At 41.8% G+C, this 142,798-nt stretch overlaps 7 protein-coding genes and 1 long non-coding RNA gene across 22 annotated transcripts in view; 4 read left to right on the top strand and 4 right to left on the bottom strand.

The window, feature by feature from the left end:
- socs2 (suppressor of cytokine signaling 2) overlaps positions 1 to 9,894 on the top strand; it is a 10,607-nt gene extending 713 nt beyond the window's left edge. For 2 of the 4 annotated variants that reach the window (XM_085139138.1, XM_085139139.1), the window contains exons 2-3: positions 2,490 to 2,700; positions 4,600 to 9,894. In XM_085139138.1, coding sequence (XP_084995264.1) covers positions 2,574 to 2,700; positions 4,600 to 5,081 — 609 coding nt within the window. In that variant the 5' untranslated portion in view covers positions 2,490 to 2,573 and the 3' untranslated portion in view covers positions 5,082 to 9,894. Of the gene's footprint in view, positions 1,041 to 1,602; positions 1,622 to 2,489; positions 2,701 to 4,599 lie in introns of those variants that run through there. The other 2 variants (XM_085139137.1, XM_085139140.1) reach the window with 2 other exon arrangements.
- Positions 9,895 to 10,243: 349 nt separating this feature from the next.
- Positions 10,244 to 15,771, top strand: cradd (CARD and death domain containing adaptor protein). Its single transcript, XM_085139141.1, has 2 exons — positions 10,244 to 11,072; positions 14,779 to 15,771. The coding sequence occupies exons 1-2, from the start codon at positions 10,775 to 10,777 to the stop codon at positions 15,081 to 15,083; spliced, it is 603 nt and encodes a 200-aa protein (XP_084995267.1). The 5' UTR covers positions 10,244 to 10,774; the 3' UTR covers positions 15,084 to 15,771.
- Positions 15,772 to 25,522: 9,751 nt separating this feature from the next.
- Positions 25,523 to 68,431, top strand: ptpro (protein tyrosine phosphatase receptor type O). 3 transcript variants are annotated; one of them, XM_085139107.1, is made up of 27 exons: positions 25,523 to 25,885; positions 36,290 to 36,551; positions 37,109 to 37,264; positions 38,184 to 38,336; positions 38,633 to 39,154; positions 39,233 to 39,394; positions 39,547 to 39,743; positions 40,040 to 40,160; positions 40,265 to 40,458; positions 40,544 to 40,655; positions 41,259 to 41,422; positions 42,859 to 42,979; positions 44,037 to 44,173; positions 46,792 to 46,930; positions 47,526 to 47,646; positions 49,266 to 49,334; positions 51,584 to 51,667; positions 57,208 to 57,243; positions 58,702 to 58,783; positions 61,115 to 61,205; positions 61,665 to 61,741; positions 61,867 to 62,001; positions 62,632 to 62,754; positions 62,842 to 62,996; positions 64,158 to 64,293; positions 64,481 to 64,602; positions 65,170 to 68,431. In XM_085139107.1, the coding sequence occupies exons 1-26, from the start codon at positions 25,661 to 25,663 to the stop codon at positions 64,583 to 64,585; spliced, it is 3,879 nt and encodes a 1,292-aa protein (XP_084995233.1). In that variant the 5' UTR covers positions 25,523 to 25,660; the 3' UTR covers positions 64,586 to 64,602; positions 65,170 to 68,431. The 3 variants fall into 3 exon arrangements, with proteins under 3 accessions (XP_084995233.1, XP_084995234.1, XP_084995235.1); XM_085139108.1 differs by lacking the exon at positions 51,584 to 51,667; XM_085139109.1 differs by lacking the exons at positions 51,584 to 51,667; positions 57,208 to 57,243.
- A 2,566-nt stretch (positions 68,432 to 70,997) lies between these two features.
- eps8a (EGFR pathway substrate 8a, signaling adaptor) lies at positions 70,998 to 105,559 on the bottom strand. Of its 10 annotated transcripts, XM_085139120.1 has the most exons (25): positions 105,341 to 105,559; positions 95,459 to 95,546; positions 89,722 to 89,789; positions 89,202 to 89,258; positions 87,045 to 87,112; positions 86,676 to 86,837; positions 86,350 to 86,499; positions 85,974 to 86,056; positions 85,757 to 85,893; positions 85,230 to 85,300; positions 84,785 to 84,911; positions 84,361 to 84,449; positions 84,069 to 84,143; positions 83,521 to 83,669; positions 83,262 to 83,445; positions 83,039 to 83,169; positions 81,885 to 81,996; positions 81,350 to 81,490; positions 81,221 to 81,256; positions 79,799 to 79,822; positions 78,863 to 79,121; positions 78,449 to 78,632; positions 77,867 to 77,999; positions 76,193 to 76,246; positions 73,179 to 73,267 (listed from the first exon to the last, which is right to left on the bottom strand). In XM_085139120.1, exons 2-24 carry the CDS (start codon positions 95,521 to 95,523, stop codon positions 76,235 to 76,237), a joined length of 2,517 nt encoding a protein of 838 aa, XP_084995246.1. In that variant the 5' UTR covers positions 95,524 to 95,546; positions 105,341 to 105,559; the 3' UTR covers positions 73,179 to 73,267; positions 76,193 to 76,234. The 10 variants fall into 10 exon arrangements, with proteins under 10 accessions (XP_084995237.1, XP_084995247.1, XP_084995240.1 ...); XM_085139111.1 differs by lacking the exon at positions 76,193 to 76,246 and having other exon boundaries at positions 70,998 to 73,267; XM_085139121.1 differs by lacking the exon at positions 76,193 to 76,246 and having other exon boundaries at positions 70,998 to 73,267; positions 83,138 to 83,169.
- LOC146499175 (uncharacterized) lies at positions 92,897 to 95,241 on the bottom strand. Its single transcript, XR_014870452.1, has 2 exons — positions 94,310 to 95,241; positions 92,897 to 94,150 (listed from the first exon to the last, which is right to left on the bottom strand). It is a non-coding gene; the product is annotated as an uncharacterized LOC146499175 (long non-coding RNA).
- A 4,178-nt stretch (positions 105,560 to 109,737) lies between the features above and the next one.
- Positions 109,738 to 122,159, bottom strand: dusp16 (dual specificity phosphatase 16). Its single transcript, XM_085139122.1, has 7 exons — positions 121,957 to 122,159; positions 115,742 to 116,378; positions 115,191 to 115,329; positions 113,755 to 113,918; positions 113,449 to 113,608; positions 113,237 to 113,360; positions 109,738 to 112,219 (listed from the first exon to the last, which is right to left on the bottom strand). Exons 2-7 carry the CDS (start codon positions 116,003 to 116,005, stop codon positions 111,145 to 111,147), a joined length of 1,926 nt encoding a protein of 641 aa, XP_084995248.1. The 5' UTR covers positions 116,006 to 116,378; positions 121,957 to 122,159; the 3' UTR covers positions 109,738 to 111,144.
- A 4,758-nt stretch (positions 122,160 to 126,917) lies between these two features.
- crebl2 (cAMP responsive element binding protein-like 2) lies at positions 126,918 to 130,586 on the top strand. Its single transcript, XM_085139142.1, has 3 exons — positions 126,918 to 127,127; positions 129,126 to 129,320; positions 129,739 to 130,586. Exons 1-3 carry the CDS (start codon positions 127,113 to 127,115, stop codon positions 129,895 to 129,897), a joined length of 369 nt encoding a protein of 122 aa, XP_084995268.1. The 5' UTR covers positions 126,918 to 127,112; the 3' UTR covers positions 129,898 to 130,586.
- Positions 130,587 to 131,547: 961 nt separating this feature from the next.
- gpr19 (G protein-coupled receptor 19) lies at positions 131,548 to 136,438 on the bottom strand. The gene is made up of 2 exons (XM_085139129.1): positions 136,317 to 136,438; positions 131,548 to 133,792 (listed from the first exon to the last, which is right to left on the bottom strand). The coding sequence occupies exon 2, from the start codon at positions 133,764 to 133,766 to the stop codon at positions 132,492 to 132,494; it is 1,275 nt and encodes a 424-aa protein (XP_084995255.1). The 5' UTR covers positions 133,767 to 133,792; positions 136,317 to 136,438; the 3' UTR covers positions 131,548 to 132,491.
- Between the last annotated feature and the right edge of the window lie 6,360 nt (positions 136,439 to 142,798).

Genomic DNA, 142,798 nt, shown 5'->3' with positions numbered 1-142,798 from the left:
AGAATAATTTTAAAGCTTCTCGGGGACCTTGGTGTTCGCATCTGATTAAAACGAAATAATCTAATTTTCCCGCTATTTTTACAGCCCATTCTTCAGTTCGGCACACAATAACGAACTCCCCGTCCAGGTTTTGCTTTAGGAAGGGCTCTCTTTTTTTTTAAAAAAATCATACTTGGAGAACTGTTTATGTTATACCAAATTCTACTCAAAATTCTTCCAAATTAATTTAACTCCGTGCCCACAGCTGTGTAGATTTGAATAAAAACAAGCGGATTTATGTGTCCTGCTTTACACAGCTCTCCTTTCTATTCCGTCCACAAAGTTACATCAACGTTCAATTTTAATTGCAATAAAATTAATTAATTTTGCACTACTCACTGCTGTTTCGCCAAATACAATTTAAACTCGAAGCCACTGTAATATTTCTTCATGACCTCGGCGTAAAAAAACAACAAAACAGAATATTTGTTCTTTCCTGACAGCCTGTTCCTCGGTTACACCAAATATTACACTATTATCATTATTATTATTATTAGCTATACATGCAGAATTTTTTAAACAAATTCTATTGTAAAATCGACTCATTTAATTTGTTTCCGAGGTCACTGAGTGCAAAGTAGCTTTTAAAAACAGGGATTTCTGCGTCCTTTGTCCTCTGCAGTCAGACATAAAACCTCACAGCAGGTTTTAAACTGTACGCTTAGTTTGCTTTTTCCAAATAGCCCAGTTTTTTCAAATTCAGTTAAAATTCTTGTAATTCTCATTCTTCACGGAAGCCACTGTTGTAGACAACAAGACATCAGAGTGCAGTACTGATTTGTGCACACAGGAACAAGCAGCCTGTATTTATTCCGTTTCTTCTTCTGTTTGCCCTGCTGGCCTGAATACTAAGCAGGTTATTCCACGGGGGAAATATGGAGATCTCTCACCAAATTCTGTGAGAAATTCAGCTGCTTTAATGCTGCCTGGAATGTAAACATGTGGCCTGTCCTCCAAAGTCCACTTTGAACAAGAACCACCTCACCTGACTGCTTTTAAAGGTGGGAAAATGAATTAATCTAACTTCAGTCTGCTGTTATGTGCTGAAACATTCACATATACTTTCTCTTTGTTTAAACACAAAGCAGTCAAACAGCATTTGTTTCAAGATGGACAGACGAGGAACTTTTTAAGGTGTCTCTTTACTCTATTAGTTTAGTTAATAAGATTTCACCTTCCACCTGAGTTAATTTAAAACTGCCACTATATCTGCTGCACAGAATAAAGTAGCTGGTGTCTGAAAGATGTTTGGAGGTTTGTCTTTGCAGAGGTAAGTTACATAAGCACTCAGGAATGTGAGATAACAGAGTTAACCTAACAGAGGACAGGAGTAACACACCGAGCCCTTCAACACATTTCTCATCTGAATGATTTCCACTATTTACTCAAATATAAAAGCATTAAAGGGACTTCGGCAGAGTGCCCGTCTAAAATGTTTTAACTTAGTTTTTATTATTGCTTTATTTCTCCCCAGTCTTTAAAACACTTTAATGATAGTTATGGTGAATATTGATTTTTTTTATTTTATTTTTTTTTTTAAAGGCCAGTGGTCATAAATGTGGACTTTTTTGACTGGAATTTGGTAAGAGAGAAAAAAATACTGCTCAGTTAAAGCCATTGAAAACCTTCCTGTAGTGAAGAAATAAACAATACTCTTTGATAGACACTATGTACATTTTTTGTTTCACATCGTCCGTCTTTTGGCATTTTTGACCTTAAAGTTTCTTCGCTTTTTGTTTTTAGCTGATGTGTGTTTGTGATTATGGTTAAGGTTTAAAGTTGAAATTCCTTTCTTATTGTCTCATATGAACTTACAATTTTTTAAATAATAACAAAGAGCCAGGAAAAGAATGTAATTTTTTTTTTGTTTTGTTTTGTTTTAATAATTTTTCTCAGTTTGGACAAAAAAAATGTCAGGTTTTGTTCAAAAACATTCAGCCTCCTCCCCCCCAAAATCTACAAATCTGACACCAAACCGTTTTAAACTATTTTAATCAGTTTGGTCTTAAATCTGCTTTTTTTTTTTTTTTTTTGACTGGAGTTTGGTATGAGAGAGACAGTATACCTGTTTGTCTTAGTCCTGAATTTATTTATTTATCTACTTATTTATTTTGAGGTGATGAGTCAATCTCGTGTTTTAAAGTCAGCTGATTGATTATTTATTGAGACATAAATCTGCCTCTGTCTGATCTGTCTTTATGAGTAATATCGTCTTAAAGATAAAGCTCCTTTATTTACCGGCTCACTTGAACTTAAAAAACGCTGAAATGTTGAGAAATAAAACTTCCTGTTGTTGAGTTTCTGGTTAAAAATGTTTTCAGACTTCATTCAGGCTCTAAAGTATTTTTGAATCAACTTTCTCTTAAATCATCACTTTTTTGAGTGGAGCCTGGTTTGCAAGCCTCCTGTCAGATTTTTCTTCTTCACTGGTTTTTCTCCTGAACTTCCAGGACTTTGACACTGTGGTGTGAGCAGTTGCGCCCTGTAGACCTTGTCCATGTCTCAGCTGTGGGCCTGAAGGTCGGATTTATCCAATGACCTGCCAGTCCTCCGAGTCCACAGAAACCATCGAGGGTGACAGACGAGTCGACAACAATACCGGAGCTGTGGAATCTGACGAGAGCCGCATTGCCGCTGCCATGAAGGAGCTCAGAAACACGGGTAGGAAAGATTTACGCCTCCACAGTCTCCATCCAGAGGAGAACAGCTGGAAACCAAAGCCCAGCAGGTGGAGTTTCCATCCTCTTGTTTTTTTTTGGCAGAGTTAGGGGGGCACATCCAAAACTAAAAAGGCTCAGCTTAGTGCATCAAATGGTCCCATTCAGGAGGCTGAAAAATCACAAACACAGCAGATTTTTCTTTAAAGCATGATGGTTAACAGCTCCAGAGACGTCGCAGCGAGTCATCAGGTACCCAGCCGCCACAAATCAGCTGATTGATTTCATTCTCAGCTCATAACATGAGCGGCACTGCCGTCTCTAAAGGTCTCGTTGGCTGGTTTGGGCCGTTTCGCACCACAGCTGCTGCATTCAGTGACAGACAGGGGAACAGTGAAAGGTGTGCACTGTGTACAGTGTTGGGAAGGTTACTTTTAAAATGTATTCCATTACAGAATACAGAATACATGCTCCAAAATGTATTCTGTAACGTATTCCGTTACATTACTCAATGAGAGTAACGTATTCTGAATACTTTGGATTACTTAATATATTATCATGCTGTTTACAACTACGTGAATGTACTATTGCTGTGATTTATTACTGTTACTGAAGGTCCGCAGCTCCGAACCGTAGTAAAGGGACCTCTGGCTAATACCGTGGGTTCTGTGTCGGGCTCGTAGCCGAAAACTAGCTTCACTTTGTTGTGTGGGTCAACTTTGCTTGCGAGAGACAGAGAGAGGCGTTGAAAGGCTGCTCCAACCGAACTTATTGTTTTTGGAGGAAAACACGAACACGGTGTACAGTCGAGCCTTAATAGCTTGCTTACAACTGGGCTCGTCAGGCACTCTTCTTGGCTTCAGTGGTTATTATTATATTTACATGCTTCCAGCTCCCGTTTTTGCTCGATGACAACTCGTACTTTTCCACTTTCCTTTTTCTCCCTCCCTTGCTCACAGACACATAACTTGTATGGCAGTCCATTCTCCCTGCAGCACGGACTACACTGCCTATGATGCTACATTCTTTAGAGCTATGCCTATAGCATTCTGCCTATTAGCTTAGCACAACAACAACAAAAAGGCCTCTCTCACCCAGGAAACACGCAGAGAGAGAGCGTCACCCTGTAACCATGGCAACCGTAACGCTGCCACCTGGAACAACAGAACGTAGCTGTCAAGCAAAACCTAAACAGGCCTGACCCGCCACAATATGAAACAGGGAAGTACCGCCGTGTAATCCATTTATTTCAACAAAGTAACTGTATTCTAAATACCACCTTTTTAAACGGTAACTGTAACGGAATACAGTTACTCATATTTTGTATTTTAAATACGTAACGGCAGTACATGTATTCCGTTACTCCCCAACACTGACTGTGTATATGTTGTTTCACACACCTGAAAGAATCAGTGTGGGTCTAGGTGGCGCCATTACTCTCCACCAGGCTCCACCAGACAGATTCACAAAAACATTTTACTGTGAAACAAACGGGAGCCGCTCTTTTGCAGCCATCCTGATTGGTTGGTTAGTTTGGTCATTTTGTGGTTTTAACCTGTTAAGTTCCCATTAATAGCCAGTATAAAGGTGCGGTGAGCAACAGTGATGTCACCTGTTGGTTTCTGAAGTCCTGTTTCCAACTGAGACTTTGAGTAATTATTACTGGGGGCGTGGTTTCAGATTAAGATATGGTCTCAGCAGGACAGTGGGGGGTTGGTGATCTCCAAACACTGACACATACAGACAGCTCAGTCACTGGGTGCTGCCCCTCAGCAGGCTTCCAAAAGTTGGCTAATCAGAACAAACTGAGCTTTTAATGAGACAGGTTAAAACAGGTGGTTTCAGAGAGAGGATGAGCTGGGATAAAGGGTTATTCTGAAGTTCATCTTTTGCTTACTGTCAGGTTGGTACTGGGGCAGTCTGACGGCTAATGAAGCCAAAGAGATCCTGCAGGACACCTCCGAAGGCACTTTCCTGCTGCGGGACAGCTCTCAGAGAGATTACCTGTTCACCATCTCCGCCATGACGTCAGCAGGTCCCACCAACCTGCGGATCGAGTTCAAACACGGCAAGTTCAAGCTGGACTCGGTGGTCCTGGTGAAGCCCAAGCTGAAGCAGTTCAAGAGCGTGGTCCACCTGGTCGAGTACTACGTCCAGCTGTCCAGGAGCAGCGACAAGGCGGCGTCGGCGTCAAACTCCCGGGTCTCTCCAGTGCCGCCTAATGGCACAGTGCAGCTGCTACTCACCAAACCCGTGTACACCTCCACGCCATCCCTGCAGCACCTCTGTCGCATCACCATCAACCAAAGGACACGGCAGGTTCAGGATTTGCCGCTGCCCAACAGACTAAAGGACTACCTGTCAGATTACGCCTACAATGTGTAAGGACTGATGTCATCTTACCACTGACTGATCCCATCGTGTGCTGCTCTACAGGGTCACGCAATAAGCTGCAGTGTCGATGTGCTCTGTGAGTCTGCAGCCAATCACGCCGGAGTCAGAGGGGAAAGGTCTGATGGAAACGCCGTGTCACATGACCCCTCCTGACCACAGCTACCTCTCTGCTCTGCGGTGACTTGACACCTCGTTGTCCCCTCACCTTTACCAGATCATCACTTTTCAGAACGTCCATTTTCACCTGAATCCGTATGCTGATTTTTAAATTGGACCAGATAAATCTGAAGTATCTTAAGGTATTAATGTTTACAGTGGTTACTGATGTGGTCACTGATGTTACCATGGTTTTATGAAACGTCATATTACAAATACCATTATTTAAAAAGAAGCTTTGTTATTAATTTTGCTTGTCGACACTTTGAGTGATGCAGAGCGGGAAAAGTGGCACTATCGGGCTGCCCCCAAATTAATTTTATAAATAAAAACAAGAATATTTTATTTACCTTCATGAAAACAATAAAAAAAAATTATTTTAGTTTTCAGGTTTGCTCTGCTGATGAATTACAGATTTGCACAGGTTTGGAAAACATTCCCTTTAAATTACAGCTGCAACTAAAGATTGGTAGTTGACTAATCTGTCCATTTTTCTTTAATTAGTCAATGATTATTTCAGTAACTTTTGTCTCTGTGGGCAAACCTCCTGTTCTAGGCTCCAGGACCTCACCTTCTCTGGTCTGCCCACCTGTGACTGTCACCCTGTTGTCTCATTCCACAGCAAATTCAAATAATTACCCAGGAAACGTGTGAATTTGAAAATAATCAAATGTATCTTTAGCATTACTCAATAGCACGGTCAGAATAAAAGTGAAGTGAATAAAATATTAAGGAACATAAATTAAAGTGCTACTTTAAACAGAAAAAAGTGTCCATAAGCTCGAATAAAGCTTTGAATTAAATTAAAAAATGTAAAAAAGATTTTTTTAATTTATTTTTTTGTTCAGGTTCAAAATAACAAGTTTCTGAAGTTTACAGATGATTCAGTTCATGAATTCACAACTGCAGTAGACATGCTCTGGAGGAAAGCTCACTCTTGTCTTTGAGATGATGTTCCCAGCTGCTGATAAACATGCTGAAGATTCTCTCTGTCATGATTTCAGCAATTTGAGAGGTGCATCAGCCTCTTTTCAGAAATGTACTGGTTTGCTATTGGATTTCACTCATTGGCTAGCAAAACTGAAATGCTTAGCAAGCATCATCCTGAGAGGTTTCTGACAGGTAAGCTAAAATAAACATTACTGTACGAACATGAACAAGGTATCAATGTGATGCACTGACTTAACTCTCAATAACGGACTCATCAGAGCTGATGTAACAGCTCTAGGGTGGCAGCGTTTGAAATGCTCGTGCACTGGAGTCATGGAAGGAAAGCTCCGTTTAGCACAGTCTGGTTTAACTGTGTTTAATTTCTGTAAAATACTTTCACTTTTAAAAAAAAAATTTAATCTCCCTTTCAGTTTACTTCTGTCATCCGCTTTTGCCGTTCATACAATGTTCTTCTTCATTAGTAGTAAGTGCAGTCTTGCCAGGTGATAGAGGCGATGCTGCCCCCTTAGCTTCCTGTAGTGTATTGCTATTACAAAAACGCATTCATGTGGTTTTACTATAGGATGCATCTTAGTCAACATAATCAACTATAACGACGAATTGTAGCAGGCCTACTTAAAATGACTTTTTTTGAATGGAGTTTGGTGTCAGAAGAACGTAAACAGCAAATTGTGGGTTCATGGGTTACTAGCTTTTCTCTTTATTTCAAATCTAAAGTAAACGGTGGGTGTCCAGAAGCTGTGATACAAAGGCAAAAAAGAACAGAAACAAAACTAAAATATAAATGTATATTTTCATTTAAAATATTTTTAAATAAATTCAAAAATTGAAAAAAATGTAAATAAAACTAATAGAGGTGTTAATACAAAATGAGACAAATACTGAAATATGTCCCATCTTATTATAACTTCATTATTTTGTGTGTTTTTAATAATTTTGTGCACAGTTTTGGCCATGTTGGTCCTCCATATATGACCTCTTTCAACCTGGTCACAGTAATTTAAGTGTTGAAACATAAAAATTAATCGATTATTGATTAACCTTTTTTCACATTTTTAAATGTTTATTATTGATCAAGTTAGTAATTATTGTTCCCATTAAGTTATTGATTATTTGATCAGTGAAAAAAATATTTTAGACCAATCAGCGGTTCCAGATTGATTTTCTAATTGATCTTTTGATTGATTATTCGGCCTCTTCATGTTGGAAAGTTTCTGTGAGGATTTCTGTGGAAATAATTAACAGAAGGAAAACAAAAATCAGGAAAAAGAATAATTTTCCATTTTTCTCCACCAGTCAGAGCTTGTCAGTCCCACCTGTAAACACAAGTAAACAGAGCCTTCTGATTGGCCGACAGACAGCCTGTGACAGTGAACGCTGGTGAGGCGGAGAGTCGAGGTGTCCTCGTGGACGTTCAGAATCAAAACAAGCTCCTCAGACTTTGTACCTGCATGTAGTAAATACTCAGTTTTCTTACACTGTGATTGGCTCAGAGCTGTAAAGGTGCAGGACCTGTTAATTCTGTAGCAAGGAGACGGAAAGGCACACTTTCAAAGCTCAGTTCATCAAATAACCTCAGTCTGCAGCAATGAACCAGCTTCAGGCTGTGTGAAGACCTTCCAACCAAACTCAATTTAAATATCCTACGTTTTTTATTACCAGTATCATGATCTCCTAAATTCAGCACAGACACTAAGACCTGGTTAAAAAATATCTTTATATCTTTATTTTATTTTACCAGGAAGTCTCACTGACACCATATCTCTAGCTTCAAGCCCTTACTCAGGAAGGAACCTTTAACTGCAATTCAGCCAAACTCAATTCAAAAATCTAAATACATCCTGCTGGTGTTAGTAGTTAGTCCGGTAAATTCAGCACCATCTTTGTTGTTGTCGTCATCATAATCATCAGGGTTTTTCCTGCTTACAAAAAGTTCTTGTTTTACCCCCAATGTAAAAGAAAAATCCCCAGAAATGTGGTGCAAGTGGGTGTGATTTGGATTAAATGGTCTTAGTCTCAACTATGTCTCCAAACAAAACAAAACCCGCTGAACCACCACATTTCACAAACATGTTTAACAAACCCTGACCGAGCCTCATTAAAAAGCTTTTGTTTTTAGGATTCATATTCACCCACCAGTGTTGATGGTTAATGCTGAGTCTCTGGAGCACATTTAACCGAACTTCATTCAAAAATTGCATGTTTTTTGGGGGGAGCTGTGAAATCTTGTGGTTGTCTCATTAATCCAACAGACATGCAAGCACTTAATTTAATGAAAAAACTCATTTAGTCATGGATTCAACCTGTTTGTTACCGTAGAAACGAAGGTTACACAAGTGACCATGTTATGTTTTTGTCAAGTTGTCCCTGATCGGGTACGGGGCGTCGACGCTGCATGCTCACGTTCTGTCACCTTTCTTTAAAATCATTTTCAAACATCCAATCACAGCTCAGCATCGGCCAAGGAGAAGGGGCAGAGCTGTTTGGTCATGTAGCTGCTCAGGTAAACAGGGTGTGTCCTGTGATGTGTGTATAAGGAGGGCCAATCAGGGTGTTTGTTTGTGCTTCAGCCTTGATATCTGACCAGTTCCATGATGAAGATGACAAAGAGCAGCTGAATTAAGCATGGATGCACCAAGCAGGCAGGGCGTGTGCGCGTTCTTGTACATATCGCAGCCCCTGTGATTTGATAAAGTATATAATTGATTGTGTCTGTATTTCTGGTATGTTTCTGAAGCATGTAAACGATGAACTGATCAGCTCCCACCAGGAGATCAATAAATTTTATATGGTGCCTCATCAATAATGTCTCACTGCTGCTTATACTTCATGCTGTTATTGATTCACACCCACAGGACAAAACTATGGAAGCCCAGGTATGTGTGTAATAAATGTTTTGTTTTGTTTTTATCATTTATTGAAAGGAAAAGGCTGAATATCTTCATTAATAATCAGATTTTTTAAAATAAAAACCTAATACAAAGAAACAAATGATGCTAATAAAATCTCTCTGTTAAATTTTGTTTCTCTGGTTAGTTTATGAAGGCCCATTCTTTATGGAAGCCTGAGTTTGCCAGGAAACCTGAAACGTGTTTATAGACTGGTCATATTTGTTGTTGAAGTTCTTCTAGCAAGAACTGCTGCAAGTTCATTTTCTAGATTTGTAGAAATAACAAATGTTCATGATTAAACTTCCTGGTGCTTTAAATTAAAGATGTAAAAATTTAGATTCTTTTCCCCACATTAATAAATGTGCAAATGAGAACATTGTGCAGTAGTCAGCTTTATGAATTTGTCTCAGTGTACTGTATAAATGATTTTTCTTTTTAGAAGTCTTTAAACACATGAAGCTGTGTTTTTTATTTCATGTTTAAAGAAAATGCAAAATTTATTGCACATCATCATAGATGGTTCATTTTTTTAAAAAAAACATCATGTTTATGTTTTGGAAGGACATTAAATCCAGAAACAGGATTAAGTTAAAAACATATTACATACATATTTGCAGATCTATCAGTAGAACCTCATGTCTGACTGGAAATTAAATCAGTAAAAAAAAAAAAATCTCAGCGATGTCATTAAAGACGTGAAGAATAGACACAAAACTTTGACGTGCAAAAAAGGTTTTTAATTTCAGTTAATTCCAGTTTAAATCCCCATCACTTTTAATTTTAATGAAGAATAACATGTTTTTTCATGTTGGTTGCCTGTACGAAGTTTGTCCTTCAGTCAGAAAAACAGAAATGAAAGCACAAATAAACATATGAATCACATATTATCAATAACAATGTCAAAAACAGATTCAGTTAACTGTAAATTGGTCTTTGAAAATAAAAGGAAATAATAAAATAATAAAGGACAGCGTGACACGAGGTTTTGTGAACTCCATGAAAAATCTTTCAGTTTGGGAATTTTATTTTAAATTCCTAAATGTAAGTATCTGATATATAACAAATATATTAACTTCTTTGGTCAGATTGTGGCTTTTTAATGAATTCGGCAGATATTTTATAAACGTTATTTTCTTTTTTTATTAATAAAAAATATCTTGTATCTATAAAATTACCTTTGGTTTAAGCTAATGCTGTGTCTTAGGAAACGTTGCTCGATGCTATGGTACGCTGAACCTAATTCAATACTTTGTTTTTGAGATTTCCTCGTGGATATATTGATCAGTAAAGTGGAACGCTCTGCGAGGCTTCTTACCGAATTTCGGCGTACATTTACGTCGCCAGAAATCATCTTATCAGAAGCAATCTGCATAAAATCTGTTTTCCCTCAAAGTTAATTTTATCCGGGGTATAAACGCACGCCGAATTTAAGATCAATGACTAACCAATCCTTCCACGCAAATAGATCCCATAATTAACCACGATCTAAGCAAATTTTAGATTGTATTACCATAAAAAAAAAATTGAACGCAACGTGATTAGCAGACTTTGGTTCCGCCTGCTTGTTTCCACCCGAGCACAAAAACATAGAGCAGTTGAAAGGTAGTTGTACAGCTGACACAAAGGACTAGTTTAATGATGTGGAACTGCTTATTTTTATGAGCTAATTAGTCGGGTTTCGGTGAAATGGACCCGGCGCACAGAGCCGTCCTCCGAAAACACCGACTGGAGCTGTCCGGCCAGCTTCTGGTCAGCGAAACCATCGTTCCGTTTCTGTACCAGGAGGAGATTTTAACGGACGCGCAGGTGGAGGACATCGAGTCCCGATCCACGGAGAGACAGAAGACCCTCCGGCTCCTGGACCTCCTGCCGAGCCGCGGGCCCCGGGCCTTCCAATCCTTCCTGGGGTCCCTGCAGGACTTCAGTTGGGTCCGGGACCGACTGCTGCAGGAGCTCCAGACCCCACCTGAACCCGGACCCAAAGGTAAAACCAATCAGGGTGCGAGGGAATCATACCTCACTACATAAACCCGGGAGTCTTGTTGGCAGGTACTTTAGCCTGTTTGCTGACATCAGACCAGATCCAGGACACAGATCAGCCTCTGGGGCCTTTGTTTTAGGATCAGACGAGGGTCAGAGGTCACTGATGTTTGTCCGAGGAGACTACATCCAGAGTGACCAGGTTCAGATGTAAGACCACTTCTCTTGGACCTCTGTAACGTGGACTACATCAAAGACTCTGACCACTGTGAGTGGGTCACATTTAGTTCAACCAAACCTCATGGAAGTATTGTCTGATTTGAGGACTGAACCATGAAATAATTTCCAGAAAATTCAAATTTTTGAAAATCGACAGTTTATTGAACCATCTGACAAATTTATTTAAATTAATTAATTACATTTCAGTTTTCATATATGACTTTTAATTTGTATCACATCTGCTGCATTTGGCTTTTTTAATTGCTTAAAAATGGATAGTGCTATTTATTTTTAGGGGGGAAATCACACTGATGATTTACAAGTCTAAAAAACCCCACAAAAAATATATGTAGCAAATATGATACACTATTTAACATTTATCAAAATCAGAGGAGTCGAAGTGTTCGGCATTTTTCTAAGTGGGGACACTTAGAAAAATGGGAGGAGACTGATCTGCTCCAAGGAGGTTTGGGATTATGCAGAATCAGCATCATGTGAATGTGATCCCAAACATCTGGCTGGGAAGCTGCTGCCAGGTTCCTGGAAACCAAGAGGGAGGTAATAAAAGGAGGAGGTGGACGAGGGAGGCCTGGGCAGGAAAACAAGCTCTTCCTCCTCCTCCTCCTCCTCCTCTGAATGGAGGGTTTTCAGCCTCTCAGAATCCCCTTGTTTTATTTTTATCTGAGTTTAGTTTCCCAGAATTTTCCTGCTGCAGCCATTCTCGGATTCCCTGATTTTGATTGTTTTTTCCAGGAAAGTCCCACGTCATGCTGACAAAGTATTGATGCAGAATCCTGACCGTCTAATCCTGTCATCTCTGTCCTAATCTAAACTAAAATGTAAAGACTCAGACTTTTAGTGTTAAATGTAACTTTCTCTCTGTTTGCTCAATCCTCAAATACAAATCTTAGATTTGTATAGTTCACACTAATCTCATAACTTGGATTCATAAAATTCACAATTTTGTCACTTTTAATCCAGAAATTGTAAACTTCAGACACACGAGGTTGGAATTTTAAATTTGTTTTGACTTTAATTTGAAAATGTGGATTTTTTTATTTATAAAATGAATCCAAATGAATCGTGCAGGACTTCCTGTAGGTTGAAGTCATCCCGTGAGCTGGAAGTCTGAACACGGAGCATTAGTCTTAACGAGCCTCCTGACTTTGATTAAAGCCCGAGAGGAAGACTGTCCTCTTCCTTCAGTCTAACCCGAAGCACATCTTCATCACGGGACTGTGGATGCTTTCAGTTTAAAGTTAATGAAACAAATAATCTGCAGCTTCCATCAGATGCTGAGTAAAAACCAACAGCAGTCATTTATTAATACAATAATGTGATCAACAGTTATCCACCTAACCCAACATTTGTGGATTTGATACTCCATCATTGTCACAGCTGACGGTAAACTGTGTTTTGGACAAAATGAAGCTCTTTCAGTGATTAATGAAGTGATCAGACGGACAGACGGATGCCAGCAGATGTGCTATTTTTGATCTGTAGGCATCTGAGTCGTCTCACTACCCCTCAGACGGTCTGAGTTTGGCCATCACTAGTTACCTGGTGTGGGGTCGGTCTGATCAGCGGCAGCAGAGAAGCCCTCTCACACCTGTGGAGCACCTTCTTAACCTCCTAAGACTCGAACTCTTCCATGGCATGCATTTTTAATTTCTCTTTGATGCTTGGGCTGATTGGGACCCGATGAATGTAAAAACAAAGAATTACCAGATTTTTGATTTTTTACCTGATTTTTGTTTCTGAGAAAAATTAGAGCCACATATGAGGATATTCGTTTAGATTTTTGATAGAACAGTGGCAGTATAATGTCCTCGTAAGTGGATATCAGGCCCTTGTAGAGCAAAATTTAGTATTTTAGTCTAGACAACCCAAAATCTGATGTCCACATATGTGGAGGTCAGGTCCTAGGAGGTTACAGCAGCAGCAAACAAGTTTGGATTTCAAAGGTAAATTACAGGTTTTTTAAAATAGATTTTGGTGGGCTCACGCCTGCCATGCATGGATTCAGTGATGTCGCCATTTGAAGCAGAAAAAGGCAAAAACATTCTACACTTGTTTGTGTTCTGGCCGTTTGAATAAACTTTATTTGTTCTGCTGTCACTGGTTTTTGCTGTAACTTCAGTTCTCAGTATTTTAACGTAGGCGGGCGGTGGTGGGAGGGCTGTGCCGTTTGGTCTTCATTCATTGGACGGCAGCATCAACAACAACAGAAAAAATACTATGAGCTGTTGGCGTCATGTTTTCCTGTGAGGTCACAGTAACCACGCTTCACTGTTTGTTCGACCCCCGGAAAGTTTGAATTGCCCAACCAGCTGAGGTTACAAACAAACGGCACCCTGCAGAGCACCAACGGGCTCGGAGTTGCCCAATCCAAACAGCCATTCACTTCTGTTTGTCCTTATGAGGGTGTTAAACTGAAAACGTCACAATCCTGACATTACAAACCAAACATTCAAACATTTGGAGATAACATTTAAAATAAAATGTTTACAAACCAAAGCAACGCTCAGATTTAAAACAGTATAAACTGGAAATCTGTTAGGTGAATTTGATATTATGAAATAAACCTGAAGAGGTCAAATATAAATCAGTCGATCAAAGTCTGCTTTTTTTCTTCTTGAAATGTGAAAATTTAGTCCAGAATTTAAATAAGTCTGAATTTGTGATATTTCAGAATAACAAACTCCAAATTCAATAATTAGTTTAAAGAGACTTTCAGAATTTTAAAATTGAAATAAACATGTAGTCTAAGAATAAATTTAAAAGTAATTATTAGAAATTCAATTTAAAAAATCTTCAGTTAAACCTGAATAAAGTCTTTGTCTAAGCAAATAAAAATAAGTCATATTTTGTGTTATTTAGAAAATAAATTCATTGTATTAATTCAATTACAGTTTTGAGTTTTTGATACATCTGAATTTTCCCTATAAAACAACAAAACTGAATATATATGTTGATGTGTACAAGAAATAATTATATCGAAAATAAGTCATTATTAAGTCCAAAATCAACGAATTAAGATTAACATTGAAAAGTGTTTTGTTTTGTTTTTTTAAATGAAAGATTTTGATTAAAAAAAAAACATAAAAGTACATATTCTGAGGTTAAACATGATTTTTTTTTTATTATTATTTTTTGTGACAGTTTTGGTTTTCGAGAGAAGTCTAAAAAAAAGTTTTAAACTGAATGTCAAAGAAACTTTTTTTTAAAGAAGTGTTATTGTTCATGTTATTGTTAGAAATTTGAACTCAAAGTTGATTAAAATCCACATTTTGAAATAAAAATTACAAAACCTGTGAAATAGAAATAAAAGTCAGGATTAAATCCAGAATCTGAAATTAGAACTGAGGTTCTAGTTCTGAGATGATAATGACATTATGATAATAAAAGAAGGTAAACAATGAATTTTTTTATATAGGTGAAAGTTTACAAAATTATTTTCTTTGACCTTCCTGTTCTCCGTCTGTCTGCAGATGCCTGTCGGCTCCCGGAATCGGTTCTACAGCGGGTTCCCTCAGATCGAGAGTTGTCCCAGCTGGCGTTGCGGCTCGGTGCCGAGTGGGAATCGGTGCTATTGGATCTGGGTCAGTCGGCAGAGGTGCTGTTTCGATGCCGGTCCGATCACAGCCTTAGTTCTCAGGCGGCGGCGCTTGCTGGGCTGGTGCAGTGGAGGCGGGCTGAAGGGAAGCGAGCGACAGTGGAGAGGCTACTGCAGAGTCTGCAGAGCGCTGGCATCCATTCAGCGGTCCTGGAAGACGTTCTGAACGTTTCTTCGTAATGTAGAGAGACGCATTTCAAATGACGAAAAAGACTGAAATCTGAAATATAATATTAGGGAAAAATATACATTTTTACACTTTTGTTCAAGTTTTGAAGTGTTTTCAGGATATAAATCAGAAAAATCAAATTTAGAACAAACTGAAGCAGCCAAAGACTAAAATGTGCCTTTATTGCTTGTGTCTGTGGGGTTTTAAACTTTTTACATAAAACTGATGTGTGATGCTAGAATCCTTTTATTAAACTTTATATCCAGAGAACACATCTTTAGATGAATACTTTGTAGAAAGTCAACAATATGAAACAAAAAGAGTAAATTTGTGGCATAAATATCAACTCATGACAGGGATTAAAGTTCAGTCTGAGATTAGATTATGTTTGAAGATAAAAAGTCTGGATTCTGAGGGACTTCATTTCAAATGTTGAAGCAGAAAGTCTGACAGAAAGAGCAGAAATGTAAAGACAGAACTTGAGATTTAAATCCTGAGTTTGTTCTGAAGTGTGTAAAGTGACAGGATGATGTTTCTTCATGGAGCTGAATCATCAGCATACAGGAGCATCCTCACCTGCTCTGCTTCATGCTTCACTCATTGTTGCAGAGGCCCAGGATCAGAGACAGAAGGATTACTGTGAAATGTGAGTCATGCTGAGCTGGTCTGTCAGCTGGAAGTGAACAGAATAAGTTACTGTGATGAAGCAATGCACTATCCCTTTAAATCCTGATCAAATAAAGTTGGACTGAACTTTTTCCTGAGAAATTAAATCAAATGTTTCCTGTAAAAACTGTGTGTGCAGTGTTTGTGTTTCTCCCTCCACCACCTCCTCCTTCCTGGAAGACAACCCAGATTTGTTTCAAGAAAATCAATTTTAGTCTGAGGAAAACCTTCAGAGAGCCCTTTGTGCCTCCAAACACAGGCGCGCGCACACACAGTAACGCACTCTTTAATACACACATGTAATAAAACAGTGTGACTCAGCCACACACACTAACACAGTAATACACTCTAAAAGGCGTGTAATAAAACATTGTGACACACACAGGAAGCTGTTCATTAATTCCTCAACAGCCTGCAGAGGGACGGCTTTCTGAGTTTTTAAGGTGGACTGAAGAGTTGAACTTTGTTTCCACAGTGACCGTCTGAAAAAACTGGTTGAAACCACGAAAAGTTCACATTTCTTTAGTTACTGAACTTTAGTGAATTTGCTTTTTCTAACAGTTTTTAAAAGACTTTAAAAAGTGAAACCAGATCCCGGGTTAACCTTTAACCTTTGAACTGGTGGTTCTGAGGAATGTTTACATGGATTTAAGCTCAGTATTTTCACCAAGCAGTGGAAATTTTCAGATTGAAAACTTTGATTCAAGTTAAAATGTTTCAAATGCGTGTGAGAGTTAATAGTTAAACATCTCACAACAAAATCATATATTTGTAGGATTTTCAGAAAAATACATAAGAAATCTGGGAAATGAAGTCAGAATTCTGGGTGTCTGAATAGAATAGAATAGAATAGCCCTTTATTCTAGATAGTGGCTGCACAGGTTCATCGTCATCTCACTGAAAATAACTTGTAAGAACAGTTTCAGTCCGGCTTCCATTCATGTCACAGTACAAAAACAGCTCTAGTAAAAATCACCAATGATCTTCTGCTTGCAGCTGACTCAGGACTTATCTCCAGCCTCATTCTCCTTGACCTCACAGCAGCTTTTGATACTATCTCCCAGTGCATCCTCCTTCACAGATTAGCATCTATTGGCTTTACTTTTTATCATTTATCTCCTACCCCTAGGTAATATTTTTAGGAAGCATAACATCAAGTCTCACTGCTACGCAGATGACACCCAGCTCTACCTATCCTCCAAACCCATGGCTACTCTCCCACCCACATCCATTTCTGACTGTTTAAGTGAAATCAAGGTCTGGTTTATTCACAACTTTCTTAAACTTAGTGGCAATAAAACAGAATTCATTTTAATAGGCACCAGATCAAAACTGACTACAGTTACAACCAGTCTTCTGTTATCCATTGATAACTCTGATGTCACACCCTCCCCTCAGGTTAAGAGTCTTGATGTCATCCTCGATAGCACTCTGTCTTTCACAGCACACATAGATAATATCACTCGGTCTTCCTACTTTCATCTCCGTAATATTAACCGTCTTCCTCCCTCCCTCACACCACACAGTACCGCCATACTTGTCAATGCTCTTGTCACATCTCGTCTGGATTACTGTAATTCTCTTCTCTATGACCTACCTCATAAATCCCTCCATAAATTGCAGTTAGTTGAAAATACAGCTGCTCGTATTATTTCCAGACCTAGATCCACTGAACATATAACACCTGTTCTTAAACAGCTCCATTGGCTTCCAGTTCACCTTCGTGTCAATTTCAAGATCCTGCTTCTCACTTTCAAAGCGCTTCATAACCTCGCTCCTCCATATCTATCCGATCTTCTCCATACATACTCATCCCTTCGTACACTCCGCTTCTTCAGCTTCCCTTCTGTCTCTTCCACCTGCTTGCCTGACTACCATTGGACTCAGAGCCTTTAGTTGTTCTGCCCCGAGACTTTGGAATGCACTTCCACTTGTTCTCCGGACCACACACTGTCTCACCACTTTTAAATCATGTCTCAAAACTCATCTATTTAGAATTGCATACACCTGATCTGTCTTAGTCCATTTTTACCTTGCTCAGTTTTTATACTTGTCTTTATACTTTTATGACTGTTTATGTCTAAATTTTATTTTACCATGTTTATTATATATACATAATTTTTTAAATGTTTTTTATGCTATTGTTCACGTGTTCTTGTAAGGTGACCTTGAGGGTCTGAAAGGCGCCGATAAATAAAATGTATCATTATTATTATTATTATTATCATTGTACATAACGAAATTATGGGTGCTCCACACCAACTGTGCAGGAATAAAATAGAAATAGTGGACAGGAGGAATATTTACAGAACAATAGAAAGGCACACATTAGAGAACAAAGTGCTTGAAAGTAGTGCAAAAAACTTTGTCTGAATAGAGTCTGTGTGTGAGTGACCTGAGTGATGGGGGTTACTCAGACCATGGTTCATATTTGTCGGTGGGGTGTGGGGGGATAGTGTTTGCTAACCGTCTGAATGGCCAAGGGGAAGAAGCTGTTAGTGAATCTGATGGGGTGGGACCTGTGAACAGAGGGCAGGGGGAAACCGGCAGGGTGCGAGGAGACACCTGTGACGGCCCTGGTTTACCTGAGACAGGAGGATCTGGCGATGGCCTGCAGGGGTGGCAGAGGGCAGCCAATGATTTTTTGAACGGTGTTAATAACCCTCTGTGCAGCCTTCCTGTTCTCAGTCGTGGCTCCTGGGTACCGAACACCCAGGCAGGAGGAGGGCACACTCTCCACTGAGGAGCAGTAGAAGGCCAGCAGCATCTTCTGGTCCAGGTTATTCTTCCTCAGAACACAGAGAAAGTGCAGCCACAACTGGGCCTTCTTTACCAGGGCAATGGTGTTGTGGGTCCAGGTGATGTGAGTGCCCAGAAACCTAAAGGTGGAGACAGAGTCCACCCTTCTCCATTTATAATGAGAAGGCACCTGTCTGTGCCTCCTGAAGTCCATTATGAGTTCTTTTGTTTTAAAGATGTTCAGCTTCACTGTATTTATACCGTATGCTGTCTCATCTCCTTCAGAGATGAGCCACGGTGGTGTCATTGGCATACTTGATGGTGACATTGATTGGGTGGGTTGTGTTTAGTCACCCCTACTGTGCACCCTGTACACAGTAGGGGTGCGGTGCTGAGTTGGAGGGTGAGGTGGGGGCTGAGTCAGACTGATTAAGGCCGGTTTGGTAGGAAGTCTTTAATCCAGGAGCAGATGGCACAGGGGATCTGAAGGTGAGGATGTCTGGGATTATGGTATTGAACACTGAGCTGTGCTCCACCAAGAGCATCCTCACTAGCTCTTCCTAGTCTCCAGATGGCTCAGCGCTCTGTGAAGGGTGATGGCTTCTGCTGTGAACTGATTTGCTCTTGATGCAAACTGGTGGGGGTCAATGGAGGAGGTAGGCAGTCTCTGATGTGCTGAGACACTATCTGCACGAAACACTGCAGGACTACATATGTGAGGTCTGTAGTCATTGAGGCTGTGGTCATGTTTTCTGGATGTTTGCTGAATGTTTGTTGGATGTTTTCTAGATGTTTATCGGATGTGGTGACAGCAGATGAAGCAGCAGTCTGGTAATGTGGGGTTTCCACCAGCAGGGGGTGGAGCAGGCTCATGATGCATCTTCAGGTCGTGAAGGCAGACTTTCACCTGAAGCAGACAAAGCTTCCAGTTCCCGTTGCTGTTTCAGGATCATAATGACTGTTTGCAACTTTTGGAAAAAGAATTTCTCCCTTTCAAAATAAAAATTATTTTCAGTCGCTTCAGCGTCATGGAGAAGGAAACAGCAGTGACACAAACAGCTGATCAAAGTCCGGTTGATCTGAAAGTAAGAGCTGTGTTTTTTTACTTTCCCTCACATATAGGGCTTTGGAGTTGACATCACGCCGCAATGCATTGTGGGAGCACGCCACCATTTTAGCAGGTCACAAATCAAAACAAACACACTGTGTTGGAAGAAAGTTTGCTATGAACCATACTTAAAAGCAGGTCAAAAGAAAAAGGACGATATAGAGACAGACTGCGTCCGGATGCAAAGAGACGGTACTTGCAAAAAATAGCGTGCAATGGAAATGTGGACCCGTATGAAATAACGGCAGTGGAGTAGAAACCCTGAAGACCAACCGCTATTGACGTAGCCTGATATATTTTCGTACCTGTGGAGTCAGCGCGTACACAGCAAACCAATTTCGCAATTATACATGTCTGAAAGCGCACATCCAATTCACCAACGGTTGGGTACAAGATTTGACAATTTTTAAGCCTCCACGTCGTGAATACGTCATCATTCAAACAAAGGTAAGTCAGCTTGAGTGCTGCGAGTAAAATGCGTTTGATTTCCCTCCAAACATTCACATTAGTGCAGCATAAATTCATTCATGAGGGGGAATTACAGTGAGAACATGTGGAGGCTGTTAGAGGGATAACATAGTGAGTTCAGTGCACTGATGTGACATTGTCCCCAAGGATTTAGTCATTCTCTGTGGTTAAAGAAATTGCACTAATTAATTCATATTTATTATAAATAATCCTTATTACGCATCTTCTACACATTCTATTTTAGTTTTATACATTGATTCATGACCTGCAGAATCTCCTTATCATATTAGGTGATTCATAATTGTCACTTAAAGTCGAACTTTATGCTTTCTCCCTCTTGAAAGTGATTACATCCTTGCATTACATACTTTAGGTTCATTTTTTGCTGGCAGATTAAAAAAAAAAACAGGCAGGTTTAGAATATAACATGCAGCGTTCTTTAGATGGATACATAAAAAGATAAAAAATTACATGTATGTGCCAACTTTCTAAACACTTTGTTACATTTATGATAAAGTAGATTAAACACATTTATGTCTGCCTTGGCTCATAGTTCTTGTCTTTAAATTAACTTTGTCTGTGTGTGTTTCAGGTCCTGCACTCTCAAAGACTGAATGAACCAGCATTGCAGCCATGGGTCACTGTGAGCATCACAGGGAAGGTTGAAGCCGCCCACTGCACCTGTATGGCCGGAGACCTGCACCCACGTCACTGCTCTTCTGGTTAATGTAGAAGCAACCGTGCGGATCCGTGGCACAAGGACTGTTACAGATGAACCTGCATGCTGGGTTTTGCTGGGTAATGTGACCAAGATATAGTCAGAGGTTGGCCATAAGATAGACTTCTCCTCTTCAGCTGCCCCAAAAAAGGCTCTCAATCAAAACATAAACAGACCATCCGTAGTGATGGGTAAAAGAAGTTCCACCTGCTACCGTGGAGGAGTTGTCTAAACTGATGGGAAAATATTTCTCCAAGCATAGTTCTGTTCTGAATAACCCATAATGTTGTATTTAGCGGTCCACATTTATGCCTGTAGTGCACTGCCATGTAAATAATTTGCATTTACTGAACATGTACTTACTAAGTACTACTGTTCAAAAGTTGAATAAAGAAACAAAGTAATGTTTGCCTCTTTTATTTTTTAAATTAAAAGCACTTTGTAGAACCTCACATCAGTAGAATCAATGTCATGTATAGTTTACAAATGACAAAATGTTTACATAAAATCATGACAGCATTTAAATAATACTACTAGCATTCTGTAATTTACTGTCTCTTTTGAAAACTTATAACTACATAAACAGCACAAGACTTAAGAGTATTTAACAAGAGCATTTTCCCTGGTTTTACTACCACACTGGGGCACATGTTCACCAAAATGCAGCAAACCTTCACCATCTTATCCAGGAGGGTCAGCTCTTCACCCTCACATGGAAGAAGTCATCTGATTGGCATGGTGGTATGTAGCATGTAGTTTGAAGCAGGGATTTCGTAGTGCCGCATGTGTAGCGTTGGAACCCAGTCAGGATTTGTTTCATTCATTTCATCGGCTGGTTTGCCTGCATAATGAAAAAAAATTAGCAACTCTATAAATAGAACGTAAATCTACAAAATCACTCATTAGGATGTTTGTTCTAATTTGCTATGACCTCAGAGCGCATTGAAAATAAAACTAATAGGCTATAAAGAGTGATATGAAAGTATGTAGAACTTACCCGAATGAAAATGTCTGGAGCACCAACAGATATCTGTGGATGGTAGAGAACTGGATATCAGCTCGTCTCACAGCTGCTATCCAGGCTAGACACCTTCTTTTGGTAACATCTGATACATGAGCTGCCTCATGTTGCTTCCAGGTGGGGAAAGAATAAAAAGAGAGCCAATTTTCCAGCTTGTTCCCTTCCCGATCGTGCGATCTAACATTACAACTGACAACACAGCAAGGATGAACCATTACTGATGCTTTCGCTCCTTTTGCCCTTTGTTTGGCCTGCTAAAATGGCGCCTCGGCAGCCTCTATGACGTCACCGAGATCCCAAATGAGACAGTGTGTGATAAACAGTGTTTGGCTTGGTCTGCAACCTCCTCAGGAACAGGACACACGTGATCAGCTGAACTTTCACCCACAGATGCTGTCAGAGGGATAACCTGGATTTCTCATCAGTCTTCGCTGTCTCTGGTTCTAAGGACGCTGCCCTTAAAGCATTTATCCAGCTAGGCTTTATTAGTGTAGACCACGGCAGGTTGTCACGTTGTTTGTTACTGCCACAGGAGAGGGCGCTGTGGAGCTCCTCTGGTATCACACGTTTCACCTGACAGTGTGGTCAGTTTGTGGACATCCACAGAACTCTTAGGGGAGGAGGTATTTTGTGATGGGTCTTTGGTAGGTAACAGTTATTTTTCATCATGATCTTGTGTTTATATTGGAAGCTCTCACAGTGTTGGTCGTTAACAATGTTCCCTCTAAGCTGCGCGCATGAGCAATTGCGCACTGCTGGGACGTTTCTGCGCACAGAAAATCTGCCTTGCACACAGAAAAAAAAAATCAAACCTGAATTGAAATTAAAATTAATACTTTAACAATTCTGATTTGCAGTGTTGATCAGTAAGTAACTGGCTGCTCCCATATGGGATTAGAACGATGCCACCTTATCCCATAGTCAGTGTTGGGAAGGTTACTTTTAAAATGTATTCCATTACAGAATACAGAATACATGCCCCAAAATGTATTCTGTAACGTATTCCGTTACGTTACTCAATGAGAGTAACGTATTCTGAATACTTTGGATTACTTAATATATTATCATGCTGTTTACAACTACGTGAAAGTACTATTGCTGTGATTTATTACTGTTACTGAAGGTCGGCGGCTCCGAATCATAGTAAAGGGACCTCTGGCTAATACAGGCGGTCCGTGTCGGCTCATAACCAAAAACTAGCTTTACTTTGTTGTCTGGGTCAACTTTGCTTGCCAGAGACAGAGAAAGGAGTTGAAAGGCTGCTCCAACGGAACTTATTGTTTTTGGAGAAAAACACGAACACGGTGTACAGTCGAGTCTTAATAGCTTACTTACAACTGGGCTTGTCAGGCTCTCTTCTTGGCTTCAGTGGTTATTATTATATTTACATGCTTCCAGCTCCCGTTTTTGCTTGATGACAGCTCGTACTTTTCCTTTTTCTCCCTCCCTCGCTCACAGACACATAACGGGTATGGCAGTCCATTCTCCCTGCAGCACGGACTACACTGCCTATGATGCTACATTCTTTAGAGCTATACCTGTAGCATTCTGCCTATTAGCTTAGCACAACAACAACAGGCGCTCTCTCACCCAGGAAACACGCAGAGAGAGAGCGTCACCCTGTAACCATGGCAACCGTAACGCTGCCGCCTGGAACAACAGAACGTAGCTGTCAAACAAAACCCAAACAGTCCTGACCCGCGACAATATGAAACAGGAAAGTACCGCCGTGTAATCCATTTATTTCAACAAAGTAACTGTATTCTAAATACCACCTTTTTAAACGGTAACTGTAACGGAATACAATTACTCATATTTTGTATTTTAAATATGTAACGGCGGTACGTGTATTCCGTTACTCCCCAACACTGCCCATAGTCCAGCCAATAATGCAATTCACATTCTTATATGCGCAGCTAACGAACGTCCTTGACAGGCTATGACAGCGTCTTTATGTGCCGACACCGGTGTTTTAGCTGGCAAAGCAGCGTGGCTGATGTGGAGAGAAGCCACTTTAATGACAAAGTGTACAACCATTGGAGATGTGAGCAGGACAGATGGAACAATTGAGGGGAAAAGTGTGGACTTTATACCAGTTTTTAAATTGTGTTGATAGGCCACGTAAAACCAGAGTTATGATTAAAAATATATGCAATGTTTGGTTTTCTTCCTGAATACTATGGTTGTTTATAAACTCTCTCAGCCTGTGAGGAAAAACAAAACCAAAAAAACCCCACCCTTTCCTATTGGTGGAAAAATGTACCATGTCAACCAATCAAAAAATGATTTGGCAACATGGTATTTAGTTGTTTAGGAAGGGGGGAAGTTTTAGGAGGGACAGCGGTGTTTTGAGATGTGAGAGATTTGCGACATTTAGCGCAAATCTTGTGTAGTTAGTGTGTTGTGTAGTCACTAGTTTTGTTGTGTGTGTCAGAACAATGAGGCGACTGCTAAATGTTACAGGTGTTACAGGAGTGATACATCTCCTGTTGTCAGGCCTGATCAGGCTGTTGTTCTCCTTTATCTCATAGTGGACAGCAATTTTTTTTGGAGTGGCACAAATAATTTGTGTGGCATCAAATTTGATGCAGAACAGCTGATTGTTCTGTAAATACTTTGAAATGTTTATTTAAAAAAACGCCTTGGCTGCATTTTTAGGTAAACAGCTGTAAAAAATGTTGTTTGCATAACTCAGTTACTTTTTTGAAGAAGTAACTATATAATTAATTGCCCAACATTGGTCATTATTTACTGTATTTTGCAGACAGAGAGTTACAGACTCTCTCCCAGACCACAGACTCATAATACAAGTCAGAGTTTTGTTTTTTGTTTTTTAAAAGGAGAAAAAAAAAGAAAGTTGTGTTTTCAAAATTCAAAGTTCAAGTTATTTTTACTTCCTATAGTGTTAACATACTACACAGGTCATGAACAAGATTTCTTTTACATTTTCATTGTAAGTGGGCTAAAGCAGTTAATTAAAAGTAGTGTAACATAAATGTAAATGCTGTAATTTGATTATTTTAATAAACCATGTAACTTGGATGGATTCGATGCTGGAGTGACCACAGTGCACACGTCTGCTGTTGCTCACAGTGCTCCAAGGGTCCGCTCAGGGAGTTTGTGTTCGCTCAGACACATGAAAAATTAGAGGGAACATTGGTCGTTAAAAACGGTCATGGGGCCATGCGTGAGAGATGTTCTCCAGCTTCTAAAGACAGACATGTTTTTGTCTCTGTGCTTGCACAGTGGTTTGTGTGAGGACGCCTGGCTTCCATGTGGAGACTCCTTCCTGTTCAGGAGCTGTTCATTTCTGTCTCCATTTAAAAACAGAAAAACAAATCTGTTTTGGAATCATTATTTTTTACTGAGATCTCATTGTTGAGTACAGAGACAGCCAGACATGCTGGCTCTTTACTTTAAGTTACAGTTACTCTTGAGTTACAGTTGCTTAATCTGAGTTACAGTTACTCTGAGCTAGTTACTCTGAGTTACAGTTACTTTGAGCTCTGATGCAGTGAAGAGTGATCACTGCGTCAGTGAGCAGCAGAGCGATGTGATTTTAATGTGCGATGTGACGTCACGTGACGGTTGTGCTTTCTTCCTTGTGTTTTTTATGTTTGCGGTGAAATAAAGTTTGGAGACAGGATGTCGTGAGTAATTTCAGTCTGAGCGCCTCTCAGAGGGAGCTGATGAAGAGGAGGAGGAGCGGCTGCGGGGCGCAGGGCGGGGCGTCGGCGCGCAGCAGCAGCAGCAGCTCCATCACCGACACCGTCACCGATCTGCTGGCGTCTGCGGGCTGCGGCATGGACCCCGCTGCCCGGCCTGTCTGTGAGTGTGGGCCGGTCCGGTGCTGCTTCCCGCGGTTCTGATGGTGAAGGCGGTGCGTGCTCAGAGAAGCGGAGCGGACACAGACTTGTGCGCGCGGCGCGGCTCGCGCTCCGATGCAGCAGCGGGAGGAGGAGGAGGAGGCGCCATTGTTTGGATGCGCAGCAGATTGAGAGGAAGAAGGCCAGGGATCGCGCGCGCTGACCGGGACACGCGCACCATGCTGCACCTGCTGTTCCTCGCGCTCCACCTGCTCTGCTTCACCCAGGTAAGGAGCCGCACTTCCGGCCGCAGCGGCTTTGTTCGACCGCAGGAACCGGGGAAGGGGAGGAGGGAGGTGTGTGTGTGCGCGCGCGGCGGACACGCGACAGCCAGCAGCTCGATGTGTCTGCGGAAAGTGGGTCAGTCGGCTGCAGCATCACACACACACACATAGACTCAGACTCACACACTCAGTCTCACACGCACACCACACAAATACAGACGGACTCACACACACACACCCCATACACACACAGACTATCACATTCAGTCTCACACGCACACCGCACACACATGCGCAAATACAGACTCACACAAAGACACTTACACACACAGTCTCACACACACATCACACACATATATACAAACTCACTCTTAGCTGGTGCATCTGGGTAAATCTACTTTACACTTACAGGTATTAGGAGCAATGCCTTTATTACTGCCCTCCTGCACATGCTCAGTCTGTTCTTTGTAAAGTGACTGAGTGGTCATGTGTGAAGCCAGATGTTCCTGATGTTTCTGCTGAAGCCAGAGGTTACTATAGCACCCCCTGTGGGTGTAGTCCATCAGCTGTTGACAGCATCACACAGACACGTCCATTTGTGCTTGCTGTGTGTCGTTTTTGTGGGCACAGTAACACAAGTGAGGTTACAAAAACAGAGAGGTGCCTGACCAGTGGTGATGATGTCACTTTTGTCATGCAGCGCTATTCACCGGGGTGAAGATGACGAGATGATAATGGCCCTGTGACATGCCACCTGTGGACGCTTATAAAGCACCCGTCGGTTTCACGGTTAAAGTCAGCCTGTTGTGAAGGACCAGCGAGTGTTGCGCTGATGCTGGACGACTTCCTGTCTGCAAGTTTCTGTTTCCTGTCCCTGTAAAATCATCTGGAAGCTGCAGACTTTTATTTCCTGTTCGGTGTCGAGATAGTTGTGAAGTAACGTAGCGGGTTTAGAGTGTAACGGGTTCCCCTCCACCTCGTTATCCTCGCTATCCGCATGTGGCGTTAATATCCTGCTCTGAGCGCTATCTGATGCTCCAAGCTTCCAATTTCCTGTCCTCTGACAGCTGCTCTGATTCGAGGCGCTGAATGTAAAGAGTATGAAGAAGAAGAATATTTGAAGCATTTCCTGTTTCACTGACATCAGCATCTTAAGTTTTGGACTTTTATTTGGACATAACACGACGCACATTTTAACAAATGTAACTGTGTGAGGAACTTTTATTTTGAAGAATAAATGTTTTATCCAAATCCAGATTTGTTTTTATCCAAATCTGCTGCTTTGTCTCTAAAATGTCAGGTTTAACAGCAGCGTACTACATTGCCCACAATCCTGAGGAAGACACTGAAATCACTGATATGTTTCAGCTGTTAGTAAAACATATTTAAAATCAGTGCCATCTTTAGACTGAATTTAAAGTCAGTGATTAGTTGGTCTGCTGAAATGCACCATGGGAGTCAGTGTTTATCAACTCAGTTCTTCACTGTTTGTACAAACAGTTCTGTGATTGGCTGATGGGACATTTAACTGTTTAGCAGTAACTCACCTCCTTGATTTGTTAGCAAGACTGCCCAGAAGGTGTCTGGATCCAAGAGTAGGACATAGTCACTCAGCCAGGTCTGGTACTCCTGGGTCTTTTCGGTCTCCTGCATCCAGGGCCTCGGATGCCGTGGATTCCCAAACTGTGGCAGTGGGCTGAAGACCTTGGGAAGGTTTTATATGGCCCGTGATGAACAAAGACTGTTCATCCACTGCACCCATCCACTGTTCATGTTGTACGGTAGAATGAGACAAGCCTGAATCTCCTCAGTGCAGGTGTAATTTCAGGTCTGAACAGGAACTTTAACAGCTAAGTTAGCTAAGCGCCATGAGGTGGCACATTGAAATTCACTGTGCCACTGTGGCCACGCCCCCCAGTGAAACCTATGTCTCAGAGGTCCTTCAGATGAAGCTGACCAAAAATGGAGGCGACCTGATGAAATGTTGAGTTTGGCACCTTAAAACTTCAGAGAACTTCCTGTTTAGCTGTTACTTATGTATTCTGGCTTCCTACCACAGTCCAAAGACATGCAGTTAGGCTACGTCTACACTAGCCCGGATAAAATTGAAAACGGCGTATACGTCTGAAAACACTCCGCGTCCACACTATTGTTTTCATTTGTTTTCACAGAGTTGTTCATCCACATTGAAACGCAATACAGGAAACACGTTCCTGTATTGCGTATGCGTGAAAAGCAAGACGATTCAACCTGCCTCATTTCTGTCTGCCGTTTATTTACTTTCCGGCTCTTTGAAATGTCGCGGCAAAATGTTGAGGAAAAGCACAGAGTTTTTTTATAACAATGAGGTGGAGTTGTTGCTGTGAGTAACACAGAAGTACAAAGTTGCAAAAGCAAGTGAGATCTCTGTGACTCAGAGATCTGTTTAAGTCGGCGCTCCACACGGTCTCTGAATATTCACACATTCGTGACTTTAATGTGCGTCTTGGATTACGTTGGAGGGTTTATCCCTGTATGTGACAGAGGGCGATAATGTGAGGGCATAATCAGAGCGGCGGAGGGTTAACAGAGGCCCGATTAGAATTTAATCAGAGTTAGATCTGCAGAGCAAACACTGAGCTTCTTCTTTGAGCCGCCACGTCGCCCATGTTCGATGGCTAAATGGGCGATTCAGCTGCAGCCGAGTGGAATAACAACGAGAACAACCTCAGACACCTAGAACAGAGGCTGGACGGGCTTCTTTAGGTCAAAGGTTTATAAAGAGCAAGTGCCAGAATGATCCAGAGCCAATCACCACACACGACCAGCCTTCATCCTTCCTTATCCTCTCTGTAGAACATGGAAGGTTCTTCCTGCTTCAGCCTCTCTTTCAGAATAACAGTTATCACAGCTCGACTTTGGTTTTTTATCTCCCTACTGATGGGAGCGTTTATTTTGAAAGATCTTATAAATAAGATATGCTTCCTGTTGGCTTTGATTGTGTAATCAGCTGTTGGACCTTTTACGTGTTGTTAGTCACATGATGATGGTTATGGTGAGCTGATGAAGAGAAGGTGGTTCGCCACTTTTCCTGCTGAGCTCTAATGAAACATTTAGGAAGGTCACTAAAGAAGCTCCTCCACCTTCAGCTCCACCACCGTGATGAAGGACTGAAAATGATCAACTTCACCCTGAAGCTCTGTCTCATTTCAGAATCCAGGCGGTGAGAACAGAAAGCCCCCATGGAGGGACGCATTGTCATTGATTGGTCCACAGTTTCACATGGGGCCATCTAATTGGTTGAATTGGTTGAAATATATATGGAGCTGCAGATCCTTCTGGATCTTTTCTAGTGACAGGCGATGAAAATGAGGTTCACTGAACCCCTCAGTCCACATTTAAGGTCAAGAAAAACATCACTTACAGTAACATGTTGAATTTAATTCCAGAAGTTAACTTTTAGTTTCCTTCCTCATGTTCTTTACCAGAGCGTCTTCACATGAGTTAAGACAAACTTCCCTAATGGACATTAGAGGAATTGCAGCTTTTGGAGTTGATACTTACTTATAAGAAGTTTCTTCTCCATTTTTTGATTACAGCAATGAGCCCCAGCCCTAAATGTTGGACATTTTACCTTATTGTGGTCACATTACCTCATTAGGCTTGTTATAGTACTTGAAATAATCAACCAATCAAGTCCCTGTTCCAGCTTCTTAAGTGTGGGAAAAACATTTTCAGTCTCTTTCAGTTTTTTCACAGATAATGGGAGCCGTAAACTCGTTTCCTGGCGTTTGATGCCCGATGTTTGTACCTCTGCGTTCCGCTTCATTCGGTTTGGTTGTTGCAGCAGCTTCTTCTGTGGGAACCTGCTTTGGAGAGCTCGTTGGAAAGGTTCTCATTGTTCTGTGAATGAGGCAGAGAGCTGTCAGCCATCTTTTGTTATTCTGGTGAAAGGAAGCACCGCATGAAAAGACCTCTGAGCCTCACCAGGCTCCATAAAGAAAAGTGGAGATTTTAGTGTAACACTCTTGTAAGAGAGAGGCCAGAAACATGATGGAGGAAAGGCCTCAGATTGGATTTCATCAGAAAAAAACAACAAGCTGAACTTTTCCACGCAGGAAAAATAGAGTCAAGAGGAATCTGCAGAAGTTGTGAGGCTCAGGTTGTTTTTAGTTATGAAATTTACCCTCACCAGACTACATTCAAAAAAGGAAAGATTTACTCTGCTCTAATCAAGCCAAAAAAAAGTCTGAGGTGAGCCATAAAAGTTTGAAAAAAGCCCACCCAGAACCCCCCGCCTCCACACAGCTTTGCAGGTTTGCATGATAATGCTGGCAGCTGCCTGAGGGTGAAGCCTCCCGACCCCTGGCTCCACCCCCTGTTGGCTGTCCGTCTGCAGCCATTCACAGGGTCACATTCATTCACTTACTCAGAATCACTTCCCCCTCATGAAAGGATGAGCTGGTGTCCTGACACAACACTGAGGATTCAGTGTTTTTAGTTTTTGTTTCTATGCTGTGTTTGCTTCTTTCAGTTCATTTTTATTATTTAGAAATTTTAGTTTTACTTTAATTTTGATCTTTTTAATGATCAGCCTAAAGTTCAGAACAAGTTTTACAATAGAAACACTCATCAGGACCTGATCATTAACACAGTTTAATACAGGGGTGTCCAACTCCAGGCCTCAAGGTCCGGTGTCCTGCAGCTTTTAGACGTGTCCTTTATGCAACACAGCTGATTTAAATGACTAAATTACCTCCTCAACATGTCTTGAAGTTCTCCAGAGGCCTGGTAATGAACTAATCATTTGATTCAGGTGTGTTGACCCAGGGTGATATCTAAAACCTGCTGGACCTACTTGAGGCCTGGAGTTGGACACCCCTGGTTTAATAGAAGCCAAAACCTGCAGTTCCTCTAGTGCCCAGCAGAGGCTAAAGCAGTGAGTCAGTCTCCATAGACTGTAATGTTAAAAATTTTACAGCAGAAATAAACATGTTTACAGCCTGATACAGAAGTGTTGTGGTCTCTATAGATAATTTCCCCCTTCATTACAACTGTACCAAACTTTTGTTAAGGAATAAAGATAAGAGTAAGTAAAAGAGAGGAATGAGAAGAAAAGCGTCTCTATACACAGATGACACAGTTCTATATACAGGAGAAGAAGGAGACTTAACAGTTTATCTGGGGTTTATATCAGGAGTTAGAGACACAAACAACTGCACAAGGGGAGAATATTATTGTAAGTCACCTTATTAACTTGCATTAGAGCTTAAAGTTTGCATTATTAGAAGCGTGGCCTCTACCTGCAACCTGCCTTATGTCAACTAATTTGAGTCTCTTAACTGGACCTCTGGACCATATTTGTGCTGTTGGAGCCTTTGGGAGCATTTTTAATTACTTTATCAGACCAATAATATGGCTGCTGTGAGATTACTGTACTAACAGGCTATCCAGGAAGTCTGAGCACCAGTTTTAGGAATTTATTTGGATGTTACTGATTAGCAGGCATCAGCGTCTGTATGTTGTTCCCATACAGTCTTTTCTAAGATGAGTCCAAACCCCAGTGACTGCTTCCATCTTTTATTTACAGTGTGTTGTTACAGACATTGAAAAATTGATCAGTGCTGACAGACCATTGATGTTGTTTTGTTCCTGTCTGAGTATGTACGGCAGTGCTTGACCCTCAGAAAGTCTGTGATCTGCAGAGAAATTGAAAACATTTCTCTTTGGAAAAGTGTAAGCGGTGCTGAGTGTGTAGCTCTTGGAGCTGTAGGCTCATTTGGACAGTTAATGAGTGAACAGTGGGTGAAACTAAAGATAACCTGAGGAAATGTGTTGCAGGTTTTGATGTTCAGGCTCTCAGAGGATCTTCTTATTGACCAAACTCGCTGATCAGTGAAACAGCTGGGGTCATGTGATTCTGGCCCGATGTGGGGGCTGGGGGTACATTAGTAGCATTGAGCCCCCATGCTCTGCAGCGTCTCCGTGGTAATCCTGCTGCGCCGCCACCCACCCTAAACGTGGTGCTCCTTTCATCACTGTTGCCATGGTGACAGCAGAGCAGTGGAGCCTTGAATGAGTCAGTGTGGATTTTCTCTTCCACTCTCACTCAGGCTGATGTCGATGGTTGCAATGTGGCGACAGCTCGGGTTGTCACGATACTTGAATTTCTAACTCATCACTGATCCCCAAGAGTATTGCATATATGGGAATACTGCAGTACCACAGGAAAAATTAGAGGCTTTAGTGTTTTTCTTTTAAATAAAGACTGGAACAATACAAACAACAACAGAAGTAACAACAGTAACTATGTGACCGGTACTTTAAGGTTGTTTCTGTGCAGCTTCTGGTCGACTTTTCTGCTTCGGTCATAAAGACAAACCGGTTTGTCCACTGACCTCTGAACTTCTTCCTGAAGCTGTGCTTAGTGTTAGTGATGGGAGGGGTTCTTTCAACTCAGAATAACTGTCTGATCTGATTGTAATTTAAGTATTGATTAATATCTGAGTATCAATTTTTGCCATCTAAAATAAGTTTTCAGAACTTGATTGTGTGAAGCTGACATATACATTCAGCTCATTCTGAAACTTATTTTTACTCTTGGAATTTGAACTGGATATTGGTGCAGCCCCTTAATTGGTCCTCTGAAACAAGCTGTTTTAGCTTCTCCCTGAAAGCACACTATCTTCTGATTGACTAACTTCACGGGCATGCAGAGGGGCAGCACCCAGAGGTTATGAGGTGTACTACAGTGAAACAATATATCCATGACAGATAATAAGAAAATAAAGAATAGGTACCCTTTAATTTAGAAAGTAGAAAGCGGCTTGTGGATTGTGATTAAATATGTTCTGGAGGTTCGTGTTCCCATTAGGATCAGCTCATCTACCGCCTCCATCAGGTTATTGATTAAGCTCTAAACAATGAGAGCCATGCTCCACATATGAATTAAATCAAAACAAAATGACATAATAATGAATTAATTCTAAAAAAAAAATAAATAAAAGTTTTGTTTTTCAAAATAAGGGCAACCTCCACTAGGTTGTAGATAGCTAAGACTCTCTCTCTTGAATAAGAGGTGAAATGCCTTCAAGAAATTTAAAGGAGTCCACCTGCCACCTGCTTTCTTTCCAAGCTCCTTAGATTATCGTGACCTTAATGACAGAAAACCTAGAAAGACAGAAGAACAATTTCATTTTGAGGGATTTTAAATATAAAAATAATCCTTTTTTTCACCACCGCCAGTGTTAGCTTTGAAGATGCCTACATGTTTTCCTCTTTTGTTTTTCTGGAGCAGATGTATAAACCTGTCAAGCATCATAATTTTTGTAGTTTTTGCCAAATTAAAATAAAAAAGATCTTTAACACATGGATGTTCTCTATAAAACAGATTGAATTGAATCTAAAAAAAAATCTAGTTTGGGCTCAGAGCAAGTCAGAAATGATGACAGAAACCATGTTAGCCTTGCAGGATTAACAGACCACAGATTCAGCATTAAAGTCCCAAAGTGTTTAATTTTTGGTTGTTTTTACAGTATATTTCTTTTTAAGGATCCAACATCCTCCAAATACCCCGACTTCCAGCTTCAGGGAAGTAAAGAGGTACAGTTGAGTATCACCTGCATACAGGAAAAAGCTCAGTTAGATGTACTGTTGATGTAAGTACAGAAAAGAGGAGGACCCAGGATCGAGCCATGAGGTGCACCACACAGTCAGTTTTCTTTCCACAAACAAAGCTATGTTCTTCCTTTTTCTTTATCTAACTCCACAAATAGACCTCAGCACCTCCTCCCCCACCTCCATTCCCATCTTTATGGACCTGCTCTGTCCAAATACCACAGCAGTCATTAAGCCAGAGTGCCGGCCTGGCATTTTAAAAGGCCAAACCAGAGTGGGCCGAGCTTTTATTTGCCTCCTTTCTATAGAGAGAGAGAGAGAGTTATCTTCTACAGTCTAATGTGGAGGCGTGCTGTTAGAGGAGGTGAAGCTTTGTAGGCGGAGGTCGTTCACAGAGAGTTTTAACAGCAGTTGAAGGAAAATACAAAAGTTTTATATCAGGCACAGCAATGACAAAGATGGCTCTTTGATAAAACTGATAGTTTTTTTGATTCTGCATACATCATACAGAACATTTCCCTCATCTCTTTAATGGCTTTTTGAGAGAATTTGTGTGAAACACTGAGTGATAACAGTTTTATCATTTTTAGATATATTTACACAGTGTGTTTTTATGTTCTTTAAATAGAATTCAATTGATGTTTTCAACTTGAGGTTTTTTTTTTTACAGCGATCCAAATGTCTGTAAAGTCTAGATTGAGGTTTCACTGTATTCTTATTAAGCACAGTAGGGCTGTTCGATATAACGATATATATCGGATGACTATCGTTTCATTTTACGCTATCGTCTGTTTCGTAGTGTCGCAAAATAAACTGTTTACGGCAATATTTTTTCATTATTTTGATGGTCATTGTAGTGGCTATATTAATTTCTTAAAGTTCTCTCTTTCTCTTATATTTAATATAACCACACTACAGACAGACAAGCGCCTGTTTTTATGCGTTGTCGTTAGCAACAACAACGGTAAAACCACGGCATGTCCGCTTGTTTATTTTCCACATAAACTTTTCACAATAAAGCTCAAGATCCTGTTGAGACTTTTCAAAATAAACTGAATCACGTGAAAGATGCAGAGTAGTTACGGATGAGAAGCAAAAAAGAGCCGTCGGGTGCTAAAAAAATAAACCTTAGACTCAAACATTAGAACAGGCTTTTCCCCGCAGCACGCCGTGTAATAAATACTCACAAAGAAAACGGCGGCCGTTACAACCTATGTCTAAAAATGTATAGTTTCATGCATCGGTTAAAACACTTGACTCTAGGTTCATGACGCCCAGCTGGAAACACTTCCCGCAAGTCGAGCTGCCGGAGATTCACAGAATTTACAGAAAATGTTACATTTTTGTGATTTATATCGTTATCGGATGATAGATGTCTTAATATCGGGATATGAGATTTTGGTCATATTGCACAGCCCGAAAGCACAGTGCTAAAAAGACAATAAAACCAAAGCCTGTGTCCTGCATGGAGGAGCTGGGATAATGGCTGTTCTCAGTTGACAGGTTCAGAAATGTTTCCTTCCTGGATGTAGGTCAGCTCCTGCTACACTTTACATTTACTAACATTTAACCCGCTTCGCTTTCTCTGTTTGTCGCTGAATATTTAACGTCCTCACGGAGTCAGGGTAGATTCCATCATGCCTCGGTGCAGCACACGTTCGTGACTGTTTGAAATGTGGGTCAGGTTCTGTGCGGATGGATAATCTGCTGCTCCGCAGTCACAGCAGGTCGCAGTGCTTTCATGAAGCTGCTGTAGGCAATCGTGTCACTGAGCTGCTGCTGATCCACAAACAGGAAACGCTCCAACCGACCGATCCAACCTCAGCCGGAGCGCAGCCGCTCCTAGATAAGATACATGGAAACTGACGGCATAATAAATACACAGAACCAAAACACACGAATCCAAGAATTAGTTTGACACTTCTGTATGGTTTTATCATCAGGAAAAACCCCCAAAAAACTTTAAGGTAGAATCAGCTGACATCTCCTGTTTCAGACCAGGAACCAATCAGTGACCAGTATCAAATAGTGGGTTGTAACTGAATGAAATGTGTGGTGCTGTGATCATGTGATTCAATCAGCAGCGTGACCTTTATGCACACGGATGGTGCTTGGCGGGGAGTCGACCTCCTGATGTCAGATTTAATGAAGGCAGACCAGCCTGCTCAGCTCAGGACAGGAGAGACAGGAACACAAATCATCTTTGCGCTCCGAAAGAAGAGAATAGAATAAAACAGGCCGAGATTACGGGAACTCCGATGCTCAGTCTGAGGCTTCTCTTCACCCAGTCAAACGTGTTTAATATTGGTCCTTAATTGATCACCAGCCAATGGGAGCCCTCTCTGCATCCTCAGTGTTGTGTCTTCTCTTTCTTTTTGGCCTGATTCTTAGAGCTCTGGGGCCAAAGCATGATGGGAAATCATATTCATGGACACTGAGACTGCAGGGGGTAAAACTGACAGCTGGTGTGAGAGGCTGTGCAGCTTTTCAGCTGTTTTCACTTTTGATTTCTTAACTTTCAGAAATAAATCGTGTTCTGTTCCATGTTTCTTCCTGGACTCCACCAGAGTTGCTCTGCATTATTCACAGTTAATAATAATCCTTCTTTATCTAAACAAAGCTGTCTCTTTAATAACCCCTTTCCTAGAGCCCACTTTCTTCTGATTGGCCTATTCTGGGAAGCCTGTTGAGGGGCAGGATCCAGTGCGTTTGGGCCTCACCAGAGCTCAGCGGATCAGAGTGAAAGGAGCTGCTTCATCTAAGCTGAAATAAACGTTAACCTCTTTGTTTGCTCACATTTTTCTTTTTCAGAGCACGACGGCGTTCCAGGCGACCGTAAACGACGAAGGTTTGATTGTGGCGACTTTGGATAGCTCAGACCTGCAGGAGAACGTCACGGCGTATGCGGTGCAGATCTCTGGAGAACCTCGAACCATCCTGATCCAGTTCGTGAACACCAGCAAGCCTCTGCTGTACAACGCCTCCTTCCACGGCCTCTGCTACACGGTGGGGCTGCTGCTCAGACAGGGACAGGCTTGGTCCCGCCCCATGAAGACCGTTGCCGTGCTCACGAGTAAGAACCTCTCCAATCACAGGGTTGGGGGGGTGGGGGGTTCAAAATCACTGATTCTGATATTACAGGATCGCACCATGTTTAGCTGCTGGCCTTTACAGGAAATAAACCTGAGAGTCACTGCTTTCCATTTTTAATAACCTGAAACATCACTTTGGACATTTCCTCTGTTTTCTGATGTTTTTAAAACCAGTTAAACGATCAACTGAAATAATCAGCAGACTATTTTTACCTTCAAATTCTGTTAGCTTGATTATCATCGGTGACTGCAGAAGTCAACGCTGTAAAAGTCTGATTTATCTGGATTATTCTGTAGATTTAAGCTTTAAAAGTGGTTGAGGTTAGTTTAATTGATTATGTGTAATACAGGAGCATATATGAAGGAGAATTATCCTCAACATGAGGATAATTCTCCTTAAAAAAAACCTGTTGTTGCAAAAAATGTTATTATTTTTAAAATTTTGCATTGTTGACATGTAGTTCAAATAAAGGGCTTACATCTCTGTTCTGTAGTTCTGTGATTGTGATGTTCGACTCAGTTTCGTTTGTCTCCTCAGAGCCGCTTCCTGTCCGCAGCGCTCAGATATTGGACTATAAGGAGGCTCCAGAGACTGGCGTGGTGTTTGAAATCGATCCTCCCACCAGAAACGTCTTTAGCAGAGTCAACATCAGCTACGCTGAAGGACAGGAGCGTCGATCGATGCTCTATAAAGGTAAAACATTTCATTCTGTTTGTATGAGTGGGTGCTATTTAGTGTAATTTAGTGTGTTTCGTAAACCAATATGAGCCTTCTGCCTGAATGTGAGGACAGTTATTGTAGTTCACAGTCTGACCGGCAGGTGGAGGCACCTGAGTAGCGATAGAGGAATGTGTCTGTCTGAATAAATGCCCGGCCCCCTCCAAACTGAAGATTCTGATTGGGTAGAAATCCTCCAGGGAACTCTGGGGCGCCCTTGTCTTTCTCTGATGGAAAGCATTTCTGAAAGCACGTTATTCCACTTAAAGCGGCTTGAGACAACTGATGTTGTGATTTGGTGTTATATATAAATAAAACTAAATTGAGCTGAACCAAGTTATTTCAAGTTTACCTGCACACAGTGGAGGCAAATATAAAGGAAAGAGGACCCAGGATCGACCCCTGAGGAACTCCATTTCAATTCAGTTCAATTCAATTCAATTTTATTTATAAAGCACCGCAACAACAGTCGCCTCAAGGCGCTTCATATTGTAAGGTAGACCCTACAATAATACACACAGAGAAAAACCTAGCAATCATATGACCCCCTATGAGCAAGCACTTTGGCGACAGTGGGAAGGAAAAACTCCCTTTTAACAGGAAGAAACCTCTGACAGAACCAGGCTCAGGGAGCTGTGACCGGTTGGGGAGAGAGAAGGATGACAGTATAAAAGACATGCTGTGGAAGAGAGCCAGAGATTAATAACAAGTATGATTCAGTGCTGAGGGGTCTATTAACACATAGTGAGTGAGAAAGACCAGACCTGATTTCAGCTGCTCCAGACTCATAGTCGCTCAGTGCTTTGGTGTTCATGTCCTGACTGCTGACAGATGTTAACACAGCTCCAGAAATAAAGAGAGTGTTTTTGTGTTCCTTTCTGCTTGTTGTTTGTAGATTTCTACAGAGGGAAGACAGTGTTTAAGCACTGGTTACCGGGGATGTGTTACCGAAACATCACCTTCCAGCTGATCTCAGAGGCCACCGTGTACCAAACTGCACTGGTGACCCACAGTGACATCACTCACACACCGCTGCATCATCGGACAGGTGAGGCCCCTCCCACTGTGAGAGTCCAGTGCTTGCTCTGTACTGAGTAGATTAGATCGGCTCTGAGGCAGACCTTCCTGCATGAAGCTCTAAGTTCTGCTTTCAGGAATCGTTGCCTTAGTAAATACAGTGATCAGGTCTGGAGAACATGGCGGCCCGGTTCAGAGGCCTCCAGCGAGGACCTGCTGCCTCATTTTTTTTAAACAGTGATGTATGATGAGACGGGAGGAGCTTCGTCTGGTGAGCTGACTAGCCATTTCCTGCTCAAAATAATTCACTCCCCTCTCTCCCCCCAGTGCCCCACCCTCCCCTCAACATCTCCTATAAGATCATCCATTTGAGCCAGAGGGCAGCTCCAGGTCAGCTCCCCGACATGCTCCCACATGATAGTGGGCAGCGATCCCCCCGCCAGGCCCGGGACGTCCCACTGATGGAGGAGCGGGAGGAGGAGGAGACCCAGGCTGAGGAGAACACCTCAGATGAGGTAATAGGAGTCACTTACGCCCCCTTCAACTCCACAAAAGTGTTGACGGTGAGTGCACCCATTGATGTGAACAACAGCCGCACGGAGGAGGCAGAGCCTTCGAGCTACTGGCTGGATCCGACGGAGCCATCTCCCGCCGACAAGGATGAGGAGTTTGTTAATGGCGTGCTGCCCGAGTACGAAGACTCCAACGAGCCGGGCTCGGCCATGGCACTCCCTGCCGAGCCTTCCGTCCTGCCCACCAGACTTCCTCCAATCCTTTTGGAACTGCGCTGGCTGCCGCCGCGCCCACCCACCAGCTACGACGGTTTCAACGTCTACATCTACAGAGATGGTAAGCAGGAAGCAGCTGAATAAAGAACATCTCACATGTTCCCGTGTTGGCTTCTGAACCTCTCGCTCTGCTCCTCAGGTAACTCGACAGAAACAGCGACGGTGGATGAAAGCACTCACGAGTTCTTTACAGAGTTAACGGAGCCGGGAATATACCGTGTGCAAGTGACCACACTGAGCTCGTCTGGAGACTGCGAGTCCCGAGAGAGCAGTGGCGACACTGCCTTCACCTTCTACCTCAGTAAGTGTACAGGAAGTGATTATGGCGCATGCAGCAGCGTGTGGCAATGAAGGATGGATTCAATCAAATGCATCTTTGTTCTAGTGTTGTCATTGTTAACGTAATCCACTTCCTGTTGACCTGCTCCTTCACTGGTTTATTAATGGTTACAGGTCCTAGCGGCGAGCTGCTGGAGGACCTGCGAGAGCGTCCTCAAGCCGTCAGCGTCAGGCTGCTGGACTCGAGCACCGCTGCCATCTCCTGGGCGCCATCGTCGCAGAATCACAATGGGAGCCTGGTGTCAGTGGTTTCCACCACCTGCCTGAAGCCCAGCCTGAGCCAGAGGATGGAGAACACCTACTGCAGCGAGGTCAGGCACGGCACTCATTACTGGCTGCGCACCGCAGATTGAAGCTCACACAGGGGGTCTTTTGAATAAATAATAAAAATAAATTTGAATAAAAATTATATATATATATATATATGTATATATATATATATATATATATATATATATATCTTTTAAATGTCTTTATGAAACTTTATAAATGTTTTTGTTTTGAATAATTTTTTGAAAATTCCAGCTTCAACCCTCGATTTGGACCTCGAGCCGGCTCCTGGGCAGGAGGCCGAGTACGTTTAACCTTTAATTTTTTTTAATGACAGGAAAACTCGACGAGTGACATCATCACCAACCTGACGCCGGGTGCTCAATACCGGGTGGTCGTCTATCACACCAATGGACCCTTGATCAGCCCGCCGTCGGAGCCCGTCATCATCGATATCGGTGAGCGTCACTTTATGCGTCTTTTTCAGTCCCACCTCCTGTTCCCCGCTCCTGTTCTTCCTGTTCCACTCTTAAATCCCGTCTGTGTCGGTGTGCTGTGTCAGAGCCCACTGGCGTGCGTGAGCTCACCGTTTACCCCCTGAGTCCAACGGCGGTGATCCTCAGCTGGCAGCGTCCATACCACGTTGCCTTCAGGAAATATGTGTTGCAGACCTTCTTCTTCAACCCCGTCACGCTTGCCTCTGAGTGGACCACCTACTACGAGATCGCCGCCACCGCCTCCGTCATCGCCTCAGTGGTAACCAGTCTGTCTCCGTCACAGGAAACATGTCATGGCACCACGCCGCGTCCACCTCACCGTATTTGTCTCTATTTCCTCTCAGAGGGTGACCGACTTGCTGCCTGCCTGGTATTATAATTTCCGTGTTTCCATGGTGACGTGGGGTGACCCACCGCTCAGCTGCTGCGACAGCTCCACCGTGAGCTTCGTCACAGGTAATACCTCACCGCAGCAAGGACGCTGCGAGGGAGGCTGGGCCAGGATCCAGCAAACAGACTTAGACTTAAAAATAGAATAAATAGACTTTTTAATTTGTTTTTACTGATTTACTTAGTTTTTATATAAAGAGACATTTAGACACATAATTTCAAGCCATTTTTTTCTTCATGAATATTCATCCATCAGCTCTAAAAATAAATCAAAAATAAATTAAGAATAAAAACATGCAAAATTAAAACACATTTAGTGTTTAACTGTTTAAATTTTTTTTATTTTGTTTAAATATTACTCAATTTGGTCATTCCCTGAAATAATAAAATAAAATACAATTTAAAATTTATGCATAAAAATAGAAATAAATAAAATAAATGTATATTTTTAATGATCTAATTCATTTTGTTTTTATTTTATATCTTTTTCTGGGTTTACTGATAATGCAGCTCACAGATGAAGAACAAAACGCATGAATTTTTATTGTTTCTTACGTTTTTTTTATTTTGGTTTTTATTTGCTGATATTTCTTGTGAAGATCCAGATGGCACATCTTTAATGTGTCTGCAAACGTATGATGCAGGTCTCCTTCCTCTTCCTCCTCTCAGCTCCTGAGGCGCCTCACATCTCCTCTGTGGATTACTCTCATGGCGTTCTGTACGTCCGCTGGACATACGGCGAGCTCTTCATTGACCTGTCACACTCAAGGATGCTGCACTGGCAAGTGGTCGCTGTCGGGAAGAAGGGACCGGAGAAGACGTACTCCGTTGACGTGAGTCCAGACACATCTGTCTAGGTGTTCACGACACTCTGAGACACGTTCTCGCTGTTTTAGGTGTATTTGTGTGTTTGTGCGGTGATGAGTGTGTCTCCAGCAGCTCATTATTTCAGGGTCGAGCGGAGCTGTTATTGACTCTCTCCTTCGGGTTGGTTCGATGGTCTGATTAGCAGCAGAAGAATGACCTGCAGACGTCGCTGCTCTACAAGTCCAATTACCACCGTAGCCTGAGCTCGCTTCTGTGATCAAGTGTCTGAGGGTCCCAAGCCATGTTGGAGGTTTAATTGAGAGCGTATACAGATGGCATGTAGATGTCAGCTATATTCAGGATGTTAAGCAGTCTTCATTTCTACTAGATTGCTAGTGATAGTTCTGATAAATGTGTAAACAATTAAACCAGCTTACAAAAACACAACAAACAAGAGAAATGTAACTTTATTTTGAAGAATTTATGTGAAATAGAAATCTCAGTAATGAGCATTGACCTCGGGGACTGAAACCAAAAATTACACTTCCTTTTCCAAATGTGGCCAAATGTGTATATAAAAGATGAGCATAGCCACCATGACATCATTCATTAGTTTTGTTAGCATTCTGGACGCCAGCTCGTTGTTTTCTTGTTTCTTAAAATGTTTGTTTTGTTTGGATAAGAGGGTGGCATGCTAAGTTATCATCTAATGCTAGCTAACTTGGTTAGCATTGTTTAGCAAAGTTTGTCTCTATAATAACCTCACAGCAGCTTTATTATTGGTCAGATAATGTCATTAAAAATGCTCCAAAAGACTCCAACAACACAAACACAGTCCAGAGGTCCAGTTTGCTGAATGTAACTGGCAGCTGGCAGCTACAGCCAGCTGTCAGTCAAAGAGGCCACACCCCTAATGATGTAACCTGAGAGTTTCTACGGACTCCATCACTGCTGGGGACTCTGCTGGAGGTTAGAGGACATGGCTTTGCAAAGCAATGGCTAACGTCACATTGGTGATGTCCATCTTTTATATACAGTCTGTTCTGTCTTTGAGGTTGAATGTAATTTAAAATTATATTTAGATATAAGAGTACGAAGACTGAGGACTTGTTGTGTTTGCGGTCAGCTGGTCTGCAGAACTTTAATGAAGCTTCCACACTCATTTATATTTAATCGTTAGTTTGTGGTGGAAGCAGACGGTCACAGTGACTAAACGGAGACACAGACAGCTGTGAGGATTTACTGCAGGGATATTTTTAGTTTTATTCAGGGCAGATTAAAAAGATATTTTAGGAAAATACCTGCACTGTTAATCTTTCAGCAGCTCCGCGTGGGACAGAGGCAGAGCAGAATATGACCCCATCAGATGGAGGAAGGGGGCACTCAGGACTGACTGTATGCACGCTGTTCAAGTGTTATTTACATGTTGTTTACGTGTTGTTTACATGTGGTGCTGTGTCAGGTGACTCGGAACGTGATGCGGGCAAGCCTCCCTCTGCCTCCCGGAGACATCTACAACCTGACGGTGACGGCATGCACAGAGCGCAGCAGGAACACGTCCACGCCAAACATCATCAAACTGGGTCAGCGAGTATTCACTGCAATTTAAAGATGCAATAATGATGCAGCTATGCAGTGTTAACAAGGTTTCCACTACATCAGGGTTTCATACGTAAAACCTAAAGAGGCAGCCGGCTGCGCAGACTAACAGACTAACTCCCCCAAAGTTCCCAGAGTGCTTTTTCAAAAAAATCACCCCAGTTTTCTTGAGAAAGAATAAATGATTTATATTAGTACACGATAACTGAACAATATTTTCACCCCACTGAAAGACCGACCTTTAACTCTGTAATTCTCAGAGCTGTAAAATTGAGTTAAAGGGAGGGTTAGCTTCTGTACAATCAGTATTAAACTCCAGTAAAAGTTTGAGCTGTTGCTGAGAAAGCATCACGCGTTAAACCAAAGAAATCACTTTAGACCTGAGAAAAAGAATCAGTTATGCTCATAAAGCAGGAGGTGGATTTAGAAAGTTATCAAGTTATAATGTTAAGTAATGAGGCTGCAGACTGAGAACAATTCCACTTCTGCAGAAGAGACACCTTCGTGTCAGACTGAAGTATGTTGAGGACGATCTGGGGACAGATCTGGAGGAACCTGAGAGGTTCTCCAAAGAAGAACGGGCTGGGATCATTTAGGAGATGAGTGTGAGACACTGCAGGCTGTTATCCAGCATAATGGACTGACAAGCAAAATTCTGTCCTTGTGATAGGATGACGTGTAAAACGTGTTTGCTGTTTCTGTCCGTTTGTAGAGAGATAATTGAGAAAATGAAACTCTGGGCTGCAGGAGTTTTAAAACGTGAAGGATGTAAGTGGGAAAGACGTCTCGGTGCTGATCGCCGAGCGGCGGCCTCTCTGCTTGTTAATCTGTGCTGTGGGTCTGAGGTCAGACTCACAGAGTGAACATGAAACTTCATTTTCTCCACTTCCCCTTCTGAGCATATCAGACTATTTCAGTCCTCCCCAGAGGAAGTGCGGGGTCTTTAGCAAGCTTCGGCTCGGCTCGGCCCTGCAGTTCACCACCACAGTTTGTCCTGCACTGTAAGCTCTCATGAAGGGTTTTGGCTGCTGTTTCCTGCAGAGCCGGCTCCTCCCAGATCGCTGTATGCCGTCAACGCCACTCACTCGTCCGTGACTCTGCTGTGGACCGAGGAGGGAGTGGTCGACTATTACCAGGTCCTCTGCAGACCCAGCAAAGCCAGCAAGGAGCAGCTCAAGGTAAAAGTGCTCCAGCCATGCTCTATATCAGCTTTCATTGCCTCAGCTGCAGGTCTGAGACGATTAGGAAAGGATTACAAAAGAGCGAGATTACAAATTAGTTTCAGCTCTGCAAGTGTTTTTTGTTTTAACTCATACAAATTCATTAATTTCAAAGATTTTTCTATGTTGTTCAGACATTAAGTCAACCAAACGTTTGTTAATTGTGAAAATAAAAATGTGATGCGTAGATAAATCAATAATAAAGGAACTACTTTTGTGTTTTGCTGATGTGAAAGTTTCTGAGATAATCCCGCAGAAATGTGGAAGTTGTTAAACATGAGATGACATGACATGCTGATGAGAAATAAACCAGACAGATCCAGTGAGGACCGACGATCGATCCCTGGGGAACTCCAAGCCTGGCTGCTACAACCAAAAAGTTCGATTTTTGCAAATCAGATTTTAGCTGCTGTAGAAACAAAGAGGAGGAATGACAGAAGTCGCAGCTGTTTTCTTCAAGCATCAGCGTGAATAAATTCATTGAGGCTCTCTCAGGCTGGTGAATTTGTTTCATATTGGCCACATGGGATCTGCATTAACAGTTTTCTGATCATGTGACCCAAAGAATAATAAAATGCAGTAATCAATAATCCCAAACTGAAGTTCCCTGAACACAGTAATGAACCCGGACACAGACACAGGGGACCAGATTTGCAGAGATAACGAGCTGCTGATGCTGAACACGTGTTTTTACCTGCAGGCTTGAAATTTAGTTTGTTCCCAAGCTAACGAGCTGGATGCCGGCTTTAATTAAAGAACTGAAAGTGTGATCAAAGCTGAAAGCAGAATAGAGTGAGTTCACATCTAAGGGGAGATGATTGATTGTTTCCTTCTTTTATTTTAGCTGTTTAAAACTTGAGAGCAGACTGACTCAAAACAAACTCACACAAAGCCTGAAGTCTGCAGTAAAACATGATGACATGTCATGAAAGGCCTGGGTCTTGTGGTCGGGGTGTCCTGCAGCGAGTTGAAAAGCTTTCATGGCGTCTTGAAAGGAATCAGATTATATATAAAAGGATGAGTCAGCGTCAAATTATAGGAGGTCCAAAACTCGAGCTCTTCAGCACCATAAACCAGTTGAAACTTTTCACTTTCAGTCTGAGACCAAACTCAGATCTGTGAGGACTCTGATGTGATTGGTCGTATTTGACCCACACCAGCTGAGGTGGAGAGAGCACGATCGGCCTGATATTGTTGGGACAGTAAAACAAGATTATTTTTATACAGCTGGCGTATATCCCTTTAAGGAGTTAAATAATGACAAATGGCAAACGTTTGGGAAATCTGTTGATGTTTCGCATCTGAAAGGAAAAAAATCAGCTGATTTCTGATCAGAATTTTTGAGCGTCTGTCAGTCTTAAAGTCTATAGGAGAAGAGTTTAGAAAACATGGTTTTCTTCCCATATCGAGCTTTCATCCCTGACTGTGTTTTCTTGTTTTTTAACGTCCTTTCAGTGTAATGGCTGGTTTACCGTCTGCAGGCTGAAGTTTTTTTTTATCATGAAAGCAAAATGATGTCCCAAAGAGCCGCTCAGCACCTGTGTTTGGTTGGTGTTTATGTGGATCAGTTGCAGCTAATCTCATTAGAAAGCTTAAAAGTGAAATAAATCTTTTATTTTGGAAATAAATCCTACTTTACTTTTAAAAAGAGAGAATTTTTTTTTCTGCCTGTGATGCATTTGGATGATTTGACCCCAACCTCTCTGGTCATCTGCACGTTAGAACCCAAAGCCTCTGATAGCAGGAAACTTACAGCTGTTTCCAGCTGTGCTCCAAAACAGCTGCTTTTGGAGTCATCAGACAGGTTTTTTCTGCAGATGATGAAGAACATGGTGAAGAAGGCGTGTATTTGTTGTGGATGGCTGTGGATCACATATATGTGCTGCGTGGTATCTGTGGGATGCTGTGAGTTTGTATAGCAGCTGACTCGCTAAGAGAACATTTTTGATATGAGTCCAGCTTTCAGGTAAAATAAAGGTGAATGACTGCAGGGAGGTTAGCAGGAACTGGTGTTGGAGGTCTGGACCTTGAAAACAGAAACTTGGTGACATCCATGGTTCCATATGAAGAGGTAGGCGATAAAAGGAGACAATAAGAGGATTTAGATAGGCCTAGTGCTGCCAAGGGTAATTTGGCAGCACGTGTGCAGAGATGCAGGTCAATAAGATGTCTGATCGTAGAATGGCAAGGAAAGCTTCAGGCAGTTGTTAATGATTCAAACTTGAGTGCACTGGTTTCTGTCCAGTGAGAAGTCTCTCGTTTGACCAAATTTAAAATTAGAGTTGCAGAAACAGGAAGTGCCACGTAACCATGGAAATATTTGGGAAAATTAAGACAGTACAATTTTCTTTAGCTTCTTCTTTTTAAACGTCTTGACAGATTTAGCAGTGAAGCACATATTGGAACTAGGGTTATAGTAGTAACAACAACAAAACACCAAAGAGTTTTGGAAAATGTGAAATATGTGGTCATAAACAAAAATACAGTTTTAGTGAGCACGAGGCTGGGGTCAGCAGCCGCTCAGCCCATTGTCTTTATCTGGACTTCAAATCTGACCTCTTCTTCCTCTTCCTCAGGCCCTTGAGCCGCAGACCTCCACCTCCCACGTGGTCACCATTTCTGGTTTGATACCATCGTCCAGCTACAACTGCACCGTCACCAGCTTCAGCTACAGCACGCCCAGCAAACCCACACACATCAGCGTCAGCACTGTTGGTAGGTGGCACCATTTACCTGCACCGTAGGAGGGCAGTGACTGTCTTTATTTGAGCCCTGAAAACATCTTAAAAGTGAAAACTGAACTAAGTGCAGCTCTTTAATTTGAAGATTTAAAATGTTTTTAGTCACTCCTGCAGGCAGTAAAGTGAACTGCAGTCACTGAGGGTGAGTATGACATGAAGAAGATTTGTGCTGTGGAGCTGAGCTCAGTGAACTCTTTCCAGCTGCTTGCAGCGACTCAGTGAAATGTTTTGGTGCCGTTAGTCACAGAGGAGCAGCAAGCTCATTGGTTAACACCTTGTCATAACAGGTGTTAACAAGTGAGCATTGATTTACAGGTTGTAAATCAATGAGTAAGGATTGTGAGATCCACCCCTCTTTCAACACAACAAGAAGCTCACAATTTCTATGTCGGTCTTTTATAGTCTATGTTTGTAGCAAAGTACAGTTGGTGGCCACCCGCTTGATAAAAGAACTTTAATGTGAAAGTACCATATAGGAAGGGTTCTGTGTTGAGAAAACTGATGAAATCGGCGAGGACTGTGCTGAGAGGTAACAACGTCTGTCTGTGCGTCTGTCTGTATATCTGCAGCCAAAGAGATGAATCCAAGCGTTGCTGCCATCTCGGCTCTGGCTGTCCTCAGCATCCTGCTCATCAGCCTGCTCGTTCTGTTCCTGCTTGTGCTGCGCAAGAAACACCTGCAGATGACCAGGTAACTCAAAGTCAGCACAGCAGCAGTGCCCTCTGCTGTCACACAGTCATCTGTTGTTCATTTGGCCTTCACAGCTTCACTCTGTGTGACAGTTATAGTGTATGAGATACAGTGTATGAGTTTACTGTGCATGAGTTGTAGTGTATGAGGTTAGTTTCTGTGTGCATTTCTGCAGCAGATCCTGCAAAAAAAACCCAAGCATGTGTCCTGAATGTCTTGTTTTTGAAATGCCCATTGAGATCAGTTTATGGACTTTATTCTAGTTTTAAGAAAAGTAAGTCCTTCATTTAGAATAGAAATGATGGAATTTGGATTACAGTTATTGGAGTTTATGAGCATGAATAATCTTGGAGCTTCAGAGTGATTCACAGCTGAATTTCTGAGGAAATAACTGAGAGGATGTCTGCATGCTGTACACTAATCTATAAAGCGGTCAAGCTGTGGTCTGCTGTGGTCAGCCGTTAATGCCCAGCTAACTGGCATTCATAATTCACAACACCTTTTATTCTTAGAGTCATGACACGCACGAGTTAGGATGCAAATTACTTCCTCTTGTCAAGAGGCTGAGCGGCATGGGCGGCGTTTACGAGGCACTTTATAGACCTACACGTTATTGAGGAAGCAATATTTACACAGTATTACACTGTGTGTACTGTAATATGTGTGTTTTACAGATTTATAGAATAATGGTATTCTCTTTTGTACTAAAATGAAATACTGATTTTTTGCTACATCTCAAATATAATGTGGAAAATAAAAAATACTTACATGTATGACAAAAATAAAAGATTTACTTTTTTAACATGAAAATTATGGGAAAAAAAATCAATTTAATATAAAAGTTAAAATTAATACATTTTAAATCAGTTTCTACTTTGCACATTCAATTTAGGAGTTTTCGTATCATATTTATGCAGGATATAAATGCTGTGACATTAAAATGGTGCATTTAAAAATGTTGATGTTAATTTAAAATTAAATCATATAATTTTTACTCAACAGTTTTCGTTACACTTACGTTATAATTCAGGTTTTTTAATGTAGGTCATACTACAGAAGCACTAGAACCTTTTTAACATTGAGTAGTGTTTTTTAAATGTGTCAAAATAATTTAATGCAAAAGTTAACATTATAAAATTATAAATTAATAGTTCTACATTTAATTTTATGTGGCCAAAGTCGTTAAAAAATGTAATGGAAAGCATTAATAAACATCAGTAAGCAGAATTATTTCAAACTTTTTACATGAGCCAATCAGAATGCGGCATGCGGACTTTTACTAGTGGATCACATGCAGATGTTAAAACATTTAAACTGTGTTACAAAGTTATGATTACCTTATGATCGTAACTTTACCCTGCATCATCTCTCCAGTTATTCTATCTTTTTCATTTTAATTTTTCACCTTTTTGAATTTTTATTTTTTAAAATGTTTCTAAAATGTTTGAGCAAAGAAAGTCATTATTTTCAGATGGCTTGATAAATTCTTTACTTCACTGTAAATTTTCTTTTCATACTCACTTCACAGCTTCCTCCATTTCCTTATAAGTCATCTATTATTGCTGAGTTCCTCAAACTGAGCTGTTCTCACCACATGTGCTTGTTAATTTCTGTTTCAGAGAGTGTGGCGCGGAGACCTTTGTCAACTTTGCCTCGTTTGAGAGAGACGGAAAGCTTCCATATAACTGGTACGAGCTTCGTCATGTGTTTGTTCATCTTCAGATCACAAATTAAGCGTTAACGCACGGGTGGATGTTGTTTTAGCTTGGATTTAGAGTAATCACACAACCTCGGTTTTGGATGTGCAAACACCCTCGAAAGACCCAATCAGAGGCAGATTAGCAGCCCGGAAGGGGGATTGAAGAGGCAGATTAGGGATTTGAACATATAGGCACAGATTATAGCTCATCTGTGGTGCTTTATACAGCTTGAGGTGACGATGACCATGATGATGATGATGATGACGACGACAAAGAGCTCAGCACCCTTGCCTGCTTTGTTTGGACCAGCTGAAATGGGGTGTTTGATGATGATGAAAGCTTTGAATTTCCCCTAATCTCAGATTAAAAGGACAAAATGTTGCTTTTTGAGTCAGTCGTGTTAATTTGTTCAAAACAAGAAAAGATCATTCAATTTTATTTCTCCTTTAAAATCAAGCAGAAGAGGCAAAAAGTGCCTGTTTTTAAACTGTGAAGTGGCTGATGGATCAGATTCAGTTTCACATGTTATTTCTGACAAACATTTGGAGATTTGTGATTAATATAACAGCTGAAAGACGGTCAGTTAAGGCAGAACCTTGGCTTCCATCTGCTGTTGTATTTGACCTTCCATCACTAAATGCACATTTCCATCAGAGTGTCTTCTTCTTCTTGATGTGATGGTGCAGTTTGCTTTTAATGTGCATGTGGACAGACTCACTGTGTGATGTCACAGCAGTGTGGATGTGATGAAAACGCGAAGCCCCCACTGATGCTCCAAAAGGAAATTCTGTCGAGAGCATTTATCTGAATATATCAAGTTTTAAAGAACTAAATGATCCTTTTTTATGTTATATAACAATGGAACCACTTAAAGAAAAACAAAAACCACAAACAGCATAAAAAATAGAGCAAAACAATATAAATATGATGTACAGTTAGGTTATTTATTGTTGTAAAATATGAAAGGTATAAGCAAGAAACACAGTATGATGAACAATTCTCCATATGTTTTGTACAATGTTATGTTTAATTCTGATTGAACTCTTTATGCCTTGAAAGCCTAATAGGAGTTCTTATATGAACTGAGTGGTTTCTGCTTATAGTGCATCAGAATTTAGCAAAGGTGGTCTCTTCCAATGGACCTACTCTTGGAGAAACCCAAAAATGACTGTAATTGTCATCAAACCACCTCTTCATTAATATACACTGAAGTGTAGAAACTTGCTACACCTCAGGGGAGGTCGTCAAATGTCATGTTTGTGGGGGAAAGAGTTAAGGAAGATAAGTCTTAATGTAATTAATGTAATTTACCTTCTAATTAACCTGATTTTTATCTGAATTCTTTGATTGCTTTCAACAAATCCTGAAAAAAGCCCAAAGCAACCAGTGTAAACCAGTATGGTGTACCTCAAAGCTCACTTCCTGGGATATTCGTTTTTTAAACTCACAGTTTTACACTTTTATGACATTGGTTAGATAATTTTATTTGCAAGAAGGTGATGCAAATATTTTTCAAAGACAAAAATTGGAATGAAACTAACAGTGTATTATCCAGTGTATCTAGCCGGCTAAATGTTTTCTAATTTTTATGAACAAGTCAGCAAGATAATTCATCCAGTAAGTTGTTTTAGTATTAGTTTTAGACTTAGTTTTATTACTTGATACTACAGAGACATTTAAGTCTGTGGCAATAAAATGTAGAAGTTTGACATGACTTAAATTTTAATGTTTGTGTTCCCGAGCTTCATCAAGAAAACTCAGGAAAACCCAGACGGACAAAGAGGAGTTCATAAATGTATCGGCATCAGTGGGGTCATTACCCAGGCACCACAAATGTAAATGAGATCATCAGGTTCATAAAGGTGGCTGTCACTGCCAAGTGACAAACTGAGAACTGTTTATACATGGTGTCGGTCCTGGCTGAGGGTTGCATTGTGGGATGGCGGGGAGGACGCAGTGATGTCACAGACTCAGGCTGGGGGGTTGTGTAAAAGAAACAGAGTGGCCATTGACGTCCAGCAGCATACAGACTCCTGTTGTCCTCCAGAGACACAACAGGACACTCTCTGAGCGGCTGCATGATGCATTAACTCTGTGTTCAGCACTAATGTGAAGCTCTTGACGCTCTGTGCCTCTTTACTAATGGAGCACCATGTTCTGTCCCCAACCTATCACCCCCCTCGTGTCTGTTTTTTTTTTTTTTTTATTATTCTTGTTTTTATTTGAACCCCCTTCAGGCGAAGAAGTCTCTTTGCCTTCCTTACCCTACTGCCATCCTGCCTTTGGACTGACTATCTTTTGGCTTTTTATATTAATCCTTGGTAAGTAAGCACTTGCTGGCCAAAAACACTGCACTTCAGGGGCATGTCTAAGCAGAGCCACAGCCGACAGTATTGATCAGAGACACTGTTTTACTCTCAAAATTAACCAAAGTGAGGAGTCACGGATCACCTCTGGATCCAGAGTTCACAAATAAGTCTGGTGGTGTTTTGTATGGAGTAAAACAACAATCCATTTGTCAGTGTGATGTACCTCAGGGTTTACATCTGGCCCTTAATCTTTTTTCTTTTTGTTTATATAGTTCCTCTTGGTCACAAAATTATTGTTATTTTTTTCATCATTCATATTTTCTATTTTTAGGTCAATATTTTTTTTAATATCAATTACAAAGAAAACCAAACTATTGCCAACAAAAGAGTCCTTTTCATTGGTCAACAATGGTCCACATAAAACAAGAGAAGTGAGAGATTAATGGGTCAAAAACTTTGATCCTTTTTTGTAGCAATGAAATAACTTCTGATTGGCTATAGGTGTTTTGGTTCATTTCAATCAGGGAAACATTGTGGTTTGGGTTAAAATAACCACTTCATCAAGTTTAAAATAATAACCACAGAGTTAAAGTAGGGCAGTGACTGTTTTGGTGGTTGGTAGAAAACAAATAGCCATGTCCTGTTTAAAAGTACAACATTAATAGACATATCCAACCACCTTGAGCTCCTCCCTCAGTTTTATCCATGCTTCTATAGCCAAAATACGCTCATTTATCTTTTAAGAAACTAGTGCTTTCATTGCATACCACGACTGCATAGGGATGGTGTGGCTGAAAATGTCCTGTGATGGTTCTCTAATTCTAGCAAATTTACTTAGATTAGATAGTGAATTTAGTTTTTTACAAGGGTTAATTTCAAGGCCTGTGTTGTTTTTCCAGGACACACTCATTTAATATGACTGAATGAATTAGCCTAATTGCAAAGCCATTGTCTTCTTTTGCAAGTTTAAAGTGATCGGGATTAAAACCAAAATGTAACAGGTTTCTTTAATAATCCATGCTCCACGTCGCCACCAAGTTTCAGGATATTCAGTTTGGTACTTTTTGTGTAAGAACCGCTACCTCAATTCAGCACAATACATAGTTTATGTTACAAATGCAACCAAGATCTATTTTTCTGTCACCAGGGATTTACTGTTTTATTTATGCATGGCCTTTAGTCCTCAAATTTGAATACAATTTTGGGTGTGTGTTTATAGCATTATGTTACACTTAATGCTCACAAAAATTCTAACTCTAACTATTTGGGACTAAACCAAAAAACAAATGTGATCATTTTTAAGTTATCTAGTATAATCAGCTGGAATTTCTTACTATTCATGTTTACTAATTCGTGTTTATATGTATTTAAATATCAAATAAAACAGTCAAATAAAAGAAAAAAAACAAGAACAAAATATTGTCTTTAGATGTATAAATAGATCACTTGCAATTCTGCTTCTGTGAATATGAAATCTGGTGTTCCTCAGGGATCCATTTTGGAACCCTTTAGGTTTTTTTGTGTTATAAATTATTTTTATTTGTAATGTTTTCTTTAGTGTTAGTTGCTAGCAGGAGACAAAACTCAGTGTCGGATTGGACATGTGACTGTTTGTTGACAAGAACAAAAATATATCAAACTTAATATATAAAACATCACCAGACTGTTCTTTAGCATTTTGACACTTCATTTTGAAACTACAGGGAACTCCCGAGGTAAATAGGTAGTCAGATGTAATTTCTGACATGTTGAACTTTGTCTTGCAATGCTGTCTGTGGTTACACCTTCAAAGTCACATTGAGTGTATTTCTACTAACATGTTGGATGTACTTCAGCATGAAGCGAACTCTCGATGCTAACTCCGGCTTTGGTGTCTGCATGCTCCCTGTCTCTCTCTTTGTGGACTTTCTCTTTAGACGTCTCTTCGTTACTCAGTTGTGATTTATGTTCTCTCATAGATTGTAGATGTGATGTGCATGTTGATGGATCAAGATGAACTAGCGGATTGTGTTTTAGCGTCTCCAGATTTCCTCCCACTTGATGTTTGAAAACTTGGTTGTAAACCAAGGAACTTTCAGGACATCATGAGTGATTCAGGGGGAAATTTGGCCCAATTTAACACAATTTGTGTTAAATTTGTGTTAAATTTAACACAATTTGTGTTAAATGGTTGAATGTAGATACAGAAGTATGAAGAGCAAAAATTACAGAAGATGCATGATTGTGGAGAAACTTAATGGCTACTAGTCACACTAGGGTGAAAATAGGACAGCAACCTCCTTGACCTCCTGGGTAATGCAGAGGTTAACTATGTAACACCTTTAACCTCTGGGCAATCACAAGGTGACTGTACAGGTCGCCTGGTAGGAAGCAACCTGCCTTGAAACGGTCGTGTATTCCAACTCGGACTGACTGCAATCACTCTCAAAAAAATTGGAGAAGATTGACAAATAAGATCTTGCTAATGTATAAATGCAGACAGATTGCCAATATACTGAAGTCTGAGTCAGTCTGCACTGATAATTGCAATTCGTCTACAATCCATCACTTTGTAATAAGGACCTCAACTCAATTGGTTGCCAGCTGATTATAATCTGATTATATTCCTACATAAAAGCAAGCTTGTGTGCACAGGTAAACTGCTGTGTTATTTGTGTTATTTTTAAATCTATGAGATGAATGTGTGTTTGTTTTATTTTCTGTGTTTGTTGATTGCAACAGATTTGTAATTTAAGCAAATTGATCCCAGTTAATTGCCGTATTATCACAGACAGATTGCATGTTATTGCCAACTTGACCCCATGTAATTGTTAACTGGTAGCAGACTGACTCCATCTTTTTGTTGTTTTAATGCTGTGTTGACACTTTGAAGCCAGCAACTGACTGAATGGTTGCAGACCTGGTCCCTTTTTTCCAAAGCAAATTTCCAAAGCAAATTCAAAAATTATTTCAGAGGCAAGGCAAGTTCATTGCACACTTTTGCAGTAATTAAGGTTGTGCCATGGTTTGTTTTCCTTAGTGTGACTGTAGCATTAAGCAGGTAGCAGATCTAGATGAAGACGATACTTGTGAGCATGACATTGTCTTGCTTTGATGGGTCGACTTATTTTGAAGTTCTGCTTTGTTGGGTTCGACCGATGCTTGGGTTCGGTACTGGCGTTATATGCAAAAGTGATTTGCGTGAATCTATCTTACTGAAGATAGACCCTAACCCTAACCCTTTTATTATTGCGTAGATATATGTCAGAATAGGAACCTCAATAAGATTTCAGTTAGGCAAGAATGTCTAAAAACTAGAACCCATCATTTTATCTGGGACTAAATCCAAAACAAAATGACCTGGTGCTTTTATACAATTCAGTAAGTGACTGGAATAATTAATGTACAGTTTAGTTGGAGATTATCTATCGGAATTTCAGGAGCAGGACCACGTCTCCAAACATGCTCCTTCCGGTTGTCATCTATATAGGTTCCCCCAGTTCTGCAAGCTGATCATTCTCGTTTACGTGCCCCACTCTCCTCCCTCCCTTCTTGTTCTCAATTCTTTAACTTCTTCCTTTCTATTTAGTGCATGGGCATCTGCCAGGCCTGGGAGCCATCGCCAGTCCCCTTCGAAGCCTTCCCCAAACCGCAGCTCAATTCATGTCAAAGCATTCATTTTTACCCACTAAAACACTGTCAAACCTGAAATGAGGACGCGGGCCCAGCTAGTGAAATATTTTATTGTTGCCATGGTGCATCATAAAAAAAAAACCTAATACTGAAACAGGCAATTATATTTGCTCGTTCATCATAACCTGGAAATTTTGTTCACGCCAAAAAATGAAATGTGAGATCTAGTCTAGAATAAAATAGAATCCAACCTGTGGCCCTTTGCTGCATGTTTTCCTCTCTCTCTCTCCTGCCGCTTTCCTGTTACTCTTCACTGCTTCTATCAAAAAAGGCCCAAAAAAGAAATAATATTTCTAATTTTTGTCAGTAAAAATGAAGTGATTATTGATAACATTTAAATACATTTTAAGAAAGATGTTTGGTGTTTTACAGTATCAAATATCTTAATATTTTAAGCATTGTGGCAGTTCACAAATTTGATCTAAAACAGACCATTTATTTCCACTTAAAGTCTGGATATATTTTAGTAAAGGCTTTTACTCAGCAGGACATGACTTAAAACTGAATAACTTCTCATGTTAATAATAACCACAAAACCATAATTCAAGAAAAGTATACAGGAAATGCTTTAAATAGAATATTCTACCTGCCCATGACTCTTAACTGTGGAACTAAAGTCTGAACCTTCAGCCTCTGGGGCGCAAATAGGCACAAACACTGAAAACCTGCAGTTCCTCTCATTTCTAGCAGAGGCTGCAATCACAGTATTCTAACATGGTGAGCGAAAGCTCCAGGCGATCCAGGAGAGAAGAACAACTGCTGCCTAGGCAAAAACCCTTAGCGATCCCTTATGTGTCAGGAGTATTGGAACAGTCGACACGCATTTTACTCTAAACACGCTGCGCCAAGAATTAGTGTTAAGTGCCAGGAGGATTGCTGTGATTTATACATGAGGGAAACAAACAACCTCTGGCGAAGCGGATGGCACAACACAGAAGAACTACCTCATCAAGTAGGACTTCACAGTCTGTTTACGCCTACAGGCCAGTGGACACTGTTTCAATGATGAGGATGAACACATCCTGGACAGGGAGGAATGCTGGTGTGAGCGGGGAGTCAAGGAGGCCATTTACATGAAAAGGGACAGACCATCTCTGAATTGAAGAGGGGGCCTAAGGGTACATCTGTCACCATCTTACAATACTGTGATTGGTACTGATGGCCATTGATCAGTTGTCATTGATCAAAGGTCTTTGATCAATGACAACTGATCAATGGCCATGACAGTTTGGATATTTATCATCAAGAAACTACGCTACATTCACATGAACAGAATCAACTTTTTAGACTCCCATGTTAAAACTTTACAGCAGAAACAAACATGTTTACAGCCTTATACACAAACTGTTTTCATCTCCATAGGTGATTTCCCCTTCATAACAACTGTATTAAACTTCTTTTTTTTTTTTTTTTTTTTTACAGAATAATCACATATTGAAGAAGATTTTAGCAGCTTAAGTGGGGCACATATATGTGCCCCACTTAAACTGTGAAACTGTTAGGGGTGAAATTTTAAATGTTGTTATAACCCACATGTTTAAATTGTAATATAGCTTAAAATTTCTATTATTAGGGGTGTGGCCTCTTTGATTGTCAGGTATATGGAAAGACAGGAAGGTGTAGCAGCTAGCTGTCTGCTAGGCTTCACCTCAGCTAATTGGAGTCCTTGAACTGAACCTCTGGATCGTGTTTGTTCTGCTGGATCTTTTTGGGTTTAATGAGCAATTTACAAACAAACTGAAAACAAACCACACAGCAGGGGGAGATGCTACATTAAGGGGTAAAAACCTGCATCGGTCAAAGCCCAACATGAGCTAATGATGTGAATGAAGGAGGGGTCAGAAATCATCACAAGGACTTGACATGTTTGTATTTTATAGGAGCAAGACTGCTTTAAAGAAACGGAAGCTAACAAGGTAACGACGACTGCATGCAGCTTTCAGCCTGTGGGCTTCATCTTTCTCTGTGTGTGTGTGTGCGTGAGTTCACCACTAATACCATCCTTCAGCCAGAAAACAGTTTTATCCAGCAGTCTCCTGAGAAATTGAACCAACATTAACTGTGTACTCAGAGGGATTTCTGACTTTTGTGGGTGTTTAAAGGTTTGTTAATAAATTACTTCAGGATAAAATATTTATTGAAATTGCTCATGCTTTACCTTAGTGATGAACCCATTAATGCATTGCAAAAACTTCGACCTTTAGGTGGCAACAGATACATTTTTGCTCCATCTTATGGAGTAAGTGTTCCCTGTGCAGTGTAGTGACTATGTGTTAATTACCTGTTTATGCTGGTTACCTATAACAGTGTTTTAAGAACCAATGCAAAGTTTTTGGTGATCAACAAATGTAAAAGAAGTCTAAAGCCTGACGTTTCTGATACTGTCCAACTTTCTTCAAACTGCCATCTATCCACCTATCTTCTTAACCACCTTCCTAGTACCTATCTACCTATCTACCTAATTACCTTCCTTCCTGTCTTCCTGCCTTACTATATGCCTACCTTCCTGACTCCCTTCCTACCTTCCTTTCTACCTACCTATGTTACCCTTTCCCTACCCAAATCCCTGTTATTCCCTTACTGCCTACAGAAGTCACTCCTTAATTACATCTATCTGCCTGCCTACCTACCTTTGTATCTTCATTATCTTTCTACCTTCCCTTCCTACCTCCACGTATACCTCTCTACGTTTCTTCTCCTCTTCCTATCTACCTACCTGCCTTCTTCTGTCCCATCTTGCCTAACTGTCCTCTTGGCTATGTCCTTCCTACTTTCTACCTGCCTACCTATTTATGTTCCTACCTATTTATCTTTCTTTCTACCTACTTACCTGCCTACCTGTGAGCTGGTACTGTATAGACATAGGCCCATCTATCTTTCATTCAGGGCAATTGGATTGTATTACAGCAGCTTGTTCTTTATTTTTCTTGACTAATTTATTTAAACTTACTTAATTTAAAATTTTCCAGTTTAAAAAACTGACATTAGCAAGCTAGCTGTAGCTTAGCTACTCTGAATCAGGCGCTGGTTATTCTCTTGTGATAGCTGAAAAGATGACACAGGGCAAGCTGGCCAGTGAGGCGCATGGATAAATGAGCTGACAGCATCAAGGCTTCTACACTGCTGCAGTGTGAGCTAAAGAAATGTTGGTGAGGTGAACTGAATATACAAGCCTGAGGGTTTCATAGAACCAGCTGCAGGTTGTTTGGGGTGAAGAGATCTTCAGGTCCAACATTAGAGCTCATTAAAGGTTTTGTGCAGCAAACGTCTGCCCGTAGGACTTGGAGCTTTCGTTATCGGTGAGATTAAAAGCGAAATGTAAAGACGGTGGTGAGTGTCAGCCATTTGATAGTGGGTTTTTTTTGTGCTTTCAGCCCTGTGCAGCTGGACGACTTTGAGGCCTTCTTCAAAGACATGAGCAAGGACTCTGCCTACAAGTTCTCCTTGCAGTTCGAGGTACAGCTTTAATCACGTCTTCTGAGACCAACAGGCCTGACATTTGTCCTGAGAAGCAGACGGAAGCATCTGAAACCCTCTGTGTTTTTTATATCATTTAACTTTGGTTCTGGTGACGTTTCAGTAGCAAAAACCGAAAGAGGAAGTGAATAAATGTCCCAAAATGACCTTGAGAAGCTTCTAGGCTAGTGAGTGATGAAATAAAGTCTGCAGGTCGATTTAGATCAGCAGGAGTGAATGCTGCTCTAATACATCGTCTGACGTTAGCAAATGAGCAGGATCTTACATATTTCATCAGTTCACATATAACATTTAAATGTTTACAATTTAAATGAAATATGTCTTTTAGTTATATATTTATTCAAATGCATGGGTGTGCCTTTCAAGGGTGTTGGGCGACACTTCCCCTTACTTGGGAAAACAGCGAGATGCTTAATTATCATGTGGCGCCTGATTTTGTGTTTTTCTTTACATAAATAAATACGGTCTAAACTGAAGCACAAAAAACTAAAACTCAGTAGAAATGAAGGCAATCAATTTTTTAAAAATGTTCCTCTAGCACTCAAACTGCAGTGAGGCTTAAACCTTTTTCTGCACGCTATAGTGGGTGTGTCATCTGATTTTTAGTGCTTTAATCCACAGCCGTTCACGAGTAACAATCAAAACATGTCCTGTTAGAGCAGATTCGTGCTGGTAGGTAGCATGGCAACAGTGGTGGCTGCAGATGTGCTCGCAAAAGCATGGGATGGGATTTCCTGTTTCCTATATAAAGTTTTCTATGTAAAACTTTATATTCATCCAGGTATTTTAAAATTTTGAATTCCTTAAAAAATACAGCGTTTTAAAATCTGATTAACTTTTGATACACCCAGTATTATACATTTACTCAAAGTGGATCCATTCCCCTTATTTCCACCTGCATTTTTTACTGTTGTCTGTTCAAGCAGCTATGCATGATTCACACTTCAGAATAATCCTTCTTTATCTGATGCCAAGCTTCAGTTCATTTGCTCTTTGAAACAACCGGTTTTAGCTCCTCTTCATTTAAACCAGCTTTCTTGTAACACTCACAAACAGAAACAAATCAAATCACTTGTTTTGAACTTGAACAGGAGGTGGGTGGGGCTTCTGTCTACCCTCTGTTACATCATACAGTTCCAAGAGTAGGAAAAACTGTGATAAACGCTGTTTAGAGAAGGCTGCAGGGATTTGTGTACATGCACTGAGCTGATTATTAGACACTCTGGTCATTTTTAATATGAACATCCAGCACAGGAACAGGAAATGAGGAGATGACCCCTGGGTCCATTTTACATCTTACATAACCTCGGAGCTTTTTAACCCTTTAAAGCCGGTTGGAGCAGGCACGCTCCGTTTTGCGTAACCATTTTTAAATCCCGGTAGCACTGCAACCATGTAAGCTAGCGCAATAATTTTTTTTGCATATGAAACCGGAGGAGTTGTACTTACATCTTATGCCATCAGCTTGTCCTCGGTCACAGTTTCCTTCCACATATAGCTTTGCAAACATTGCATAAAAAGCACTTGCAGCAACAAAAACATAATATTCCAGAAACACGCTTTGCCGATCCGAATCAGCTGTTCGTAACACTTCCTATGTCCATCAGCGCGAACTATCGCATATCCGCCATGACCTGCCCGAAACCGGAAGTGACAGAAATGTAATTTTTTTTACCATCAGGGCCTTGTAATGCTATACTGGTGTTTTTAAAAGTTATGTTTGACTTTATGACTTTCTGTGTCGTTTCTGGGATGCTTAGAAGTCAAATTGCACTGCTGGAAATAGTTTATTTTGATGCATATGCTGTTTTTTTGCAAATTTGCATTATAATACTTATTTTTGTTTTTCCTGCAGTATATGAAAATTGGTGAATTTCAAAAATAAAACTATGAAGACGCTCGAAATAAATTTCCTGTGGTGGGAAACTGTTTTGTGCAACTTTTCTGTATTTACAGTTTTGAGGGATAAGCCTCTTAAATTTCTCTAACTAGAAATATATGTTAAAAAAACAAAACAAAACGATTTTCAATTTTTTTTGTAGTTTATTGCACTTTTTTGCAATTTATGTAATTACTATGCACTTAATGCATACATATTATTCAAATTTGGGCTATAATGGTTGTATTGGTGTACAGCAACTTGAAATGCTCCCAAAAATGGCGCTACAACATGTAAAAATATAATATAAGCTCTGGCGGACTTGGTTCTATGGTAGGTCTTAAAGGGTTAAGAGCATTTTAATTTTAAAATCTGACTCATATTTAAATTATCCTCATCCTTAATTTTAGTACTGATGGTTTTTTTTCCAGGATCTAAAGAGCATCGGTTTGGATCTTTCCCATGATGCTGCTGACCTTCCCATCAACAGGCCCAAGAACAGATACACCAACATCCTCCCCTGTGAGTCTGCACTAACATGTATATATCTAGATTTATTAAAAAAAATACACAAGATCATCAGAACAAAGAGGAAGGCGGGGCCGGACTGAAAGCAACCTGCTGATCATGGGGAAACCATAAAATCAACCGTGAGCCTCCACTTTTACTGATTTATTGCCCAGAAAAAATTTACTTTCATTAGACGGTTTGTAATAAATGTGTAAAATGGAGCCTCGCAATGCTTTTTCTCTGACTTAAAAATCCAGCTCATCAGAGTTGTATTCTGAAATCAGCGCACACCACTACAGTGAAGATGCCATTATTAAGTGCCTTTATAGAAATGGAGAGCTTTCATTTTTTCTGATTCTAAAGTCACGTGAGCGTTTGTGCTCGTGTTCCTCGAAGTACGAGGGCAAGTTTTACTGTTTGGTGACGATCTGTAGTTTATCTTGGGACTAACGAGAGAAAATCTGCTCTAAGATGACTTCAGTCGGGTGAAGCTGATCTCGATGCACAATGACGAAGGTTCAGACTACATCAACGCCAATTACATACCCGTGAGTACATCCACAACACAAACATGAAGAATTAGCATCCATTTGTTTTTCATCTCTTTTATAGTCCATGTTTTGCATGAATTACTTTTTTCTTCTGTAAAGCTGTGCTTGTGTTTGGATTCCAGGGCTACAGACACAATAAAGAGTACATCGCCACGCAGGGTCCGCTGCCTGAGACCCGCAATGACTTCTGGAAGATGGTTTTGCAGCAAAAATCCCCGATCATCGTCATGCTCACACAGTGCAGCGAACGGCGCCGGGTGAGACTTTAGACTTTTAACTCTTTGTAAGTGGAAAATCTGGAGGTTTCAAGCCGCTTTAAATTTTATACTTAAATCAAAAAAATAACAGACACATAAAAATAGACAGACATGTAAAGATGACTCATTAGAATAAGTATTAAAAAATTGATTAATAAATAATGTTTTGAAGAAAAATTGTAGTAGCAAATACTTCCTAAAAATGGTTTTTGAAGGATTCTGCTTTCGTTGGTGTTTATTTATTGGTGTTTTATTCAGACTGAGCGCAGGTAATGTGATTAACACAATCAACAGACAGTCACATTACACATTTCCACCTACGGCTCAGCACAGAATCACCATCTTCACCTTTCATCAGATCAGAAAATGATTCTTTTTTAATTAGAAGACTAAAAACAAATAAGATGTTGGGTTTTTTATTTGCGTAATGAAGTTATTAATGTCATATTTCTAAATTTGTATAAATAAGGGGAAAATACATACGCACAAATATTTTGTGTTTGGGGGGGAATCTGAAGAGGAAAATTTCTTTAAAAAAATATAGTGTGGGAGTAAAATGACAGAAGTTGCACAATTCTGCCCTCTGGTGGTCATTGTTAACTGTGGCCGTAATTTTCTTCATGTTTTCAGGTGAAGTGTGATCATTACTGGCCCTTCAATGAGGACCCTGTGATGTACGGTGAGGTCAGTGTAGAGTTGCTATCTGAAAGCGAGTCTCCAGAGTGGATCATCAGGAAGTTCAGACTTGGATATGTGAGTTTCTTTGACTTCCAAACGGCTACTGACAAAATCTTCCAGTTAGTGCATTTATCGAACGTGAACTGTTACTGCCACCTGCAGGCTGATGAGAGTCAGGACGTCCTCCACCTGAACTACACCTCGTGGCCGGATCACGGCGTCCCCACGGTAAATGCCATCGAGAGCATCCTGCAGTTCGTCCATATCGTCCGCCAGCAGGCCAACAGGACCAAAGACCCCATCATCGTCCACTGCAGGTAAGGCCACTCCTTAAAAACATCTGCAGATATTTTATCTTGCTGTGACTCATCTGCTAGCGTCCTCTGGTGGATACATGGAAAATCTAAAATAAATCACCATTATTGAAACTTTTTGTCATTCCTGCTCATTAAATGAAATAAAATGAAACGGCGTAGCCAGTGGTGGTGCAGTCTGATTATTTAAACAGAGAAGCAATGCGCAAATGTCTTCAAAATAAAACAGTGCACAATATATGCCACTATTAATGGTTCTACAAACATGGGCTGGATTTTCTGGATGGTTGCAAAGATTCTAGGATCCTCGATGGAATTGGATCAAGTAAAAAACCAAACCCAGGTCCTAGCGCCTGTAACCAGTAAGCGCAAGAATTAGTGATGTGGCAAATAATTGGGGTTATTTAAAAGGAAGAAAATTGTGGTTTGTGGGAATGTGTGAATCATTGAAGAGGTTCTTTCTGTAGCCCTTCCCTGATCTCAGTGTTTCTAACTGCAGGACCAGTAATCTGAGGAGCTGTGTAGCCATCTTAACACTAGAACCACGGACTGGATCATTTAGACTCCCTGGTATTTTAAAAATCTTGTAAATCTGTCACATTCAAACCCCATCATCTTGTATTTCATGGGTTTTCCTAAAACCCTCAATCCACCAACTTCCTTAGATGTCACTTAAAACTTTTAGAGCCGTGGAGTGTTTCTTTGGTAGAAATACTTGGAACCATGTGGACTCTGACAGATGGGTATGTGCTCGACAGATGTTTAATGGTTTTCTATTGTAACTGAGACATAAAAAGTCCTCCTCTTGGTATTTTCTGGTAGCCAATGAGGTCCATTTTTTTCATATTGCTTCTGTATTAGAACCAGAACTGAGTCAGTTCTCCGTTAGTGGAAACTGACCCACCTGCCATTAACGTCCCAGTTTGCGTTCAGGTTTTATGAGCGGTTGGGTAGATGTCCTCATTCTTTCTTGGAGTGAATCTATTTATCCTAGTTTGATTTCTGCAGGTTTGATTTTCTCAGAGCAGGAAGACGACTCGTTTCCTGACAGTCGGAGCCATAAAAATGCAATTAGAGAGATGATGTAATGGCCATTATGATGTCCATTAGTGGACTAGCGACAGCAGCGATTCGGTTTCTAATGATGCCGCCTGTCTGTGTCAGTGCTGGAGTCGGCAGGACTGGGACCTTCATCGCTCTGGATCGCCTGATGCAGCACATCAGAGAGCACGAGTACGTGGACATCCTGGGCATGGTGTCGGAAATGCGATCGCATCGCCTGTCGATGGTTCAGACTGAGGTCAGACACTGGCACATCACACCAACACATACATGTGTAAATAAGACAGTTACTTGAAGAAGTCATTAAGTGTCCACACTTTAGAAACCGTCAACTGGATTGTGCCAACGTGTCCTCAATGACCTGAATTTGTGATTGTGAGTATCAAAGGGTGGACGATTAGTTCAAACGTGTTTGTTGTCTGCAGGAGCAGTACGTGTTCATCCATCAGTGCGTCATGCTAATGTGGCAGAAGAAAAAGCAGCAGTCCATCACCTCGGACGTCATCTATGAGAATGCCAGCAAGACATAATGAGGACACCTCCAGACGTGAGTCAAACCCAAAGTATCAGGGCTCGTCCCGATTCGCGACATGCTTTATGGTTATTCACGGTATAGAAAATGATTTAGAGCATCCATCCATCCTCATCTTTGTCGCGGGGGCTAGACCCTTTTCCAGCTATCCTAGGGCGAGAGGCGGGGTTTACCCTGGACAGGTCGCATGTCTTTGGACTGTGGGTGGAAGCTGGGGTACCCGGAGAGAACCCTGCTAATCTTCATTGCTACCAATGATGATTAGCAACAACTTTCTAGAGGAAGTGGTTAAATATTTTGGACTAGTTTCAGTGAACCCTGTCAGGTCTGAGTCAAGCCAACCCTAAACTCTGTTATGAAGAAAAGTTTTTTTTTAAGTGTATAAATATAAATGCCATGGTCTGATAGCTGTCTACCTCAGAAACTAATCTGTGATAAAAAAAAATAAAAAAAAAGTTTGACCTTAAATTTAAATTGAATTTACCTCTGCATCCATCATCTTCTTGTTGATCCAAACAAATGTCTTTGTGTTTTAGACTAAATCCCCCCCTTTGTGCTTAAACCCTTCTGCTTGTCTTGCAGGCTGTGAACACACCCCAACCTCCTGTGCTTCAGGCATCCATTCTCTGCAGAAGAAGACTCGCTTCATCATCAGTATCAAAAACAAAAAAAACACAACATAGAACATCTGGGCGAGAGAAAACTATTATCAGTCTCTTTCTTTGAATTGGTGTTAAAGCATGGGATGGAGTTTTGCCTTAAGGAGCCTTCACTGACTGACCAACATGTTCAACCACAGCCCTGCCCTCTGAACTGGACTGACTCACACCAACGTGGGCTCGGAGGAGCGTTGACAAGCTGCGTCTGTTGAGGCAACGAGTCGGTGGAACGGAGTCAGTGGTTTTTCATTTTTATTTATGTTTTTAATCTCAGGAGTCGCTGTAAAACCAGCAAGCACACTGGCCTCTTTCTCCCCTTCAAACCTTTGTTTTAGGTTCAGGTTTTGCTTTGCCCGTCATCTTGCACGGTGCAGCTTTCCTGGCTTTTTGGGGCGTAGGAGTCGGCGGCGGTAGATTTCATCGTTACGCACTGCCACACCTACCGCACACGTCGATAATTAAAAACCCCAATGGCTCGAGCTCGCTGATTAACTGCCAGGACTGCTGCACAGGAAGAACCCAGCAAACATTCACTAAAGAGCGAACCCAAGATGAGCACAAATAGGATGTTTGGAGACACTTTCGTCATCTTTCCATCATGGCTGCATATGCCAAACTTCAGAAGTGAAAAATGAGGAACTTTTCAGATTTCTGCTCCAAATTACGGCAGAAAAATATCATCATCATAACACTATCCGAACTTTATCGTGATCAACCCTAGCAGTGTGAATGTTTGCTAGGTCTGTACAACAAGAGGGCACAAACGAGTCGAGGGGAACGCCGTCCCCACGCTGCCATCCGTCGCCGCTTGGCGTGTTTGAGGCCAGTTTAGAAGCTAGAGACTGTGGTTGTAGAGCTGTAGTTTGTATTTGCACTGAGGCCTCTGAGCTACTGAACAAGAAGGGAAGCATTTTGCTGCTGCTTCCCACCGTGGGCGATCAGCACGCAGTCACCATGCTTGGAGCTGTAGATTAACGTTAGGACTACTGTAGAGCTTTGGACTGTCCGATCGGGCTGACAGAGAAAAAGGACCGTATCCGACAGAATGGACATCGGAGACAGAATCTCTCAAGTTTCCCCGTTACTGGCCCAAAGTCACGGAAACATATCTGCTCAGCATATCAGCAGAGCTCTTCTGGGTCCCACATAAATAGATTTTTCACCGTCTAGAAGTGCAGTCAGTTATTACACAACTACAAATTATACCTTTGAATCTGGACTAGAAAGTATAAAGACATAAGTTACAAAAATATCTGCATTTCAATGTCCCAATGCAGTCAGTGGTTTTCTTATATATGCCCACAGTGACTTCCTATAAAGAAGCACTACACCGATAAACGTTTAGCGTACATTTCACTGGACGTCACATGTGATCCAGCGTTTGTAGTGCAACAAAACAGAATGTACGCATCCTGTAAGTATCATTGAAAGTTTAAAAGAAACTTCCTTCACAACGGTTTGTTTTCTCGTTCATTTTGAACTCTAAGCTTTTCTATTTTAACTTTAATTACAGATTTTTTGTAGTGTTTTCAATGAGTAAAACACCCCAAATTTAATCATTAACATTTTATGTAGTATTTCCTACCTTTTTACCATGTCACATACTACAGTCTAGTATGTATTAGACTAAAAGTATTTTAAACATGTGCGTTTCACTAAAATGCATTTTGTTGGGTTTTGTTTTTGCCACAGTTTAACATTTTGAAAGGATTTTTCGGGCATTATAAGAAAACCTGTGAGCACGGACATTTAATAAAAAACACCACAGTTCAGGTTTTTGCTGGTTTTGGGCCCCTGGTGTTGGTTTGCGAATGGCTGAGACCGACTCATCAAATTCGATCTGTACAGAAAAGTATTGAAGCATCAGTGTCTGCTAGTTAGATCAGATTCTATTCAGCGATTTAGTTTTCATTGTTCATCTTTCTACTGAGTATTTCACATGAAGGGCAGAAGAATATTCACATTTCCATCATTCCTCAATGATTGTAGAGAATGTCTACTGAGCAGATGAGTGGTCGACTTCAATGAACCCAAAGTTTTACACTCGATTCAGGACATACAGGGTGTCGTCAAAATAAGAGCTCAACTCTGGGGAACGGGGAGTATAATCATTTGGGATAGCTATGACTTTGGAATGAATCACAAAAGCTGGTTGAACAATCCAAATAAAAGATTTGGTAAAATGCTAAAAAATTTCATCAAGCTTATAAAATGTATAACCCAAACTCTGCACTTCCTACAGTCTACAATCAAAATGTATTGTTATTTTAGAAAGTGTACTGCAACATACGTGGTGGGAAAAGTGGAGCACATTTCAGATGAATGAAATCAAAATTCAATTTGATTTCATACCAAACTGAATTTTAGTTTTTTTCCCATAATAATTACATTTTGGCACATCGAGCAAAGCTTTTAAATTGCTTTGCTAGTTATTCCCATAATGAATACTAAACCAGGTAACTCTCACTTAATGCTGAAGTACAGATTTTTATTTTGACGACACCTTGCATTAAGTTTGTGCAAATATTTCAGTAATTAATGAATGTTTAAAAAGGCCACTGGCCACTTGTGAAATGATTCATCTTTGTGGCCTTGTGCTTACCACACCTGAAGTCTTTACCTGTCAGCCGTCTCAGATCCTCGACGGTTGGGTACTTCGGTTCAGTTGCCGCTCGATCTGAAATAGTTTCCATGTCACTCTTAGATATCAGATGTACTGTACATACTACTACTACCGCTTAACTATTCTGTTTCTACTCGTCATTGCAAAGTTATTCTTGTGGAGATGTTGCTTTAGAAGTTTGTTTTTTAAAAGTTGTTGTAAATGTGAATCATCTTTCTCTGAGCTCGGAGCTGAATTCTCGCCGGCGCCGTTTCTTAAGCCTCAGTGTCTAGAAGCGTGACGTGGAGGATGCATCTGGGGTCTGAGAAATGCACTTTGGTATGACTGTCAAAAAAAGATTTTTAAAAACTGACAGAACTTGCAGACAGTTTTGTGAAGCTCAGCACTGAAACTCTTCTACAGTTCTTTCTTGCTTAGTGTGTGTCCAGTCGAACTCGTACGTCATTGGTGCCATTATTGTGCATTGTGTCACTTACAGTTTGAAGGATGATCCCGAGCTCGGGTCGCCGTCACAGAGTTTTACTGTGTGTGTTGGAACAAAATAAAAATGTTGCAGTAAAAACAGTGTGTGCTTTACTTTTGTCACTTTTGCGTCTGTCCCACAGCTAAAGCTGGAACCAAACTGGGTCATCAGCAGGACAAGGATCCAAGCACATCAGCAAATCTCCAACAGAACGGCTGCCGCAGAGCTCAGAGAGCTGTGCAACCTCAATGATGGGGTGGAATCACACTTTACAATTGTTTAAAAGAAAAATTCATAAAAACAAGACTAATAGTTCAATTCATCTTCAACGTTATCATGCATTTTCAAATTATTTAATCTTAGGACAGAACAAAGTATAACTGTATGATCTTACATAATAATTTAGGATACCATCATGTTTGTTGGCATAATGGCGATATAATTTTTAAATACAATAGTTATGAATACATAGATTTACATAGCACCATGAATATAAAACAGTAGCTCTTTTGAACAACAGTCCTGAGTACTACTTGAGGGAAAAATAAAATCAGAAGGTCGCCAACTAAAACGACTTTGGTAAGCTACGAAACCGGACCGGTTGATGGATTGTCGAAGCATTACGGCTACCGTAGTCAGGAGCCTAGAGGACTCTGAGTATCTGGGTCAAATGAGCACTGTTCACTGAGAGTTAAAAACGGTCTAAATCTTTTATAAAAATGATACGCATTGCTGCTTTACCAGGTGTAACAATTGAGTTAAATATCCAGGCATCCATGAAAACAGAATTTATTAAATTTAACAGAGTTAGAAGTTAGTAGGAAGTTAGCTAAACATGATACAGCATGTTCTGACTGAGAGATTTCTGAAAAAATTAAAACGTACACCTCTGCTATCACTTCCAACATAAACGAAGACAGAAAACTAAACAGCAGTGACGTTTGTAGGGTTACTGAAGTTGGACTAGCTGGTATACAATGACGTGCTACGTGATGTACCTGGTAGCGACACGGCTATGTTAGCATAAACACAGTGAAGCTGGAGGCAGTGTTGGTCAAGTTACTTGAAAAAAGTAATCAGTAACTAATTACTTCCCCCAAAAAGTAATCCCGTTGCTTTAGTGATTACTTATTTTCAAAAGTAATTAGTTATTTAGTTACTTTTTAAAAACATGATTTACAACCTGAATAGGTAATAAAGCAATAGATCTTTCAGCCCAATTCTACACGGTGGGCCATTTATAGGGATACACTGTAATAAAATGGGAATGGTTGGTGATATTAAAGAAAACAGTTTTCTACAGTCAATGGTAATGTCACAAGAAAAACAATGGTGTGCTTGGTTTAACAGGGTTAGAAGTTAGCAGGAAGTACTTGTAAGTACCTGTACGTTTTCTACACAATCCATCATATAAAATGTAATATAAAATGAAAAAGTCTCTTTTTAAAACTGGCTTTATTAGTTTTAATCTTTTAACTTTATGTGTCAAGCAAAAATTAAATTATATGCAACATTCTCTGACTGGAAGAAATTTATTGAACATTTAAACCTATTTTCTGCACATTCCAGCATATAAAATAAAATATTTTTTTGTGTTTACACTCACTCTTTGAAATAGATGCAAGTAAAACACAGCAGAAAATAAATAAAGTCAAAGACTCAGCAGTCCTGTTGCTCTATTTTCACCTGTATAGCAGGAGTGAAGCAGGCAGAGGTTTGCCCTGGTGCAGGTGTGTCGCAGTGGTCAGTGGAAGGATCCGGGAGTTTCTCTGTGAATTTCCCATTCTGCGGCAGCGTACTCTGTGCTTGTTCTGACGTTTAGGGTGTTTTTCGCTGTAAAAAGAAGTTTTCTTCCCATGCAGTGAACAGTGGACGCTAATGTTTTTGTCACTTTTTACGGAATCAAACTCAAAGTAAGGTCAGTACTTCCACGCTTTAAACGCTGCATGGTCGTACTCTCCCCCGCACTTGTTATATTATCCATTGTTATCTGCACACAGCTGTTGCCACGAACGTCGCACTCGTTTACAGCATTGTCATGAGACAGTCTCGTAAAAAAAAAAAATCATGGTTTTAGTAACGCAGTAACGCAGCGTGCTTACAGGAAAGTAACAGTAATCTAATTACCTTTTTTGTAATAGTAATCCCTTTACTCATTACTTGAAAAAGTAATCGGATTACAGTAACGCGTTACTTGTAACTCTGGCTGGAGGATGAACGCTAACTTTTTTTCCACTCGATAAAAGTTAACGTGAGGGTTCCCGATGGTTGGGGACAAATGCAATCGCATTGGAGGATGGTGTAAATGGACCAAACTTCAGTCAGGAGAAGAACTGAGATAATCCATCCACAATACGAGGTTAGTCATTAATATACTGCAACAACACGGGAATAGAGGAGCTGCGAGAGAATTCAGCATTAATGAATCAATGGAACGGAAGTGGAGGAAGCAAGAAGAATGAGTTGAGTAAAGTTTGACTTATCTGACTGTTTTGTTTCGCTTAATCCAGTGCGCCTAATGGTCTGAAAAATACGGTATTTAAATAAAGAATGAATTTAAAATTTGAACTTTGCTGTGAAATGAATCTCTGAAAGAAATATGGCTCAGAAGCAGACGTGAAGATTACAGAAGAAAAAAAAAAAGCTCCACGATGACAAAAAAAAATGCTTTTAGTAAATGTTTTATTGCAGAATGAGCAGATTTACATGGAAAAGGCACGAAGAAAACTATACACGTACAAATGAACTCTAACCTTTCCTCCTGATTGGCCTCAACACATCTGTTTGGGTAAAACTACACTACATACACTTTTACTGTTCTCTCATTAGCAACAAGCAATTCTCCATAAACTGAACTACTTTACTGAACTGCTTTAATCATTATTCATATTACAGTGCTGTGCTACAGACAAAGACAGAAAACTTTCCTTCAGAAGATTAAGTGCATAAATGGAAACAAAATCAATACAATCAATGCCACAGTGAGTACAGGCTCATTTCTGTACATTTCCTTTTCTATGAGCATTTACATCTTTCATTTACAGTGTTTTCAGGCTGCTTGTACAAACAGAAACAGTCTGCATGTTTTTACTTTATTTACTGCTCACTGATCTGAACATCTTCTGTTGCTGATTTTTGGCGGTAAATTCTCAAACAATAGCCAGTGTTTAAATAATGTCTGAGCGTGCTCGTGACCAGCACGAACCAATCCAGTCACAGCGGGAACCATCACACCCGTGACTGTTAGAACACATCATCGCTTCAGTCCCAATGGTCACCTCACTGATTGGGTTGGGTGGTTTTCAGAGTGATCAAAAAGGACAGATTTTTCACATTAAAAGCCTTTTAAGAAAACAGATTACACCCTTTTCAACCTTTAATGTGAAAGGTCTGAACTTCTTAGTATGAGTCGTTATTGTGATCCAGTTCAAAATCAAGTCCATGTGAATGTGTGCGTGTAACCTTTAAAACGTGAACATAAACTTGTGAACTTCCTGTCCCACAGGGGGCGCACTCGAGCTCATCCAGACAGAATGCAACTCTGTGGAGCTGAAGAACGAAAAATGCAGATTTTTCTGGGGTAAAATTTTTTCTTTTCCATCAGGTTTTCGATAGAATATACAGAGTTCAATTTGCAGATTTTACCCCCCGTTTTTTTCACAAGGAGGCTGATAGTAATGGCAATTACTCGACCTGAATATAGTCAGCAATCGCTGGCATCACATCACCTGCAGCTCGAACAGGTAAGATGACCAATGAGACAGAAACATGAGGCTACCTGTTGCTTTGGACGGGGCGTGATGAGTTCAACTACATTCATTTTGTGTTTTTACCATCAGAACAAAGTCAAAGAAAGACTGAGCTATTACAAACACCTCAGCTGCTTCGGCTTGTTTCATTGGTTGTTACCTCTGCCTGAAAAACAACAGCATTTTTATTCATGTGCAAAAATGCTGATTACCAAATATCATTTCCTTGTAAGAAATCTGATCACTCACTCTGTGACAGATGTTCTTCATAAGTTATTTTTATAAAGTTATGTGCATTTCATTTTGCTTCTAGTTTTAAAATAATCTGAGAAAATGAAATCCATCAAATAACTCTCTCAAAAACATTTAAATGTATATTTATCAGTCTGTTAGCATAGATGATAGAATAATATTCATTTAGTGAATTTCATTTTTGTAACAAGCAGTCAGGCATGTCTAAAGTACCAGGCTCAGTTTTAGCCTCTCCGTGATCTCACTGTGCCCAGGCACAGAGGGAATAATCCACGTGTACAGGGTCAATCCCTCTTTGGAAATAAAAACACAGGATCAGCACTTCCTGTTTGCTTTTAGCCTTTTCCACAATCTTAACTCAAAAGACATAAATCCTGAATGTCTCGGCTCCACAAGTCTTCTTAGAGTGCAGTGTGTTTACATCATTACATCATAAAACGCTCCTATGTGTGACCTGACCGCAGTGATGAAGCGGAGAGGACCGGGCGCGGCACTGACGTTAATACTGCGAGGCTTTGCTTTGGAAACGGTGAGCGAACAGCTTTTCACCAACTAAACGAGTCCCCAAAGTGTTCATGTGAACTCCAGGCAAACATGGCAGAATATTGTGTGTGTGGGCAGTCCGGTGGGCGGTCGGTTTGTTTCTATGGAGATGAGCTGAGGAGTTCCTGTCTACGCCGCATGATCTCCACGAACTCCGCGCGGTCGGCCGCCGCCTGAGGATTGAGAGAGCAGCAGGCTGCGGTTTGAAAAAGGGATAAGGTACAGCAGAGGGAGGGAAGAGGGAGGGAGGAAGGAAGGAAGGAGAGGAACTGCGTGGAGCTCAGTGGGCGCCGCCTTCATCGAAAGACTCCACCCCTGAATCACAGGTGCTGGCTGCCAGTTTCTCCTGCCGCCTCCTCATGATCTCCTGCAGCTCAGAGCCTGCACTCTTCTGGAGACGCAGACGAAACAGAGACATGAACAAACACTCATCAGGACACAAACGCACATTTGATCTCGGGAAACTCTCGAGCGCCGCCTCGTGAGACGAGCCCATTTAGACAGCCTGCCTGACTCATGTGTCCGGCGCTTCCTCACTGCAGTTTAGTTTTCCACCAATAATCACGCACCACTTTGTTTTTGCTGAGCTTTACTGAAACAGAGTGTTCCTCTCCACAGATTACAGGTGGCCATCCAAGGTTAAAGGGAAATTTAAGAGAACAAAAAAAAAAAAAAAAAAAAAAAAAGTTCTCTTCTGACATTAAAATGCAAATTTGAGGAAATGAAAGGAAAAAAGAAATTACATTAAAGCAGATCAACTGAAGCATCGCGACTTTAAAGACACGTTTCCATGAATTGTTTTTTCTTTTAAAAAGAAAAAAGAAAAAAAAGAAACTACGATGTAATTATAAACTTTTTTCTTCAAGCTGATCTTAAGTTTGAATTTTGGTAATTATCCACAGCTTTTATCTACATCGGTCTGTTACCTTGGACAAACTACAAGCTCCTGCTTTCCCGGACCACCTCAGCCCGTTAGAGCGCCCCCGAAAGTCTCCCCTCGACCTCTGAGCTTTTCAAGCAATAAATGTAAAATCTACTGAGCGTCAGTGCCGTCGCTTTAGAAGATTTTTTCGGCGCGTCGAGGTGAAATCTTCTGTCGGTCAGAGCCTAGCGGCGCCAGCTGGCTGCAGTTTGGTGTAAACTCAGCCTCGGGAAGCCTTTGGCGACTGCCAAGCTGCAAACAGCATGTGGATGAATGTGTTTACGGTGTGGTGTCAGGAAGCATGCTGGGTAACGGGATTTTCTGAAACTGGTGGCACAAACACCTGCTACACCAGAGTCTGTGTGTTCCCAGAGACGAGATGATCTGGAGCAGTTCGTTCACCGCAGGGAGAAAATATAGCGTTTGAGGCCGAAGTGCCGATATTTGTGCAACCAGCTGCAGGTGGAAAGAAGCTTGAGGTGTTCAGGTACGAGAAGTGATCAAAAAGATTACAGGAAGCAGCCAATTACAGGAAAAACCCTCATGCCACTGAAATTTAATCAGTTTGCTCTTCAGCGTCGTCTCATGTGCACCTCTGGACCTCTTCCAGATGTTTCCTGTTGTGACCTGTGAGTCCTCAGAGCTCAAATGTCACATTCACATCTCATGTAACAACAGTTATACTAAATTAGCAAAGGAGAAAATTTAATTTTTACTTTAGTTTAATGAGTTCAAACTATTTTCCCTTTTTGTTATTATTTCAAAAGTCTATTTTCATATTTAATGAACTAAAATGTTTTTTTCACATGTAGTTTTACTTTAATGAGCTTGCAAAAGGTCCAGAGGTGCAGAAGAAGATCTTACAGGCAGATTGAACAATTTTAGGCAAGTGTTTGGTTGACATCTGAAACTTTTTGGTCACTTTATTTAAAAAAAAAAAAAAAAAAAAACTGTTTTAAAAACTGATCCAGGACCACAGACAGCTAATTTATACTTACCAGACGCTTCAGTATTACAGGTGGTTTCACAGGTATATCGCTACTTTACTTATCTAAGATGGTATTTCAAACCATTCAGCATGGTCCATGTCTAGATTGTGGGTTCAGCAGCTGACCTGAATCTGGATGTTTTCAGTGTTTGTTTCTTTATAAAGGACAAACTAACAACAGTAGGTATTAAATCTAAATTAAATGTGTTTAAAAAATAAAAATATGAGCTAAAACTAACAATTGATGTGTTGGAGAAAATCCTGAAACCCAGATCTGTACATGGAAAATGTGTTTACACATTTTACCAAAAGAAGGTGAAAATTACTACACATCCAGGTTTCTATGGGAGGGTGGGGCTGTGAGTTAGCAACAGGTGAGGGGCAGAGGTCAACAGTAAGAGCATTGTTCGGGAGATGCTTCATTCAGGGAGTTTAAGAAGGACTTTGTGCACAGCCACAGCAGGAAGCCTAATGCTGACTACCTTAAAAATGCTGCTACACATGAAACATCTGGAGCCTCGTTCTGATGGCCAGATTCAGGAATTCTGAGAAAAGAAACTAGTCTGGAGTCCTGTGACAATATGAACAAATCCCCCGGTGCAACCGGTCAATGTTGGTCTTCATCTGTGGGCTAATTATAGACTATAAATCCAAAAGGGTAAAGAGAGCTGATGGGAAAGTTCTGTTAGATAAAAAACTCCCCAATATCAACAATCCAAATTCAAAAAAGTCTAACGCACTAAGACTCGTTTAAGACTTGTTCCCCCCAAATCAAGACCAACTAGTCCTAAGCTTGGGATACTTTTCCTAAGTTGAGAACAACAAGTCCGACAGAAGCAGCAGTTGCTGCAGCATCTTGGGCCCTTTTGGCTTCTAAGTCATGTCACTAATTAAGAGAAACAGGAGTCCAACAATCTAAATTCAAAACCTGTCCAAAATCGCCAACAGTCCCAAACCTATGGCCAAATCAAGACCAGCAAGGCCAAGTCAAGAAGAAGAGCAAGACACAATAATGGTAAATGTTGATTCAGTTTTTGTTGTTGAACTTAAAGTGGTTTATTGACCATGATCCCTAACCCAAGGGCCAACAATCCAAAAGTAAGACAGGTAAGTCCCAGTTAAGACCCCTCAAACATGCGCCTCACGCCAGGATGAACAAGTCTCGCGTTAGCCTGACATCTTCTGACCAAGTTTAAAAAAAAAAAAATTTGTACTAACAGATACTGGAACATGTTGGTACCCAGAGAGAACATAAAATTAAGGGTTTACTTGAATCCCATTAAGTATCTTAATTTTGTCACGAGTCATGGAGGACCTCCTGTTGAATACTACACGAGTCCTCCATCTCATGCAGTTTCCTTAAATCTGGCCAACAGAATGAAGCTGCATTTACATGAACACGATACCTTTAATGAGTGTGGTAACAGAATCAGAAGATCAAAGGAGGCTCAGAAGAAAACCTGCAGGTGGGAAACAGACACCAGAACACCAGACCTCGCCAGAGTTTGGCGACAGAAAGCTTAAAGACAGAAAAGATCGTGAAGAGGCCTCCAGCTTCCTGACACAAACACATGGCAGCAAACAGATTACAGAGATTACAATCTCTGACCCCTCAGATTATCTGACAACGTCAAGATCAGGATCATAAGTGCTGCTGTTGTCTACAAATAATACACTTCCCTTCAAAGTTTAGATTTTATTACAGGAAGTGATCCGATTTGTATTCCAGCACGAAACGTTTTAATAATAATAATAATAATAATAATAATAATAATAATACACCTCAGCAAGCCTCATCTGTCTGTTAACACCACCAGCCTGTTGGCTCCCTCTGGTGGTCAAACTCAGCGACTTAACCCTCTTTCATTTTCACTAACTTCAGTAATCAGTTAAATCGGCGCTGACATGTCAGATACTCAGATTTTGTTTTGTCTCTGTTTCCTGCTGCACATGTTTGTCTGATGAACCAATCAGCTGTCAGGAAGCTTGGCCTCAACTAACAACACGATCTGATAAAATGCAGTAATATAACCACACTGACAGACACTAAAGTGAACAAAAACACGATTTCACCATCAAAGATTCATTTGTGAAAACAAATCTGTCCTAATACAGAACGTTTGCGTCAATAATCCTTTAATCTAAGAACATAATCATGATGAGGATGTCCCTAAGGAAGCTGTTTAAAGTCAATAAAGGCAGGAAGTACAGGTCAAGATTAATTTTTAGATTATTTGAAACTTAAAGTTGTAGTTTGTCAGTTTTATTCTTTTAATATTCAAACTTTATTCGTTAAATATTGTGGCTTCATGGGAAGCATGGGACTGACACTTCTGTAAAGTATTATGGATGTATAATACAGTTATTGTTGTAATGCAATCTTAAGCTATTTGCAGTTCATCTCCTTTAGTCCTTAAAGAAAAAGTTAAAGCCTTTTAATAAAATGTGTAAAGTCTAATTATTATTCTTCAAAAAGCTGAAATAAAAATCACAAAATTTTCAGTGAAAAATCCAAAAGGTGATGTTTAAAAAAAAAAAAAAAATTAAAAAAATAAAAATTACCCAGACTTTTTAAATAGTCAAAAAAAAAAAGTCGGTTTTGTTTTTAAAAAAATCTTATCCTGAACGTGAAATTAAAATAAATACATCAATTAAATGTATGAACTCATTAGTGAAATATAAAGATTATGAAACCTAAGACCATTTTAACTTCAGCGTTTAAATTATGCTTCCTGTTTTATAAGAATATATCCTACATTATGACTGCCTCATTCTCTAAATACAAACTTTACTCTGAAAATATTTTAAATACGTTTGTGTTTAATTAAAATGTTTTTGCTGTTCTTGAAGATTTGACGTGTGAGGTTTGATTACTGTAGTTTTATTTCTAAAATATTCCAGCTTTAATCAAACCACACCTTTATTTTGAAATATTGCAGACATTTCCTCAGAGTGACTTCCTGTCTCTGTTGCTTTCCTGCAGTTACTGACGTTTCTGCTTCCTTTACTTAAAATCAGACTGATTATAATGAATAGGAATAAATCTGATGGTGACGTCGGGTCTGAGCAGTGACACCCACCTCGAGCGCCGCCTTCTGCACGGTGACCTGACTGAAGACTCGGGCGCCGTCGTCAGGACAAACCGTCCTCAGCTCCTCCTTGTTGAGCGAGAAGAGCTGAGCGCCAGTGAGCACGCCGAGGCTGGTGATGGTGCTGCGCACACACACACACACACACACACACACACACACACACACACAATTATAGCCTCTCCAAATATGTCCCCCTTTCCTTTTACAGTTTGTGGTTTCACACTACAATCATGAGATGGTTAAAAATGATGACGGGTAAAGAAAGTGACATCATTTTATTTATATGACCCGCTTTGAAGCATGAAAGTCACACTGTGGATTATTTTACTTTGAAAAACTGTCATTAAAGCTTCCAGAAGTGAACGTGAACGTTTCCTGTTCTTGGTCATAAAGCCAAACGTTTTAGTCACATGACTGTCAGGATCATGCCCGATTGGTCACATTCAGACTTGAGTCTCAGACTTGAGTCCAGTTTGTGTTTTTCTGGTTTCCTTCCTACTCTAAACACAGGTTTAAACTTTAGAATCAACTGAGCGTGTGGGTCAGTGCGGGTTAAAGTAGCAGACTTACACGGGGCTGAAGCCTTTGGCCTCCAACCACGCTTTGACCTCTTCTGGTGTCGAGTCATACGTGATGCTGACTGACGGCGTGCTGCCACTGCGGGTGGGACCCTGAAACTTCTTCTGGGCGCTGCGACCGAGCGTTAGCCTGTGCATCAGCTCGTCCTGGACCTCCTCCATGTTCGACTTCCTTCCTACGGACAGAAACACAAACAGGGTTACCTGTACCACATCACCTGCCTCTGACGGTCTGGATTCTTTAAGTAGAAACATTTATTCAGCAAGTCTGAATATAAAAAGTATTCAAACTGATCACGGTTTGATTTCCTGAACTTTATTTAAAAAGGATGGGATTGTTTGTGTTTTTAGTCTAAAACAGGTGTTGGGGCTGAACAGCTGGATCAGCAGGTGTTTCTGGACTTACGGCTGCCAGCGGCAACAGCAGGTTTCTGGCTGTTTTGCTCCCTCATGGCGACACTGCCCATGTCGCTGGATGCGTTGCTGTTCTGTCGGCTGACTGTGCTGCTGCTGGCGGCCAGCTTTGTGGGCTCGGCGGCCGGAGGAGGCAGTGGCGGCGTGGGGACCCTGGCGGGGGCGGGAGCAGGAGGAACCGGTGCGGGGGCTGGGGGCATTGGCGTGGCAACGGGTTTGCTGGGGACAAACTCTGTCCTTGTGGTCTGTTTCTGCAGGATACAGATGAGTTTTTCAATGTACAGTTGAGTGTACAGGTGAGCATGTCTGTTCATCTCCAGCTCCATGTTTTACTCATGACTCCTCAAGAGCAGCTTTGCATGATTCACTGTTCAAAATAATCCTCATTTATCTTATTCGGCGCCTTAGCTGCAGCTCCTCCCTAAAAGCCTGCTTTCTTCTTATTGGCTGACTCCTGGAAGCCTGCAGAGGGGCAGCACATATTGTTTTCAGCTGTCTGTATAAAATAAATTGGATTTCTTTCTCAGGAACTTTAAATTGAGCTCGCAATGAATCATTTTCCACACGCCATCAGGTCAACTTTGGGGGCGGGACTTGCAGCGCTGAATATTCCTGATTGGTCAAGCCCTTAAGCCACCAGTATCTGCAGCAGCGTTTAAAACATTTTAAAGCACAGCCTCTACTTTCTCATCAGTCAGATTTTTCAGGGTCAGGGTTTAGGCTTCCTGCAGTCAGGGTTTTTCGACCCTCTGCTGGAACTTCAGGTGGTGTAAAAAAAGGACCTGGACTAATGACGAGACACCTCTGTGAACGAAGGAAAACTGTTTTGATCTTTGAAATATCTAAAGCAGTGGAGTCTGTTCAGAGCTGGAGGCGAGCAGAGTGCTTCCCTCGAAACAGCAACAATCAGAGTCTCAGTGGCGTTTACCTCGTTAAGCTCTCCCAGTAATTGCTGCCAACAAGAAATGAGACAGATGATGGCGATGAGACGATGAATCAACATGTGTAACTCACTGCACACTGACCCAGGGTCTGTGAGGAGCCACTACTGGTCACTAAGACTGACCTGATCCTAGAAAACCTCTTAAAGGGACAGCCCACTGCTTTATTTTAGACTTGCTCAGAAAACAGCAGCACCAACAGTAAATGTTTATTCAGCGCCAGCAGCGCCAGCAGCGCCACGAAGAACCGAAGAAAAACGTCACTGAGTTTCTGTCGGCTTTGGCATTTTACACTGAAAACCTCCACAGGAAGTAAAGTATTAAAGATAATCCATCACAATTGCAATCCGTTAAACCACAGAAATTCCACCTTTAAAGATCAGCATGTTTACCCTTTTAGAATATAAGTAAAAATAAACTGAATTAAGTGTAGTAAGTGTAATTGTTAAGAATTAAAAATGTATTAGCAACATTTCATATTATACTATAAATAATAACAATAACAATAATAATGATAATACAGTGGTCCCTCCCTATAATGGGGTTCAAATGCAAAACGGTGGTGAAAACTCGCCGTTTTGCAGTTTTTTGTGCAATTTTGCATTCTTTTTTCTTTTTTTAACAGCGCATTGTGTTCTGCGTCCTGATTGACAATGATTGGCTGTAGACCAATCAATCTCGTGCCGTGTCTCCTGTACAATACAGAATGCGTTCAGCATGTCAAATTTAAAAATTACAAATTTTCAAATCTTCGATTGCTAGCAGTGTGATCTGGAGTGCTGTATTGTATGTTTTCTCCCCAACAAACACAACAACGTCAACAAAACATTTTGTACCGTCAGAGGCAACCATGGGTTCCTTTGGTTTCATTCTATAATACTGGACTTATTTTTCTACAAAGGTTTGAACTTTGAGAGTGTTTAAACAAGAGAGAAAAGTGTGAAAATGTTCGTGCCTGTCTGAGAAAAGTGTATAAAGTGTGTAGTGAGGGGTTTTACAGCCTTAAAACATCTATAATAATTGTAAAAAAAGTTGGCTACTTCACGGATTTCACCCATCACGGGTCATTTTTAGAAAGTAGTAGTAGTAATAATAATAATAATAATAATAATAATAATAACAACAACAACAACAACAACAACAACAAGTAGTAGTAGATATTAGAACAATAAGTAAAATGTCCTTGGAGCTATGACGGAGCTCTGGGTCCTCCTGGTCCAGTCCACAGGACTGACTTTTAAGGACAGAGGAAAAACATCTTTAATCTCTCTCTCAGCTGAGAGTCATTTCATAATTTAAAGGTAACCAGATTCGCTCAAACGTGACACTGTCCCTTTAAGATCACAGCAAATCAAACGCAGGAAGTGGAAACTACAGCGAGCTAGAAACACACACCCAGCTCGTCCTACCTTGAACAACTCAAACTCCCTCCTTGGCATCATAAGCTGATGATTGATCATAAAGACAGAACATGAATTGAGGTGACTGAGATGGGACAGGAAGTGAGCCGCTGCAGTGAGCGTCAGAGCGTGCGTTACCTGGACAGTGTGGCTGTAGATGGGCTCTCCTCGGCTGGTCATGTCCACCGCTTTGGTGATCTCCAGGATGTTGTTTGGCACGTAGCCCGTCGCACCGCAGCCGTTACGAACCTTCCACCACTGCTTCCTGTCGTCCAGCACCTGCCAGGCAAAAGTCAAGGATTACTTCACTCAGTCTCCCCCTCCTCCTCACTTCCTGCTGCGTATTTTCTGTTACCATAGAGATGGGCATGTTTAATATGACATGAAGTCAGTGTCTACACATTAAAGCTCTGAACACTCAGTTTATCTTAGTTTTTTATACTCTTGGATCGCTTTGATGTCATCTTAGACACAGAAGCCCCACCTACCAGCTGTTAAAACCTTCTCCAGCCAATCAGAAGAGACCTGTTTTTAGGGGAAGGCACTTTCAGAGAGGAGGGGCCACACTAAGGTCTAGTATCAGCTACATGAGGATTATTCTGAACTGTGAATCATGCAAAGCTACTCAGAGTCCAGGAATAAACCACGAGCAGAAGAAAACTAACACGATTACCTCGACCACCTCGTCTTTAAGCACCGACAGCTCTGTGTTGTTCCTCCCCACAAAGTCGTACTTCGATTTGGCAAACATTTTGGGCTGCCCTCTGCCATCAGCGTCGAAGCCTCTGAAACACACCAACAAGGAAGATTTCAGTCCCAAAAAGAAAGAGGACCTGAAGCAGCACAGCAGCTCCACGTGTCCAAACACCGAACTTTAAAGGTAGATCAGTCTCCGAGGAGGAACATCAGGTCAAACAAAAACCTCTTCTCACTTTAAGAGTCTGATCAGTTTGGATCTGACGTCATGACGCTGCTGAACATCGTAAAAATGCGATGACATAAACTAAACGGCTGCAGCCGTGGAGAAATGTCCCACCGACAGATCAGAGGAGCGTCAGCCAGAAGAAGACAAAGATCATAGCGAGCGAAGAAGAAAACCAGCAACACAAAAACCAATCAGCAGCAGGAGGACAAACAGGAAGTGACAGAAGATTTATCAATATTTTAGCTGATTAAAGTTTACTGATCAATGATTATATTTCCTCACCTCTGTTTTATATTCAAATATAAATGAAATGTTCTGACGTTGATAATTAAACTGAGTCACATTCAGTAACACTTTATTAATGCATGTATTATTTTCAAAACATTTACTTAACGTTAACGCCATAACTGCATTAATGCGGCAAATCTACATTAGCTCATTAACGCGGATCGCCCCGTGCGAGGGCTGCATAGAATCAATGCGTTAGTGCGGTTAGCTCGTTAACGCGGGTGGTTCGTTAACATGTTAGCACGGGTCGCTCGTTAACGCATTAGCAGAAAAAAAGGAAAATTAGATTGAATTTTTTCTTAACTCTGGTTTGTTATATTTTCTTTGTTTACATACGTAGTTGTTTAACCTTTTATTACTTTTGAAATATCTTCATTTGAATTTTTATAATGAATTTCTATTTACTGTTTTCTTTATTCGCTCATGTTTGAACTTCCTCTTTTCTTTAGTTAATTTTTTATAAATTTTGTTTTTATTTCATCTAATCATTGTTGATTGTTGTGTGATTTTTCTTTATTCTGCTGTATTGATTTTGCCCCTCCCAGGCCTCCGTAGAGCAGAGCAAGCACAGCAGTGGGATCAGTTCTCCAGGGCGTCATGTGACCTGCAGTTACCGGTCTACACGGCGGCTGGCGGCGTGTTTGAAAGCAGCCACGGCCGTGTCCTGATCCAGGATCTGCATGCGTTTGTAGGAGGTGTTGGTGAAGGCATACCCGTCAACAGGGGGGAACCTCTGCAGCGCCACCTGCAGCAGAAACAGAAATCGCACCACGAGTGAGTACCGCGTCAGCAAGAGACAAGATTAACTCAGAGCCACTTTCACATCCCGCCCCTTACCTCCTGAGCCACCCACGGCCTTGGGTCCTCCGGTCTCTGCAGGTTGGCGTTGGCGAGGCTTTCGGCAAGCTGAGCGAGCTCCTGCTCACGACTCGGGGTTGTCGCCGGCAAAACAGGTGGTTCCCAACCATCACGAAACCTCAGAACACACGGTGGGAAGTAGTGGTCCTTCGGCCACTCCAGCCTTTAGGAGACAAAGATGTTGATCAATCAACCAATTAAATCAGTCGACTGATCCATCGGTTACTTCCTGTCTGACCTGCTCTTTGTCCATCCGTCTCCCAGGGCAACCCACAAGTGTCTCTCCTCCGCCGTCCCTGAGGCGTGAAGGAAGTCTATGGCGTCTCTGGTCAGCAGAGGAACGACAACGCTACGAGCCAGATCAACGCTGCCCGAAGCCTGGATCACCTGAGCGGAAGGAGGAGGGTGTGACAATAAAAACTTTTTACTTACATTTACAACACTGTTTGGGGTTGTCTTAGGTGTAAGCTACTCTGGTGTTCCACCTGAAGGTCTGAGGGTGGAACTTAGACTGGAACCTGAGATTCAAGGAAGGAGCAGCAGTTGTGATATTTGACGGTGTGTGTGGACCAGCCATCACACTGATCTTAGGTCTCTAGTCCCTCATGCTCCTCCTCCACGTCAGGGGTTTGATGGGAGGAGAGATTCTGCCTCTCAGCTAAAGGATGGATGGATGGATGATAGGTGGAGCCTCTTTCTTTAGTTCTTAAGGGTTTATTCCAGCTCCATGCCTGAAGTCAGAGCACATACAGGAAGTAGCTGTGTGAGGTGCTAACGGTGACTTACCATCTTTAGTGGCGTGAACAGGAAGTGGACCAGCTCCACAGCGCTTGGGTTCTGGATGTGGTCCTTCAGCTTCCCCTGCAGACGGAGCACAGAGAGCTCATGAGGCAAGAAGCAGGTTCATCACCAATGAAACTATTCAGTCAGTCTGACAATAAATAATCAATACATTTAACCTGCGCAAGAGAAAACACGGACAAAATATTCATTTATGATCAGTGAGTTTTATATCAGCAAATAAACTGTGAGAGGAGGGAGGAAGGAGGAGGGAAGGGGAGGAGGAGGTAGGAGGTACCAGCTGGTTGAAGGCATGCTTGAACTTCTGCAGACAGTCGACAAACTCGTCTTCGCTCGGAGGCTTGGAGCGCAGCGTCAGGACGCCCTCTGGTGGACACAGAACATGACAGAGGTCAGTTTTTTTAACTGAGGTCAGTCACAGGTCACATGACTCAGAGGAGGGAGGAAGGATAGGTGTTCTTGTCACTCACACTAATTTATTAAAACAGTTTGGAAATAAATCAATAAATGTATTGTTGAGGGATGCAGTAATTCAGAAATCTGAAGCGGCTTGATGGGAAACAGCTGCCAGTGAGCTGATCTCTGATCAGCACATCCCTCACTCTGGTTTCAGCAGGATCTGTCTGTGTGGACAGTACTCTATTGTAGTATCGGCACTTTTACTGCATATTTTGATTGGTGAGGCTCTGCTGCCTTCTCACCTCCGGGGCTTTTCTTCTTGCCCTTCTTGTTCTTCTTCCTCTTGGAGAGCTCACCGAAGGCCTCGGCAGCCTTCTGCAGTTTGGTGACGAAAAACTCAATGTCGTCCAGGATGTGGTTCAGGATTTGCTGCGAAAAGGAGAAGCTGTGCTCAGGATCTTTTAATGTTTGATTCACCTTCACGGTGGCTTGCAGGTTTCCTGTATGCGTTATTTAATGATTAAACCTGAACAACAGCGCAGCGTTCAGCGCTCTCAGCTCCCTTATGTAAGCAGATTTGCTCTCCAAAGCTTCCAAACTCTGATTATGCTTGAATGAAGCAGCCTTCTTCAATCGGCTTAAATCTTCTATTGTGCCACAACCCCGGGCCGACCTCAGATTCAAGTTTAGCTCCTCCAGCTGCTCTCAGATCAGCCTTGAAACTCCACCCACACATGGGACACTCACCACATCGCGATCTACGCGAGCTGCCGTCATCTCCACCGGCCCATTGTCCTGCGACAGCAGTCTATCGTCTGATGCAGAAGGGAGAAAGCACATGTGTGAGGAAAACGTAACACCCGATTCATGAGAAAACATTAAAGTGTGACTGAAAACCAACACAGACATTTTTATTACTACGTCCTATCTCCCATATCAGTCACATCACAGAGTCACATCACAGTAAATCCTCAAAGAAATAAGAGCAGAATGATTCATCTGAATAAACTTTACCTGCAGCCTTTGTATTAAAAAAATAAAATAAAATCTCAGTATTTGTTGCTTTTACTATCAAAAAGAAAACAAAAGAACAAAACAAAAACAAAACCCATGTGAGCTTGAAGCAGCTGGTCAGAGATAATCCCAAATACTCTGCGAAACAAGCCGCTTAAACTCCTCCCACTTTAACCCAAATTTCTTCTGACTGGCTGCCCCTCACAATCAGAAGGTTTGAACCGCAGGTGACTGGGCTTCTAGCAAGTGACATAACTCACCCTCATACTGCTCATTGGTCCATGCCGACCAGGCTGCTGCACGACTCTTTACGTCCACCAGATCAGGTGACGGTGGCGGCTGGGGGGCAGGAGCGGAAGGGGGAGGGGGGATAATGCCATCGCTCTTCAGGATCATCCTGCAGACAGACAGATCAGCCAATCAGCTTCTAGGATGAGAAACTGGGCTTAGTAACCCTCAGAGTGTCTCAGCTCTTACTTCAGGGTCTCCGGCCGTTTTTTCACTTTGCTTCCTTTGGCATCCATCATGGCACTTTCTATGTCAGCTTGGATCAGATTCGCCTATCAGAGAAAGAACATAGATCATTAAGTTGTTCATCAGGATGAAACACATTTATAACGTGACATCTGACTCTGTCCGAACAGGCCAGTATTGTTGGAGTCCCACAGGGCTCTGCCCTCGGTCCTTTGCCGTTTACATCAAAGCTGAATTTTAATCAAAGTTTTCATTTACTAGCAGCAAACAGGTTTCACAGCAAACTCCTTCATCACACAGTAAAGTCAACTTTAAAGTGTTTTAGGACTTTTGGCCCTCAGGGCTAGCTTAGTGTCTTGCCCAATCAGAGGCTGTTTACTTTGATTTCGTCGCACTGGAACAGGTGGAGGTCGGGTTTGACCTGACCCGGCTCTTTGCAGATCAGAGCCAGGATGGAGTCGTAGCTGCAGGCGTTCATCACGGCCTGGCAGTGCTGGATCGAGCCAATCTGGAAGTTCTCCAGCTCGTTCTGAAGGAGAAAAACCCACAAGTCAAAGTGGGTCACACTGAGCTTAAAGCTGAGGACACACTGAGAATCAGTGTTCTTTTTTTGCCTTTTGTAATTAAAACAAACAAACAACCCCCCCCCCCCCCCCAAACAAAAAAAAAACAAAGCCAAAAATAAATCCTTGTTTTTAGCCTCACCTTTGTTCCTAAGTCGATGAGGCTCACCATCTTCTCCTCCACCTGCAGCAGCATCTCCTGTGTCCACACCTTCCCTTTAGCATCGAGCAGACGGAGGCGTCTGATGCCGTCATCCACCGTGATCATCCCATCTTTGCGGTCCAGCACAAACGTGGTCAGGTGCTAAACAGACAGATTTAGAGTAACGGCAGGAAACTGAACGTCAGCAGGACATCAGGAGATTCAAGCGATCACAGTCACAAACAAAACAGCTTATGTTTTTTATAATTTAAGTGGTGATTTTTGGTCACTTTGTATGTGAAAACCTTAAATTTGAACACGTTTGGTTTGATAAAATGCAAGGCAAGAGGAGCAGGCGTGAGCACCAACCTCCACGTGATACTGCGATGTGTCTGTCAGGCTGTTGATGCTGGTTTTGGTGTAATGTTTCCTTTGTTCTGTTAAAAAGAACAGAAAAAAACTCTTATTCTGGACTATGAATATCATGTTTATGTCTCCCTAAAGTCCCCCTGGGAAGCTGACTGTGTTCATATTTCATGACTGAAGCTGGAAATTAGCTTTGATTTTATGGACTCAGAGAAGGCTTGAGGAAACTGGAGCAGCATAAAACCATCTTCTCATTACAATGACCTACAAGTGACACTAAAGCACCACACATGACGATGCTCTGAATTAAGCAGAGAAGAAGAGTGAACCTGGACATGTGTTGGATTAAAGGTGGTGTTTGCAGGAGGACGTCAGTAATTCAGATGCTTCAGAGCCCCTCCGGAAGGAGGTGACAGATGTTATCAGCTGTGATGAGAACAAAGAGGCTGCTGAGAGCCGCAGATAAGAGCCAAATCTGCATCGTCACTATTATCTCCACCCGGCAGAAGGACCGGCAAACATCAGCACACAGCTGCTCACAAATCAGCGGCAAAGCGGCAGAACAACAGCCAACAGCAACGTCCTTGCTAGAGTCCATGTGTCGTTTCAGTTCTTAAACAAACTCATCCACATGTGCACCAACAGGTAACGGGTTCACAGATTACCCATGATGCTCCTCTCCACCAAGCGCCAGGACGTTTGGCTTTTATTTGTGTGAAAACAAAAACAGCATTGAATCCTTCATCACAGAGGAACGACCTGAGCTCAGGTTGGAGCTTCTTCTTCACTTGAATAAATTTCCTGCCCACACACGGAGGAGGGATCACATGAAAGTTTTGCCTTAAAGTCCAGCTGTGTGTGTGCGTTTTGGACTTCCTGCAGGTTAGGGGGCGGGGCTTACTGGGTTTGTTGAGACTGTGAGGGACGCCATTCCTTCATTGGTCCCAGGAAATGTTAAAGTGACCTATGTGATCAAAACCGTTGTTTAATCTTGGTTACATGATCAAACACAGTGCTGACGTCTCTTTGGTGACCTGAAGCCTCCTCGGACATGGCCAGCAACTCCAAACAGCCCCTGGGCGACTGACAGGGATCAGAGCGAATTAGCAAAATAAACCTGGCAATGAAATCCTGAGCAGAGCTGAATGTTCAAAAGTTTGGAGAACAGCAGCCGACTTGTATCCCACGAATGACCCGAGCAGCCAGAATAACCAGATCCTACCATCACTGAAAACATGTCTCAGAGGAAACACTGAGCCTCTGACGGGGTTAACCCTCAGCCGTGCAAATCCTGTTTGGAGTCTCTGGATGCTGCAGATCTTCCTCCTGCCTCAGACACGGCAGAAAGTTTCAGCAGGAATCATTCCTGCAGTGAGAACATTCACACACACAGCAGCTCCATAATCCTGCAGCTCCTGATCACATCACATTTACCTCACACTCAGCCTTAACTCAGCGCCTCCAACTGAAGTTTATATCAACAGTAGGCCCGCTGGACAGCTGTGGTAAATGTTAACGTGAACATAAACTTTGATTTCCTGCTGATGAACTGAGGAGGCCTCAGTCAATGGCTGAAGAGTCTAAAGCTGGAGGTCTGAACTTCAGTCACATGTTCACTGAGGTAAAGTTCACTGTGACGGAGATCATAGGAGATAGAGACCAGGAGCTACTGCACACGTGTTCACAGTAAGACCTGAGGGCTAGCTCACACGAATCAAATATCTGTCCCATTACAGATGTTTGACAACACGAGTCGTACCCCCGAGTCTGGACTTCAAACCTCTGTCTGAAGATAATTGATGCTTCACAAGAAACATCGACTCTGCAAACACGTAATGCCCAAACGAGGTAAACCACGACACACACACACAAAAATACTTGTTTTCATATCTTAGTGGGAACATCTAATTGACATAATGCTTTCCCTAGCCACTTACCCTAACCATCAAAAATGAATGCCTAATCCTAACCATAACCTAACTGTAACCTTGACACTAAAACCACATTTTGAGTCTCAAAATGCCTTCAATCTAATGGGGACAGCCTTTTGTTCCCATAACAGACTGTTGGTCCCCACAAAAATAGTAAAATTCCAAGTTTTGGTCCTCACAAAGATATGTAAACGTGGTACACACGCAAACAAAAACACACACGTCTCACTGTGACTTTTCTTTTTGTGTTTGGCAGACGAACGAAGAAAATAGATTTCATCAGATCCTGTGAACAAAGATAAAGCAGATAATGAGGTCATGGATCATGTCTAATTTCTCTGAAACCCAATAAATCAAACAAACATTCACAGAGGATTTTTGCCTGCTCAGGTTCAGTTCACCTGACTAACCTGGAGTCTCAAACTCAACTCCAAGTCTCAGTTTGTTTCAAGAATAAAAGCACCTAAATCTGAAGTAATGAAGACTACAGTATGTGGTGTTCAGAGAAATCTGTGCATGTTGTTTAGTCCTCACTGACGTCATGACCTTAAACCATTTCTAACATCAGCTCCTCTCACAGGTAACATTCACACCTGCAGACACCTTACAGTCAGCTACCCATTGTACCACCCCGATCACGGATGTCATCTCTGAACCAAGCTTTATTATAAATGAGGTCCAGAATGATCCAGGACGGCCTCACCGTTTCCCAGGAGGAGGAGGGAGAAGGGAGGAAGGAGGGTCCTCACCGTAAAGAGCTTTGGCACTGGTCTTGGCTTTGTGCGTTGCAGGCTCTGGAGATGGAGCATCATGGCCGCTGGGACAGAAAGCAGAACAAAGTTAGGAAGTCAAAGGTCAGATCTCAGATCAGCTGATGATGCAACCAACAGCAGCTTCTGATTGGACGCCAGGTGATTTTACCCGACAGGGATACTGCGTGAGTGTTTGGTTTTATTTCACTTCATCTCTGGAGGTGTACGAGTTTGGCTTCTGTTACAGTTTTATTTATGATGTCACTTCCGGCATCCCCTCCTGTGCTGATCTCAAACCGGCATCCCGCCTGTGTCACTCGATACTTTTGCACGTTCACACTTTAATTCGCCGCATGAAGACATTTATAATGAATGAGCGCGATTACAGACTACATCAGAGCCACGCCGGCACGAAACCTGACACCTTACAGGAAGCGCAGCACAGCAGCTGGTCATGTGACACACCGCTGATGATTGCCACACAAATGAATCTGTGCCAGGAACTCACAGGAAGTTATTCTTATGAAGTTACACGCGAGATCCTCTTTAAATGATTATTGATTTTATAAATAAATAAAATCAATAATCATTGATTTCAGATCAATATCCAGTCTCCATATATGACTCCAAGCCAGAGAAATTAGCTGGTCTACCCCAGATTATCCTCTTATGTGGGCAGGGACACGCTGATGTTTTTAGGGCTGGGGACAGTGAATAAACACACGAACCAGGAAAAACAGAACGGTCCTGCTTCAGAACTAGAAACCATGAGATCCGGTCTCTGCTCCTCCAGAGGTCAGACAGCTGCTTCCTGTCCACATCTCAGTTTATTTCTTAATAACACCGTCACAGAAGCAGATGCCTCGGTATAGACGTAACGGAGACCAGTAAAGCTCCTGAAGCGTGTCCGGTTTGAGTTTTCATTAATTTTTAATCTGAGGTTTTCTCAGAGAGAAGCTGAGCTGCAGTAATATTTAACTTCTACTGCTGCGAGACGAGAAGTGTCAGCATGGAGAAGAAACTCAGAGACGCTTTCAGTTGGCCACAAAATCCTCCAAAAACTGTCATTTTACAAACAAACAACAAAAGTTCTGACTTAATCATTAAAACTGTTTAATGGGCTGTAGCTCAGGTGGCAGAGCGGATCAGCCACTAACCAGAAGGTCGGTGGTTCAATCCCAGGCTGCTCTAGTCTGCATGCCAAATATCCCTGGGCAAGATACTAACCCCATGTTGCTCTCCGATGCATCCATCGGAGTGTGAATGTGTATGAATGTTAGATACTTAGCACTTAAGCTTAGAAGTGCTTGTGTGATTGGGTGAATGAATTAGCTGTATAAAGCGCTTTGAGTGCTCGGACAGAGTAGAAAAGCGCTATATAAGAACCAGTCCATTTACCATTTACTCAGTAATAACTGGAATTATTAACAAAACTGAACATTGTCATGCACACTTCAAATACATTTAAAATTGAAACTGTAAATATTTTTTAAGCTTTACCAAAGACTATACAAAAGTATGTTTTAAATAATAATTACTATTTTATAATAATTTATAATACAAGACTTACTAATGAAAGATTTCAGTCGTTACAATTAATCTGCAGTTACAATTAAATTTACTCAGAGTTCATTTACATCACAAATTTATGGTTGTATTTTATGGTATTTTTTTTTTTTAAAGTTGCAGTTTTGTAATGGTTTTTTTTTCAAATCTGTTGAATATTTAAAACTAATACTTACCAAATTGTTTAAACTATTTAAAAAATAGCCACAAAATACACATAACGAAAATTGAAACTGTTATAAAATGTTTTATACATTAACCTCAGTTATTTACTTAACACTCTGTAGAACTTCAAAGTCCTACCCTTTCGTTTGTCCTCGGGACCAAAAATTGTCCCGCCCCAAAAAGTGCTTTAAAAATGTTATATATCAATATTTTTTTCCACTTTAAATTAGTCAGTCTTTTAAAACTACTTCTGCTTAAAATATCCACATTAAGTTTTAATTATATTTTCATTGTTCTAACCCTTTAAATACCAGTTTGGGTACATGAGCGCCCTGTTTTTTAACAGGGAAAAAAATAAAAAAATTTATATTTTCCATAAAATACATTTAAAGTAATATTTGATTGTTATTATAATTAGGCCTTTAGATGGTCCAAACATTAGCACCAACATTCATTTTGATCCATTATTATTTTTTGTGCAGGAGCACATTTTAAAGAATCCATCCTTTAGTGGTCCTCGGGACCAAAAATGGTCCCGCCCCAAAAAGTGCTCTAAAAGGTTATATATCAATATTTTTTTCAACTTTAAATGAGTCAGTCTTTTAAAACTACTTCTACTTAAAATATCCATATCAAGTTTTAATTATATTTTCATTGTTTTAACCCTTTAAATCCCAGTTTGGGTACATGAGCGCCCTGTTTTTTAACAGAAAAAAAATAAAAACTTAAATATTTTTCATAAAATGCATTTGAAGTAATATTTGATTGTTATTATAATTAGGCCTTTAGATGGTCCAAACATTAGCACCAACATTCATTTTGATCAATTATTATTTTTTGTGCAGGAGCACATTTTAAAAAAAATCCATCCTTTCGTGGTCCTCGGGACCAAAAATGGTCCCGCCCCAAAAAGTGCTCTAAAAGGTTATATATCAATATTTTTTTCCACTTTAAATGAGTCAGTCTTTTAAAACTACTTCTACTTAAAATATCCATATCAAGTTTTAATTATATTTTCATTGTTTTAACCCTTTAAATCCCAGTTTGGGTACATGAGCGCCCTGTTTTTTAACAGAAAAAAAATAAAAACTTAAATATTTTTCATAAAATGCATTTGAAGTAATATTTGATTGTTATTATAATTAGGCCTTTAGATGGTCCAAACATTAGCACCAACATTCATTTTGATCAATTATTATTTTTTGTGCAGGAGCACATTTTAAAAAAAATCCATCCTTTTGTGGTCCTCGGGACCAAAAATGGTCCCGCCCCAAAAAGTGCTCTAAAAGGTTATATATCAATATTTTTTTCCACTTTAAATGAGTCAGTCTTTTAAAACTACTTCTGCTTAAAATATCCATATCAAGTTTTAATTATATTTTCATTGTTTTAACCCTTTAAATACCAGTTTGGGTACATGAGCGCCCTGTTTTTTAACAGAAAAAAAATAAAAACTTAAATATTTTTCATAAAATGCATTTGAAGTAATATTTGATTGTTATTATAATTAGGCCTTTAGATGGTCCAAAGATTGGCACCAACATTCATTTTGATCCATTATTATTTTTTGTGCAGGAGCACATTTTTAAAAAATCCATCCTTTCGTGGTCCTAGGGACCAAAAATGGTCCAGCCCCAAAAAGTGCTCTAAAAGGTTTTATATCAATATTTTTTTCCACTTTAAATGAGTCAGTCTTTTAAAACTACTTCTGCTTAAAATATCCATATCAAGTTTTAATTATATTTTCATTGTTTTAACCCTTTAAATACCAGTTTGGGTACATGAGCGCCCTGGTTTTTTTTTTAACAGAATAAAACCAAAAACTTAAATATTTTTCATAAAATACATTTGAAGTAATATTTGATTGTTATTATAATTAGGCCTTTGGATGGTCCAAACATTGGCACCAACATTCATTTTGATCCATTATTATTTTTTGTGCAGGAGCACACTAAATGTCATATAGTGCCATATCAGGTTTATCATTTTTTGCATACACCAAAAGCTTATTACCTTGTTTTGTTCTAAAATAAAATAGAAATTGTCTAAATAACAATACAAGATCACTTTGAATCAGAAAAACATTTATTTTAGAAGGATGAACATGAACATTTATGTTACTGGGAATCAGAGAAAGTTGTGTGTCCGCGGGACGTTGCAACACCTCCAGCGGTCCACTAGGTGCACCTTTGCGCGTCACGAGCAGCACCATTGCCCGCTGCCAGGAGATGGGGTCTGGGTCTTGGTGTCAGTGTCCCCAGCACAACACGTCCGACACCACGTGAAAACATTTTTTTTTTTGTCGTAGCCCCAAACTGAATGTAACGATACTAATTTTTCACTCTTTTTGCTTCTCGCGAAACAAAGACACTTCTTCGCGCAGCCTAAACCTGCGCTGTCTAATTTGGCACGACATAGCACATGTGAATAGTAAGATTCAAGATTATTTTTTGTCACATGCACAGTTCAACACGTAGTGTACAACACGCAATTTAATGTGTTAAAAAGTTCCTTATGCTTCACCCACGAATGGCGCTTCTCTGTTATGCGGCCACGTTGAGTAGCGGCCAGACCCGCGCTGCGCGCCCGCCACCGTGGAGACTACACGGGATACGGGCAGCCGGACGGCCGGGGTCTGGGTCGTGTGCCCAAGATCACAAGCGCAGCCTTATCACCAACGTTTAGAAGTAATTTGCTGCGTAGACAATAAAACAAGAGGATCCACAATAAAACTAGAGGATTTTTATTTGTTTACATCCATAGTAAACAAAGAAATCCCATCGGAAGGACTTCACGGCCATCGTAACATTTAAAAATTAATAATTTTCCGTAATAATAATGTAACAATACTTACGTTTAACTTCTCACGAAAAGATCAGCATTTTTCGTAGTCCCGACTGCGATCAGGGTGTTTATCCCAAAGATTTGGTAGCGCACAGGTAGCCACCAAATGGCTACCTGTGCGCGCCGATAACGGCGGCCAGCCTCGCCATTGTCCGTAAGTTTTTCGAAATTCCACCGTGACGGTTCCCTCGGATCTCCGCTTCGCTCACAATTTGCAGGTGGTTGTGTCGCTAACCGATTTGTGACCGTTGAATAAATAAAAAGAGGAAAAAAACCGCGTCTCTCCCACATGTGTCTCTCTCTGGACACATGTTTGTTTGTTTACAAACGCACCAAATGGCTTCCCGTCAGTAACTACTTCCGGGTCATAGGTGATTTAACCGCAGCAGTTTTAAAAAATTGTATTTCAAGGTAAAAAATAATTAATTTTATTTAAGTAATTTGGTTTTGGTCCTTGCTTTTATTTAATTTGTTTACATTGCTGTGTGGCCGTCTGAGAGAAAATACTTTTGAAAGAAAAAGTGTGTTTGTGTGTCTTTTTTTCTTTTTTAGACATAAAGGCCTTTATATTTTTAAAAAAGCACAGTTACTATTATCTAACATCATTATTCAACACTGATAGTGACACACAACACCAATTCTTTCACTTTTTGTTGCAGAACGACACGCTCAAAATCTTTAATTTTGGCTGAAGTGCGTTCATTGCTTGAAATATGAGAAAAGGGCGCCATCTGATGGACAAATGAAAAAATTACAAGTTTAAGGTCCGGACTCCAAAATGGCACCATAACTGAGACAATTACATTAACCGTTGTAAAAATAATGGTGGTATGAAAAATAGCGTTTATAATGGGTTTCAAAGGGACAGAAATCGGCCACGAGGTTCGATAGTGGATGTATGCCTTTAGCTCAGCCATTTAAGCTCATTTAAGAAACTCAGACTGAAAAGCTCAGTATTAAAATAAAACTTTCAAACCTGAAGAGATTCTCCTATTTCAGAAACAATCAGTGTCACACTGATCATAAACAACAGAAACAGCACAGGTTATGCCTCATATCAGAGTAAGCATTATTAACAGTGCTTCACATTCAAAAAGTGACCATGTGAGCTAACGTGGCTAACATGGCTAATAGCAGAAAAGGCTGCTGGGAAACTCACTTGATGGGCGAGCTGTAGGAGCCGAAGACGCCCGAGGCGAGAGCTGGAGGTTCGTATCCGTTCATGCTGCTTCACGGTGGACCATCAGCTGGAAGAGACGCAGACGCACCATGAGTCACATGACCACACTGCAGGGTCAAAGGCTAGCTCCGGGTAAATGTAATACATTTATCTGCTGTGACCAAACATCTGCACAAAGCTCATACCTCCTGACACTACTGGAATGCACTGGTGCCGTTAAACCACAGTTTTATTGATATATGCTGAGGCGTCAAAACTCATCACTTCACTAAAACTAAATTAGTGGAAACGGCACAAAAAAGGCCAAACAGCAGCTCTTCAGAGGCCTGTGGGTCCCCTAAAACTATAACTCCTAAAAGCTGAAAATGAAGCTGCCACGCTGCCGTTCCTCTGACATCCAGCAGAGGCAGCAGTGGTTCAACCTGTAAGGTATGGACGCTACGATGACAGAGCAACCACCTGACTGCCAACATGGCTGCTGCGAGTACTGCCAGAGCATCCAGGATGGCTACTGAAACGCGAGGGTTTAATCTGGATGTTTCTGAGTGCTGAGTGGTGAGTTGCCCTCAGAGAGTTCATCTCATTAATGGCTCGTTGGGTGTTCCCCGCGGAGCGGCAGGGAAATTAAAACTGCGTGGCACACAAAGGGGGCCCGAGCAGATTTATGGCAGTTAATGACACAGTATGTACAGTGCAGCCACGCGTGATTACTTTTCCCACAGCGCCATTCAGCTGGGACTCATAGCCATGGTAACCAGGCTTCAGCCATACTGTTTGTGCTGCAGAGGAGGAAAACCTGTGAGACCGCAATCAGGGAGAGATGAGTCCACAGCAGGAAGTGATGTAACGACAGCAGAGTGAAAATACCAAAACACCATCTCAAAACACACTGGTTAGCGCCTCCAATCATGAGCCCTCGCGGGTGACAGCAGCAGAAACATTAGGACACAAAGGTGAGGAAGAGTCAAGGTATAGGCATTACAACCCAAACCAACTGAGACCAGGGCTATGGCCGGATCCGTGACCTCATCGAGACCCTGCCTCCAGCGTGACAGGAAGCCATCACGACCCCAAAATCCACAGCTTAAAGGAGCCAAATATACAAGGCGCCGTCAATGTTTTCAAAAGGTACAAAGACAGCAGATACAGAAAGCAATGAAGAAGAACCAACCACATAATCCGCTGTGTGCTTCTCCACTAAACCAACACAATCCAAACGCAGGAAAGCCGCCACTGATTAATGACATTCAGGAAATAAAATTTTTGAAAATCCAGTTCAGCTCTAAATGTTCATGTCTGAAGGCCGTGATGTCTCTGGTGGGCGGTGACGCTACTGCAGGATCGTTTGAGTGTTTCGAAATTTGAATGATCATTTAAGTTTTACTCCACCATCAGCATCTGGCTTGATTCTACACTGATTCCAAATTTGTCAGCCTGACTTCAACTTGCTCACCTGAGCACATCCACCCACCTGTGCAGCCCCAGTGGCTTTAAATCCTCATCATTACTCCCACAAAGCCCCGCCCACTCTCTGATGGATATGAAGTTGATTTTCCACCAACCTCCTCCTGACACCCCAGGAAGCTGAAGGGGTCAAAGATCACACTGGTTAGGCTCAGTTTTGTCATCTCTATTTTCTCTGGGAGGAGATGCGGTCACCACGGCGAGAGCCATTTCTTCTTTTCTCACTTATCTGAGGCGGGGCATCAATGGCGCTGTGAGGTCAGCAAGCTTTACGATAACGAGGCGTTTACAGCATGATTGTTTAAATAAAGTTTCCTGAACGTTTCCCAGTATCCTTCACTCAGCAGGAGGAAGGTGGGGATTAGGTGTGTGTGTGTCCATGTAGAGTTAAAGCTCCTTACCGATCCTGTGACACACACTTTAATCCTTTAAATGCCATGTGGATTTCAAAGTAAAAGCACACAGATTTAAACTGGTTTGTAGTGCTGGGCGATATGACGATATATATCGTGTTAATGACAGAAAAATGGCTATCGTGCCATTTGTCTTCTATCGTTTCTAACCTAATTTTATAAATTATTACATAAAATATATAATTAAATAGCCTGTGGCAAATATATTAGTGTTGTCTTCTCACTATACATACTCCATTTTCTCTTGCATAAAGTATAAAAAAAAAAAAAAAAGTTTTTCACAAAGAAACTCCATCTTGTGGTTTTGCGACATGGTGCTGCTTTACGTGCACCAAGATTTGCAACATGCTTTACGGTAACTCAAAACAATGGACGCGCGACAGGTTGCAGTTTCATGCCCGGACATTCAACAGGACGGCTACACAGGCAGCTCAAGAAGAAGCACTTTTACCAAAAAGAGGGGGATACATCTGGGATTTGGTTATAATTTTTAAAAAACAAAACAAAAAAATAAAAGTGAAGGCCACAGCTGTTTTCATTTGATACATTTATATTGCTGCACGTTTGTCATTTGTGACAGTTCCGTTAAATGTCTCTTCAAAATAAAGTTGGAGAAAAGAAACTTTTCAGAGAATAACTGGAAACGTGGTAATATTGTGGTATATCATGATATATATCGTTATCGTGATATAAAATAATTCATATCGTGATAAATATTTTTTCCATATCGCCCAGCACTACTGGTTTGTGTCAGGAAAAGAAAAAGAAGTTCACTTTGATTCTCGCTGTGAGTCCCACCTAAAAGCCCCTTCAGTTACCCACAATCCATTGGTCAGTCTTATCGGGCTACAAAAAATAAAATGCCATGTTTATTATGAGTGTACATTATGAATATAGGACGCTGTGATGTCACAAAAATATGGATGTGTGGACAGGTCGGCTTTCAAAGGAACTCCAGCTGTGAATAATAAATGTGTTGAGGTGAGCGGCGGGTGGAGAGGAGAGTAACACGTTAAAGAAAAGAGATGAAGCAGGGAGTCACCAGGCTGATAAGAACGTCCTTGTCGGTCACTCATTAACTGTATGTTTGATCTGGGAGGCGTTTCCACGCCAACACTCAGACACTGGAAAAACACTCTGCTCGGGCCGCCACGCGCTCTGGGCCTCTAGACCTGGAAAGGTCTGACATGAAGCAAGAACCGTGAGACTCCACCCACATAAAAGAGATGACACTGATGTCAGGGTTCAGAAGGTCACCGCAGCACCGTCGGCTTCCCTCCATCTTTACTCCAACAACAAACATCCGCCTCACAGCGTTCCCCTGAAACAAATTCAGGATCAAACTCTAATACAAGTGAAGGTGGAGAAGAACACACACCTTCAATCCAGCGCTCCGCTCACACTGCATCCATGTTTCAGAGAGAAGACATTTTCTACAACTCCTCCTCCTCCTCTTAGTTTGAATCTCAGAGTTTTTCCCGTTTCCTCGCTGATGTTTCTCAGTGCAGATGGTGAACGAGCTCTGCTCATCTCTCAGATATTAAACTGCTTGTGAAACAGCTCTGTTACCATGGAAACTGCTTCTGGTGTCTGCCGCTGCCTCACAAACCATCAGCTGACACAGGAGAGCCATCGCCACGTCTCATCCGCTCAATCACAACTTCATCACCGTGCCCCTCCAATTTTCAGTTTTCCAGTCCCTGATCTCGGATGGTGGTCATGAGTCATGTGACTGGCTTCACAGTGAGGAGCCATTGATTAACGTTCTCCGATTGGTCTGTAACCCAAATACTGAGCGTGTTCTGCAGCTTCAGCAGGAGGAACAGTTTGATGCCTCAAAGTTCACTTTCAAATCTTTTATGACACGTTTATTTTCATGTTCTCTAGTTTTATATTTTTATCACGCTTGTTTTCTGTAAATTATTTTGACTTCTTTAACTCTTTTCTTTATTATTTTATTTACATTTGTGAGAATCTTTCTTAGGTGGTGTATTTTTTTTTTTTAAATCAGTTTTCATGACTTTCTTGTAACTTAAATTATTTGCAGTGTTTTGTCTCATTTCCAATTTTATTTAATCATGTCTCTTTAGATTTCCCTGGTTTCTTTTTCTAGCAAGTACCTTTAAAAACATAATTTCATTGATTTATTTCTTCATTCTTTTATTTTACAGTGTTATTTTTAATCAGTTTTTAAAGATTGTTGCAGATTTGAATGTGAACTGTATGTTGAAGAAACACTTTATTAAATAAAAATGTAAAACAAAAATTGCCTCAGTGATCAGGTCACTGACACCAATTCGCTCACAGCTTCATCACCTCCGGAAAAGATCCATACTCATCAGCAGTGACCGTGTGGCACTGACATTGGACGCTGCAGCACGTGTTCGCCAGCTGACCCGCTTTCAGACCCACAGCCGGAGGCACCTTTCCACCTGCAGTTTGTTCAAGAGCAGGTCCGCGAGGGCCGGCACAGTAAAGGAGGCTAAAAATAATCCTGAGTAATCCTGAAAGTGCTGAAGTCTTCATTCCTGCTCAGAGGGTCACGGTGCCCATTACAGGCGGCCTCGTTACACCGGCTCACAGCAAGGGAGTACCCAGGAGCACACTGCACAGAGCGAGTGGAGAGTGGCTCGTCTCTGTGAGAGTGAGTTTCAGTGAACAAGTGCATCTACAAACACACCGAGCATCATTGACTGACACAGATTGTGGCAGGCACGGCAGCAGTCACAACCATGACCTGCTGACATCATGGAGGTCACACTGAAGGGCGCTTCAAACAGGTTCAGCAGAAACTTCCTCCAGTCAGAGCCACAGAACTGAACTGATCTCAAAGAAGTTCTGAGCTCTGATTACACCTGCCGCTAAGCACAAATATGCCCCGTGGGCCTCCTGATTGGTTAATCCACCTCGTCAGCAGGTATTTGAGACAAAAGCGGAAAAGAATAAAGAGGCGTCCACGCTGGCTGGGTCACTGAAGCTTGTCTGACTTTGGCTCTGTGACGTTAACAATGAGGTGGAAGAGAGCTGAGCACGCAAACCCAGACTGATGTTATTACTGAACCACACACACACACACACACACACACACACACACACACCTCTGACCTCCACAAACCAACAAAGCTGCTCTGTTTTATACCAACATGATGATTTAAACCCTGAGGACAGACAGGAAACCTTTGGCACCGTGAGCTGAACCGGCTCAAACTGCCAAACTGCAGCCTCAGAGTGACGACTGCAGCGGATCCAAAATCGCAGCATAAAAGCAACTTCCTGTTGTCTCCTCAGGAGCTCGGATACAATGTTTTGTGCCACGTGGATCATTCACAGACATTCAGTCCCCGTTTATTGGTCCTAAATTCTGTTCAGGTTAGGATAAACCCCGCCCACTCACATCAGCAGTTCTCTTCGCTTCCATTGGAGGGAGTGTCAGTCACTTGTCTGACTGAGGTTTGGGTTTAACAAAGATCTCCTCGGGACTCAAAACATCTGGCTGCAGATGCTGTGATTCATGATAAAGTCAGATCATTGTGACCTGAGACCACCAGTTTGTGAGAGACAGCCAATCACAGGAAGCAGCTTTGAAAGGGAGGAGCTAGAACTTGGAGAGCGGATTATTCTGAATCCAGAAATTGAACCGCGGAATCCTTGCAGCAGATAAACCCACAGACGGCGTCTTCTCAGACCACAAAGCCTCGGTAACAAACCAAGCGAGCACCTACCTGTCCAAGTCGTCCACAGGTGAGCGGAGTGTGAGGTCGACGCCGCAGACGGCTTGAATAAAGCTGCTCTGACTCCAAGCATCATGTGGCGGATTAGCGAGGATCCAGGGCTTGGTGCAGGACCGGGATTCGCTGCAGCAGCGAGTTGGCGTCCAGGATCCTCCGCTTTAAGCCTGACTAATCACTAATGACGGACAGGTGGGGGATAGGGAAGAGGCGGGGCTTCCAACTGACAGGTGGCAGTGGAAACACCGAGTGGGCTTAAAACTCCTCACAACTGATTGATTATCCATCAGTCAGTTGATGAAGCCATTTGGAGGAGGAGACTTAAACAACTCTCAGTTTACTCTGTGCAGAATAGTCATGCAACACCCAATACTGTTATCAAAACTGGTCGCTAAGGAAATGTGCGGTTTATTTTTGTTTCCTTTTAGAATAAATGACTCATTGTGAGGGAAACACATCTTATCAGGAGGCCACGCCCACCGCACCCATGGAGATCAATAAAGTTTAATCTAACCTGCAGCGATAATGGGTCCTGATTCATCTGTGGTGCTGACCCGCTTCAAAAATAAAATGTTGTTTGTTTCACAGAGCTGCTGCCTGATGACATCACACTTCAGTGTCACGATTACTTACTGATCTTTAGCAGCTGATCAACAGAGCCTCTGATTCAGACTCAAAGCTTCTCCTGAAGCTCAGAGTGCAGACAGATCTTCAGTTATTGATCAGTTATTGCTCACAGGTCATCTGGACTGGATCAGAAGTTTGATCAGCAGAGAAGAAGAACCTGTGATTTGTTGATCTGGCGTTTCATGGATTCATAAACCAAATGTGTCCCCACGACTCCTCTTCGATGATTCAGTAGTGTCATAGAAACCAAACACCAGTCTCCAGGCAGGACTTTAATACCTGATGATATCACCGACTCTGATCAGGTACCTAACACACGTGAGCGTGTTGTTGCGTTTTCTTCTTCTGTTGTTGGATCCTCGGGCAGAGCACAGCAAATGTCCTCGGATTCTTCTCACCGAGCTTTGTGCATCGCAGCGCCCCCAACAGGTCAAAGTCTCAACTTTCAGATTCAACTTCCTGTTTCTGAGTACAGTCTCATCTCTGATTGGTCCATGCTGCCCTCCGTGTGGAGGATGGGGTAGGCGGGCCGTGGTGTGCTTCAGTAAATGAAGAGTCAGTCCCTCAGGAGTAGTGATGAATCGGTCGCGAACAAAATGGCTTAGAGCCGGATCTTTGACGTGAACGACGCGAGCTGGCTCCTTATCGCGAGCGTGGGGTTTTTTCCCCCCCTTTCTCTCACCCTCTCTCTCGCACTTTTTTTCCGCTTCACTCCGCATGCGAGCCTTGTGCTTTACGCTAGGAAGAGGAGGGAGGGGCGGTAGTTACACTCAGTAGCACAGGAACAGAGAGGGAGGGAGAGAAAGAGAGCCAGGGACAACAACGTCACGTTAGAAAGGTATAGTAATCATCCACAACTATTTTCAGTTGCAGATGATAAAGGATTCAGAAAGTTTATTCATGCAGGCCCATATGACAGAGAATATGCATGTTCTTTTTGTTTTCATATTATAATTTATATTTAATTGTGTTGTGGTTTGCAGTGTTTTGTGTTGTTTCACTTTAAATTTGTAAAAGGAAAAAGATGAAAATTTAAATTGTTAAAAGTTGAAATGTGAATAGTTGATTTTTGTATTATATGATTTATTTATTACATTTTATGTGGAGTGAATAAATAAAAGTATATTTATGGTGGCCCCTACAGACAAAGCACGTACAAACTCCGAAACACGTACAAACTCCGAAACACGTACAAACTCCAAAACACGTAAAAACACAGAAGCACATAAAAACTCAAAACACGTACAAAAGACAACAGGAGTGCTCCAGGATGCTAGGGGCAGTGTTGAGCTTTTGTTACCTAGTGGCTACACAAGCCAGCAAGTACCAACGACCGGATTTGGTGTGTGGTAATAACAGGTAAATTAATTTTTTTTAAATGATTTGACTATATATAAATGCTTGTGTATAAATACACAAACAATACACATATGCTTTCATGCTTTCAATTGTGTAATTTAAGTGATCTAGTAGCTCTGTTTTGGAAGTTCAGTTCATGCTAGAAATGTGTTTTGGAGTTTGTACGCGTTTTGTCTCTAGGAGCCACCGCATATATTTATATATAAACATATATAAATAAAACTACTTTGTTTTTACATTAGTAATTCCTTTTGTGCATAATCTTATATTATTGTTAATAATAAATTAATTAAAGCAACAAAACAACCTGAAGAGCCAGTTCAGAGCCGAAAGAGTTTTTTCGGTTCAGCTCACTCTTTTTAGTGAGCTGAACCGAAAGAGCCGGTTCTCTAGAAAGAGCCGGAAATCCCATCACTACTCAGGTCGTCCTGAGCTCCTTTACTTCCTGTCTCTGCTCCTTACGACAGCGTGTGACACCTGGTGTTAGATGAGACAGGTGAGTCTCAGGTGAAACAGGTGCGCAGACGCCCTTGCCTCCTCTTTGTTCTGCTAAAAATCAGACCGCTGGCTCAGTCTGAAACCTGACTCCCAACTGCCCCCAGTTTCCCATTTCAAAGCCATAATCCTGTAGCAACACCTGGCAGGTACGGTTACATCACACTGTCGTCACAGCAACCACAACACAGCCAAACAGGGAGAGCTCCAGGGAGACGCCCAGAAGATGGGACAGACGTTTTTCACTTTGATCTCAGGGTTCATGGGAAAAGTTTATAAGTGATATCATCATAATGCGTGTTTCCACTCCATTTGTACCTGCTGTTGACATCACACACAGACCCTCATGACAACACGTCCGCTGACCCTGGAGTCAGTTATGGTGCACAGTACAGCACAGTTAAGACCCGCTCACCATGGGCAAATCCCTCCAACCACCAAGCTGAACACAATCAGAGGTGGAGTGGAGCAGCACAGGCATGGAAATATCCAGAAATATCCTGCAAGGCTCTCAGGAGGATGGCAGGCTGAGATTGGTTCCCATGAAGAGCACTGATCCAAGACCAGCTGTGGCCTGCAGCAGCCTGACAGGAAGCCCACATACAAACACTCGATTACACAACCAGCTCAAAGGTCCTCCAACTGTTCAGCTTCAGAGCCCGCTGACCTTTGACCTGCAGGAAAAACAACCCCATCTTCCAGCAGTAAACACTCACACACAGCTGAAGCAGGTCTGATCACACCTTCTGTCAGAACCACCTCAGTGAAGTAACAGTGACCTAGACGTGACCTCAGAGAGGCTTATTATGGTGTGTGGGGGAAGGAGCTTTCTGATAAACATCAGGTGACTATGACCTGGTCAGGTCACTCACCTGAGAGCTGCTCTGCTCTCGGCAGTGATGGCACGAGGCTCAGTGCACCACATGAATCCAGGTGTTAGCCGGTACCACCGGGAGGAGCAGAGAGCTTCCAGGCCGAGCCGAACAAGTGGAGCACCGGGCAGCCCTGTGCATATAGCCGGGGAGGGTCGCCTGCTGCCTGGGCCGCCTCACACACCTGCCCGCTGACTGCTCGGATCCGCCATCAAAAGCAGGCAGGTGTTTTTATTCCGGAGAGAGCGAGCAACCGGGCGCAGGGAGGAGCTGCCCTTCACCTTCATTTACTATTATGAACACACAGCGTGCCAAACTCCATTTAAGATTCTGTTGATTTAAGAAGAACTGGACTCCAGCCAGAATAAATGAAGGTGTGGGCTGTAAATGAGAAGCTGGGAGCTGAAATGGAAGCTTCCAGCCATCCCGGCGCACACACTACCCGCTCCTAGCCCCTCTATCCGGAATAAACTGGCATTAAAGTTGGTCTTTAGCTCCAGTCACCCGTCCACTAAGACTCTTTGAGACACACCAACAGCAACAGAGAGAGCGGCCATAAAAGTTTAATTTACACTAACTTGAGCTCTGTCTGTGTTTTTGAGTGAAGCCGAACTGAGGCCGAGACACTGGAGCTTCAGGTAAAGAGGACTCAGGTATGTGTGTGCGCGCGCGCGGTCACAGCTTCACTGTGTGTGATCTTTCCGGCGGAATCTGGTGTGGGAGCCCGTGACCGCAGGGCTGCTGCCACAGAGCAGAGGGCAGCTCAGCTGCTCCGGTCTGCAGTTCCACTGAGGTCAGAGGCTCGAAGCCGCTCACAGAACACCACCCACAGCTCAGAGCCGCCGGAGTAACCCGGACCTCAACGCCCCCCTCCCTCCCTCCGCGGTGGATCAGGAGACTCACCTGCAGGTGCGGCTTCAAAAATCCCGAGGTCACAGAAACATGGCACAGTCCGCGCTGAGAGCTCCGGGCGCTTCACCGGCTCCTGCCTGCACTCTGTGTCTGAATAACTGCACTCCTGTTCGGCTGCGGGAGCTTCTAGCGGAGATTAATCTGCGGCTGACTCTGGATCAGCTTTAAAGCAACGGACCGCAGTAGAGGGCGGTGTGTGCCCTGAGTGAGGACTGACAGGACAGTCTGCCTGCTTGACCACGCCCCCTTCACGCCAATCCGGTCGTTAAGTCTGACGTCACTAGCCGTGTCTTGGCCTAAACTCCGCTGCAGGTCCTTATATCAAACAATTACTCAGCATTACTGAGAGTTGAAAAACTGTCTAGTCTTTCATCTCTAATAAAATGATCAGCGTTCTGCTCTACCAGGTGTAACAATTGAGTTTAACATCCAGGCATCCATGAAAACGGAATTTATGACATTTAACAGAGTTAGAAGTTAGCAGGAAGTTAGCTTGCTAGCTTCTATCTATATATATATCAATATAGCATGTCCTGACTGCGGGGTTTTGGAAACAAATTAAAACGTACAGCTCTGTTATCACTTCCAACATATATGAAGACAGAAAGCTAAACAGCAGTGACGTTTGTAGGGTTACTGAAGTTTGGCTAGCTGGTGTATAATGATGTGCTACGTGACCACTAGCGACACAGCTATGTTAGCATAATATAAACAAGCTAACTTTTTTTCCACTCGATAAAAGTTAACTTGAGTGTTCTCGGTGGTCAGGAACAAATGTAATCGCATGGCAGGATGCTGTAAAAGGACCAAACTTCAGCCAGGAGAACAACTGAGATAATCCATCCACAATACGAGGTTAGTTATTCATATACTGCTGCATGGGCTGGGCTGTGGTTACATCCTAAAGTTTTAAAAACTGATCTTAAATAAATGATTAGCGGTAATAAAAGCCGAGGGAGGTCAACAGTGATCACTGACTGTTTTAGGAGCTTTTTGAGATTAAATAGAAGAAAATACAAAACATTAAACATGTTAACAACACAAAAGCCATATTAAACGCAGACTACTTTAGGCCCGGAAGTAGGATTCGTCACATCATCACTTAACAACTGGATAAATCTGCAGCAATTAGCCTATTAACCAGGGTTAGAAGCATAAAAGAAGATTCTAGCACAGAATAATATGAACTAATGAAATAGTTATGATATTGGTAATACAGAGAAATAAAAAACAAAAATAACTGGAAACATTTTATTATGAATATTTTTTTATTGAAGTTACAGTGTGTCAATTTTTCACTAACAGATGTCAGTAGCTGGAGTCTGCTGAGTTTTGTTTTCTTAACCCTCCCAAATCAAGAGAATAATCCTAGCTATGGTGGCTGCTGTAGGACAAAAATGTTTTAATCAGCCAAGAGAGATCAAAGACACTGAATCTAGATTTTACCTCATAACAACTGGCATATTTCTACTACTTTTTAAAAAATACATTATAAACACTTTTGAATAATATCAATACTTAGCAATAAATCAGGAATAAAACCCAGAAATGTGTCAATTAGATATTTTGGGTTCACCTCAAAAATGTGGGCTACTGTTCATCTGCAAAGTTGCAGGTTCAGATCTGGCTCGGAGTTTTCCCTCTTGTAAAGGCTGGCAGTGTGTATCTGTTTACTCTGGAGGAGTCTGCAAAACTTCATGAAAGGACTCAGACATGAGTCGATGACTCAGTTATTAAGCTCAGATCCCACTGATAAAAACTATACTGAGGTGAGCTGCTGAGGATATGCTGAACTTTTCTGCCGTAACACTGCTGTTTGTTCCACTGCTGGGCTACGTTAGCTACCCTTAGCTCATTTTAGCTACTGTTAACTGCTATTAGCCTTTATTAGCTGCTACTAACCTCCATTAGCTTCTGTTAGCATCTGTTAGCCCTGTCTATAACACAGTGTAACAACGTAATTAACCTGTTTTTACATTAGATGGATTTTACATTATTGTGGATTGAATGTTATTAGTGCACCAGTTAAGTGCTCGCCACTGAAAGCTATAAATGTCTTAAAAATATTCCAAAATGAGGGACATATTGATTTTTGATCTATAAATGTCTCAATAAACCAATAATCTTCAATTTATTGAGACAGTGCTGATAAGGTCACCTAAAGCTGCCTTCCAGCCTACACTCAGGGAAGAAGGGGGCCTTCGCAGTGATAAGGCAGCGAGGGCCCCCCCTGCTGGGACAGGACACACTCAGCAAGAGAGGCAGAACCTCTGCCTGCAGTAAAACAACACCATGGTACTAGTACTCAGTAAAAGTATCCGAGTATAGTCAGGACCCTTCCACGTGGCCTGAACCCAGAGATCAGTTTGTTAGCCAGAATCCTCAGGGAGAAGAGCTGCGAATGATGAAATAATGTAATGAAAATAATCCAAAAATCAGTCAATTGTCATGGTGATGACAATGAAAACAGGAAGTCATGTGACTGGAATTTCTGTGAAACCTTTTGTGAAAAGACTCAGAGTTTGTGACTGCGGCTAGCCTTATGCACACGTGTTTGTAAGAGTCTCACCTTCAGGAGGAGAATATCTTAATGAGACACACAAATATGGCAAATGTGAATTAAAAGTCTGACACACAATTGCAAATGGCACAAAATCTGAAAAATCCTGCCTGTTTTCAAAGAGAAACACTTGTGTGAAACTTTAAAGCGCATTGTCAGATCATCTTCAGCTGTGACATCACAATAATTTGCCCCACTTAGTAAATCTGTCCAGTAGTCCGTAAAGTAAAACCTGTCTTATTTTCTTATGTTTACCTGCTGTGTATAATTCCTTTTCTCCCCTGATGGGTTGAACAGTGACCACACAGAACCTTAAACACACTTTGATCAGTTGTTATAGATCATAATGTTGAGCTCATATAGCGTTCTGCACGCAGCAGCAGGTCAGTAGAAAGTAGTTTTTCTTCCACTGGTGTGATGTTTAAATGTAGCATGTCATTTTAACAGCTGCTGATAAAAACTGAATATGTCAGAAGGTTATGGGTGAAATGGAAAATACTGTTATGTTGAACATTTATATGCTCATTTCTGCTCTGTATTGTTGTTGTCATAAAGGGTGAGATGCTCAGTCACTATGAATTATAGGGTGGTGTTTTCTCCTCCCCTTTCATAAAGGATGGTCCAGCGTCTCCTCTGCTAAAGGAAACAATAAAAGAAGCACTGACGCTCCTTTCCTTAGTGTTTTGGAGAACTGGAACAGCTCAGATTATGGCCATCATGGAGATACTTGGAACGCACCCCGTTCTTAGAGCTTCATAAATAGCTGACCCTGATGACTGTGGTCAGGTTTGGACCAATCACAGTGCACATCTGAATCCTGTTTAAACGAGTCAGTGTGGCCTTCATTTACCAGGTGAGTCATTAACAGCCTGTTCCTGGCTGGCTGGAAACAGGGAAGCTTGCTGAGGACATGTAGGTAATGCAGCCAATGCTGACCCCTGCTGGTGAAAGCTTCAGTGGAGGGTAACCTTTAAACACAGTTTCCTGTTTGTTACTGAAGCGTGCGTCACCACAGCCTCAGCATCCAGAGATTGGTCCATTAGCAACATTACCGGTCGCTTTAAATCTTTAAACTGCTCTGGAATAAAGCAGCATCATCGACGTTGTTTACTTACAAATCTGCAGGAGGAAAATATTTACATGTAAAATACAAAATCTACATTAAACCTGACTTACAGTACGAGGATGATGAAGCAACGTTTCATACAGATGAAAACTGCATGAAAAAAAACTGAATCATCTGATTTATTTATACTTTTTCTTTTATGTTTTGTACATTTCAGACTCCCATACAGGAAACACATAAGGAAATAAAACAGGAGTATCTGTTTAATTAATGTATCATTTTTGATAGTGTATAAACTTTTGTTAAAATTTCAAACTGTTTACATTAGATCTATTCATATTTCTCATTTATTGATAAATATGGGAAAAACAATTACAGAAATTACTTCTTTTTTTGTTTTACACTCAATTCATTTTATTCTACAAGGTGAAATTAGCTGATTATTTTATAATCAATAATTTGTCGACTTTATTTTTATGCTCAATAAATCCAAAGGAAAATGAATATGGGGGAAAAAATGTCGTGTTCCGTACTGACAGAACATTGTGCTAAACATGTTTTTAAAACTTTAAGAATTTATTTCTAAAAATCAAGCTTCACAGATAGAGTTACATCTATGTCAGTGTCTGAGAGCAGGGCATGTGTAGTTTCACGTCCACTTTAAAGACACGTCAGAGCATGTATTTTGTATTTTTTGGCAGTGTTGGTCTTCCATACAGTGTGAGATTAGAAGTTTAAAGATGAAGCAGACAAACTTACACATCTGAAAAGTCATATTTTTTATTCTTTTTAAACACTCTGAATCAAACCAACCTCTATACCACAGTAGTGCAAGATTACCTGTGAATACGTCTGATCACATGACCTGCTGTCCATCCAGGTGAGGCCAGAGATCCCCTCTGATTGCCTCAGAGGACACCTGAGAGTTAACCTGCCAACAAGCTCCTTCGACACCCCCCCCCAAGAGAGTCTTGGCAGTCTTTGTTTCACTTCCTGTCGTCAATCACAAGGTCCAAGCGTGGCAGGAATAGCCACCACGGCAACACACATAGGCGATGTCTAACATCAGTGTATTGATTTAACGTCCCATGAACCAACTATTCCCAATGTACTAACGTCAGAAAACAGAAAAAATCGTTCCAAAGCTGGCAGGCTGCAGTGAGTACCCCCTCCGGTGGAGGTACTGATTACTACAGCCACAATTTTCAATCACGAATTGATTAGAAATGGAAAAAAAAGTTTAAAGTGCGAGTCCCTCAGACAGGTCTGCACACGACATGTTAAAGCAGCGGTGTGTTCAGTCACAGCAGCTCTCTGATTCGACGCATTTCAGCATTTCCTGTTTTTAAACTGTTGGAGTGACGTTTTGGCCCTTTAACGAGTTACCACAGCAGCACGGACATGTTAACCAGTTCCCAAAGTGCTTCTTCCAGACCTCATATCCTGATATTAGCTCAGAGGTCATGCCAACCTATGGTTCTAACCCGCCCTATGGATATGCCTACGTAAAGCTGCAGTACTCTCTCAAGCCCCTGCCACCAGATAAACACAGATGAGCTTCATCACAAACTCCTTCACCACTCGGCAGCCATCTTGAAACGCATAAAGGCACTTATTAGGCAGTTACTGTGGAACATGAAGGTCAGGGAACAATCAGACTGGTCAGAGGTAGAGTCAGGTCAGGGGTCAGATTTATTTGACCTGACAGATTACGCTGTACAGATGATGTCAAATATGTGATTGGAGGGCCAATCTCCGATCACACTGAGTGGTGAATCGTTGTGGAAAGCAGAAAGACGATCATTACTGTGACAAATTAGATTAAAGCCAACCGCTCAGAGGCATTACCAAGATGGCTGCCGAGCTGTGAGACTACTCAGATGGTCTGACCTTCATGAAAGGTTGTTACCCCAGCAGAAACCTGCCATTAGACCCAGCTGTCATCGATTAAGAGCTGCTACACTACCTGTATGCCCCCGAATGCCGCTCACACAGGAAGTTCCGTCACCGTGAATCTGACCTGATCGAGTCATAGCTGGTTTGATTTATTCAACTTTTACCTGCATTTAAAAACCATTCAACTGCTGGCTTCGTCCCCTCCTTGTCCTCCACTGTCAGGGTCGGCCCTGACACAACACGGAATCGTTGGTTTGTGTTGCGTGCGTGAACTCACGACACCTCGATGACCTCCATACTGCCCGAGAAGCTTGATTGACTCCCCGCCGTGCCCATTTCCTCGCGGGAGCGGCTGTCCGCCATCCCGTCTCCAAACTCCATCTGGCAGCTGCGCCGCTTCAGCTGCTTCTCAAAGCTGCTCTCTTCGTGCCAGCTCCTCCTCGAGTCACCGCGGTCATGTGTCCGCTGCCGCCGCCGTACCGCCTCCAAGCCGTGGTTGCAGCTGTATGCCGTGAAGCCGCCGCCGCTCAGGATAGCCGACGTAGAGTAGAAGCGCGTGGACTCTGAGGAGAGGTACCATCCGCTGGCCAAAGAAGAGGTGGAGACGGTGACAGGGCCCAGTAGGATGTCCGAGTGCCAGCCCTTCAGGGCGCTGCCACCTCCTGGTTTGGCGAGGTGCTGCTGGCTCCGCGAGAGGCCGAACAGGAAGCTGGTGGCGTTCTCCTCCATGCTCCCGCTCCGGTGCAAGTGGTGGGAGCAGTTGGTCGGAGCGGCGGGTGGCTTAGCAAAGCCGCTGGAGGCCGACAACACCGCTGGCTGCGGGCTGCCTGCCTCCTCCTTATCAGGGCTCTGCTCCGGCGTGGACTGCTCTGAAACCTCCTCCACCGGCGAGAACTGGCAGGGTTTACTCGTTGTCTCTTTGAAGGATGGCGGCTTGTAGAAGTCATTGCTGTCCCCCGACCCGCTGTGAGGCGCGAAAACTCGATGGGTGCCGCCCCCGCCAGGCTCACCATATGACTTGATGTCCAAAGAGAAGGAGCGTTTCAAGCGGGCACTGTCTTCTGAGCCGTCGGCGAGCTGCAGGCCACTCAGAGCCTGAGCCAGCAGGCGCTCCTCGGGGGCATTGGCTAAAACGCACGGCAGGGTCAAAGGTTCCAGCAGTGTCACGCCGGGCGTTGGGACCGCATCCTCAGGCTGAGCGCAGGCCTCGCTGCTGGGCTCCGGAGGATGGAGACACTTGGGTTTGGCATCCGTACCAGGAGGACTTTTTATCTTCTTCTCAAAGTCCAGCAGCTGACCCAGGAAGTTAAAGTTGGGCGAGATGGTCGGCCGCTTTTCCTTCACAAACCTGAATGAGGAAGAGAAACATTGCATATGACTATGGACAGGAAGCAACACGACAGGTTAATGAGGATCAAACACTTACGGCTGTCAGCGTCATTCAATACCAAACATGCGCACATTTAAAGTTTGCATTATCATATTTCAAATTATCATCTGCAAACTAAACTGCAACAGAAAAGTGTGGCACAAAAATCAGCCATTTTCTTTGTTTGGAGTTGTCAGGGAAGCCCAGACCTCCCTCTCACCACCTCCTCCAGCTTAGACTGAATGAATGACTGAACTCCTCACACTATCACAAGGCAGAGTCCATACACTCCTAGGGGAAAGCTAATTTCTGCCACTTGTGCCTTCAATCTAGTTCTTTCACCTTTAAAAGAACTAACTACAGTGTTAACAAACATCAGGCCGAGATTAACTGATACATGGTGTTCCCTGTGTTTGCGTGGGTTCCCTCTGGGTACTCCAGCTTCCTCCCACCGTCCAAAGACATGCAGTTAGTGGGGATAGGTTAACTGGTTAATCCTAATTGCCCATAGGTGTGAATGCGGGAGTCCCCGTGTGTTAGCCCTGTGACAGACTGGCGACCTGTCCAGGGTGTACCCCGCCTCTCGCCCTATGACAGCTGGGATATAGGCTCCAGCGCCCCCCGTGACCCTGAAAAAGGATAAGCTTGGATGGTGTTTCTCACCAACAATGCTCCATCTGGTGGCGTCCAATTATATAGCTGCTGTGAGGCTTGTGTACTAACAGAGTGTCTGAGCTCCAGATTCTGTCATGCAAACATTACGTGATGTAAAATAAACGTCTATAAACAGATTTATTAAACTTGTCTCTGGTTGCTCGTTGGGGCTTCAGAAACCTTGTCAATGGCTGACTGATGACTACAACCTGGTTATGTTCAGAGTTCAGTGACCTCTGATGACATCACAGGAGGAAGAACTCAGAAAACTGAGCATTCAAACATTTTAAACTAACAAACAGACTTGGTCCCAGGTCAGATTCAGAAGTCCCGACTTCTCACCTGTACGCCTCGTCCAGTGACATGTCCATCCTCTTCATGATGTAGGCGATGGCGATGGTGGCCGAGCGGGAGATTCCAGCCAGGCAGTGGACCAGGACTCGGGCGTTGGAGGCTTTGGCCTTCTCTGAAACACAACAAAGTTCAGACTGAGCAGAGAGCAGTAGGGTCTGGTTTATTCAGTCACACAAGAGAGGCGGGCAAGTGATGCTGACCTATGAACTCCACTGAGCGATCCAGCCACGGCAGGATCTTCTCACAGAACGAATCGTTGACGGGGACTCGGAGGAAGTGGGAGTCTGGGATGAAGTCCGGTTTGGGGCAGGTGTTGCTGGCGTTCAGGACGTAGGCAATGTCGTTCTGCTGTATCAGGTCCTGGAAAACAAACACAGGTTTGGATCAGAGCCGGACCAGAGAGGCTGGACCCCAAGAAGAGCTGGAATTTAAAAAAATAAAATACTTTTTTTTTTTTAAAAAGCGTTCGGGGGCAGGGCTGTGATGTGGGGGTGGTGCTGTGTCACCTTGTTGAGGACGTCCCTCTGGCAGCCCAGGTACAGGTGAGGCAGAATACGGGTTGGCCCGACGTTGGTGACGGGCAGGCAGGGTTGAGAGATGCAGGAAGGAACCAGGGTGGACTTCCCCTCACAGAGACCAGGAAAAAGGTGAGAGAACTCAGAGAACCCACCTGAGACCACACACACACACACACAGTCAGCTGACAGTGAAATAATAATGAGGTCAACAGCTGTGCTGTCGTGTTCGTTTCCTTCCTGCAGGAATCAGACTGAATCTTTGTCTCTGCTCGACTCAAACATCCTCATCACCTGTTGCCAGGCAACAAGCCAGAGCATTGATGTTCTGCAGCCTCCTTTGGAAACCGCTTTATTTCCAGCAGAGAGTGTCAGGTGAGTCCAGCTATTGATCATGTAAAGAAAATGTTCTGATTTATAACTACACCTGTGATCATGATTGTACACAATCCAAAGACAGAACCTGAAAGATATTCACACAGTTTGTAACTGAGGTCCAAACACTCCTGGTTTAAATGTCCTGGTACTTTTTAAAAAAATAAATAAATACATTTAATCAATTAAATTCTGTCACAATTTTTTTAAGTTTACTGACTGATTTTCTTCCATTTTTGACTTTTTTCAATTTGTTATGATTTGTATAATTTTTTCCCCTTTTTATAAATTTTTATTTTTTCATGTAATGTTTTACAGTTTGATATTCTTTTAAGTATGTTTTGCAATTTTAAAAATATTTTTTCTTTTATTTTTAAGCATTTCTTTTACATTCTTCTTTTAATTTTAAAAAATTAAATATTCTGTGTTTTTGTAGCTAATTTTAACAGCTTGTCTGTTTATGGATTTAAACATAGCATGTGAGCACTTCCTCCTCACATGCCTGTCTGACTCAGTTCGCTGGCGGGCGTGTTCTGTGATCCTCGGCGCTGATGAAGACTCTGGTCTCCCAGTGGAAGTGGCTGTTGTGTAACTGAAACCTCAGAGAGAGCACTTTGTTTGGTTTTTCTGATGTAAGGGTGGAGCCACCGTGCAGCATTACATCATCGTTACATAACGCCACACTCAGTAGAAATAGCTGCAGGCAGCTGCAGCATGCTCACTCAGAGCTAGAGCCGATCAGAAATCAATAATCTGATCGGTTCCTTCACATTAGCTGCTGCCATCTCACTTTAATCACCTATAACGAGTGTAAATGAGGTTTAATTGCGTCGCAGAGACATCCAGCAGGAAGCAGCCGCTCGCTCTCAGAGGTTTCCTGTTTAAACTTAGATTACAGCTGCATGCCAGAGTCAGAGGCTCAGAGGCTCAAGATTCATCGTCGCGACTCGGTGAACCCGGCGAACTGCTCACCCCCCACAGTTAAACGTTCCCTACAGGCCACACTCTGAACTTTAGTAATGGCAGAGCGACGCGGGTGCAGGGAGGCTCACCTGAGAGCAGGTGTACGGAGGGGAAGCTCCTCTCCAGTTTAACCAGCAGGACACTGATAAAGGACTCGGAACTCAGAGCGGCTGGGTCGGCAGAGCTCTGATCGTACACCACCACCTCTTGATCGGCCTGCAGTTCCAACTGCAACACAGATACAAAGGTACATCCAGGATCAGGAAAAGAGAAAATAAATCTGTACATAATAATAAAGTATATTGAGCTTGTAAAATAAATAAATAAAAAATTCCCATCAACTTGAAACTAGAAACAATGCCTTAGTGAGCAGGTGCAGATGAATGGCAAATCATGTCAGCATCACCCAACAACTCCACTCACCACATCAGGCACGGTCACGTCTGACTCTGAAAACATCGCAGCAGCACTTAAAGCGACAGTTGTGTCCATCTTTTATATACAGTTTGTGACACAGCGACCAGTCTTGTGTCCCCTGGCCTGCTCCGTACTTTAACCTAACGCATCGTTCTGAATCTCAGCCGTATTCTAACCACACTGGAGCAGCCCCCACCCTCCCACCACCACCACCACTACTCACCTTCTTCTTGGCTGAATGTTGCAGCAGCTCGGCAATCTGCACCTTGTCCTGCTGAAGCCTCCTCTTCATCAGCTTGGAGCAGTTCACGTTTACAGCCTCCAGGATGTGGGAGGTATTGTAGTCAACGAAGGGCCGGCTGTCAATCAGCACCACCCGGTCCAGCGCCCCCTCCAGCAGTGCTACCAGAGCCTCTGGCCCGATAGGGCGCACAGTCCCGGGCCTTGCCATACCCAGTCCAGTCCGCGACCCCGCACGCTCACACATGTGAGCTGCCTCCTCTCACTTCCCTACCACCCCCCCCCACCCCCCTCCCTGGTAGTAATCCTCCTCCCCCCTCCTTGTGGGCGTCCCGGCCGGCAGTCCAGCGCAGTAATGCAGTCTGGCCAGGAACCTCAGAGGATGAAGAGCTCCATTGTGTCGGCCGGGTATGATGTCATCCCGATGGCAGCCCCAGAGAGAGAGAGAGAGAGAGGGGGAGAGAGAGCCAATCCCAACTGTGTGTGAGATGGTGGTTCAGAGTGTGTGTGTGTGTGTGTGTTCAGTCCATCAGTGTGTGTGTTTGCAGCGAGGGGGAGGGATTTTCATTCACTCCAACAGCCGTCTTTTCTCCTGATGACATCACTCTGAGTTTTAAAGTCTGAAACACAAACAGAGTCAGAGTGAGTCTGCATCACAGTCGCTTCAGAAACGTTCAACGACGCCACGCCAAATCAGGACAAACTTTATTCACACAGAAAACCATGACCGTGAGACAGGTGGGTCACGTTGTCCGGCACACCAGGATGACACAAAACGCATCGCACCCAATTTCACTAAACTTTATAGAGAGCCTGAAACATGAGCAGAGGAAGGAGCTGGAGAGTTACGGCGCTGTTCTCATTGCTTTCCTGAAAACCGTGAAAAAACAGATGTGCGTTTTGGAGTGGGCCTTACAGTCAATAATAAAGATTTAAATCAGTTGTTTGTTGGGAGGAGGTACACTACATGCAGGTGATCTCACCTTCCAGCTGAAAATAATTATCAAATAACACCCTCATACTGAGCTGTGTAAGAAATCAGCACACACACCTTCATACATCAAATTACTTTTTGCACAATGTTCAGTTTTTTGCACAACCCACTGTCATTGTTGCACCGTCTTGTGTCTGTATCGTTCTGTTCTGTCTGGTGTTGCACTGTCTTTGTTTTGTTTTTTTGCAATTTTTGCACACTTGCACTTTATGTAGTCCTGTGTTGATTGTCTGTTATATGTTATATGTAGCACCATGGTCTTGGAGGAACGCTGTCTCGCTTTACTGTGTACTGTACCATTGCACATGGTTGAAGTGACAATAAAGCCACTTGACTTGACTTGATCCAGCTGTGCAGGTATGACAGAAGCTGGTCTCAGGATGACTCACAGCTCTGCACCAGGAAACTCCCTCATGCTGTAAAAGTTAGAGCCGAAAAATCCCCAAACTTGTTACACCTCCTCCTCAGAGTGGGACTTAGTTGCTTGGCACATCTGTAAAGGGTCCTGCTGCTTCATTTTAGTGATGTCACTGAGGTTCAGCACACAAGTGGTCAACCGTTAAACTCGCGGTCCCAGCCAAAGGAAAGTGAAACCATCCACCTGGGATAGATGGAGTGGTCCCAGGTCTCTACAGCTGCAGATAACACAGCGGAGAGCAGGAATCCCAAATCACCTTCACAGATAACTGTAAGCAGGACTGATCCGTATACAGCGAAGAGACCCAGAAAAAGTCCCCACATTTTATTTCCTTCTGTCGGCTGCACCACATTTACAACATGTTAACAACACGGAGGCAACGCTGTAGCTCCACAGACTCACCAGAATCTCTGGAGTGGCTCTAACTTTGCTGGATTGTTGATGAATAAACTTATGTGAGATGTAATTAAGACACTTTATCAGAGGGAAAGTGTGACTTTAGATCAGGGGTGTCAAACTCGCAGCCCTGGGTCCCCTTGCAGCCCACGTGTTGTTGAATTTAATGTTAAAATAAGTTCTTTAAAAAGCAAAAAAAACATTTTAATATGAAGGCAATATGAGCAGAGAGTACAAACATGTTTAAGGATTGGCTGTGTTAGTGAGAGAGTTATTTGTAAAGAAAACACCAGCAGTCAAAAACTAATGTGTAAAGTGTAAAAACTAATGTCTGTCTTATTTTGTTAAATACGAACAAAATTATAGGAGAAGTGCTGCCATGTGTTTGGCCAGAAAGAGAGTAACAATTTATTTATTTGGTAGTTCATTGTAAGGGTTCAGTTAGTTAAGAGTGAGGGGAAAAACAATTGTGTTCATGTTGCAGTTTTGTCTTTTTATACAATATTTGAAATCTACAAAACAAACAAACAAACAAAAGACACTACATTTTTGGAAATATTTGTGGGTGTTTTCCTGTTTGTTTGTTTGTTTGTTTTTTAGTACTACTTGAAAACACTAAAGTGAGCTTCAGGTCATTCAAGTTTGAGACCCTTGCTTTAGACACTCGAGCCTGACATCAGCTGCACAATGTTAGCTTATAACCAGCTGCTGCTGTTTAGCCGGCTCGCTGTCAGCTGTGGGGAGACGTGAGGGTCACATGTCTGAGCTGCTGACAACGACGAGAATATATGAGCACGTTTATCTTTGTTTTCATGTGTTAGACTTCACTCAGGAGAAGCTTGAGGAGAAAGAGGATCAGGTGGAGATGAGACTGATGAAAGTGGTACCTGTGATGATTAAATGAAACCAATGATTGAAGGTGTGTGGACAGTGGTTGCAGAGCTGTGATGGTGTTTAAAGAGTTAACATGTCCACAGTGAGCTGCACACACAAGACTGCAGCTCCAACATCAACCTTCAGGTGTGTTAGCATCACGTCCACATTAAAACGATCGTGTAAACTACAGCCATCCCTCCAAAGAGCACTGACCTACATTCCCCCCCAACAGAACGGATGGTTTATGTGGAGGAACTGAATTAGCGCCTGCAAGGAGGAATGTAAAATCAAGAGGAGACCAGCCTGGAGCCATGAACCAGGAAGAAAGAGGACGATTGTGTTTTCTGAAGCCTTTAAACAGCAGCTGGAGCTTATGGCTGTGTCTCCAACATCAGGTTCCACTTCAGTCCAATAATTCGGATCCCGCTGATGTTTTTCCAAGCCAGGACATTCCTGCTCTGACACCCGATCTGTCAAATTACCGGCTACGAGCTGCAGGAACAGATGGCATCATGGGCACCGGTCTGCAGAAACACCTCGACCCAAATCACCTGCCAGCCTCCTGCAACATCACACACTGAGCTCAGGCGGCATGCCGGGGTCACGTGGTCCACCGTAGTCATGACATTACCATTAATCTTAATTGGAACCCACCTATAAAACTTTCATGTTAAACATGAACCCCTGCGGCAGGAGATCTGTGACAGGAAGTGAGGTGACCAGGCGCCTTGTATAACATCCCTACTGCATTTAGATTCAGAGAGACAAACAGGCTGCTTGGTCGGCCTTCTGACTCAAAAGCCTAAAAATAGCCCTGGAGTGTTATTTGTGTGACAAGCCGATGTCACTGTCACTAAAGCAGAAAAACAAAAATAATCTGAGTGGTGGGCGCTCACTGAGTACTGACCTCCTGTCAGAGTTTGGTTTTCTCCGGAGGCTCGAGCTCTGAGTCATGATGATTTTAGTCTGATGGCGAGCGCCGGCCTCGTCCTCAGCTCTACACCACAGGTAAGAGTCCAGGTAGAGGCTGTTATCAGGTGTAACAGAGCGGTGAAGTCAGGCCTCTGAGACACAGAGAGCCCTCATCTTCAAACACCATCAGATAAAGAGCGCTGCCACTTCCTGCTCCTCTGCGCCTCTACATGTGACAGGTGCGCTCAGAGCTTGAGCTGACAGTGGAGACCGGTCAAAGGTGAACGACCCGAGGTTAAAAGCAGCCAATCACAGGACTTTAGCCCTGTGCTGACATCACACACAGACAGGTTAGACTACAGCTGTGCTCACCTGAGCCAACACTCTGAAAATGACGTTGCAGCGTTGACCAATCACCCGGAGGCAAGCATTCAAAATAAGAAGCTGGTAAAAAGGTGGGTGGGGCATGCTGCAGCACATTTTTTAACTATTAATTATGATAAAAAAAAATTTAAATGAGGCTTCCAAAGCCTTCCTACAGAGAGGAACTTGTGGTTCAGCCCCAACACATGATCAGCTCACTGTGCTGAAGAGGAAGTAAACCAGCGCTGTGATGGCTATAAACAACGCCATGATTAAGCGTTTAATTGTAATTGGTGGAAACGCTGTCAGCAGCTGGCCGTCACCCTGACATCACTTCCGGTTCCCTCAAGGACACTGATCAGGCTTCACCACCATCCTACTGACCTGCATGACACTTAAATTTCCTCACTGAGCACACTCACTAAACATAAACGCATAAATAAAAATAATTCACTGCTCTGGTCATGTGACCCACCGGCTCTAAACTGACACCTCTCAGCATCGGTGCAACGTTTAAAAACAAAGCACTGAAAACGGGGAGGTTTTCCTCTCCTGAAGGAAACGCACAGATAATAAGTGAGTTAGCTGGGTTTCATTTACCTGACAGTGCTTATGAAATAATCTAACACAGGTTAGGCTGATAAAGGTCCACCCTCACAGGTGAGTATTGATTACTGACAGATTGATTATTGGCAGCTTAAACCATCAGTTTTCAGTTCCTTTAGACTGTTATTACCACTGAGATGAAACCACAATTGTTTTATTTCATTAACTCTGTTCCGTCACAGTCTGGATATCTGTAAGAACACAGACTCTCAGGGGACTGTCTGGACCGGTATAGCACACACCTACAGCAGCCGGCTAGGTTGATCTAACCCTGCAGTATTTCAATCCAAAGTTTTATTATTGTACATGCTGTGTGGACCCTCTGATGCTCATATTATCCTTCAGTATGTTGATCATGCTTATTTGCTGCCTGCGTTTGTACTGACGGTGTGCAGAGATGATGAGAGAACAGAGAGACGGTTCTCAAATTTAAATGTCAAACCTTCTTCTGAAGTCTGAAACGTGACTCTGAGGTCAGATCACTCAGAGAAGTGTGAGCTTCATTTACTCAGCTTACCTGATTCACACACCTAATGGTCACCTGTTAACTTTGTAATAACTTATTTACATTTGGAGGTTTATTTCACTTAAAAGAATAATGGAACATTTCCATTACATATATTATTTATATTTAAAATAAATGTACCTTTAACTTTAAGGACATTTAGTAAGGGAAGTCTAGTGTGTGCTGTTAAAAGCATGCTCAGCAGTTTAAAGGTTATCTGAGAGTCTGAAGGGTGCTTCATTTATCAGACATTAATATAAACAAATAGGCTTTATCTTTATTTTAGGAGGTTTGGGCAGATTTAAGGAGAGCTTAATGTTTACAGCTCTGTCATCGGTGGTGTTCAGGGTTATCTGAAGGAGATTAATGCTCATACTTTACCTTTGAGGAAGTTTCACCATGTTTAAGGAAGACTGATCAAAATGAAATTGAGATGAGCAGATAAAAAGAGTTTCTGCGGTAATTAATGGATATCTGCCTGCATAGACTGGGTTAGTTATTATTTATAAGGATGTTAATACACATACATAACGCTAGTTTCATTTTAAGGAAGTCCTGGCATATTTAAGGGAACTTACAGGCACTGGAACTGTAATATGAGCTAATATGAGTGGTGTCAGCAGAGTTTAAGGGCAATTTAAATAAATAAGTAAATTTGCTATTATTTAAAAGGACATTACTACCCACAAATATTGTTCTGTCTTTATTTTAAGGCAGTTTCGGTATATTTTAGCGCAGTCACAGACGGTCTAATACGAGCTAACCTGTGCTGGTGTAGTGTGAGTTTGATTTAAGGGAGGCCTGGCTGCTGTTGGAGGCTCCTCGCTGGTTCTGGGAGCTTCGGGCGGTGTGGGCGACATTTCGGATGTTACGTTGGCCGTTTTATAACTCTCTCAGCTCGCTGCTCTCTCACATTTTATCGGTGTGTCTCCGCGTTCAGGACCGTCTGACCGCCACTCTGGCTCACCTAAAAAGAAACCGACGAACAGCGACGTTTTCCCGCTAAGTTCCCCTCAGACGAGGGGTTAGCCTGGGCTGACACACGGAGCGAACTTTAACTTTAGGCCCGGTAACGGAACTTCAGCCGCCGCTCGGTTACTCTTTAACCAGAAATTTTGGTGAACTCACCGTCTGAAAACTCGACGTCAGAGTCCGGACAGCAGCTCCTCCGACCCGGCTGGACAAACCGGGGGAGTCCGCCTGGTGTACCGGAGAGGACGGGTCGCAGAGGAGAGCAGAAGCGGCGGAGGGACTCGGTGAAGTCCTGGTGCTGCCATAGAACGATGAGGTCACCGCGATAAAAATAACAGCATGGCGTCATCGTCAGAGCTGCTCGGCTCGGCGCAGCGGGCTCTTAAAGGCGCAGGCAGCGATGCACTGCGCACGCGCAAAATACTGCCTCTTGAAAAGCCCGAGAGTGCTGTGTCCTGCAAAATATAGTGTATATACTGCAAATTATATTGCGAAATATACTGCAAGTTATACTGTAAATTATACTGCCAAATATATTGCAAGATATACTGTACAATATATTGTGAAATATACTGTATATACTGCAAATTATAATGTGAAATAGACAAGTTCACTGTACAATATACTGCAAAGTGTAAGTCACAGCTGAAGATGATCCTGGTTTCAGATGAAAGAAGACCTTCCATCTGCTCTCACCTGCTCTCCGCAGACACCTATGCTCACTCATATGAGCCTGAAAGTTTACCCAGAATGCACTTTGTGAGGAACACAGATCAAACACGGACGCAGTTTTGCTCCTCTCCGTCACAGAAACAGTTTATTCAGACTTTGATCAATCACACAGGTGCTGCTCACAAAATAAAAGTCCTGCTCTCGTGACGAATGCAGTGTAAACCTGATCTAACGGAGCCTGATAGTGTTTTTCAGGCTTGAGACTTTCATGTGCTCTGCTGCACTCAAAGTGTTGGAAAAACAGTGAAAGCATTAATCTGGAACCTGTGTACTTGGAGCACTGAAAATACTGCCAGCATGCTGGTAAAATGTCAGATTCTGGTGGATGGGATATTTTTGTGTGTTTGTGTAACCTTGCTGATTGTGTAATGTTTCTGAATCAGCTAGTTGTCTTGGGATGGCGAGCACAGAGATGACAATGGAAGCGACACAAGCAGAAGAAAACTGAAAGCTCTCTCATACTGGAGCAATTAGGACGCATGGCTAACTCTCACTGATGAAGGCATCAGACAGACGGTTGTCAACTCATGGCTGCTTTCAGATGCTCTGAGCACACTTGTTTCTTCTCACAGTAAAGACTTTCATCTCTGGTTCATCTCACGCCAGCAGGTTTAAAATATAAATAATTTAAAAAAATTTCTGGCTGCTGAAAAAGTAGCTGGAAATGCACAGGAAGAATCAACGGTGTTCAACAGACCAATCACAGCAGCTGCATCAACCTGACGTGCAGGTACTTTTTTAGAGGTACAGGTTAGGTTAGAGTGTGGAATTAGGGGAGTTTGTGGCTATGTTGTAGTTATGATGCAGACCATACATCTAAAGTAATGAACGCTAAAACACGCGTGAACAAGCTGTGAGAAGATCGGCAGCTCGGTTCGATTCAGAGAGAAGCTGATTGCTGAGGCAGAGCAGAGATTAGGAGCTGATCAACGAGCACAGAGAGTAGTGATGGGCTCACATGTTCTGCCTCGCAGCTGCTCTAAACGGTAAGCCTGAAAATAAAAGCAGTGTTATGTCTTTTATTCTGACACAGTGTTTCACTACATCACTTTCTCTAATGGTACCGCAGGAGGTACAGAGGTCAGAGGTATAACCATAGTAACCAGTTAGAATCACACTACATGAAGAGGTTTGATCGTAGCTCTACTGTCGTACAGGTACAGTCAAGATAACAGCCACACCTGAGGAGGAACGGCAGGTAAATGTGACAGTCATGGTGGTATCTGTGATGCAGAGACAAATCCCACTAATTGAACTGATCACAGCCACAGAAAGAGAAATTTGAAACAACAACATTGCAGACGTAGAAGCAGAGCAGCTGCGGACAAAACTTCTGCCTGTCTCAGCAATGCAAAGCCCCCAGCATCCAACATCAGCATGAAGGAGGAAGGCACTTACATCAGTTAGTAATAACAACATTATCATCCTTCTGCCGGAGGGGTAGGTGCACAGTTTTGCTAAACCATATAGACTATCATGAGAAAATTTGTTCAGTGACAAAAATACTCATGAGCCCAGAAACGAGACCCAGGAAGTGATTACAGGAAGAGGGTGATAGATATTCTGAAGCAGGTAGAACAAGATTACGCTACTGACCGGACCACATACCACAGGCTATTTCTAGGGGAAGCAACACCAATTCTGTATGGTGTACCAAAGACACATAAATAGGGTGTACCTTTAAGATCACTTGTCTGTATGATCAACTCGGTCACCTATAACATCTCAAAGTATCTGGCTTTGATGCTCAACCTGTTGGTAGGCAACATTTAAAAGTTGATGTATACCATAAATCAGATCAGTATTTAAGGTTTGACTCTCATTATCCACTGGAGCACAAACTGGGTGTCATTAGGACACTACAACACAGAGTGAACAACATCCCCACAGACACAGGGCCCAGGGAAGCAGAAGAACATATCAAGAAGGCTCTGAGTAAATGTGGTTATCCCAGCTGGACATTTGAATTGTTTTGTGTCTTCCATTTCTGAAATATCTCTAAAATTAGAAATATCCTGTCTCAGAGTGACGCTGAAAAAACTAGTTCATGCATTTATTACTTTTAGGACGAACTACTGTAATTTGTTATTATCAGGATGTCCTAAAAATTTGATGAAAAGCCTTCAGTTAATGCAAAATGCCACAGCAAGAGTACTGACTGGGACTAGAAAGGGAGAGCAGAATTCTCCAATATTGGCTGATCATCAGTCAGTCCTTTTCTACATTAAGTGCTTCGTAGAGACTGTGACAGTGACTAAAACCATCTGGGTTGTTCCTAATGGAAAACCTTGGTTGACAAGTGCCGTACAGGCTCTAATCAGAACTCGTGAGATAGTTCCCTGTACAGCACTGCATGAGCCAACGTAGCAGGGGCATCAAACAGGGCAAGGAGGCCTACAGGAGGAGCATAGAGGGCTGCCTCACCGACAGCAACCCCAGGCATTACTGACAGTTTGCACTTTCTGAAGTATTATCTGGTACATCAGCATTACAGGTTAGTAGGGCAAGCCACTAAATTAAAGAACCCACGGCCCTACTCAGTGCTACAACACCCCTTTGATCTAATTTGAATACTAGCTACATGGGTTGGGTGCTACACTATGATGCACTGAGTGTTTCTTCTTCACTCACTAGTGCTCTCTGCATTTAATCATTAGTTATTGTTAAGTTATTAATCTCTGGCTCTCTTCACACATGTTCACACGTATCATGACAGAACTGGGCATGATCTTTAAAATAACATCTACTGTCAGTGACATCAGAGGAATGAACAAAGTGTGTGTAACAGTAGCCTGATGACTTCATACTTCACCTGAACAGTCTCAGCAGGATCCACCATGATTGCTCTCCATGTCTCTTTGTGCTAATCCCACTAAAGCTTGGTGAGGAAGTAAACTCAGAACAGAAGCTCTGATATTTGTATAACCTTCTTCCACAACATCATCTTCATTTCCTCTAAATTTCCAGCAGCTGATGTAACAGGTTTAGTCAGCAGGTCATGGGTAGATTAACATACATTTGACCCTTTGGCCTGTGAGGAGATGTCATCATAGAATCCACTCTCAGGGACAGCAGGATGTGTTTTCTTAATATAAATAATTGAATGAATGAATGAATGAATGAATGAATGAATGAATGAATGAATGAATGAATGAATTAATTAATTAATGAATTCTAACCCTCTGAATGTGATGATGAGATGATTGTGGAAGAGGAGAGGTGGTTATGGTTATAAGTTATGGCTCTTTAAAGACTTTAAGTAAAATAATAAAATATATGTGCATTCATATCCAACAGTGAATTGGTGTATACTGAAGACTGAGTAGTAAAGATGAGCTCAGACTCTCCATCAGTTTCTGTCCTGCACACACTGACCGTCTGTTCTCTGTGACAACAGTGACCCTTACAAACCTTCTTCATATTATTCTGTTTTCTTTACACCAGATGACGGCAGAATGCAGGTGAAAAACTTTATTTAAAACATCAAAGGTTGAAAAATATATCTGTATGTATCAACTTCTTAAAGCATTTGGGTAAACAGTGTGAACTTTCACCTGTTAACGGTGAACTTTCAGCCACAGATTCTAAAGTTTGATATGTAATTTACTAAGGAGACTTTTTAAATTTTAGAGGCAAAACTCATCAGAGAGACAGTAAAGCGTTTTGCTTTTAAGATCCAAATTATGAGATTCTAAAAAAAAACTTCACTCATTCACATGGCGTGATCTCAGACCGAAACTTTAACTGAGCGTCCAAATTCAGACCGTCATTATGAAAAGTGAGAATTTCTGGTCAGAGGAGGGTTGGGAAAGGAAAAGGGAACAGGTCGGAGAAAAGCAGAAGTTTTATTGTTCCCTCATTTTGGGAAACCCAGAGTTTTATCGTGTAGTTAGAGAACGCAGTTTTCAAGACCTGCTCTGTGCTCTACTGCAAATCATGAAGACGATATCACAACAATTCATTTCTTCACCAGAGTAAAATGAACAAGCTTTTTAAAGGCAATATCACGAGGCGTGGTAACTTCTTTGATTACACTAGGGTTTAAGTGGATATACTGTTTATGCACATTAAACATATAAAATGGTAAAAATACATTCAATATATTAAACTAAAGCTGGAGCTTTCTTATTACATATAAATAGAATTTGTTACTGCTAACTTACAGATTTTCGAATTGTTAATATTTGGCTTCTGAACATTAAACGTTTGAGTGTGTCAGATATATTTTAACATACTTGTTAAGAATATAATTAGTTTTTATCTGACTATCTACTCGGGTTTGACGTTATTTATTTATTTTACCATCTCACTATTTCCGGTTTAGTGGCAGCTGTCTTTGTTCCATTATTTTATTTAATAAAGTTTTGTTTGTAAAAAAAAGAAAGAAAAAAGTGACGTAAACGCGTAGACGTCAGCAGATGTAAACAACGCAGGGAGTCAGACTGATTGGTGATCAGACTGATTGATGAGCTGCTTCTGGAGCCCTCGCTGATGATACCGAGCCGGTTCGTTCCGTCCAGACTTCCGGGAACACAGTGTGATCTTTGAGCGGACCTAACGGCAGCCTGCACGTTAGCAACATGGAAGACAACAAGGTGAGCTAGCTAAGGACTGCTAACGGCTAAAGGAAACTGCGGGGTACTAATTAGTAGCTTTAACTAGTCAACGTCTGGTCACTTCACCTTTGTCAGTGTCGATAGTGTCGTTAACCTCCTAGGACCTCCCGTCCACATATGTGGACATCACATTTTGGGTTATTTAGACCAAAATACTGAATTTTGCTCTACAAGGGCCTGATATCCACTTACGAGGACATTATACTGCTACTGTTCTATCACAATTTTAAACGAATATGCTCATATATGGCTCTCATTTTTCTTAAAAACAAAAATTGTTTTTACATTCATCGGGCTCCAATATACCCAAATATCAAAGAGAAATTAAAAATGCATGCAGTGGAAGAGTTTGGGTCTTAGGAGGTTAAAGAAGGAATTACTTTAACGGGTTAGATTACAGCTGTGTATCCTGTGTGCTAACCGAGGCTATGTTAGCTCCCCGTGCCGTAAACATGTTTATTTCAGGAAGGATAAGAAATTATTATTTATAGAACAACAAACCTGCTGTAAACTGTCTGCAGCTCACAAGAAGTTTATTTATTTAATGCTGATATTCATCAGCTGTCAGATATTATTTAAAAAAAAAACCTTCCTGCTGTCCTCACACCGAGGTCTGAGGGACTTCAGGACTGCTGACGTTGTTTTCCAGTGTTCTGATTGGTGAGTAGAAGTCAGTCGTACTTGTTGGATGATACAGAGAAGAGAGAAGAAGAAGAAGAAGAAGAAGAGAGCTTAGATTTAAAAGGACGGCTCATTTAAAGCTTACTTGTAAGTCCTCATCAAGTATGTTATCCAATAAGATATTGGGTCTGTAACATGTGCAACTATGTTTTTTCATATTGTGAAACATGCTAAACAAACTGAGGTAGACTTAACTGTGTTATTTAAAGCCTGCATGAAAATCATCTGCAGGTTAGTGCAGGATAAACAGGTTAGTTTGCTGTACTGTGATGGATTTAAAGTAAAGAACAGTATGTGACTGGTGCACAGTGGCTGTGGTTCCATGGCCAGATTTACTTTACATGAAGTGTAGCAGAGAATTTGAATTTTAGCTTATGATGCTGAGACTCATTCACTGAATTCCACCTTCATACCAACTTTATAGTGTCTAATATAAAGACAGCATAAACAGTGTACTGTCAGTGTATGGAAATCAGCCAGAACAACTCATGAAACATCTGCTCACATCTGGTTGAATTCAGGTGTGTAAATCCACAAAGAGCAGCAGGTCAGCTGATCACAACCTGTACACTAAGAAAACTACTGGAGCTCTCAGTAGAAATTATAGTGAGTTATGATTTTTTTTTCCCCCAACACTGAGTGATTAAAACTGATTTTAGTGTTCACCCACCTGCTGAATCCATGTTAGCCCCTGACTGCACTCATTTTGCTGTTTAAAAATAAAGTCACCCTCTACAATGCAGGCACCAGAAAACAGAGTTTTTATTTTCCTTCCTGCTCATGTTCTACTTAACCAATTCAAGCTAAGTACAATTATTGGAAATAAAATTTAGACTGAAATAAAGTTTGTATTCATATCGACTAAAATTGTTATGTCATGACATTAATATAACACAAGGTTCAGTCAATGCTGCATAAAAATAGGTGGTGGAAATGTTCTTTGAGGAGCTACTTTTTCTTTCTCTGAGTACATTTCAGAGCCGGTACTTTTTTTACTTTTACTTGAATAAAAAATCAACTTTTACTGGAGTATTTTTTTAACAATAGTATTGTAGAGAAAGTGTGTACTTTTGCCAACTCTGCTCATTCAGGTCTAATCTGGAAGCTAATTTGAGAGCTTTCACTGTAAATGAACTTTAGCACATCCAGGCGTTCTGTGTGTGAGCTGGCTCAACCAATCCAGTCAGAAATAACAGGTATCACCTCTGCTCAAAGCACATTAACTGACCTGGTGGTGTCTGCTGGTGGTGTCTCTGTCCTGTGTCTAATTTATCGCTCATGTCTGCTTGTCATCAGATGGCAGGCAAAGTGAAGAAGCCCGGAAAACGCGGCCGTAAACCTGCCAAAATCGACTTGAAGGCCAAACTGGAGCGAAGCCGGCAGAGCGCCCGCGAGTGCCGAGCCCGGAAGAAGCTAAGGTACCAGTACCTGGAGGAGTTGGTTTCCAGTAAGGAGAGAGCCATCTGCGCCCTGCGGGAGGAGCTTGAGATGGTGAGACACCAGTTAGACATGAACTCAGATTTCAAACACATGATTGAGCTCTGTGCCAAAGAGAAGCTTCATAACGCCGACCACAGAGGTTAGACACACTCCCAGTTTAAACACACAAGTCTCTCTGCGCTCCGTTTCCTGGTATTTAAATAAAGTTTGAAAATTGGATGCACACGAACGTCACAATTAACATTACTTCACCCAGCTTCTGTTGAGAGTAAAAACACGACCGCAGTCACCTGGACAGGTACAACTGCAGCTCTCTGGGCGATGAGTCAGGAGTTTAACTTCAGCTGTGCTTTTAGTTTCCAGTGGTTATGAGAACACGATGAAGGTCAGGTCAGATGCTCGTCATATATATTCATCGTATATAGACTGTTAACTTGCTGTTCACTTGTCTCCTGTCGTCCTCCTGCAGTACAAGCAGTGGTGTTCGGCCATGGATCAGGGCAAGATTCCATCAGAGATTAAAGCTCTGCTCACCGGAGACGAGCAGAAAATGCCTCCAAGCGGTGGCAACAAGACGTCCAAGAACAGCAAGAACAACAACATCAGTAGCAGCAATGGGCAGAGTTAGATGCTTTTCCTCCTTCTCCTCCTCTTCTCCTGCATTTCATCACTCACACAGGACTCATGAGACCTTTAAACCTCCAGAGAATAAACCTCCCCTCTGTTCTGGATGGTTCACCTCCTCGTACAGTGCATGTAGTAACCCTCACAGCCAGCAGGGGGGGGACAAAAGCTCCTGCTGCATGTCAGATCCGACATCTTCACACAGAAGCAGCAGAAAGTTGTTTGTGGAGCTAAAGCTTAATCACCATTCCAGTGAATAAAGATGTTAAACTTGAGAACACAAATACATGCTCTGAACTGAGGATCAATATCTTTCTGTGGTGGTTTGCAGGTCACATGACTTACTCCTGTTTCTAAACTCTTATAGTGACACGTGTGTGTGTGTGTGTGTGTGCAGCTGTTGGACAGCTGCTGTGTTATTGTTGTCTGATCATCGGGTCAAGCCGGGCTTTCCTCTGGTTTGATCCTGATAACGTTTGTGAGCTGAAGGACTGACTAAACCAGCAGCGAGCAGGTCGGCGCCCGCGGCTTCTTTTCACGCACTAAAATCTGAAATCTTGTTTCTGAACAGCTTGTAAGCTCTTTTTTTGTGCACCTTTGTAAACATAGCTGAAGCACTTTGTTTTATGATTGCAGAAAATGTGAGTTTAAAATGTCTAAGAGCAAATAAATAAATAAACTGTTTGATCCTCAGTGAAGCTCAGAGTATCTTCTGTTCATGCATGAATCCGAGGACAGGATAGTTAGATTCATGCATGGATCACAAACATTTGTACTTACAGCAGGTAATGAGTGTCCCGTAAACAATGTGCAGATTAATGCAGACTCGCAGGAAGTGCTGTGACTGTCTGCAGGAAGGAAGAGAGGGACTTTGGATGAAACACAGTCTCAAGACTATGGGATCTGATTGCACTGATGTTAGTGCAGCAACTGCACAGACGGAGCCACCGTGTTCATTCTGCAGGGACTGTGGAACATTTAAAGTGCAAGTTGGTACACACATTTACCTTCCATGAAAAACAAGGTCCACACAATAAAAACTCAGGTGAGGCTCAACAAGTCACAGACTCAGGTAAACATAACCTGAGACTAAGAGAAGCATGTGATGTTTCCCATTGTGTCATCATTTATTACACACTGAGCAGTCTGCAGAGGCACTATGTGAAAACCTCAGTGCGTTGTTACTGCATCCATATCAGTTAATCAATGGACTTGATTATCTGACCATAAGCAAACAAGAGCACCTCTATCAAGCTGCTGCTGTAACACAGGTGAGCGACACCTGTAGATCACTGCAGGTCACTGCTGCTGAAAATCCTAGAGTTTCTCAGTGTTTTTGAGCTTTAGTCAAATACACAATGACGCAGTGGATTATGTGGTGCACTGACCTAATGTTAGGACCAACTAATGCTCATAACTTTGCAGCAATGTTGCAGCTCACCCCTGATCTGTAATGTATATGCTGACTTCAGATATCCACACATTAACGTGCACAAGTCTCAGATTTACCAATGCCTTAAAAACAGAAAGAGGTGATTGTGCAGCAATGACTTTACCGACTTCATTAAATTTCACTCTCTAAAAGCTTGCTTCTGTTTCTCTGTCTTTTGTCTTCTGGAACATTTTCCTGGATATTCCCACAAAAACTCATAAATTTCCTTCATATAACAAATCATCTTTAATCACACTGATTAAACTTCATGAGAACTGATCACAGCTACAAACATCCATTTGATCTCAAGTCTGAATATTTCAGCACACTGGAAGGAGGACAAATGTTCAGGTTCTATCCTTGTCGAGTGTTTCCACACAGCAGTGCTGAGGATGATGTTGAGGAACTCATCTCAATCAGAAATTACAGGACTTAAGTCCCTCTGCAATCGCACTTTAAGATTTAAGCTACCGATCCACACCAAACGAGTTCTGCCTTGATGCTGTTTAAGAACTAAGCACCATTCTGAAACTGAACCGAATCAAACAGTGTCTGCATGTTGTCATGTTTAGCTATGACCACTCAGCTAAATTTGAACCTAAATGGGTCTTGCTGACATGGTTGTTAAAGTCATAATTGATCCTGATTATATTACAATGATTCAGCCCAGTTTATTTAAACAAGCTTGGATCCCGGGCTTTGGTATCTAACCAGCTCACCGTTACTCAGTCATGGTGACAAAGCAGATAATGTCATTGTTAACATTTTAGCCTTTACTAACATTAGCATCTACCACGTACATTACTGTAGCAAACCAGATGCAGTTACAAGACTTTTATGATCGATGACCACACAGAAAGTTAGCTAGCTAACAAGTTGACATCAAAACACAAAATGGAATTTATCCATGGAGAATGATCTATCAAAACACAGCACGAAAACAAATTCTGATTGAAATCTGAAGTATAAAAATCACCAATATGGCTGCTATAGGGTTTCTCACATCACAAAAAGCCCTTTATACAATCTGAACACATTCGGTAAACGTTTTACTTAAATACAGTGCTAGCATGTTAGCCTCCAGCTAATTCACCTGCCACCACTGGCACTGCTATGTTAGACAAGTTTATGTTTGTGAGTTCAGTTTCAAAGCTGTCCAAGCTCATTCACACAAAGGTATTTGGAGGGTTCGCATTAGTGGGCCAAGCTACCTTCTTTTCTTTAGCTTCTCGGTCAAATGTATCGTAGACCGAGTCTTTAGTCACCACCTTTGCTTGCACTGGGATGTCCACCACCCCAACATAATTCTTTTTGGCCATGCGGGAGCTCGCGGTGATGGTGTAGGCATTACTGCGGTAGCATTTCATGGATGACATGCAGAATGTCTCCCGCATGCCACGTCTGAAGTTTGCATTGTAGACAGAATACAGGGTAGGTTTGGATGCTGTGGAGCTGAAGGAGATCCAGGTGATGGCTGTGAAGAAAAGCAGTCCCTGCCTGCTGGGCCCATCAGACTCCCTCGGATGCCACAGTTGGGCAAGATAGAAGGGTGTCCAGGTGAGGAAGAAAACAGAATTAAGCATAAGGAACATTTTGATGGTCTTGACTTTAGTCCGCGGGACAATGTTCATTGTCCGCCGCACAGTGTGGCCATCAGCACTGATCCTCCAGATGTACCTGACCACCCTCTGGTAGAATGATATGATCAATCCAGCAGGGACCAGAAAACCAATGAGAAGGTGAACCGCTGCGTAGACTATGCTGCCCAAGCTCTCAGGAAGGAAAAAGTCACAATGACTGTCTGTAGATGTAGATCCATAGAAGAAGAGGCAGGGGGAGACGAAGGCTGCATCAAATAACCATGAAGCCAGAATCATCTTCTTTGCCTTTTCTCTGGACACTTTGAAGCTGAGGGGATAGACGATTGTGTAGAAGCGGTCTATTGAGATGGAAAGCAGGACGTAGACCTGCACACCTGGACAAAGGTGCTGTAGATAGCGCACAGCCTTGCAAGCTGCTGTGCTCATTGGCCAACGTCCAGAGGCAACCTGCAAGAGGACGAATGGGGCACAACCGAGGCTCATGAGCAGGTCCGCGCAGGCCATAGACACCACAAAGTAGTTGGTTGTGGACTGAGTCCGTCGGCTTCGGTGGATGACCAGGCATACGAGGGCATTTCCCAAGATGGAGACCAGCCATAGAACCCCAAATACCAAGCCTAGGACGGCAACCTCACCTGAAGTCAGCTCATCAGGGACAGAGGTAGTATTCAACTGGCCAGTGGACGTGCCCTCGAGGCTGCAGAGGGGAGTTGTGGGTAAGGTTGCCAGGACAGTTAAGTTTTCTTTCTTGGAGTAGTTAAATGACATCTGATACATGAACGATGGCAAGTAGATGGAGGGATTGACACCGACTGTGTTTGATGTCTGGGCATACACCATTGCTGTACTGCTGGGTCAGAGAGCAGCTGTGGAGACAGAGACATTTGGCATTAGAAAAACCACAACCAAATTAATGTTTGGGAAATATTTTTCAACATAAACTGTTTATTTATCTCAACAATACTCCTAATTACCAGATACAGTCGACAGCTCCTCACAAACCCTACACCAAGTTATTACTCAACAATAAATAGTTCAGACATGCAAAATAAAAAAGAAAATTGATTGATTAATAGTTGGCTGAGTGGTAGGTTGGCAGGTGTGCTAACAAAAGATAGAAACTGCTTTATCTCATGAGGCCCACCTGTCTCAATGTTGTAGCCAACATCAGGTGAAAATTAGTGACAGGCTAGTCATTCTTCGTTTAGATTTGAAAATCAAAATTGACTGTGCCTAATATTAGTTAATGCTAACTTGCATGCTAATGTTGATAGATTACTAGATCAATGTGTCCTGAATAGATAAGGTCAGCCGTACTACCCAAATGCCACAGTTAATCTGGCTGATAACTTAGCATCATCAACTAATAAGACAAAATAACCTTGTAATATTATTGCTAGTAAAATACAATCTCAGTACCAAATTACTTCACCAATGAAATGTTTATTACTGTTTTCTGGACCACTATCAGGATGCAGGGGTGGATAGCCAGCTAGCTTTAATTTAGCTACACTAGCAGTTTCATTGCATTCAAACTCTGACTGTAGTTCAGTTAAATGCAAAAGAAGTCATTAATAAGAGCTTGTTGATGTTGCACAGGGAGCTTAAATAGATTGCAGGGTAAGTCAGAATTAGCGTCATTGATACACAGCTCCAGAAGCTTGTTGGTAGATTAGCATTGAGATAAAGAGTGAGGGATATGGTCGGTTGGTAAGTTGGTAGGAAGTTTGAAAGTTTGGTTTGTTGTTTGGATATCAGATAGTTAGCAGTAAGTAAGTTAGCTGAGAGTCATACTGGTGAGTTTAAATAAGATAAGATAAGATGGAAACACAGCTGCATGTTTTCCTCTCAGGTACAAGACAAACTCCACCACATGGAACTATTCATCATCACCGTCCTCATCTCCACCTCAGGACTTAATTCCCAGTCAGTGCTGAAGCTGATTTGATTAATCTTCCATAGAGAGCTGGCTCTCCTCTGAGGTCGCTCTTTAAGGATGTGAAGAAGCTCTCAGAGGAGATTCTGTTTATGGCTGCTGTTGTGTTTACTCTTCTGGATTTAACCTTAGCAACCACATCCATCTTGACTGATGGTGGGTAGGTAAACGAGGGAAGCAGGACAACGCAGTTTAAACTAAAGCGTCACCAAAAGAGAGTAAACATAAATCACTCTGAATTATTTAGGTTTGTGGCGTGTTTAGCTTTCTGACATTTCACGCCCCAAATGATTTAGTATAAGGTGTAACTGACAATTAATGCAGACCTGTGCTTTTCCTTATTAACCATCACGCACTAAATATTCTTAAAGAGATTGTTTTTAACTCTCAATCATGCAAAGCTACTCTAGAAGAGTCCAGGAATAAGAGTATGAAGCTGGAAATGAACAGAATAAGGTTACCTTTACTAATTACTTAAATAAGTCTCCAGCTGTAATTTAACCCTGCTGAAAATCTTTCATATTATAAACAACACATGCAGACATTTGAAAACAGCTTAAGTGTAAATTTAAATGTCCATTTAAATTCCACTCTGATATAAATACAAAGGACTCAAAGTGAACAGTTTACTTCATCCATAACCAGGATACTAACAATTAATAATGAACACAAAGCACTTTTTACTGAATGACTAATTAATTATTGTTATAATGTCATAAAATTACAAATGTTCATCATCATGATCTCACACTGCCAGAAACTTTCTCAGTTTTTGTTCAAACTGTTCAGCAACTAAAATCTGATATGTTGATTTACATGAGTTTATTAGAGAATTAAAAAACTCCAGATCTAATTTACTTTATTTGCTTTTCATACATAATGTAATTTTTTGCAAAATCATTTACGTTTTTATCCAATAACTGATAATCAGGTTAGGTGTCTGTTTGCCCTGAACATTAGAGTCAAAAAAGAAGTGATCGATTAATCGATGCATGGAAATAAATGAGCAGCTGTTTTGTTTGTTTTTGTTTTGTTTTGGTTTTTTTTTTTACACCAAAGTCCTGATTAAAACAGATCTGTGCAGATGCCGATCTGCTGTACATGGCCAAATGTTTGTGGACAGTTCGATGAAGGCTCTCTATCTGAAATGATTACCTCCTCCATTAAAATACGAATGTGTCTCAGAGGAGGCTGATGATGGTGCTGTAAACCCCGCTGTGACTGATTCCGGCCTGAAGCCCATCATGTCTACCTGCTCACCGCTCACACCAGCACAGTTTGATGAGCTGTCCAGCCTGACCGCTCATGGAAAAACACCGAGCAGGCACACCTGCTGCAGCTGTCCGCCGCGTGCAGCACGTCATGTCCTCTGAATAACGAGCTCAGGCTCAGGCCATGTTCTGAATAAATACGGATTAAAAACCAAGATAAGGAAATAAAAGCCTCCATCTTACGTGCCGAGCGTCATTCTAGCCGCTCCTCCGGCTCCTTCCATCCATCAGCAGTCAGCGCGGCGTCACGGATCCTGCCTAAACAACATGTCTGCTGATGAAGAGGATGATGATGAAGGATGGACGAGGCCGACAAAACCTGCAGGTGATCAAGTGTCCCGGAGTCCGCAGGTGAGGTAGATACGCGCTCAGAGGATGGAGAGACGCTTCATGATGGTCTCTGATTCACAGGAGGAGGAGGTCCGAGCAGCCAGCAGACATCACGGCAGCTGGAGGATGAAGCTGCAGCTGAGGAAGAGGAGGGTGGATGTTTTCTTCTCTGTCAACAGGGGCGGACCGAGGCTACATGAGGGAATGATGAGCCCCCTCAGCTGAGGACTGCTGTACAGAAGACTGTTTATGGCAATTATATAAAAAAGCTAAATTGATAATAAATTTAAAAAATACATGAATTTAACAGAAGTGCAGACTGGTTCCAAGTAGAGCTTCAACATGCAACAATAAAAACGGGAGTGAGACAAAACATTTTTTTGAGCATGCAATTTATTAAAAACAACGTTTGAACTGAAACAGGTTTTCTTTTTCTTTTCTTTTTTTTTTTTTTTTTTTTTTTTTTTTTACAGCAGATCAAAAGTTTAACACTAAAACAAAAAAACAATGTTTTTGTTCCATAACCCGCAGGATCATTTAAGAAATTCCAAACTACTGTCTTACTGCGTCCAACCTCTGCAGTGATGGTGTGCTGCAAGAGACCCTGCTTATGCAGTTCAACAACCCGACCACGTTCAAAAAGGGAAGTTTTTTTGCCATCAGAAGGTCATGACAGTGTGAGCACCTGACAGAAAATGACAATGAATCCACATTTTTGCACAGATTGGCCTTTTAAAGGCATGTGGTCCTAAACTTTTGATCAGCTGTAAAACAGCCTATTTCAGTTTAAGCGTTGTTTTCAATAAATTGCATGCTCAAATAAATATGTCTTGTCTCCCTCTCATTTGTTGCATGTTGAAGCTCTACTTTGGAACCTTATTAAGATCCAACCATGCAAAATATGATTATTTTTTTTGCCATTTTTCAAATGGTCTACAACTTTTGATATGGACTGTATAATCTCAGATCCCATGAACTACACTGGAGATCTCTGTCCAGAAGAGTGCAGTCCTAGGAATGGCTGTTAGAGGACCCAGGCCTCAAGGAAGAGAGACAAAAATATAGACATTAACAAAAACAATTTTATGATTAAAATGATATAAATAAAATAATCCAAAGTACGATGTCCCTCGGTCACCTTGGGTGTGGGTCTTTCACTCTCGTCCTAATAAAGCCACATTTTTAGTTTTGTAGGGGTTTAAAGCAGTGTGGATGAGCGACGACGCTGGCTAACAACCTGTCCATCACAGCTCCAGTATTTGCAACTGGGTTGCACTACAAAAACATCATATAAGTATCATTTATTAGTTCATGTTCATGGATACAAGCTGATGTATTTCAGTATTTTTCATGTCTGTCCCAAGAAGTTGCAACATTCTTATTTGAATCGAAACCCCCATCGTTATCCATGTCTCACAGATTAATCTTTAGTGCCTGAAAGTGAGACGTTTTTAAAGATCACTAAAACATTTTAAATGAGTAACTAGGGCTTGACCTATTTTTTAAGGCAGATATTTAAAAAGTAAGCACTCATTTTTTAAATTTGTTCACATTCTGCCTGTTTGTTCCAAAAATGTTGTCAACAGGTAAGTTGCAGAGTTCCCTCTGGTGGACAAACAATGCAACATTAACTGTCATAACATGACTGGAAGGTGTTGCTCTGACCTCTTCTTTACTTTTGTCATTTTCATATATTGGCTGTTACAGTTGCTGGTAGAGATAGATAGGCCTATTCACTGATCCTTATGTTGAGAGATGATCGCGCATCATGAAGACGAACTTTTCCTTTCCCATTCATTCATTAACACCCTAACCCCCTCCTTCTAGACCCTTTTAATTGGTCAGATCACCCAAATTGGCCAATGAATCCCCCCTTCTGGTGGGATGGGGGCCTGAGCTCACACAGGGCAGGGCTGGTTCAGTGTTTGCTGTTTGTTGTTGTTTACAGCGTCCTGCAGCCTCGGTGTTTCCCATCGACCGTCCTCACTGTCAGCCCGCTATCTCTGTCTCCCAGGCCTTCAACATGTTGGCTCTATAAAAGGAAATGATGTCGTCCATCTGTGGTTATTGGTCCAATGCTGATGGGGGTTGCTTGCGCAGCATATCACCATGACAACCACTGTGCTGAGAAGACCAACAGGCCAGTTGCTATGGGAAACCAACGATGGTGCTAATATGAGAGAGGAGAAGGAATAATCATAACAGACAGTAAAAATGGTAGTAAGAAAATATTTCAGACACTCATTCATGTAATCAGGTGAAGATGCTTCAAACTGGTGTTTCATGAATTAAAATAGTATCCAATTACTGCCAACAATAGAATTTAAATATTTATTATTTATTTATTTATGTGAGATACAAATAAAAATTAATAAAACTCATTATTTGTTATTATTGGCCTATGAAAAAGCTTTAACTATTACTTTAATTTAAAATATTTGGAATTAAAGTAACAGATTTGACCTGGTAAGTAACATTTACATTTAATAATCAAACATGTTGACGTGCTCTTGTATTTGGCAAAATTAATCAGCTGATGAAGTTTTTAAAATATTTAGTTTGAGTTTGGGTCTTATTTGTACTGAAATATGTAAAAGGTTTCTGAATGTCCGGAAGGTAAATAATACCAAGAAAATCTATCAGGGGAAATTTCTCAGAATCTAAGGTAATGTGTAACTTAGCCAAAAATCACACTTTTAATTATTATTTAATAGTTGAATTATTTTTTAAAGCATTTTTATTTGATGTCCTAAAATGAAAAATGTTCCATGATTTATCCTTCTACAGATTAAGGTTTTATTTCTATAATTTTTGTTTTTGGTGTTTCCCTTTTTTCTTACCTTTTATGACCTTTGAGAATTTTACCCAACTTCCTACATATTGTGATAGAAATAAGATGAAAAATCATGTTGCACATAGATGAAAAAACAAAACAAAACATTATTAACATTAATATGACAGTTTTAATACAGTGAATGTATTTTTGATTAGGATAACTGATGTTGGCCTAGTAGTAATTGGATTATACGAATCAGAGTAGTGTTGATACAATAATGGCAATAACAAACACTGTCTCTATCTTGGCTGCTAACATTGAAAGAAAATATTTGTTATGTATCTTACTGATGAATAAAATCAATCTTCTTTTATATTATACACAAGCAACGTTCCCTCTAATTTTTCATGTGTCTGAGCGAACACACAAACTCCCTGAGCTTGGAGCACTTGGAGCACTGTGAGCAACAGCAGGCGTGTGCACTGTGGTCATGCCAGCATCGAATCCATCCAAGTTACATGGTTTATTAAAATAATCAAATTACAGCATTTACATTTATGTTAGACTACTTTTAATTAACTGCTTTAGCCCACTTACAATGAAAATGTAAAAGAAATCTTGTTCGTGACCTGTGTAGTATGTTAACACTATTAGGAGTAAAAATAAGTTGAACTCCAATTTTGAAAACACAACTTTCTTTCTTTCTTTCTTTTTTTTTTATAAAGCTCTGAATTGTATTATGAGTCTGTGGTCTGGGAGAGAGTCCTGTAACTCTATGTCTGCAAAATACAGTAAATAATGACAATGTTGGGCAATAATTATATAGTTACTTCTTCAAAAAGGTATCTGAGTTATGCAAACAAAGTTTTTTGCAGCCGTTTACCTAAAAATGCAGCCAAGGCATTTTTTTAAATAAACGTTTCAAACTATTTACAGAACAATCAGCTGTTCTGCATCAAATTTGAAATTATTTGTGCCACTCCAAAAAATACTTTCTGTCCACTACGAGATAAAGGAGAACAACAGCCCGATACCTGCAGGCCTGACAACAGGAGATGTATCACTCCACCAATAGGAAAGGGTGGGGTTTTTTTTGGTTTTGTTTTTCCTCACAGGCGGAGAGTGCTTTTCAGCATTTTCCTTATAAAACGCAGTTTTTACCGTTTTATAAACAACCATAGTATTCAGGAAGAAAACCAAACATTGCATATATTTTTTATCATAACCCTGGTTTTACGTGGCCTATCAACACAATTTAAAGACTGGTATAAAGTCCACACTTTTTCCGTCAATTGTCCCGTCTGTCCTGCTCACATCTCCAATGGTTGTACACGTTGTCATTAACGTGGCTTCACTCCACATCAGCCACGCCGCTTTGCTAGCTAAGACACCGGTGTCGGCACATAAGTATGGCAAGCCATTAGTGCCAAAAATCGCCACTTTTCTAACCCGTTTGGTTAAGAAATGGCGTAAAAAACGCCGTTTAATTATTCAAAACGCCGAAAAAAACGGCGTTCTGTTCCGACAAACGGCGCTTTTTACGTCACTCGAATGGCGCCCTGAACGCACCATCCGAGTGACGTAAAAAGCGGCGTTCAAAGACAGACGGAAACGCCGGTTTTTACGCCGCTCGGCAGAAAACGCCGTTTTTATGCATCTTTGAACGGCGTTTTTTACGGCGTTCTGTGCCAGCTGTAACGGCGTTTAAAACGGCGTTTTATTGAAATTATGCAGGGCACTCCCCATGGTTCCCTCATCCAATTACTTTCAACTCATTTCACCCAATCAAAGAAGAGGAAGTGCAGACCACACTAATGCATCACCGATTCACCTTGCTGCTAAGTGATTGCCTATTCAGTACCAGTGCTTGTCACAGTATTCACTTGTATTATAATCCCACTATGCATTTTGATGTGTTTAAGGCATGATCGAGCAAACAAACGACAGAATACTTTTTCTGAAACCTTAACTGTGTTACCTGTTATGGCAGCTAACAGGAAATGAGCAGAGCAAGCTCTGCTCATTTCTGAGCTTCTTTCTTATTTTCCTCTTTACTTTTCTTAAGCTTTAACTTATGTCTTAGCAATCAGATTCTGCCATCATGCATTACCGCTTTGTGCTAGTTATGTTGACTTTTCTCTTCTTCTGTCTCCTCTTTTTTCACCCGTAATTGGACACTCGGTGCATTGCTCCTTTGTTTACATTAGGGATCAGCTGTTAGCGCTGCGCCCTGCAGCTACGCTACCGGCAGACAGACCCTACATCCCCAGTGAGGGAAGAAACGGGGGTGATGTCTCCCGAGAAGGACACCTTACACACCATCTCTCCTTCTTGTAATCACTGTGAATGTGAGATCGCTCCCTGATATGATTGAGGAGCTAATGACGCTAACCCGATCACAGTGCCAGTATCCCGGCACTCCCTCTGTGAGTAGGCTGCCCGGCTTCCAGCTGCTGCGGGCGGACAAGACGAGAGACAGCGTAGAGAGGAAAAGGAGGGGGGCTGGCAGTGTTTGTTAAAGACGGTTGTGGTATCCCTGGGCACATCGCTGTGGAAGAACAACTCTGCAACACAGACATTGAGCTATTAGCTGTTAGCATCCGTGGAGGCAGCCTGTGACTCTCTGTGGTCCGCAGACTGCAAACGCAATCTCCGAGAGCTCTTCTTCTAATATCAGGGGACTTTAATCATGACTCCACACTGCCCACCTTCACCCAGTATGTGACCTGCCCCACCGTAGGCAATAAAACATTGTACTTAATGTATGCCAATGAAAAAGTGGCATACAGTTCACCACCTCCCCCTGCCCAGGGAAGATCCGATCGTAACTGAGTGTGTCTTGTCCCTGTGTGCAGCACTTACTGTGCAGGGACCCACTAATCACCCACGCAGTGCAGAGATGGTCCGCGGAGGGCATATAAATAAATAATAAAAGCAAATAAATGACAGTATGCTTTTTCTGAAACAAACGGAGACCTTAACTTTTATCAAAATACCGTTTTACTCAGTTTAAAGTAATACCACTGTATAATAGCCTTCCATTTTAATAATGTTAACAGTATCTCAGGAATATTTTTGCCCTTTCAACATGCATTAAAAAAATAGATATGCAGTTTTGAATCAGACCTGTATATACGTTTTCTCAAAAGTGATGTAAATAAGTAATCTCAAGAACATGAAATAATAGTTTCCCATGTAAACTGGAGATGTCCTTGTCAATGTCATCAGAGTACTCTGGATGTCTTACACGAATTTGAAACATAAAACCAGAGTGGCACATGACAGTGTTGCACATAACATAACTAGTTTACCTGTATGACAAAAAGAATCCATGTAACTTGGTTATGGCTTCTTTCTGATAACTGTCGGCTGCAGTGTGCATTATCTTGACAAAAGTATAAGATACTGAACCCGCTGATATGATGTGGTGGAGGAGCACAAATACCTGGACACTGACATATATACATTTGCTGAACTGGAAGATCAAAACATAAGCTCTACACAAGAAGTGGATGGGCAGGCTGTCTGTTGTGAGCAAGCTTGTGTGTGCATCAAAATG

The sequence above is a fragment of the Neolamprologus multifasciatus genome, chromosome 17 (assembly GCF_963576455.1).
Source record: "Neolamprologus multifasciatus chromosome 17, fNeoMul1.2, whole genome shotgun sequence".
Classification (NCBI taxonomy): Eukaryota; Metazoa; Chordata; class Actinopteri; order Cichliformes; family Cichlidae; genus Neolamprologus; species Neolamprologus multifasciatus.
This window is presented reverse-complemented; position numbering and strand designations above follow the sequence as displayed.

Coding starts and splice junctions, on each gene's coding strand:
- cradd (XM_085139141.1), top strand. CDS start 10,775: ATGGACCCGGCGCACAGAGCCGTCCTCCGAAAACACCGACTGGAGCTG. Junction 11,073..14,778: donor ACCTGAACCCGGACCCAAAG/GTAAAACCAATC, acceptor GTCTGTCTGCAG/ATGCCTGTCGGCTCCCGGAA.
- ptpro (XM_085139107.1), top strand. CDS start 25,661: ATGGTGAAGGCGGTGCGTGCTCAGAGAAGCGGAGCGGACACAGACTTG. Junction 40,459..40,543: donor CCTCCGTCATCGCCTCAGTG/GTAACCAGTCTG, acceptor ATTTCCTCTCAG/AGGGTGACCGACTTGCTGCC. Junction 61,742..61,866: donor TCAACGCCAATTACATACCC/GTGAGTACATCC, acceptor TTTGGATTCCAG/GGCTACAGACACAATAAAGA.
- eps8a (XM_085139111.1), bottom strand. CDS start 95,523: ATGAACGGATACGAACCTCCAGCTCTCGCCTCGGGCGTCTTCGGCTCC. Junction 83,670..84,068: donor TGTTCACGCCACTAAAGATG/GTAAGTCACCGT, acceptor CCTTCCGCTCAG/GTGATCCAGGCTTCGGGCAG. Junction 78,000..78,448: donor GCCAAAGGCTTCAGCCCCGT/GTAAGTCTGCTA, acceptor GTGTGTGCGCAG/CACCATCACCAGCCTCGGCG.
- dusp16 (XM_085139122.1), bottom strand. CDS start 116,005: ATGTGTGAGCGTGCGGGGTCGCGGACTGGACTGGGTATGGCAAGGCCC. Junction 115,330..115,741: donor AACATTCAGCCAAGAAGAAG/GTGAGTAGTGGT, acceptor TCTGTGTTGCAG/TTGGAACTGCAGGCCGATCA. Junction 113,361..113,448: donor TCGCTCAGTGGAGTTCATAG/GTCAGCATCACT, acceptor GTTGTGTTTCAG/AGAAGGCCAAAGCCTCCAAC.
- crebl2 (XM_085139142.1), top strand. Junction 129,321..129,738: donor TGCGGGAGGAGCTTGAGATG/GTGAGACACCAG, acceptor GTCCTCCTGCAG/TACAAGCAGTGGTGTTCGGC.
- gpr19 (XM_085139129.1), bottom strand. CDS start 133,766: ATGGTGTATGCCCAGACATCAAACACAGTCGGTGTCAATCCCTCCATC.